This window comes from Rhipicephalus microplus, unplaced genomic scaffold (assembly GCF_043290135.1).
Source record: "Rhipicephalus microplus isolate Deutch F79 unplaced genomic scaffold, USDA_Rmic scaffold_21, whole genome shotgun sequence".
Taxonomy (NCBI): domain Eukaryota; kingdom Metazoa; phylum Arthropoda; class Arachnida; order Ixodida; family Ixodidae; genus Rhipicephalus; species Rhipicephalus microplus.
The window spans coordinates 5,075,633-5,219,811 of record NW_027464594.1 but is presented as its reverse complement, the minus strand read 5'-3'; the positions used below and the strand labels follow the sequence as shown (position 1 = coordinate 5,219,811).

Sequence of the window (144,179 nt, the reverse complement as noted above, 5' to 3'; positions counted from 1 at the left end):
ATATTTCAAACGAATATATGGCAGTCAACATTTCTAATAAACATATCTTTTCGCACCCAAAGAGCAGGTTGCGATGGATGAACTGCCCACTTGCATTATATGCTTTCATGGATAAACTATCTTTCGACACACATATCTTGTATGAGATATCATATCAGAAGGCTTGAGAGTACGTTTTTCAAGACATTGTTTAGAAGTTATCTAAGCGTGCTTTACTTCATATTGTATGACACCAGCAAGCCTTTTCTTCAGGGGAGTTGCAAAATAACAGAATGCGTGAAGTTTTTAAGCTTGCTTGCCGGAATATAACATGCACTGCACTTCGTATGCTCGTTATTGGTAATAATAATAATAATAATAATAATAATAATAATAATAATAATAATAATAATAATAATAATAATAATAATAATAATAATAATAATAATAATACCCATTATTATTATTATTATTATTATTATTATTATTATTATTATTATTATTATTATTATTATTATTATTATTATTATTATTATTATTATTATTATTATTATTATTATTATTATTATTATTATTATTATTATTATTATTATTATTATGTCACATGCATGAGATTGCATGTGACAAAATAATAATATACATGAGTAGCACTATGTCGTCGAGTAAAATTTCTGCGTTTCGCATTGCACAACTAGCAGTCTTCATGAATATTATTTTATAATTTATCCCTTAGTCGGCCTATATGCAATGCAATGCATTGTAATATCTGTACTGTTTCTTGAAATATTGTATGATGTGTATAGACGGAATGACTCCTTTCTTGGTGATTTGTATAAAATACTGCGAAGGTACATGTCCCCTCCCCCAATGTGATGACCGCTTTACCTTTGTTCTTCATAAAATTAAATGGTGTTTAGAGCTTTGCAATTTCTATTGCGACGTTTTTTCACCTTGAGCACGGTGATTTTAGTGAATAATTTCAAAAAAATGCACAAACAAATGCAGCTATATATTATAAAAGTGAACTTTGAAATCGTTTTCCACCGCACAAACACATTAGTCTTCCAAAAACCGCTCTGCACGCAAATCTTGGAAAATCTAGTGAATTCTCTCACTTCAAAGAGGGAAATAGTGGCTTCGCAGGTAAGAAGTACTGATACAGCATAATAGTTCCGTTGCGTTCAAGTTGCGTTGAAAGTTGTGGCGTTGAAGTTTCCCAATGAAAATTATTGTCTTTAAAGGGCGAGTCAGCATGCTCTAGATTCTTCTTCACACCCCCAAACAAGCTCGCGCACCTTTCCTACGCGTGACCAACCTCCTTCCAGGTGAAGTGACGTCATTTCAGCGATCGGCGACGTGACGCAGCATGCAGCTCCTTGATTGGTCTAAACCAGGTCTCAACAAACAGTAATGAAGTCAATGTCACCGATCACCGAGTTGACGTCACTGCGCGTGGAAGAAGGTTGGCCACGCGTAGGAAAGATGCACGAAGTTTTTCGGGGGTGTAAAAAAAAATCCGGAACCTGTATGTTGACTGGCCCTTTAAAAATTTAAGAAAAGCAAATCAAACAAGCACTCGTGCCTCGTGATGCAAACGGGTGGTTGTCTATTCGCCATTTACGAACCCTTCCGCGACGTTGTGGGTATCCGCAAAAAAAGGTATTAAGAAAATTTACGTAGTCACTTGTGTACTTATTTTTGATGGCTGGAAAGCGAAAACAATCTTTTTTATATTTTGATCAATCGAGGTATTGATTCTTCCCCCGTACCCCTTCAACACCATTTCTGCACGTAAGCCTGATTTTGTACTTTTTCCAAAATCGGAGCCACCTCACGTAGTTTTGCATAGCTTCCGTGATCAGTTCACCTTTCACTAAGCTATACCGTGCCGTTTGATGACGCCATCGTATCAAGTTAAGCCACGTGGCTTCACTCTGGCGTCATCGTATCAGCGATATCTGACGTCATCGTGATGTGTGATAAGGTGACGTCACGATTTAAGGATAATTTTCTCCGTAGCTCGTCCATGGTGCCATCGGTCAAATTTCGCCCTTTTTCAGTCATCTAAGGGCTTCTCTCTAAAGCGAAACTGGTTTGAAATGCATAGTTCTGGTTCTTGTTAAGAGTTGTGTTGTGTACATAATCGATGATGTCCGAACACAAGCTTACTTAAGATAAAGGCTGATAAACAGTCGGGATAAGCAGTGATGATTGATGTCACAGAAAAAGCAGCTGCTTTCTTTTGAGCAGCTAGTATCGCTGCGTCGCAGCTGATCTCAACTAAGCCTTTTTGTTTCTACGTGGCCTGTGAGATCAAATTTGGGAACAAGATTAAGCCTAAGAATAACCAAAGAATACACTAGCGGACGTAAACGCCGATGTGAAGTACCACTACCAGAGACCAGCGCGATGAATTAGGGTTTTCTTTTACTTTATTTGCTTGATTTCAGGTTGCGCGCACACACACACACGCGCACGCACACGCGCACGCACATGCACACGCACACACACACACACACACACACACGTGCGCGCGCGCGGTAACAACGGGTTAAACAATAATGGCTATAGATGGCTTGCCCTGACATCACTAAAACAACCTCGTTTGAACACAACGAGGGGGGACGTTAACTTTGCTATGTCGCACTAGTTTGTCAGTACATCGCATGGTGATTCTATGGCTGTTCATGCCCAGAGGCTCGACAACCTTTTAGTCGCGTCTTTATCACTCCGAAGTAGTTTAATCACCACGTTGATTGATTTATCTGTGGGGTTTAACGTCCCAAAACCACCATATGATTATGAGCGACGCCGTATTGGAGGTCTCCGGCAATTTCGACCACCTGGGTTCTTTAACGTGAACCCAAATCTGAGCACACGGGCCTACAACATTTCCGCCGCCATCGTAAATGCAGCCGCCGCAGCCAGGATTCCAATCCCCGACTTGCGGGTCAGCAGCCGAGTACCTTAGCGATTAGCCGACCGTGGCAGGGCAGTTTAATCACCACGTTAATATATTGCTTTCACGTTATCTGAACCACGGTCCTGGAGCCAGATGGTGTGTCCTTGGCATCACCTGCAAGCTATCGACTATCAAACCTAGCAGTCATTTTTAGTCACGCTGCAACCAGTTTCATTCGCAGTCTCACTCGATTTGTGCAAGACGATGCACACTATATTGTTGTGTGCATTCACTAACGCCCATCTTGACACACACGTTCGCAGTCACTGGGCTTGGCGACCATCGAGACCATCAGAACGCATGAAGAAAGGAGCATGAACTACGCGGCGGTCGGGGCCTGGGAGAAGTTTTTCGCGGTGAGTAAATACACCTTAACGCATATCTCGTCAAGACGAAGGGCAATCAGACTTACGCACTGACGTTATTTGTCGCTCAAGGCTAAATTTAACTCAGGCACGACAAAGGTCCACTAAGCTTGACTACCTCTGACTTAATTTCACGTGACTTGGCTTACCCTGACTCATTCTAACTCAGTTTCAGCTTAATGAGTAAGACTAGCTCACTTATGCTAAGGCTAGCTCAATAAATATTAAACTTTATCTTTAGTGAATTTTACTGAGTGTATTCGCGACCTATTATTGACATAGCGTTCAAGAGGCTATTTCGCAGAAAACGTTACTGTCGGTGTCATCGGCATTGCCCATGACCAAAAAATCTCGACGGAAAAAACGGATGGAATCGAATCCCGCTAATTCTTCATTCCATTCATGTATTCTACAATAGACTCACTTCAGTGCTTGGAACTGCTTTTTTTCTGCCATCAATACTCTGCCGTTTCTAACTCGCTTCTATTTCGGACGTGTTCAGCTTTCCAAGCCCAAAACCTCATGTATGCGCGTACCAACATGTATACCTGGGTGCATATAGTCACAATCAATAAAGAGATGTTCCATCGCTTTCTTAGCTCCCTCACAGCATTTACGTGATTCTTCTCTAGTGAATCTGCGCTTTGAAACTACGCGTTCCAAAGCAACCCAACCTGGCTTCCAACAGTAAGGCGCTTCCCCTTGAATTATAGGAAAACCTCTCTCCGCTTACTTCATTCCTGCCCTTTCAATAGTTCATGAAAGCCCGCTTCTTTTCCATCACTGTCATCCAATAAATCCTCTCCGCGTCTCTGACTTTTCGCTTAATGCTCCTTGTTGCCATATCGCCCACACTGCCAGCCGTTTATTTACTGGTGAGCCTCCTAGTTATATTACTCCACTTTGTGTCCACGCTCTTCCTATACAAATACCTGAACACGTTCTCTGCCCATCTACTCTACTTCATTTTTCTTAAGCTTCTCTTCCAATCTTATCTTGCTTTCAGTTTCTCTTACTTCAAAGCCAGTCAATCCCATATTCCCCTTTACAGCGTCATTTGTCGTCTTTTCGTCAGCGCCAAACGCGAGGCATCTTACAGTCATTTGATTTACATACATTCCTGAGTGCACCTCTGAGCACATGCACATCACTGAGTTCCAAAATGTAAGCCCTGAAACCAGTACACCTTCCACAGACCTCAAAGCACATCGTATCTATTGTATCCCCACAACGCCATCTGTTTCATTATTGAAGCCGTCCTCTTTTTCTTTGCTGCCTTTGTTTTGTTTTTTCTTCATATACTTATGTCCCTCATATATTCATATTTCGAAGTACTAGTATTCATTTACCTTCGGTATTTCTTTGCCCTGTATTCAGATCACCTGGTCTTCGTAATCATATATTACCATCATATATTACCATCATCCTCATTTCCCCCCTCTAAATTCCAGTCCCAAAGCCTCTTTTCCTTCCGCATACACACCTACCAGCCGCTGTACATCATCTTGATCGTCCAGAAAGAGGACAATATCGGCAGCATAAAATAGACCTGGAAGCTTCTGCCCAACCATCACGCCGGTATTTTTGTGTGACTGAATAAAACCAATCTTGCTACCTTCTAGCACTTTTTCATGCCTCACCATGTACAGCACAAATAACAGCCGGGACAAAGCCCATCCCTTTCTTAGCCCCTTTTTAATTTCAACGCTGTCATTGCTACTTATTCCTTCCCATTGTATACAAACTGTCACTTATCGGTATGTTTCTCTCAAAAGCAATGTCCCGTTTTTTCAGTATATTCCACCAAATGCGCTGATTAACGCTGTGATATGCCTCAGTGATGCCCAGATAAGCTACATGTGAGGGCCCGTTCTCTGTTTTAGATTTTTTTATACCCTCAGTAAGAGCAAACAGGTAATCGTCCAACCACCTGTCTATTTGGTATCAATACTGAAGTTTTTCCCGAGTATGGTTTTGCTCTCCCCACGTTTCTATTTTTTATTTTACTGCCTGCATCACCAAGCTGTATAGCACCGATGTAATGGTTCCGGTTTTATACGAGCAGACGAGCAGACGTTAACCTTTTCTCCCTTGCCTTTATAGATTGAGCTGGATCTGCTTTTCTACGGACTTCGGAAGTGCTTCTTTAGTGCTATGCCTTAGTTCATTAATGATGCTGATGGTAACAACATCTAACCCCGGAGTAGTGCGCTTAAGAATTGTATCTTCGGTCTGTAGTTACAGCCGAAATTCTCAAGTACTATCTCTTTCTCGGTTGCACTCTTTTTCGTACTTTTATTCAGCGGGGAAATCTCCTGGGTGATGAACTGCAGCCTCTGCCTTCCTCGGGTGTGATAGCGTGAATGCTAATGCGCTGGAAAGAAGCGTTGGTGGTTTTCGTGTGTGCCATAATAATGAACGAACGTGGATACATGTCCAAAATATATGCAATTCTTTCTTGCGAGACATGAAGTTTTCGTGAAAATACGTGGTGGGAACACTTGGCCAGCGACGCTGCTCATGACGGCCCACAGCGCATGCATTTCAGCTCAGCGCAGTTCTCTGTAGCCATGCAGTTAAAGGGACTCTGAACAAAAATTGGAAAAAACTGACGAAGCTTCCAAATTCCACTCGGAAGACGCCACTGTTTCGATACACGGAGTTTATTTCCCGTATTTTAGAACAGTTGGTTGTATTTTTTATGAACTGTCAGAGTGCGGCGGCTGCTCGCGAGCAGGAGCAATGACGTCAAACTGACCGAGGCACATTCACGATGCACGTGTTCTTGTCTACCTCTTCCTTTTCTCCAGCTGTCCTTTCATTCCCTCTTTCTCTTCCACAAAAGCGCTGGCGCTTCGTTCCTGTCGGAATCATTGTTCGCTGCTGTTGCTGCTCATACCGTTTCTGAGAACCCAAGTGGAAGATAAGGGAGTCGAGAGACGCGGGTGATGGCTGGCATTGTTAGCCTGCCAGTTTCCGGTGCGTTTGAGGTCAATCAACGTCACATCCCCTATTTCACGGTACTGAATGCCGCTAGACGCGACAGTTTGTGAAAAATGCATTAAATTCATTATTTTCCCCTAGTTTCTGCATGGAATAAAGGATGTCTCTATAGATTTCAAGATCCAATCCATTGATTTGGCTGAAAATATCGGCGGCAAAAATTTTGTTCAATATCCCTTTAAAGAAGCGTTATTGTCGGTTCTTTTCAGTTCTGCTTTGTTGAAAGTTATGTTGTTCTTGCTTGTACATAGCGTCTATGGGTATTTTTGTAGTGTAAGAGATACGTAACGCGTGAGCTGGTGTTGTCCCCTTTTATAAATGAACAGCAACAGGGCCTTCCTAATAAATAGGCGACATTTTATGACTGTGCTACTGTCAATCATGTGGGCAAACATTGTGCAGTCGTTCGGCGCTGCGTGCGCTACTCTAGATTGTCTCGTCGACTATGACCAAGACATCGTGGCGGCATTGATTGTGTCTCAAGCTGCCACATTCCGATAGAGGTTAAACGTGTCTGACCGACGAAATCCTGTTTATCCACATTAATAGATCCCAGTTCTCCATTCAGATTTCTGCTCTTTATTTCTCCGTTATCCTTTATTAGCTGTGTGCTGCAGCGATGTGCAGCGCAGTGTGAGTCACCTTGAAATCATTTGATTTTGTACATTACTGGTTGGTGGCAACACACTGCAAGTGTTTTTTGTTTTTTGTTTTTTTTTTGGGGGGGGGGAGTTCGACGACACCATAATAAGGTATCTGTCCACAGTTTTTAAAGGCAAGTGTCCTCCGAGCCTAGTAATGCTTTCCTAATTTCAAACACTGACGCGGTGAAGTCCAGGGCACTCAAAGAAGAAAATTCTTAGATTGCTTCTAGCAGTGTCATTAGAAGCGCACATTTCGAGAGAAGAGAATTTCTTGCCTGTCCCGGAAGCACATGAAAGCACCCACAGCGGCAGCGATGACGAAGGTTAGTCTGCTAAATCGCGAGCAACGAGCTGCACTTTACGTTTCCTCGTGCCTCAAATTTTTTTTTTTCCTCGTAAGTCGCTTTGAAGGCATTTGATGCACACTAGCACGGAAGTAAAGCTAAACGCTTCACTTTTCTGATGTGATGCGTTTAGATCAACTTTTTTTATGGAGTGCAGCATGCTTCCAACAGGCTGAAAGAGTGGAAGCAAGTGTCGAGATGCCCATTTTGCTGGAGAGATCGCACTGACGACGAAAACAAAGACCAACCTGACAGAAGCGCTCTCCGGTTGCGATGATTCCACATAGCAGCTCGCCCAGTTTTCTGCTTTGTTGTATGAAATGTTCAGTCTCGCCACAATATCAAGTGCTGTGTTGCTGAAGAACTCCACCGGTATCATCCGAACGGTGTTTTTGTTCGATGAATTTTGGTTTTGTGTACGAGCCAATTCTTCGACAATTGGACTTGTCTTTTCAAAGGCTGTAGCTGATTTTCTTAGATCTCGTGTGTGAATGCTTCAAACCCTCTCCTACAATGCAAAAAGAGAAAAACGAGAGGGAATGTCTTTATATAAAATTGTAATCAACCACTGTAAATGCGTGCTTTCTTCACATAACCTTATCTCAGCGAAACATGTATAACCTCACCCCTCCCCCTCTAGCACACTCGCCCTTTTTTTTCGTGGAATACCTCTTTCTTACCTTCTCACCCTATTCACTACGTCGGCCCCTTGTTTTATCCACGCTCTCTCCCACTTCCACGGTGGTGCTCTCCTCTTTTGTTTGAATTGAAGGAGAGGGCCCGTAGTATATACATATAAGTGCTAAGGCAATCAGCTGCAGCCTTACAAACGATTAGTGAACTTTTCCAAACGCTGGCTTCAACAAACGTCCCCTGTTTACGAATGTCTCAATGTACCTTGAAGCAATACTTATTGAAGCAATTTGCAGGAAAGTGAATCAGAAGTAATCTAAGTAAATGAGGAGCGCCCCATAGGGCATCGGTTTTCAATTGGCATGGTCTTGATGCCAGCTAAAGCGACCCGATGGCTTATATTTTATTCACTCCTGAAACTCACGTTTGCACCAAAGCCCTCAGGCGCGCAATTTCGTGTAATTTTTTCCCTACGACTCGGTGATGCAGTTCCTACTCGCCGTGACAGTGAAGGTGTTCGAGGAGAGTCCGGCGAGCAGCAGCGCTGCCAGGAAGGGCAGTGTGACTACTGCAGGGACAACCGTCTCGACCGCCCCTTCCCGCATCGCCTCACCACCATCGAATGCCGGTGGGCACAAGGGCAAGACGACCTCTTCGAGCAAATCTCCGCCGGACAAGGGCTAAGCAGGCGACATACGGACAAAGCGGAGCTACGTTAGGCGAGTGTGTGATCCGTACTGTAATTAATTGCCCCAAGTACGAAGTGATAACGAAGTATAGGAATTATTAAACTATTTCCGCGCTCTGGATGTGAAAGCCTGCAAATGTGGTGATACTTATATAGCCTATGTAATAGGCATGTCACTATATTCATGCGATGACTGGTTGCTCCCGTTCGTCCTGCCCTCGTGTCCTCCTGCGCCAATTTCGGCAAGCAATTAAGAAGGCTGCCGGCCGGGAGATAAGCCAGCCCAGACAGACAGACAGACAGACAGACAGACAGACAGACAGACAGACAGACAGACAGATAGATAGATAGATAGATAGATAGATAGATAGATAAATAGATAGATAGATAGATAGATAGATAGATAGATAGATAGATAGATAGATAGATAGATGGATAGATAGATAGATAGATAGATAGATAGATAGATAGATAGATAGATAGATAGATAGATAGATAGATAGATAGATAGATAGATAGATAGATAGATAGATAGATAGATAGATAGATAGATAGATAGATAGATAGATAGATAGATAGATAGATAGATAGATAGATAGATAGATAGATAGATAGATAGATAGATAGATAGATAGATAGATAGATAGATAGATAGATAGATAGATATCAGGCGTTAGGCGCACCACGCAGGGTGTTAGACGCACCTTGCTACTCTCTTCCGCAGATCTGTCTCCAACTTTCAGCACTTGTGTTTCCCTGTAACATCACTGGCTTGGAGAGATGAATTAGCTCTTCACCAACGCTGGCGTTCACTAGAAAGTACGCCCTGGAGTTCCAAACGAGCAGCCCGCTCGGTTAATGTACATCAAGCGTGCGATTTACAAGACATCAGAGTGAGACATGACATGCTGCGGGACAATAATGTGAGGCATAAGACAAAATAGAGCCCGTTCAACTATTTCTGAGCATTGTGAGAAAACGCTGCTGATTGGTATTTGAGGCTCCCGAGAATACGCTGAGAAACTAATATAGCGCAGCAAGTGGCCCGGAATTGACCATAAAAGTTTAATGTTGGCCAGACATTGCATTGTATTCTCTCAACAAAGCATTCTCTGTACTAAAGAAGCATCGCGTAAGCATTCCATACTTATTGTCAACCATAGAAGTTCAAGTGTGCGGCCAGAGGCGGTTGCAGGAGGTCACAGCCGAAGCCCAGGTGCCGCTCGAGACAGGGGCACAGTCAATCAGTCGGTCCGTCGGTCTGTCAACAAAGTTTTTCAACTGCACAGTAGTTGGTGCGAGCCGCGCCCTTGTTGGGACCGGAAGATAATGGTTTACAGCTCATCTGTGGGCCCATTGGACTGTCCTTAATTGTTGCTCGAGATAGCCGCTTTTGAAGGCTTCCTCCCAGTCCATTCGTTCCTTAAAAGAGGCATTCCGTAACGATGAACATTGCCAGAGCATGTGCGCTAACAGCAATACTCTTGATGCCACCGAGGGCACTGTGGATCAACGTCCGGAGCAAAGTGACTAATTCTTGCCCTCGATGAGCAAGGCCCTGTTTGTGACATCATAAGCGTAGAAGATTGAGGTCTAGTCAGCTTTAAAAGTGGGAGCGGGAATCCCCTACGCCCTTGGTCATTGTGTTTCACTATTTCGTGAAAAGAGAGTAACGGGCTGGAGTTATGCTCCCCACCCGGATTGTCTAGCGCTCCATAACCACCACGGAATGTGAGACTTGGCGCTTGGTCATGAACTAGTTGGGTAGGATTTGTTGGGATGTACATTGATTCGCGTGTGCGCGGGGAACCATGTGGTAGAGTTAAAAGTATCAGGCTATTTTAAATCAATAGCTGCTATGAGATCAGAACACGGGTCTTATGTGATGCTGTAGTTGTCCGCAGCCGCTGGTGTCCGTAACTAGCATCGCAAGATTAATCCAAATAAAAACACGAAGTACACAATGGCATTCAAAACCGTGTCCGCTATGCGCCAGCCCAGTATCCTACCACTGAACCACGCTGCAGCGTGGTTCACTGGTAGGATACTCGGCTGGCGAATAGCGCACCGATTTCCAAATACCATGGTATTTCAAAATACCATGGTATTTGGAAATTGTTTGTAAACTGGCCTTACGCAGGCCTAATGTTGGGAAAGAAATTGCGTTAATATGAGTAATAAAGCGTTTTAGAACATCAAAGGTACAACCAAGTGTCCTACAATGCGAATTGCGTGACGAGTGGGTCGTTTAACGCTACAACCCCGTAGAAAACTTGTTCTTGATCACCTATAGACTGCAGCGCATACCCATGCACTTCAGGCATAATTTTTCGTCGTCGTCAGCCACTGCATAAAACAATTGCACAAAATTTCTAGCAAGCTTCTAGCGGATACCACGCTTCTCCGAAGACGGATGACAGATAGCATAATGAATGATGACCTATAGTACACAAAAAATATGATTATTTATGGCGTAGTTGGTACCCAGCAAGTGTGCTTGCAACAGCTACACAAACAGTGTTTAGAAAAAGTTCTGAAAAGCCACTCTACTAGCTTTTGCTGTGACCATGTTGCACGTTTTGCGCAGGCCTGGCGTATTTTGCTTGATTATAGCCGCCACTTAATTTCGAGATTAGAGCAGGGATGAACAACGTTTCTGTCGGTGCCCCAATAGAGCACGCTTAGGTTCCAAAGAAGGAATGCTGTAACGGACGGAGAAACTAATAGAGACGTAATTAATTTTTCGTGGCGAATGGTTTTTTTTGTTGCGCCTAGCCATATACAGCTTTCGCTGTAAAAATCGTCAGAACACAATGAGCAGGCAAAAAGGCTGGTAACTATATATTGAACAAGGTCAGTGCGTCCCTCACGTAGATCATTGGCTCTAATCACGGAGAAACGCTACCATTGCTTCGATTGCGAAGGCTGTAAGACGCAACGCGCCTCTCTGGTTCCACCATAGCATACGGTTTTTAGAAACTACTTTGGTGTGTTGGTGAGAGAGAGAGAATATACATTATTCAAGTGTCTTTGCTGGGGTCAAAGGTGGCGGGGGGCCGGGAGACGGGCTCCTCTGTAACCCCCATCCTCAGGCGGCGGCTAGGCCTTGAATCCTGGCGGCGTCTTCGGCCAGCCGGACAGCCAGAGGTGGTCCTCCGGGCACGGGCTGAGCAGCAAAGCCTCCCACTGCTCGGCCGTGGTGATTGTGAATGTAGGGTTTGTGCTGTGTTTAAATGAGTGAGTAGCTTCGGAGCAGGCCCATATAGTATGGTCGAGCTCAGCGTTAGGTGCACCGCACGTTTTGCATTGTGGTGTGTGAATAGCGGGGTAAATGCGGCTGTACAGTGACGGACAGGGGAAAGTGCGTGTCTGTAATAGACGCCAGGTAGTGGACTACTGCTTACTAAGGCACTTTTCTTGTGGTGGTTATTTAAGTCTGGCCTTGCGGTAATACATTAGGATTTCTCCAAAGGTAACCATTCTGTCCCTCGCATTGTTGCGAAACGAGGAGACCATCATCTCTCGCTCAGCCACGTCAGGTCGCGAGGGGTGGTGCTCTGTTGGATGACGCGCACGGTGGACGAGAGCTCGGGCGGCATCATGAGCGTGTTCGTTCCCCGCGAGCCCCGAGTGGCCCGGAGTCCAGATGATCTCAACGCGGCGACGACGTAACAGAGGTGTACTTGTGAGAATTCAGAGCGCCGGTTGGGAGATCAAACCTTCTGTAAAGTTGCGGAAGGCAGTCTTGGAGTCGCCGATAATGCAGGATGCTTGGGTTGAAGCGTAGGCGAGAGCGATGGCTGCTTCTTTGCCTTCTTCGGGTTTGTTTGCGCGAATGGTGCCAGTTGCGGTAATTATGTACTGCGGCCCGGTGGCGACAGCGAGTGCCACGGCCCGATGCGTAGGATATTCCGCTGCGTCTACATACGCCACGTACGTGGCTTTCGCATAACGCTTGCCTAGTTGCTTGGCGCGGTCTACTCGTCTTTCCACGTTATATTCAGGGTGCTAATTGCGTGGTATAGGGGGAATCACGAAAGTGTCGCGAATGTCCGACGGAATTGGGAGTTTCTGGCCAAACTGGGAGACGTAAGGTATGCCGAGTGCGCACATGAGATGACGTCCTGTAGAAGTTTGACCTAATCGTTCGTATAGCGATATACGTTGGGCTTCAATGAATTCGTCTAGAGTATTGTGAAGTCCTAGGTCATTGAGTTTCGCATTGGGCGTAGACATGGGGTGATGCAGTGCGCACTTGTAGCAGCGCCTGATCATTAAGTTTAGTTTTTTCTTGTCGGTGAGCGTAAGTTTCATAAATGGAGCAACGTAAAGGATTCTGCTTATGGAGAAGACGGTCACCAGTCGTATGAGATTGGCCTCTTTCATGCCGTGCTGTTTATTGGCGATGCGGGAGATGAGCCTAGTAGTCTGATAGACATGTTGGTGTAGTAGTTGCATTGTTTCCGAATTGCCGCCGTTCTGCTGTATGCGGAAGCCCAATACGCGAATGGTATAGGGACTGTTCGTATAGGGGGATGTTGCACATGCAGATTTATCGTGGGAAGGTCTCTGTTTTAGGGAGATCTAGGTCGAGAGATGAGTAACTCTGACTTTTGGGGCGAGGGGGACAATCCTCGTTGTTCAGTATGAGTTGTGATTCTATCAATCGCCAATTGAACTGCATCTTGTATCTCTCCGTCACTACCTCTGGCAATCCACAAGGTGGTATCGTCCGCGTATATGCTGTGGTGAAGGTGGGGGATATCTTCTAGAAGTGGCGGAAGGTGAAGCATGGCCAGGTTGAAAAGGAATGGAAAGAGGACCGACCCCTGTGGTGTCCCTTTCCCACCGAGAGGGATGGAAGGTGCAGGCAAATCGTTGACCGAAAGTGTGGCTGTCCTGTCCGTTAAAAAGTTGCGGATGTAGCGGTAGGTACGGGCACCTGCGTTGAGCATGGCGAGGGCGTTAAAGATGGATGAATGTAGCACATTGTCAAATGCCTTGGTAAGGTCTAGCCCCAGAATAGCACGTGTCCCATACCGAGAGCCGTCTTCACCGTCGATAATGTGACTCTTCAGTTGCAGCATCACGTCTTGTGTAGAAAGTTTAGGGCGGAATCCGAACATTGTATGCAGGTAGAAGGCATGTTCTTCCATGTACCTTTGTAGTCGAGTGTGAATAACATGCTCGAGTACCTTGCCGACGCAAGATGTGAGAGATATCGGCCGAAGGTTTTCGATAGTGAGTGGTTTTCCTGGTTTAGGTATCAGAATGACTGTGGCGGTTTTCCATGTTGTTGGTATTTCTCCCGACTCCCAAACCATTTGCAGATAAGATTTGAGCGTTCCAAGTGATTCTTCGTCAAGGTTTTGTAAGATTTTATTTGTAATTTTATCCGGGCCAGGTGCTGATTGGGGTCTCAGTTGTGAAACTGCGGACCTCACTTCCGCTTTTGTAATATGGGAATCGAGGGCTGGATTATCCACTCCATTGTAGCATGGGAGATCAACCGAAGTAGCACTGAAATAGTACCGACTAGATAGGTCTTGGATAAGGTCTTCATTGGTACCTGGATAATTGTGCAGAGCGCTGATTAAGGAGTGGAGCTGAGCAGTTTTTGTTGATGTTGGTTTTATCATACGACGAAGAATATTCCACATTTTGGGCACGTTAGGTAAGCGTTCCATAACGTTACAAAGCTGATGCCAGTTCTGGCGGGAGAGTTGAAGAGCGTAATCTTCAATTTTACGCGTTATTATAGCAATGCGTTTGCGTAATGAGCGGTTCAATTTGTTGGAGTTATAGCGCTTGCGCAGACCAGCGAGGGCCTCCCACATGTGCAGAAGCTTGGTGTTTACCGTGTCGCCTACGGCGTCTTCTGGGGGAGTCTTGGTAGCACGCTTGACGTCTCGTAGTAAGGAAGCTGTCCATTGGTCGATCGAGGTGGCAGATTCTGGAGAGGCCGTTGCCCGCAATTCGCGGAAGACATCCCAGTCAACGAGAGCAGACTGTTTGGATTTCCTGCGCTGTGGGCCAGCCTTGACGATCGTTTGTATTATGTAGTGGTCGCTGCCTAGATGTTCATGAAGGTTGGACCACTCTGCATGCGTAATGTTCGCAGTGAAAGTGAGGTCAGGAGTGGTGTCTCTGGCAACGCTGTTGCCCAACCGCGTAGGGTATGCCGGATCTGTGATAAGGGTGTAGCCAAGATTTTGGCTGTCTTCCCACAGCATTCGCCCTTTTCTGGTGTCGTGAATGTAGCCCCAAGCGTGTGAGGGAGCGTTAAAATCTCCTACCACAAGGAGGGGGGAAATTCTTGCCAACTTCTTGACATAAGACAGGAGCTTATGAAAGTGATGTGGTTTGTCGTGGCCAAGAATATACAGGTGGATGTCCGGTGAGATGAAGAGAGGATTTCCAGTGTATTGTGTGGCACTGTATCAGAGAGCGAGGGGTGTTGAATCACAGGGATATTTCGTTTGACCAGGGTGGTAAGGGTTTCGCGACTGTTAGCGGCTTGAGCAGCCGTAAAGGAGGCGTATCCAACCAGCTTATCCTGTCCGCCTGATTCCTGTTATGCAATTATATCTGGTGTATCTGTTTCTTTGAGTGTCGATAGAAATTGTTGTAGCACGCTACTCTTACGGTGGTAGCTACGGCAGTTCCACTGCCAGATGCTGTACTGAGCGTGTGGATTACTCACGGCCATCTTGGTTAATGCGGCCATAAGGCTTCTGATGCGAGTGTGAGCGAGAGCGATGTGTACACCGCTCAAACTCCGTGACTCTGCTATTGTAGCTGGCAAGAAGACTCGAAAGTGTGGCCTCAAGGTTCTTCTGGATAATTGTCGCTCGGGCTTCCAGCTTTCCGTCGAGCATTAAGGTGAGTTGGTGCTCTAACTTTGCTGCGAGGATTCAATCGAGGGATCGCTCTAGCGTTTGCGCGATGGTTTGTTCAAGCATTATCGGTAACTGCCGTTCAAGTACGGTTTGAATCGTCTCGTGGAGTTGCTGCTGCGGTACAGATTCTACAGGCAAAATGGGTGTTGAGGTGGTAGGTGGTTGCGACGATGGTGTGGCTGGTTCTTCTGTGTCTGGAGCCTTTCGTTTAGGGGGTAGGGGGGTGGGGGCGGTATTGGCGTGGAGGTCAGCAGAGTGAAGCAAAGAAGAGGACGGAAGTTGCTGGGCAAGTTGTTTCCGAAGAGCAGCGTTTTCAGCGCGAAGTTCTTGTACTAACGTACGGATTGAACGCAGCTCCAGTGTGATAGTACTTAACATGGTTTCCTTATTAGGTGTGGTCGTGTGTGTACTTGTAGGCACTGTACTGTGTATAGGAGCATGTTGGGAGGCAATGCTAGCCCAGCGTACCGTAGGGGTGGCGAGGGTGAGACTGGGTTGCCGCTGCTGATGGGGGGGACCATCCGAAGCCTCGGGTGCCGCATATCCCAATAGGAGCTCCTGGGGCTGATGCTTGCGTCGCTGCTTTGATCGGCTGCGTGAGCCATGACGCTTCAAGGTTTAACTGGAACTGCGGGAGTGGGTGTCGCTAGGCTTCACGTCTTGGCGTTCCGGATGAGCATCTTGCGTGGAATTCATGGTTGAGAGGTACTGTTGTTGTTGGAGCTTAGCTTTTTTTTTGGCGACGATAAATGAGAAGGCGAGGTGTCTGGTAGCGTTGAGGACAGGTTTTGTCACCTGTCTGGTGGGCTTGGCCGCACAGAAGACACCTAAGGGTGCATCGATGAGCAGTAGCAGGTTTGGCTGTGCCACGCAGTGTGCAGATTATGGCATTTGGTTTGGGGCAGACATCCGAGCAGTGGCCGACTGCCCCGCATTTGTCGCAAACTGCGGTGCGCTTCTTATGTAGGTAACATTTGTATTCGGCTCCTAGATAGTAGACATGGAATGGGACTTGGTCGCCATCGAATACAATGAGTACCGTGTTTGTCTTTCCCATTCGGCGAGCTTGTAGTATCGTGGTGTTGCGGTCATTAACAAGACTTGCTGAGATGTCTTCAGGAAAGTCGTAAGGAGAATATTGTGGGTCACTCCGTTTGCTGTGTTCTCAGGGGAAGTAACGTAGGCTCGAACGTCATAGGTTTCAGTTTCCACCTTTGGTTTGGAAATCCGACTATATATTTCTGCTTTGGATAGATGAGGTGTGCTTACTATGATGAGATTAGCTTCAACGCATGTGCGGTAAATGTCCTCTTTGTGTAGCGTTGCGTGCAGATCCACTTCGCGTAGAATAGCATCGCGCAGTTGTGCTTCCCCCACTTTAGAGAAATTGAGGTCGTCCCTCGGGTGAATCACAACTTTTACGTGATCATCTGGCAGACGTGGTTGCCTGGGTTTGCGAGGGAGACGCTGGGCAGATCCGTTCAGCATTGGGGTATCGGACGCGCTTCCCTGGCCAGTTGGTGATGCCGGAGCGTTCGATGCATGCTTACGTTGCTTGTTTCAGTGGCTAGAGATTCATCCGGCTTCGAGGGTGGCGTCTTCAGGGGCGATCTCAGTTTCTTCGACTTCGACCACTTCCATGGTTAACACTGCTGCGATTTCTGAAGGTAGGGCTCAACGTGGGCGAGTCAGATGGAGTTGGGTGGCACCGGCGTCGCGGCGAGGAGCAGCTGTTGTGGCAGCCGCCACTCCAGCGTCGGGCGGCGCGAGCAGTGCTAGTTCGTCGTTGTGGTTAGCGTCTCTATCACCTGGGTCAGGAAAAGCTCGCTCACCAAAAATCTTCCGTGTACTGTAGTCGGGGGCTAGTTGTATTGGGTGCTGGGGTGGTTCCAGTCGTCGACAAGGGCGATTGAAGATATCCAGAAGTAGGGGTTCAACGCTGCCTCTTCCACATGCAGGAGCGAGTGGGTGTGCTGCTGCTCTGCCTGGTGTGTTGGTGAGACATGAATAGAGTGTTTAGCACAGAAGATGAGGGCAGAGAACACGCAAGGTACAAACGAGCGAGCGAAATTTAGCTATATATTTTTCAACTACCCGGTTCTTGGTTAATCGCGAAGCGTTGGTGTGTTCCGTGGATACGAGGCTCTCAAATCTGCATAAGAGCACTGATGTTTTAAAGACGATAGTTTTTCTTGGGGACCTTCAACAAAAAAATGTTGGTCTGTCTGTCTGTCTGTCTGTACGTTTGTCTATTTGTCCGCCCTAATGATACCCCAAACTGCATCGAACGGCCGACCCCATCCGCAGCGCCCACCAATATTGCTCAAAATTTAGCGTTCATACTGGTGCGATTGTCAATTAGAAACAATTGTTGTGCATATCTGAGGCGCCATAACAACGCTTCAAAGTTTTGTATGTCTGCCTTTATACTAGAAGAGGCACACACAAGTAACTCTAAGGAACGTAGCGTTTATCGCGCTGCGCTGGCAGCGCAACACGTTCCTCAAAAAGGTGTTTTCAACGCTTTGCTACGACGTCGTGGTGGTGGCGCCTGCCCGTCGCTTTGCGTTCTACACCTTATCACCTCCGAGACTGGCGCGCATCTTTCTCCACGGGCTGCACACCTTCGTTTTCGAAGATAACTGCCAGATGGCGTTTCTGTCTAACGTGCCTCGATGTGCTCGTTCGCCTCCGCTACACGCTCGAGGCACTCTAACGCAGCGGCTCCAGAATACCATTGACCAATTTTTTTGCGCAGAACATAAAATAAACGTTTTGTTCACTCTCTCCAGACGCAAGACTATCGTCCTTCGACGACATTTGTGGTGTAACATGCAGATTTGGAACCAATTTTTTATGATGATTTTCATGAGATATAGGTCGCATATTTCATGCCAATTCTTTGTTTTGTTCTAGTGCACTGCAAGCTACATAGTTACCATTCACCTGTATAATTTGCAGCATCTGTCGGAGCGTGTAATTCATCACCTCAGTGTTACCTACTGCGCATGCTTAGGTGTGCCCCAAGAACATAAAATGGCATTTTATGACTTCTTGCAAAGGGTGACCGACTATGTCGCAATTACGAGTGATCGCTATCGAACTGCATTCAAACAATGGCTGCTTCAGCGTTACATTTGTTGTAATATTTTAAAAAGAATTCATCCAAATTGTTTACAAGAAAAACATCCGCTTTTGGTGAATCATCAGAAGAGGCGCACCAGGAACTCTAAATACATCGTTACGTTGTCTTACGACTGCAGCCCCAACCACTCCTTGAGCAGTTTATCGTCATTAAGTAACGGCACAATTAAAACTGTATACAGCACCTAAATCATCATAACTTTACCTAATTAAGCGATGGGGAGTCTGAAGGGGCAGTGCCATCTGTCTCTTGGGCAACCCTCCGTGTTAGGTTTGTGCCACTTCATAAGATCACTGTTATTACCAACAGCTCTCCCCCTGGGCGTAACGCACGAGGAGCGTGCCCAAATTGTGTGTAAATCAAGCACATTGATTAAAATTTTACATTTCAAAATTATGAACATTTCCTTTTAAATAGCAAGGCACCGTCCTTTTTATGGCCGATCCCCCATGGTGGGTTGCGCCAGGATAAAAGGGGAAAAAAAACACGAGCTCACCGTTCGCTTTTCAGTAGCGCTGGTCAGCGCATAGAAGTAGCGGGCAATGAATTGGTTCGTGAAGGTGACGCTGATAGATACGGCGTACTCATCGTCCCCGACACGAAGAAGAACTGATGGGCAACGCACCGCGCAAGCTAGGCCAGATCCCCGACGTTCACATGGGCCTAACTGAAGAGGAGATGGTACTTGTTCAGGAGTCCTGGAGCAGCTTCAGCCACAGCAACCGAGAATAGGGCACGCTCATCTTTCTTTATTCGTCAAGCACGCAGAGTACCTGCCCATGTTCCGCAACTTCAGTGGCAAGACCGTGGCCCAGCTTAAGGACGACCCGTTGTTCCGGGCCCACGGGTGCTCCATCGGCTGCCACGTGACCTCCATGGTCAAGAGCCTCGATGACCCGCCCTCCGTAGATGTGCTCGTGCGGTGCAACGCGACCAACTACCCGAGCCGCAAGGCCGTCAAGCCGCACCACTTGGAGGTGTTGGGCGGCTGCCTCATGGCCATTCTTCTGTGGAAGGAGGACAAACTGATGACGCAGGTGGCCGTCCAAAGCTGGCAAAAGTTTCTCAAGGTGGGTGTGTTCGTGTGACGCGTTTCTCCTTCATAGTTACCCGCATAATGCTTAACCCTAACCTGTTAGCTCTAGAGCTAAAGCTACCACTAACGACCATCAATTCTAATGACCAACTCGTACCTCTCGTAACAGCATATCTTCATTTAGCCCAGAGCGACATCTCTAAGAGAGGCGTATTAGCCCAAATGCGTTCGGTTTATGTTTCTGCGCTTTGATTGCTGAGTACATAAACAATAAAAACAGAAAGGCAGTTACTCAAACGTAAATATTTGTCAAGCCTAAACTAAGTACTGCTTCGCCACTAAAACCATTCTGAACAAAGCCGAGTATTCATTGCAAACTCGACCAAGCAACACCGAGTTTCATGAATTTTTCCATCTAAAGCGAAATATTCATTCTACGACGGCTCTTCTCATCTTACCATGCCTTTGAAGCCAAGTTCAGGACATTTCCTGTAAACAAAAGACGAGAAAAGCAACTTTTTCTTTACAAGTTTGCCTTAAACGGGGTTTCCCTCGAGGGTGCGCTGAAACGCTAAAGCGTTAAGATGTCTAGCTGCTAGTCGCGACGCTAGTTTGCCAGTGGCCTTGCATGGAGGTAACGAGCAAACAAAAATGAAGTGTTGGGAGCATGCAGGCTTTCGGACCACCACATGACCCTCTTACATATAGACGTTGATTTGGTGGTGGTATGAAATGGAGGAACAGAGGTGTTGTTCCTAAAAACTTTTTCGCAGGAACACAATAGTCAATCGCTCACGCAAAGTTTTATGTGACAGATGGCATTGATCGTGTTGAAAGTTTATTGATCTGGCTTTTCGCACAAATACTGCATTAGTCCTCCCCGTTTCGGCAGTCACGAAACTGCCAGCACATCGGCAGTTTGTCAATGCTTTCCGCAATGGTCTACCTCGCCTGCATCAACGCGACCTGATATGTTTCATACTTGGGAAAAGTAGAAGACTTCACGCCTTGTCTGCCCTCACGGACTCTTAACACACACACAGGCGTCATTTTGTGGCATGTAAAATGTGGTGGTAATTTTCGGGTGTCGGTGTGTTACAATTACATATCTCTAGAGATGACAAGATCCTCCGCAATTTTTCAAACTTTCTCACAGATTTAAACCACGGACATCATTTCGATAAATCGAGCTCCACCTGTATTCAAGCACCACACGTTCAGATTATCTAAAGAGTGATGCACAAATGTTCCAACTCCTCCTTGTGGCTATCAAAATGTCAGATAAAACACTAAGTGTAATGGTAAATTAGCGTGAAAGGAGGGGAAACTTCATATATTTAAACAGACACTGCTAAAGTTTTCGAAGTATTCATCTAATGACTTTTTTAAAAGAGCTCCTGCCTCACGAATAGACTACCGAAAATTTGCTTTGCGTTCGTCGAATAAAAACGGAGCGGAGTCACAGAGATATTTCGTGCACTTCAAGCACCTTGTTTCCTTTCCAACGAGCGAGTGTGCTGGTGGTGCGTAGTTGACGGAAATGTTGAGAGCGAGAAACCCATTCCGATAACAAGAGCACAGGAAGCGTTCGTCATGTCCTCTCATCCTCTGAATGTGTGTTTTTTAAGCTCAAAATTCCCGTCAACTACGCAGTTTGAGGGCACGTAATAACCTTGATCACTTCCTTTCCGTTTTTTTTTTGCTTTTGAGAGCACGGTTTTTCAGCGCAATCACGCCTGCGCATGGGCATGTGGCATCATCCCACAGTGGCCACGCTAACTGTGCAGCTCGCTATACTGAAGTCGGCCAAAGTCCGTGGTAGACTTTAGGTGGGCAGAGTTCCCCAGCATAGGTGAGCACAAAGTACCTCTCCCTCCCCCCCTCCCTGTTATTTAATGTATGGGGCGGACTTTGCGCCACATCTTAGATAATATAAAGGTACTGACCATTCTATAGACATAATGCTCAGACAAGCAGGTCACACTAAGGGCCGCGCAATAATGAGACCATTGTTTTGAAATAGTTTTTTTTAGATGAGTTTCTCCCTGAAAAAAGACTGACATTAAGCTTCAAGAATCGAGATTCACATGGCCGATATGTACCATTGTCACGATGAAGAGGTCATTTTATGTTTTTATCCCTAGTGCATGCTTTTCTTTCTTTCACGGTTGGTTTGAATGCCCAGCGATGAGTGACCCGCGTGCGTTTCCGAAGTATACTCAAAACCGGCCATTGTTCTCAGTATTAATTTCAATATCTACGTGTATTTCACTTTATGCATAATAGCACGCATATAAATAATGGCTTTTTCATAGCTTTGAGCTGCTGGATGTTTTTCACGTACGGTGGCAAATGATTCGAAAAAAGCTGGTATCCTGCGTCTACTGCGCTTCCTATATGTCTCCTTCAACCGTTTCTGTTCTTCAGTGCATGTTGGCGATAGTCAAGGACGTGTTCGACAAGGTGGCCGCCGAGGGCGCCAAACGCGGCTCAATAGCGAGCGCCGCGGGTGAGTCGGCGATGTCGTCGAGCTTCCACACGGCCGACGTCACCACCGCCAGCCATAGGAGGACGAGCGGTTCAATGTCGGTCTCCAGAAAGGCCCGGGCGCTCTCGAAAATTGGCTCGAGCCACCGGATCGGCGCTACCAAGAAGCACGGAGGCTACGAGCCACACAAGCTGGAGCACGAGACACCGATGTGGACGCCGCTGGAAGAAGTGGTGGGCAGGCAACCACACGAAAAGTCGTCGCCAAAAGAACATCACGAGGTGAGCGGTGAGGATGGCAAGGAGAAAGTAGAAAAGGAGCCCAAGGACAAAGATCACTGCAACTACTGAGACGTTGCTGACTTGCTGCTCTCCAGGCAAGACGGCAAGCTGATCGAGATAGGAAAGACGCCCGCAAAGAACCAGTGCTGGTGGGACTTGAAGACTACGCCAAACGAACGCTTATTTTTATTAAATTTAATAGCACAGGAGAGTTATACTTTGAGCATTTACGGATAGTATAGCGCTGATAACTTTACTTAATGGTTTGCGTAATTAGGGGGAAAATAATTGTTACCACGCATTGCAACGTTCTGGTGTTTTTTGGAGGAAGTCCGTAGGGAGCATTAGAAAATTGCCATGAATTGTAAGACGTCAAATTATAATGGTGCATTTAATCAGCAGAACGATAGAATGTGTGCCCGTACTACATGGATGTAGGTAATAGTGCAGTCGAGGCAATATCTGTGTGGTCCGGCAATGTAACAGAGAACTGGGTGGTCGGAAATATATCAGGTATTCTGGCGGTTTAGAAAAAAAATCCGCAGACTTTGAGAATCGATGCGAAGCATGGGACGGAAGGTGACTGTGTTGTAATTTTTTATTGAGCAAAATGCTATGAAATGACTCAAAGGACATTAAGGATGTTGTACGCCCAGACATGTTGAAGTGTCGAATCAGGCGTCGGCAACCTTAGGCCCAGGGGGCGCATGCGGCCCAGGAGGTAGTATTACGTACATAATGTTTTGGACCTTCAGTGTAGTTGAAAACACCGCTTCCAAAGAAACATCGCTTTCATTTTTTATTGTGCCCCATTTTAAAACTCAGCTTCAGAAATACTTTGGCAGCTTCATCTATTATTGCCAGTTCGCCTAATTTGAATTCTTTGCCTGCAATACCCCTCTCCCCTTCCCTGATTGGTCATGGGGCACCAGGCCGTGTCAGCTGCATGCAATTTAGCCCTCTGTCTCAAAAGGTGTCGGTACTCTCATCAATATAATCAGTTAACAGTTGCACAACAATGCCAACAACAAAATCATCATCATTCATCATCTTCAGCCTGACGACGTCCACTGCAGGACAAAGGCCTCTCCCATGTTCCGCCAGTTAACTCGGTCCTGTGCTTGCTGCTGCCAATTTATACCCACAAACTTCTTAATCTCATCTGCCCACCTAACCTTCTGTCTCCCCCTAACCAGCTTGTCTTCTCCGCGAATCCAGTTAGTTACCCTTAATGACCAGCGATTATCCTGTCTACGTGCTACATGCCCGGCCCATGCCCATTTCCTCTTCTTGATTTCAACTATGATATCCTTAACCCCCGTTTGTTCCCTAATCCACTCTGCTCTCTTCTTGTCTCTCAAGGTTACATCTACCATTTTTTCTTTCCATTGCTCGCTGCATTGTCCTCAGTTTAAGCTGAACCGTCGTTGTAAGTCTCCAGGTTTCTGCTGCATAGCTAAAAACCAGCAAGATACAGCTGTTATATACCTTCCTCTTGAGGGATAGCGGCAATCTACCTGTCATAGTTTGAGAGTGCTGACCAAATGTGATCCACCCCATTCTTATTCTTCTAGTTACTTCCATCTCGTGGTTCAGCTCCGTGATTATTACCTGCCCTAAGTAGACATACTCTTTTACAACTTGAAGTGTACTATTACCTATCTCGAAGCGCTGCTCTCTTCCGAGGTTGTTGTACATTACTTTCATTTTCTGCCGATTAATTTTAAGACCCACCTTTCTGCTCTCCTTGTCTAACTCCGTAGTCATGAGTTGCAATTCGTCCCCTGAGTTACTCCGCAATGCATTGTCATCGGCGAAGCGCAGGCTACTAAGGTACTCACCATTAACTCTTATCCCTAACTGTTCCCATTCTAGGCTTCTGAAAGCCTCCTGTAAGCACGCGGTAAATAGCATTGTGGAGATTGTGTCCCCCTGCCTTGCACCCTCCTTGATTGGTATTCTGTTGCTCTCTTTATGAGGCACTATGGTAGCAGTTGATCCCCTGTATATTTCTTTCCGGATATTTATATATGCTTCATCAACGCCCTGATTTCGCAGTGTCTACTAAATTTTCTACTAAATAAATATTTCTACTAAATGAATTGCCTACTCGTAATCAATGAAGGCTATATGTAGTGGTTGGCTATATTCTGACCATTTCTCTATGACCGGATTGATAGTATGAATGTGGTCGATTGTTGAGTAGACTGTTTGAAATCCTGCTTGTTCCTTTGGTTGACTGAATTCTAATGTTTTCTTTACTCTGTTAGCAATTACGTTTGTAAATAGCTTGCATACTACAGAGAGCAAGCTGATCGGCCTGTAATTCTTCAAGTCCTTGTCATCTCCTTTCTTATGTATTAAGATGATGTTAGCATTCTTCCAAGACTCTGGTATTCTTCCCATCAGGAGACACGTCGTAAACAGGGTGGCTAGTTTTTCAAGCACAATCTGTCCTTCATCTTTAAACAGATCTGATGTTACCTGATTCTCACCAGCAGCTTTGCCTTTTTGCATGCTTTCCAAAGCTTTTCTGACTTCTTCTACCATTACTGGAGGGGTGTCATCTGGGTTACTGGTAGTTCCTATAGTATTAGGGTTGTGGTTGTCCCGGCTACTGTACAGATCTCTGTAAAATCCTCCGCTATTTTAACTATCCTATCCGTATTGGTAGTTATTTTGCCTTCTTTGTCCTTTAGTGCATACATCCAATTTTCGTCTATCATAAGTTTCCTCTTCACCGCTTTGACGCTTTCTCCGTTTTTCAGAGCGTGTTCAATTTTGTCCAAGTTATACCTTCTTACATCGGATACCTTACGCCTATTAATCAACTTTGAAAGCTATAACAATTATGTTTTGTCTGTTGTACTTGAGACTCTCATGATTTGACGCTTCTTAATGAGATTCTTTGTTTCTTGGGAAAGTTTGCCATTGTCCTGTCTAACTACCCTGCCTCCAACTTCCACTGCACACTCCGTAATTATACTCGTCAGATTATCATTCATTGTATCTACGCTAAGGTTAGCTTCCTCACTAAGAGCCGAGTACCTGTTCTGAAGGTTCTGTTTGAACAAAAAAATAGGTATACAAAGTTACCAATGTCTGTTCTGGCCCATTTTGTATTCGCCCATTTCTGAGCAAATATGAACTGTCTTAAGACTTCATACCTACCCGCATACCTGTGGCACACACCTGCCCGTGGCATAAGGGTATGCGCGAAACGTGTCTGACGGAAAGGTTTTCACAAAGCATGCCACGAGATTGTCATTATTCATGTCATCATCAGCGAGTCATTATGGCCAAACCATCTTGCCATACTATTTGTGGTTAGCTCGAAGTGGAGGGGGTGATCACGAGAACATCCAGACAATTTCTTTCTCTCTCTCTCTCTGCACATGTTCTTCCGCCCAACAAATTATTTCACACCTCACCGGACAAGTCTGCACACGTCATTTTGTAGCAAAGCAGAACTGGAAGATGCGTAAGGCGATGTCGGAGAGAGCGAAGATTGTGCGGGTTGGCTAGTGATCATAACTATCGCTCAACAACACAAGTTAAGGCTCTACCTTAACAGGTGTGCTGTAAAACGATAGAAAGGACGAGAATTGATGTCCCATGAGCACATTCCTGATTCCAGTGCTTCTGAAAAAAAGACTGCGTTATCATGGCTTAACGATCATTCAACCCTTTCTTTGGTCATTTGCAACGCGCCGAAAATATAAGTGAAGGAAATGAAGAAAAACAAACGAATTGTGGTGATATTTGGGGCATCATCAAATTGAGCCATTAGTCTAATCTTTCGTTTCTGTCGTATCAACTGGCAACGGAACCCTCTTCTGGGCGTCTCGCGCCCACCATCAGGCAGGTAATACAGGCGCAGGTCTCTTAGGCACTGCCGTCCGTCTCTCAAACAACACCTGTCACCGCGCCATTGACTTACGATGCTGTTGCTGCTACTCCGCCATGAACTCCACTTTGGCCGACTCCCCAGCCTGTACGAGTATCAACGACGCCATTCCCAGCAACACAACAGCGCTATAACAGAAACCCTTGGCGTACAGTCCCACGGCAGTCGCTTGACTTTGGGACCCTCGTCTGCATACTACATTCTACGAATTTTGTATTTTGAATGAATGAATGAATAAACTGAATCACCCAATCTGTTCTGAATGCGGATATCCAGGTCACGTGGCGCACTTCTGTCGTTGGCGCTTCGCAACGGGTCCGGCTGCAGCTCCGAGGTACTCCGGCGACTCTTTCCCGGCCCCGCACAGCGCGCAACGAGAAGTGCTCCGTCAATGCGACTGACTATCAATGCAACGCGACCCGTCACCTTCCGAACTAGACCACCACCTTACTGCCGACTACCAACCATTCGGTCCCCGTCGTGCATCCTCACCACGCCGCCACCGTTTTCCGTCCCCTCTGCGTCGCCGAGCGAACCCCGTAGAGACGGAAAAATGACTGCCGCAGCTCCGGAGGCACGAGCTGCGAAATCGTCGCATTGTAGAAGTCCTCACCCGCCCCCCACAAACGTTCTGGAACTGTTTGTTGAAGGTCTACGATCTCTTGCGCTTGTTGACACGGTTGCCGCCGTATATGTGATGAGTCAAAAACTCTGCCGTTCGATACGAAAAGTAACGACGCTGCCTTCCGACGTTTTGCTGAATACCGCGAGCGCGCAACCAATTCGGCCAGTCGGAGCATTTACGGTGAGAGTAATCATTCAGGACGTCCTGTACCACATCGAGTTTCTCGTGTTGACCACTTGTTCTCACGACGTGATAATTGGATGGGATTTTTTGTCGCGCCACTACGCCGTAATTGAGTGCGCTCGCGCGCAGGTGGAACTTTCCTTGATTTCTGATGCGCCATCTACCGACAATGAGCGCAGTCACCTTGGCAAGCTTCTTGTTGCTTCCGACATAGATGTACCCCCTCTTAGTGCCATCGTTGTCCTCGTCAATCGCACTGAATTGTCCGGCTCTACCGTTGTGTTCTCCCCATCTGACGTTTTCAGACGCCGCCACGGTACGTCTCTGCCATACACCGTTCTACCACCTCACCAGGATACTTCCGAAATTGTTGTTTACAATCCTAGCTCATACCCTCTCACCTTAAGAGCTCACGAAACACTGGGCTATGTTCTTCCTGTTGATGACAACGTTATTAAGCCTATTGAGTCCCACGACCCTGGTCAGCAACTTCAGCTGAACGCTGTTACTCCTCCTTTTACGCGGGATGACTACTCCTCGAATATCTTCGATCGTTCCATCGACAGCAAGCTCCATCCGGATCAACGGAACCAGCTAATAACCCTTCTGCATGAATTCCGAGATTTATTTGACCTTGCTCAAAAGCCACTGAGTCAAACTAACAGCGTCGCTCACATAATCTACACTGGAACGCATCCTCCTTTGCGGCAACGCGCCTACCACGTATCACCCAAGGAACGAAGTGTGATTGCAGAGCACGTGAACGATATGCTTCAGCGCGGTGTCATCAAGCCATATTCTAGCCCCTGGTCTTCACCTGTTGTGCTAGTGAAGAAAAAAGACGGTTGTATTAAATTGTGTGTCGACTACCGGAGAATGAACAAAATTACACGGCAAGATTTGTACCCTCTTCCCCGCATCGACAACGCTATCGATTGCCTACAAGGTGCCGAATTATTTTCTTCGCTGGATTTACGTTCAGGTTACTGGCAGGTTCCGATGACAGAGGGTGACTGTCCCAAAACACTGTTTGTTACGCCGAGTGACCTATATTAATTCACGGTTATGCCATTCGGTCTGTGCAATGCACCTGCAACGTTTGAACGAATGATGGATAGCATTTTACGCGGCCTTAAATGGCAGATATGCTCATGTTACCTTGAGGATGTTATCGTATTCTCTTCTGATTTTCCTAACCACGTCGACCGTCTGCGCACAATTCTTCGGTGCCTTACTAAGGCAAACCTCCAGCTTAACCTAAAGAAGTGCCACTTCGGGGCTCGCCAACTTACTATACTTGGTCACGTTGTGTCAAAGGATAGAATTTGCCCCGACCCGGACAAACTTCGAGCCATAGCTGATATTCCTAAGACGACATCACTCAAAGAACTTAGGAGCTTCATCGGCTTGTGCTCGTATTTTCGCCGTTTCGTCCACAACTTTGCATCAAGAATAGCCCCACTTAAGGAACTACTGAATGGTCCAGCCAATCTTTCTAACTGGACCCCGGCATGTGCCGAAGCCTTCCTTACACTGCGCCGCCTGCTTACGTCGCCACCCATTCTACGCCATTACGACCCAAGTGCCCCCACTGAAGTGCACACAGATGCCAGTAGTGTTGGTCTGGGAGCAGTACTCGCGCAACGAAAGCCCGGTTTTCCAGAGTACATCGTCGCATATGCAAGCCGCGCACTCACGAAAGCGGAAATGAACTACTCAGTCACTGAAAAAGAATGCCTCGCAATTGCTTGGGCGTAAAGCAAGTTTCGTCCTTACTTGTACGGAGAGAGTTTCGACGTTGTGACAGACCACCACGCACTTTGTTGGTTGGCGTCGCTAAAAGATCCTTCACGTCACCTTGAACGTTGGGCTCTTTGCCTACAAGAATTCGACATTCGTGTCGTCTACCGCTCAGGACAAAAAAACTCTGATGCGGACACCCTCTCACGATCACCAGTGAGATCCAGCGCAGACCTGCATTCGGACGCCAACTTCCCCATCGCCCCCATTTCCGTCTCAAGCATGTCGTCTGGACAGCGGAAAAACCCATGGATAAAATCTCTCTTAACATTCCTTCCGACTCCTCAACGTCTGCGTACCCACGCGGTCTTCACCGCCAAGCCACACATTTCGAGATACGGGATACGCAACTATACCGCAGAAACTACCACGCGGATGGTCGTAAATGGCTCTTGGTGATACCACGCCACATGCGATCTGATGTCTGTGCGTATTTTCACGCCAACCAACAACATGCTCACGCTGGTGTGTTAAAAACATATCACCGGATCCGCCAGCTTTACTGGCGTGGTATGTACACCTTTGTACGAAAATACATTCGGACCTGTTCATTAGGCCAAGAACGAAAGACAGCGGCCCATTCACCCGGATTATTACAGCCTCTACCATGTCCGACGTGCCCTTTCGACTGCGTTGGAATTGACTTATATGGTCCCCTTCCGTACACTGCCACTGGAAATCGATGAATCATTGTCGCCGTCGACCATCTAACGAGGTATGCTGAAACAGCTCCACTACCTACGGCTGGTGCACGTGACGTAGCCAATTTTGTCTTGCGACACTTCGTGCTGCGTCACGGGGCACCACGTGAACTACTGAGTGATCGAGGGCGTGTCTTTTTATCCGAAGTTGTACAACAACTCCCTCGGGCATGCCGCAAGGTGCACCGCACCTTTACAGCCTACCACCCGCAGACCAACGGTTTAACTAAGCGCTTCAACCGAACGCTAGGAGGCATGCTCGCCATGTATGTCAATTCCCAGTTCGATTGGTCGAACTGGGATGTCATTCTTCCATTTGTGACTTACGCGTACAACACCGCGACGCAGTCAACCACAGGCTTCTCGCCTTTCTTCCATCTATATGGGCGTGAGCTATGCTCCACCCTTGACACCGTTTTGCCGTATCGTCCCGACGTCTCAGGGTTCAACCCTCTTTCTGATATTGTGTCCCACGCTGAAGAGTGTCGTATGTTGGCCCGATCATTCACCTCGAACAAGCAAGCACTCGAAAAAGGCCGCCATGACCGCGACCCGCAAGTTCAGACTTTTGCTGTGGGCTCGCTCGTCTGGCTCCGGCTGCCCTTCCACACCCCAGGTCTGTCCTCTAAGTTTGGCCTCAAGTTTCACGGTCCTTAATGCGTCGTCGAACGTCGATATCAAGTCACATACGTGATCGAGCTGGTCACGCCATCTACAGACAGGCGACGCCTTGGTCGTGAGACTGTCCACGTCAGTCGTCGGAAGCCCTATCATGACCCACTCCTACTCTCGTCACCTTTACTTGCCAGGATGGCTCGTCCTCGTCGCCGGGGTATTGTAGAGAGGAAGAAGATTATGTGCCGCAGTGGGTGACAGCTTTAGCGAGAGGAGCCGAGCGCGAGCTGTGGCCCCAAGGGCTGTGATTCCTGGGTTCGTTGCTGCCGCCTGCTTTCCGCATCAATAGACCTGCTGTGCAAGTACTACTTACGCTAATAAACCCCGTTTCAACAGCGATAACTGAAGCCACACTTGCGATTCACCGCTGGCAAGCATGAAGACCAGGCAAAACCATGTCAGACTCATTATTTCCAGGGTTGCTGAACGATCGCAGCGCCAGAGTTGCCTATAGTTAATTTTGGGGAACTCTATTGTGAGCACAGCGATTCTCTACAAACGATTAAAAGTGCTAGGGTAATTCGCAAAACAAAGGCCTGATTCGTCATCCACTGCACATTTCGTTAGGCTGGTTCTAATGTGATCGACGACCATTCCCATTTCACTTTTTTTACTGCTGATTAACATACATGTCGCCTTAGCTCACTCTTGTCGGCTGCACATCGATGGTTGTTTTCAGCCCCTTCGATGAAATCGTAAACGTGACAAATTGACTATTTTGTAAAGCTCATGTCATGAGAGATTGTTGAGAATCAGGGGCTCAATTTAAATGCGAAGTACTTGTCTATCTATCTATCTATCTATCTATCTATCTATCTATTCAGCCACCTACGTCTGGGTGTTTTCATGATACCCCCCTTGATTCGGGGTACACTAAAATTAGTATGGAAGGGTAAGATGTTTTGAAAAATGTTACTGATCATGGCATAAATAGTATCACAATCCCGTGGCGTAGGTCGTCAAACTCTTTCCGTCAGACGCATGACACATACCCGGGTGCTAGTATGCGCCACGGGTATGTGGGTATGTGCCACAGGTGATTGGCAGTTTGTATCTACTGTGGAACGACGAAAACAGACATGAGTAATTTTAACGCGTGAGCGCTAAGAAAAAGCCAACACCAACAGTGTTGTGCCGAGGAATGCTAAGAATAAATGTCAGGGTCTCAGTAGAAATCAAGCCCCGGCATTTTACGTGGCAGTCAAGCCAGGTTTCAGAAATACTTTTCAAATTAACCTTCATATTCGTGAAACGTCAATTTAGCTGCAATGCTGGATATATAAAATTTTGTCAACATTTTGCATGTGCTCCTGTTATACAGGCGACACGTCGGTTTGACGTTAATTTTAGTTAGGCGCCATCCACTGAATTTGATTTCTGTAGCAGTGTCCACGGCTACCATTCTTGCGAGCACCAGAGCTTCATATCAACGTACTGGTTCTTGTGTTGAATATATCAATGTTGCTATTGACATTGTTAGGCGATTGTAAACAACTTGTCGTCAAACCAAATACAGTTCTTTAACGTATGTCTGTGCGTGCAATTGTGCATAACTATGGCACTATTTTTTAACCATTCGCACAAAAAAATTACAAAACAGACACTTTTCACCTTCATGCTTTGCATAACATCGATTCCGCAGGGTACCGGGGGTCTTCCGAATTTTTTCATTTGCCTTATTAATTTGCAGTGAGCCTGTAGTTTTTCATCTTCAGCGAATTCATCTATACAAACGCATGCGATGAGCTGCCGGCAAGAAGTTTAATGAAGATTTATTGGAGCTGTCGGTAGCGATCGTGAGCACGTGTCAACTGTTACCGAACATCCTAGCTTGTGGTGGCGTACACGATATCCTCGTCACGATAGTGGTGCTTTCCGCTTACTCGCAGGTTCCCGTTGGCGTCTTTCTCCATTTTAAGGTTTAGCAGCCAAGATTCACGCGTTTCAATGCATTTGGTATAATGATGAACACTTACTGCAAGATCTGTCGCATACGTCTGTCACTGAGGCATGAAGAAGTACACTAACAAACTGAAAATGCTTCCAGTCCACCATGGTGGTGTTGCGGTTACAGTAATCGACTGCCGACTTCAAAGTCGTGGGTTCTATCGAAGCCGCGGTGGTTCCATATGAGTGTAGCCGAATTAAGGACCAGAATCCCGTATAATATATGCAATGTCAGGACACGGTAAAAATTTTTGGATTCCTCTATTACGAGGCCTCCCATAATCATATAGTGGTTTGAGAGGTAAAATCGCAGATGGTATATTGTTATTACTATAGGCTATTTGCATGCGACTAAATTAATCATCAATCTCTGAGAACTGAATGCCGCGCACCACGATTACACCCGAACGGCGCGTTCCACAACAAACTGCGCCGTAAGGCGAGCAGGAGCATCCCATCAGGGACATCAAAACGATCACAGCGCCAGCCTCTTTAATGGAAGCCTTTGTAGCCAATACTTTTATGAACATGTCAAACGCCGAAAAATGCTTGTAGCTTCTATACCAGTATCTGGCGTTTTACGTACTTAAAGATGAAAGAATTAGATGCCTAATCAAAGTGAAAAAGACCATCAACGCCAGCGGCGCCAACAAAAGCCATGCAAAGAATCTACCAGTGATGAGGACACCCAATGACGTCACTATGAAGCGGCCACCCTATGTTGTCATTATAAAGTTTTTCGTGATGTCACGCAGGTGTCATCACATGAATTTGTCGCTTGGTCAATCGCAGAGACACTGCGAAAGCACAATGCTTCTGATGAATTGGGACAATCACTGCTGAATTCAATAACTGCAATAATTTCAATGATTTGAGAACATGTTTACATGGCGTGATCTCTCAGTGGCAGCAAATGCGTCTTGCCATAATTGAATGAAAAGCTGGCGAAAAAAAAGCATATCTGAAGAAAAAAGCTGGTTAGACGAAACGTCTCCCGGTTATACGTAGCACAGACCCATTGAAGCATTCTGGTGAAAATGCAGTATCACACTGAAAAGCGTGTGGCTTTCCAGGACAATTGAACACAGCTCTTTTAAAACGCGTCGGACCGCACTGCAAAATTTTTTTTAAAGCCACCTGGTTTGAAGTGCAGCTCTGTAATTTTACTAGGTTGTTCCATATCGTCTCTGCTGCTTGTAACCGGGAGTCATTTTTCCTAACCTGCTCTTTTCATAAGATAAGATTTCTGTCGCCTCTTTTTACCTAGCTTCGGCAGTGCACCTTTATCACCGACGAAATATGGCGCTATGTTTACGTGTCCCCAAATCCTGAGTAAAAAAATGAGCCGCGTAAACCTATTAGTCACCTGTATTCTTGATCAAGGACAAACGTACTGTGACTACGTAATCGGTAAAGACTCTTTCAAATGTTTACACTTCATAATAAAAAGCATTCTTTACCAGTTGTCTTACTAGTGAAGGACACAGAGCAACAACGAAAAGTTGTTTTAGGGGCGAAGCTCCTTAAGGTGTGGGTCGTTCCCTCCTTTGTAATAATGTAGCCAGTTCTAGTTTGTAAATTTCTCAATAGATGACGGTGTGTATATGTGTTTGGAAATAAAAACACTAGATGGCGTTAGTGGTTTTTGTATATCGCGGATGATTTCGTATGGTAGACGGACAGACGTACAGACTGTTATACACACAGAGACATATCGATGGGCGGATGGACGTACGGGCGAATCAACGCTTTTACCCACTCATCATCATTCACTCTATAGATATGCGGTTATTAATTTCCTTTATGTTTCCTCTAGCAATTTAGGTGAGCAAGCATACGTTCGTGCCGGTCTCATCAATCGTAAAATAAACGGTCCAAATCAGTGCCGTCTCCGCGTCCTCTCTTCAATTCATTGGTCTTTTTGCGCGCTATGAAGTTAGCAGGTGTTACAAGGCCTGTTGTTGCTGACTCCTAAAGATCATGTTCATGGCTACAATGGCCGCTTGGCTTTTTATGAAATAATATGACAGGTGTAGCGGTGACTGTGCTACTGTGACGGATTTTCGGAGAATCTCCATCACAATCCCCTTCTGCAGTTTGACATCTCCCGGCGCTGTGAATCAGGAGCAACGACGTTCTATGGTGTGCACAATAGTGGTGACCCGGCTGACAATGCATCTCTCTTCGTTCTTTAAACGTGGAAATAAAAACGAAAAAGGCACACTGCTTGTTCACGTCACTGGGACTCCGCAAACGCACTCTGTAAAGTGTGCCGATCTCATATTGTGTCTTCGTGACCGTGGTCTTTCGAATTCAGGTAAGTTCGATGGAGCTGCAGTGCATCAACACGTGCGCTCGAGGGGGCCCTATAGTTGGTAGAGGATTGCTATAGCGTCGTATTGCTATAGCGCAGCTTGGTTCAAGAAGAAAAAAAAGGCAGCAACGAAGAAGGAGTAAAGACAGGTAACAGGATGGAAGCGATGAACTTTCAGCTGTTGTTTAGTCCGCCTCGGTGGGACAGTGGATAGCGTGCTCGGCTACTGATCAGAAGGTCACAGGTTTGGTCCCGGCTGTGGCGTCTGAATTTCGCCAGAGGCGATAAAGTATAGCGCCGTGTACTGTGTGAGGTCATTGCAAGATTAAGAACCCCAAATGGTCGAATTGCCGAAGCCATTCACTACAGCATCCCTCATAATCATATAGTGATTTTCGGACGCGAAACCCCAGATAATATTATTACTGTCCTACTTTTGTTTATACGAAGACATTGCAGCACATTGCATGGCTCGCCTTAGAACACACGTGACGAGGCACACGTAACCAAAAGAACATGAACTAAACGAGTGGTGCAGCACACGCTTCATGAAAACGCACTTTAAGCCAACGTTAAATAAGCAATTAGAATTTACCCTAAACTGGGTTTTCTGGCAGCGTGTGCCACGCCAATCGTTTAGTTGATTTTTTTTTACGCGTGCAGCGTAGCGTGTGCTGCTAGGCGAGCCATATAATGTGCAGTAAGGTCATGGAATAAACAAAAGTTAGAAGCTTAGTGCTCTGATACTGTTGCATGTTGTCTTCTTCACTGATGTCTCTTCCTGATCGAAATGAGCTGCGCTTTAGCAGTAAAGCATTAGAATACCCCAATTTGCCCAATATACAGTACGGTGTTGGTAAGTATGCATGTTCGTCTCTGAGTGAGCACAACTGGTATAAGTGTCATTGTCGGTTTGTTTTGGTCGTAATTACGATACCGACATAGGCCTTTCACTAGGGGATGCAAAAGTGACCATTTACGTCATGCTACACCACTTGTCATACTATTCACGAAATTACACGTCCTTCGTATCATACATGCCATTCATTATAATCATTACTGTACTTTTCTCATGCATGCACGCTGATTTCGGTATAATGGCGCAACGCTAGCCAATGTGACGATTGTTAAAGCGGGAGATCAAAACGACTACAAAGGGACAAGAATAAGGCAGTGCTCGCCTTCTTTTCCCTTCGTCGTCGTTCTGATCTGGCGCTATAACAGTCGTCATGTCACACCAACTAACCCAAGCCGCCACGCTTTCAAGTTACATTGCTAGCCGACAGTTAACCAACGATTGTATATGACAGCTTACACCACAAATGCTAAAAAATCGAACAACTTACCGTCCCTATGGGCTGATGTGATAGTGTTTTATTTCAACCAGCAACAAGTAACCTGATTCTGCGGTGGGTATTTAGTAGCTATACAGCTTTGTTTCTATGCCTGCTTTCCAGATAGATCTTATTTATATTGTCGTGTACGTGTGTAATTACAAATACGTGTGTGCATTTGTCATTGTTTTTGTTTTGCAAGCGGTGAGTCATGACAAATGAAAGCGTGTCCTTGCGAAGCCAACCTTAGAAGACTCCCACAGTAGCCCCAAGGTGCCTCGCAAAAATAGCAGGATATGTTGCATATTTACAGCCTGTACGACACCACAAAAATATTATTAAAAAGATGCACGAGACACACAGAGCGATGGATGCTGACAAATGAAGTTTATTGCAACAAGTGAGCGCCTTTTATACCCACTGGATACCTGAAAAAGAAACGCATAGGTAACATGCGTGGCGAGCAATAAGTGCCGCCGGAAAACTAGAACCGCTTCACATTTTCAAGTGGAGTATGTGATAATATTTTCGGTGGCAGTGCTACAAAGAGGGTGCGCTTATGCATCAGTTGAGCTATCCTGCAGTCTTATACGCCTCCTGTATTTTTATACTTAAGGCAACATAAAGTTTTTCTTCTACATTGCACTCTGTGTGCATCGGTTCACAAGGTTCCTTGTCATCATCTTTCTTCAGGAAATCACTGCAGTGTTTGGCCACATGGTCAGTAAACACGCTCATTATATATGCTAACTACTGAGCTATCGCTCACTGATTAGGACACTCAGCTGCCCAATCCACACTGTCCCAGTGTCATGGTTTCGAATAGTTGCAAAGCCGTATGTAGAATTCGTACTGGAGATAGAGCTTAGGGCTTCTCCAGAAGGGTTATAGCCCGGGGGGGAGGGGGAGGATGATTTTATTATTTTATTTTTTTATCTGTTTTCATTTTGCTTGCGTATGTATTGCGTATATATATATATATATACATAGACACGCACAAACAAACGAACTCAAATATACAAAATATAATTGAATCACCCCCTTGCTTTCCGAAATAAAAAATCTGCCTATGCCTTGCTTCCCAGTATACTGCTTTAAAGATAAACGTTTATTAGTGGTCACCAAATGCGAAGCAATACTTACCGAACCAAAAGCTAAAAGAATAACAAAAAAGCCCCTATATTCCCACAGGTAATAATTTGACAAGTCAATGAATGGATAAGATTAATTTCCAACCCCTGGATACAGGAAAGATAGCTTTTGCTTTTCGCATTTAGGCGCAGGCAATTAGCAAAGGACCATTTCAGCACAGCTGTCAATGCGCTTGGAGCTATAGCAATAATGTCATACAAATTTTGTCCAGAAACAAAAAGCCAGATGCCATCCACGAGGAGTAAAAATGAGAAAGCGTTGTTTATGTTAACACTATTATTCATGCAGATGTTCAAGAACATTGGCCCTAAGCTCTTTCCTTGAGGCACGTCTCATGAACTATTTTTAAGGAGACACAAACAGTTAGTGTCTCAAACACACTTCTGTTTACGCCCATCTCAGACAGGTTACCTCTCAGCCAGATATGACAAAATTTTGAATTAGCTACTTCGCATCCTATATAGGCGCCTAACTTCCCGAATGAAATGCGATAAATTAGAGTATCATAAGGTATCACAGGCTTTGCCGTGGCCACTTAAAACATGCAGCTTGTTATTTCGCCCTTTGCTTTTTTTATATAAAGTATTTCTGAATAAAGAACGCAGTCTGTGTAGATTTATAACGCTGAAAATTATGCCATGTTTTTTAAGTATGCTGCATTTGATTGGGTAACTTCAAGCATTTATGGCATGGCTCAGTCAAATATGCTTACACTAAGACAATTTTCCCAGTTTCTCCACCAAACAGTGCTCATGGAGCAAAAAGTGTCTTTGATGTTTTCTTTGACTCCTGTGGCTATTTCTTACAGGATCGCATATTGTCCACCGTGTTGTTTGAATGCGTATTTGCAACGCGGGTTATGCGAACGCATCTAAACGGTTAATTCTTCACACGCTACTTCCTGTCAATGAATGGATAAGATTAATTTCCAACCCCTGGATACAGGAAAGATAGCTTTTGCTTTTCGCATTTAGGCGCAGGCAATTAGCAAAGGACCATTTCAGCACAGCTGACAATGCGCTTGGAGCTTTAGCAATAATGTCATACAAATTTTGTCCAGAAACAAAAAGCCAGATGCCATCCACGAGGAGTAAAAATGAGAGAGCGTTATTTATGTTAACACTATTATTCATGCAGATGTTCAAGAACATTGGCCCTAAGCTCTTTCCTTGAGGCACGTCTCATGAACTATTTTTAAAGAGACACAAACAGTTAGTGTCTCAAACACACTTCTGTTTACGCCCATCTCAGACAGGTTACCTCTCAGCCAGATATGAAGAACATTTTGAATTAGCTACTTCACATCCTATATAGGCGCCTAACTTCCCGAATGAAATGCGATAAATTAGAGTATCATAAGGTATCACAGGCTTTGCCATGGCCACTTAAAACATGCAGCTTGTTATTTTGCCCTTTGCTTTTTTTATATAAAGTATTTCTGAATAAACAACGCATTCTGTGTAGATTTATAACGCTGAAAATTATGCCATGTTTTTTAAGTATGCTGCATTTGATTGGGTAACTTCAAGCATTTATGGCATGGCTCAGTCAAATATCCTTACACTAAGACAATTTTCCCAGTTTCTCCACCAAACAGTGCTCATGGAGCAAAAAGTGTCTTTGCTGTTTTCTTTGACTCCTGTGGCTATTTCTTACAGGATCGCATATTGTCCACCGTGTTGTTTGAATGCGTATTTGCAACGCAGGATATATGCGAATGCATCTAAACGGTTAATTCTTCACACGCTTCTTCCTGCACGCACACATTTGCCCATATTTCGTGTGTCCGTTACATGCACGCCGCCACGAAAGGCGCGCATAACTGACTATTTGTTATAGTTAAAGAGCGTATGCGTTAAGAGCTTTCGTTACGCTTTGTCTAATGACGAAAACATAAAATTCAATGCTCCCATATTCGACTGGGCTAAGTTTTGAGCGCTCACATCTTTGTGGAGGAGCGATTGCCAGTTAATTTGTTAATTGTGTCACCTTTTTATATGAATCACCACCGCGGTAGCTCAGGTCACGGGATGGAATCCCTGCTACGGCGGCCACATTTTGACGGCGGAGAATTGCAGGGGGCCCGTGTACCTGTATTTAGGCTTACCCTAAAGAACATCAAATGATCAATATTTCTGGACAATTCTACCACAATGTCCCTCATAATCGTATCGTAGTTTTCCAACACTTATAATTATTATATTAACACCCAAGTTTAACTGATACGATCATCCCCATAATTATAACTGTTACTTTTATGTCGATCTAATATCGTCTCCTTTTACTGGCTTGTTTACTCTGTAAATACACTAAAGAAGCTAATATAGCATGAATGAACAAGAACAGATTAGAATTACTCCACCATTGAGCCCTCTTCAACCCCCTCCTTCTCGCTGGTGTGCGGTAGCGTTCCTGTCACTTCTCCAATGCATAGTAAAGCACGTACACGACCGCAGTGACTGGCCTTCCGTTGTGTGGCCTTGAAGGCAGCGTCGATTGACGTCACATGTGTATATCTCGAGTGGAGCACGCGCCTTAGTTCTAGGTTTACCGTACAGAAAAACAATGAAGGCACATCCGGTATTACGGTGAATGCCCGCCGAACACCCCCTCCTTTCCCCTCTCTACCCTCGTAGTTGCCTGTCAGTCGCCGGCACTTATTTGATCACCACGCGGGACATCTCAATCTTATTTTCCCCCAGTTCCTTCAAAGATCGGTGCGTGCTTTCCACGCTTCGTAAGTGGTCCGTGTGGTACTCTGTATGTATCAGGCAACCTGCCGCGAATGGTGTCTGATAACAGCGGCATATCATCGAGCCAGAGACATCGATGAAATCACAGCCTCCCTCTCTGCTCGCTCCCGGTCTCTCACCGCTCTCTACGACAGAGCACGTGTAGCTGTCCAGACGCCCATTCCTTATCGCCAGGATTAGATAAATGAGCTAGTAACGTGATCACAAGCTGGTGGTCTTGCGCTATTCTCCCGTTGCTGCTTAGTTGCTGCTGTGCTCGAATACGCTCGCTGCTTGACAGCACGTGGTGCTTTGCAGGATCTGCTGCTTCTTGATTCTGTCTCTTTCTTCCTCGTTCTCCGACTAGGACCTCTGCAGGCCCTCACATTTCACTGCTGGCGACCACAGGAAGTGCGGAAAGACGTTCAAGTTCCTGATCTGTGCTCGTTTTGTTTGACGACGCCGAGAACAAAGGGTCTACCATGAAGATTGGCATGCACGTCATCACACTGGCAGCGGCCTTCTTTGTCACATTCGTTTCTTCAGCCCCTTCCGTGAAACAAGGGCATGAGAAATGTGGATACGAAGTGAGTACATGTAATTTTTTGTGCATCTCCATATGGAAGCAGCTGTTTGGGTTGAACATTGTAGGGACTGCTGACGAGGCACTTTATCATTAAAGACAAAGCGTTCGTTTATCATCCAAAGGCACATTGACCATTTCTAAAAATCTATATTATCATTTGCGTCTATGTTCTTGTGGTCGCCTACGTAACTCGGTGTATACCATATTTCGCACAAGAGGACATGACCGTACGTTTAACATGCGCGACACGTCCCAATGTGAATAATGTCACAAGCCTGTCACATCGTAAAACCCTTTCCTTTTTGACGTGTGGCGCTACCGGCATACCAAGGTCGGCTATAAGCTGGTATGGGAGATAGGTGATTCACAGTTGGTGTCATGGGTGGAATAGCTTGAACGCATTAGTAATTTTCGCGCGAGAATGTTAAAGAGCCTGCGCCGCACGAAATCTGGTGTTGGCGTCGTTGTCAGCGAGTGAAAAATCTCAAAGTTTACATACCATAAACTCCAAGATTCCAGTCGAAATTGAACCCAGGCATTCTGTGTCAGTCATGTATTCTGCCATAGAGTGATGCCAGATTTTGGAACGGCTATGAAGAAAGACACTATGCAGGCTCCATGTCTCACCCACATGAATTCCGGTAGAAGTGGTAGCAATGTTAGGTACCCGCATTTCTAGCCATGCAATCGACATTACATGTCTGCTATTATGACTAACCAAGCTAAAACTAAGCATTGTTGTACTTCAGAGGAATATGATAACGCTACGCATACCTGACATCCCCGTAACTCGCCGGGGAGCGGACACTTCGCTAAAAAAAAAAAACTGATGTCTGTGCCAAAGCGTAACCTTGGACTAATAAGCTACTCTTCAAGTTCACGTGCATAGTAAACCAACGACGTGCCCTCCGTATCGATGTTTTCCCACGTCGTATGGCTTGGCTAAAAGGTAAAAAGAGAATGAAAATAAAGCATGGAGAGCTAGTCGCTGGCTCCTTCATATGAAACTGGCACCCACTACAAATAGGTGGGAGCAAGCGGAAGTCTTGAATTTTTAATACTTATAATATTATTACATTATTATTATTATTATATTATTATTATTATTATTATTATTATTATTATTATTATTATTATTATTATTATTATTATTATTATTATTATTATTATTATTATGTTAGAGAAGTGCACGGTAAAGCTGCGACAGTGTGGAGTCAGACGATGGCTTCCGCAGCTTTCGTATGCAGTTCAGGTGCGGCACTATATGAAAGAGTTCTTTTTTTTTTTTCTTCCGTTGCCACAGGTCACATTTTAATATTATAATAATCTGTTGTAATTTTACGAAATTTTTTTGCAGCTTCTTGAGATGGAAGTTAATGTAGAGTAGTTATCGCGACGATGGTGTAAAACTACTTTACAACCACAACAAGCATACTTGCCATAAAAAACAAACAACTCTAACATTGACCTTTAACCGCTGTTATGAAAGGAAAGAAAGTGGACAGATAGAAAATTGTGAGAAGGGGATGGGGGCGAAGGGGTAGACTACGAGAGTGTGGAAGTGAAGTCTATATGCAAAATAAGTACCACTGTGATTGAACGCAAATACTTAGGGTGGTTACAAATGACTTACCGCATAGTTTACGCAAAAGTGTTGGGGACGTTCAAAAACCTTACACCATGCATTTTTCAGCTTGTATGTGCGCGCACACACACACACACAAACACACACAGAGCATTCGGACAAGTATGTTCCCCAGCATGCACTCCAACCCCTCCCCCCTCCCCCTAGCTATGCACTGATGTACCATGCATTGTCTGTTTCCATGCCTTCTGTTCCCCTCTATTCCCCTCTCTTCTTGTGGGGTAGCAAATTAAACATTGTTGCTTAGACCTTCTGCTTTTTCTGATCTCTCTCTTTCCCTCTCTCTATGTCAGGTCACACGCCTCGAACACCGGGAGCAAGTTCAAAAACAAAGCCTCTCGGCATGCTCTCGCTGGTGCTGAAGAGTAGTCTTACTACAAACTTTTCGTTGTCACTTGCTGCTTGCTATTGGCTGCCAATTTATGAGTGACATTGCAATAGGCTGGCGATGTGTCTTTCGGTTGGTTTCCAGCATTTATTCGTGTCAGAGTGTTTCTGAACAGCGAAGCCTTGAAGCGGAATTACGCAATGCTTTTTGCGCAGTGACTTGGAAAGGCGCAGTGAGACTTCTTGGGCAAGTTGGTGTGACTTAGGAAACTTTACTTGCAGCGATAAAACGAAACACGCAGCGAAAAACACACAAACTCATAGAGCGCCAGAAGGAGCTATGTGCATCTCACCGGGTCCGTTGTTCTTGTGCTTAAAGTCCTGTTCACTCTGAAAGACATCTGCGGGTGGTGGCAATGTAGACATCGGTAGTATCGGAGTGCTGCCAGTAGTGCACCAGCGTTTTACGTTGTAAACATACTCTAACCTCCCTGTCCTTCCTCTTTCAATCCTCCTCCTTCTTTCACATTAGTAATCCGAAAAAGTTATTTTGTATCACCGAACTATCAAGCCGCAATACCGAAAGCGCTACTTTCGCAGCGATAAAGGGTTTGGTAAGGCAGGATACGTTCAAAAAGGACATTAGGTGACGCCCTCCTTGAGACTTCCGCACCAACTCGTCATGAACACAGACACACACACACACACACACACACACACACACACACACACACACACACACACACACACACACACGCACGCACGCGCACACGCGCGCGCGCACACACATACATACACACACACATACATACATACACACAACCACACACACGCACGCACACACACACACATACACATACACACACACACACACATACACACACACACACATACATACATACACACACACACAGAAAGGAAGGAAGGACCACGAATACGCAGCGATTTGGTTGGCCCGCGTGCAGGTGCGCTACCGTTTACTAATGAAGTATAACAAACCAGCGAAAGTTTCAGTCTTTGTGACGTCACCTGCCTTGGTGATGTTTACTAGTTCTTACATAATTCCTCCTTACTGGTGAAAATTTATTGAATTGAGTTCTACTAGAGTGACATACATAACCATTGAAATCTGAGAAACGATTTTTCTATGCAAATACGAAAGAAGACCGTGAAACCTTAGTGTGAGGCCGCAGTTCATGTCCCGCTATTTCGGCCAGAAATACAAGATTCTCTCTGAAGTAATGAAACCATGATTGCGAAATTCAATATTGTCCAAAACGTGCGGCGCTTAGGATACGTCCGCAGAAGCCATACGGACGCAGCCTGCCAGCCATTCGCGATGGGAGGTTGCGTCCGTACGGCAGCTGCGGACGCGCAACTAAATCTGGCTAGTGATGTCAGAAGTGTTGACGCTTAAACCGTCGACGCTGATTCTCGATCCCCACTTACATTATGACCTTTACGGCGTTATGGAGTGCGATGTGCACTTCACAACGTTTAGTCCGGAAGTTTGAGGCTTTCATTCCAATATGAAACCATTGAATATGTAAAATGTTATGCACGTGTAGAGGGGTACTTGTGTGAATGTTTACGTAGTCTTCCTGTTTCTTACCTAATCCCTTCGAAATCAGAGCCTTTCATAAGCGCCATTACAGCGACAGTGTGCGTGCTCATATATATACGAGATGTTTCGTCGTACAATTGTGTGCTCTCATGAGTGACTACGCCAATTTGTACCGACCTACTTTATTCATGTCAACCTTGCGGAACAAGATGCGCCTTTCATGGTTCACATCTCGAAGAAATTACGCGTGTATACATTTAACTTCACAGAGCTGTCCAAAAGCGAGACCGGGCATGTTGAACGTCCACTTGCTGGCCCACACACACATGGACCTCGGTTGGCTTAAGACAGTCGACCAGTATTTCTACGGAAGTGAGTGCACCTTTGTCATAAGCCTTGCTATGTGGTTTTCTGTCAAGCAGCGCATGTTTGAGAATGCTTTCTAGAATCATCAACACTCTAAAGGTCTTGGAAGCTGGGGGTTGTGTGTGTATGCGTGGGTGTCTGTGTCAGGGAGAAAGAGAGAGAGAGAGGTTGTTTACATCATGTTTCCCAGCTGCAGCGTTGCTCGGTTGCTGAACCGAAACACATGGATTCAGTCCTAACCACAACGGTCGCATTTCGATGAAGACGAGTGCTACTAACCAAGAAATAGATTGTTACAAGTGAAAGCTAAAACAGCAAGGGCTAGAACCAATACAAAGAGCGGTTACGCTGTGCTCCATGTGTCATTAAAATGTGTGGTAGGCTGCTAGGAAGTTGAGCGTGCCAAGACAATCGTTATACACCGAAACAAATGGTTCTTGCTACGGCTTTTCATCTAAATATTTTTGTGGGAAATATACGATACCAAAGTGTAAATATGTTTATCACAGGAAAAATGCCGTCAACAAGACAGACTAATTACGCTGCACTTACCAGAGTGATCTAGCACGGAAACCTATGGAGGCTGCATCTCAGACCTTTCATAGTCTTTCTCGTGGCAGTTGAATTACATTTAACTTTGTGCCCGTGTACTTGGGCGGCACTGTACTACATATACGTTTCACAGCGACTAGATCATGCCAATAAGATAAGGAAAATAGGGTGCTGCACTGACGCATTTACAATGTCGTTTTTTTTTCCCCAGGACGATAGCGCGGTGGAATGGGTTGCCTTCTGATGTAGCAAAGGTTACCTCACATGAAGTATTTTCAAGATTACTTCAGGATCTAGAGTACTGTACTCACGAGCATGTGTAGGGACGAGACGGTACTGTGAAGCTGCTTTGTATTGTCTACTACCACGTGCCGCTATGTATAGTTGACAATGAATTGCGTTATTATTGTGTTGTAGGAGTGTGAGTATCCGTATTCAGTGTTGACATTTTGTATTCTTCCCTCCCCCACCACTGTAATGCCCTTGGGCGCTGTGGGTACTATGATACATAAATAAATAAATAAATAAATAAATAAATGAGTAGATATCACCACAAGCGTTTGCACTGGGCAGTCATATGTAGTTATCTTTGAAGTGACTAGTTATCGTGTATATGTTACATGGAGCTTAAACAAATATGCGTGCTTGTGAACGTAATAGTATTACGAGGACCAATGCGTTTCTATTCAAGTTATGTCCGCAGTACACTATTTCACAAGTTGCATACCGTCGCAGCCATGCACTGAAATAATCAAAAACGCGTGTAGCAGTACTCCTTGCGAAGAAATGAAGTAGTGTGCTATGCTTTCTTTAACAATGCGAGCACAAATACATAATTCCAGCCCAGAAAACCACCATTTCTGGTGACGTATTCAGCTAAACAGAGGCGAGAGATAAAGAATTCGTAACATGATTTGTACGCTGCTAACTGAAAGTTGCCTTTATTTGCGCATCGCAACAAAGACTTAGTAACGCAGTAGCTGCCAGCTAAGCGAAAAAATTGCGGAATCAGAGACTTAAGTTATTCTGTTTCTCTCTGATTCGAACGCGCGGTGAAACGCGCGTTCGAATAATGTACGGAATACGTAATTGCTAATTCATCACAACGAACGTACTAGTGAAATCTGCTCCTTAGGTCCTTTTTTATACACACAGCAACACACGTGAGAACGACTTTAGGCAACCAGCGGCAGCATTCTGTAGCATGCACTTCAAACTCACCATGTCAAGAATGTTTGTAGATCACAGCTGATTGATAACGACCACACGCAGCCGCGAAGCACTCAAGAAAACCGCCGCTGACTCGAACTTATCTCGGAATTGAGTAATCTCTTTTTGAAGGTGTCGTCGTTATAATACGCAACAAAACGCGCACAAAAAACTGTGCGGAGGTTCTGTGTACATTTTTACTATTTTTATTTAATAATATTTCTCATTTTTGTACCAACTACGGAATAATGATTTATCTAATTTGGAGTCACTGAAACCTAGTCGTTGTGCTTCACCGTTACTTTTGTCACATTCCGTTGAAGATACAGTAATTGTCAAGAGGGGCTATCGATTATTCAAACACATAATAGTTATTGTAGCCACAATACTATATATAATATGTTCTGCGGGAGTTGTCGGTGAGCCATAATATTGAGGTATTTACCGACGGTCATGCTTAGGCTAGGCCAGTTAGAAAAGGTATGCTTGTGCCATGGCATACGAAGTTGTACTGTACTTTTTTTCTCGGCCACTCATTATCTTACTCTCTGGGAGACCGGCACCGTAGGAACACATGTTTTACTGCTGAACCTACGTGTGTGTTTGCGAGTTGTCCTAGTTCGCGTGGGGCACGTAACGTTGCCGAAAGTTGGGAAAGTGGCACCGCTCTGGCGCACTGGCGACGACGATACTGCACGTGACTGCAGCTAATTCATTGTTCTTTTCACGCAGTGCTCTCACGTCAGATAAGTGGTAGAAGATTACAACGCATCCGGAGAAATCCAGCTAGTACCACACAATCAAGGACACCTCTCAAAAAGACACAACGTACACAATGGCAGACGAAGTGTAGCCAAGCCTTATCAGGGTGTTTGAAGCAGATTTCTGCGACTGCAAATAGCGACGTATATTTCTTAGCAATCATTGCAAATTTTTCTGCCTAGAAAAACATTTTTCGCTCTCAATGCATTTTGCCACATCCCTTTCCCCCGAAATAGTGGGCTCTACGTGCTACTTGAAAAATGTTTCGCAGATGTTACAGTTCAGAATATTAAATGCGAAGCATTTCTTAGCGAACTTCGGCAACTTTGAGCGTATCTATCTATCTATCTATCTATCTATCTATCTATCTATCTATCTATCTATCTATCTATCTATCTATCTATCTATCTATCTATCTATCTATCTATCTATCTATCTATCTGTCTGTCTGTCTGTCTGTCTGTCTGTCTGTCTGTCTGTCTATCTATCTATCTATCTATCTATCTATCTATCTATCTATCTATCTATCTATCTATCTATCTATCTATCTATCTCTCCATCTATCTATAGCCGCTTACGTTTGGGTGCTCTCGTCCATACTCTGCGAATTCCTATTGTCCAGTTATACGAATGAGAAATATCTCCACCGGTGCTGAATTGAATGGCGGCTAAAAGTACTATGACTGTAAATTCCAGGTGGTCGGTGAAGGGTTGCGTATACCACAACGAACAATTTGTACTGTTCGTGTTTTAATATACAAAGTTTGTATTAACTATTGTATATATATATATATATATATATATATATATATATATATATATATATATATATATATATATATATATATATATATATATATATATATGTATATACATCTGCGTGTGTCTGTGCACATATTTTGTCCTGGTTCAATGCCTATTAAACTTAATTGTGACTGGTAACCTGTTTTTTTATCTAATAAGAGTGTTTAGACAACTGGCCCATGCCTTGTCATTGGTGTCCTAATTCGGGCTAATTCGGGACCATGCATTTTCACCACAGTGTAAGCTATGCACACGATAAAAAGTCATTTAGGTGTATATTGGTTGATTGTGCGCAGAGTGAAATAAAAATTGGATAAAGGTACATTTACAAGCCTACTTATCTTTAGCGAAAGGCAGTTTTATTTGATTTTGCAACGATCACGCATAAATTGTATTGTCAAAACTTGACCTGGTCCCGTGGTACCGAAGTATCGAAGCTTCGAGCTAGCACTGCTGCCACGCCTTCTTGCAGCGGATCACGTCGCATGACGTCCCTGCTGCTACGTTAGTGGTTCAGCGGCTCAAATTCCCTGCAAAGCAATTAAAGGCTTTAGAGTTTGATACCATGGCATAGCAGGGCTTTTGCTCTAATTTCGACAGAAACCTTGGAGACGTAAAAATGAGACCTTCATACAAATGAGAGGAAGGAAATTTACAAAGACGCCCATTTTTCATTCTCTACACACAACTATATACAGAACAACAGCTAAGTAGCCAGTGAAATGATAAACGGAGTAAAGTATCCACATATTGTAGACCACACAACTCGCTATGCTTGTAGACACAATTCTCCAATGCACCGTGCCTATAAGGTCTGACTATGTGGATAGTTCAGAACAAACTATTCTTTACGTCCTGTAAATGCATTTCTCTTTCTCGACGTCCTTTCACACAGCAGTATCGTTCGATGGCGATGTCACATCAGCCTGCTAACGTTGTATGTTGACGGATTCAGGCAGTACTAAGGATCGACAATGCGATGAAGGGCATAAAACTGTCAGTGCCGGCCTTTTCACATCTACTATCTTTGCCATGAGCTCTTATTAGCCAGCGCTTTTAACCATTCGCAACGTTCGCGTGTGTGGCGCTGAGTCCATTACCTACAGGCGTCCAGCTGATTTGCTTTTTCATTGGTCACAGCGCTGGTTTCTTCGCTTATACTTCTTTTTTTGTGGGTTATAGTTTATCTCAAGACATCGGTTCAAGTCAATGCCAACAAAGCAACACCCTGTGCTATGACGCCGTTCTTTGAGCGTTAACTGAGTGTAGCTGCTGTGCGTTAGTATAGCCACTGTTTGGTATCAGATATTTAGGGTGAAATAAACACTTCCTTTCATTTGTTACAGCATAAGGGCCCGAAAGCACTACATAAGGGGGGCATACATAGGTTTCTGAAAAGTAAACTACATCAGTTGATAAGAAATTAAATCAAACAAAGCTAAACGGAACAAAAAATTGTGGCATCGGGTACGCACACAAGATAAAACTCAAGATCCTGTGTTAGGTGCATATTAGAAAAAATGCGAGATGCACAGGTTTTACAAAAGTAAAAAAACTGTAATTAGTAAAAAGAAACAAACGTGGCATTGCGTACACAAGACAATTCATTATGCTATGGTAGGCACCTATTGTTGGACAAAATGGCAGGTTAGTTTGTTTTTTTACAAAATTTTTTTCGATATGAACAGGAAGCAATGGCGTTAGGTAGCGTGTTCCATAAGGTGATTTATTGTGGGAAAAAGGAGTTAATTTTCACCGTTGTGCAATTACTTATGTGCACAATGGAACATGTGTGAGCCAATCTCGATCATGCTCGTGCAGGTGTAATAAGAAGCGTATGTCTTCTGCGTGATTGATAAAATAAGCAATGCAGCAGGCGCAGACGATCAATTATGCAATGTGATTTAAGGACTGGTAGTGATAGGGTGAGCTTCAAGGCAGTTTTACTAATGTATGGTGAGTATTAAGATGATATAAAATGCGCTGTGTGGTTTTGCACAGCTTCAATTTCATCTGTAAGATATGATTGCAATGGGTGCCAAATGGATGACGCGTACTCGAGCTTCGGTCGCACATATCTTAGTTATGCCAGCTTCTTGATGTCAGCGGATGCAGATTTTGAATTTCGACGCAAGTAACCAAGTGACGTGATGCCAGAGGACAGATTGTTTGGATATGTGATACCCATGAGAATGATGATATCAGGTAGACCCCTAAGTACTTGTAGTTTTCGGCTGAGCTGAAGCGAGACGAATTTATATAATATGTATAATTTACCGTAGTGTGTTTTCACCTATGTTATGAAAGAACGATCATAAAAAAGCAAGAAGAAATGCAAGAGAGTAAGTTAAAGAGGAGTACCTGTAACGATGTTTTCATGTTCATAGAGCTGCCACATGGGCTAAATAGGAAAATTGGCGATGTATCCTGGCGAAAGTTGCTGGAACATCATAGTGTCGTATTACTCACGCAGAGCCTCCTGCTCAGCTTTATGTGTTCAAAACCGTTCTGTACAGAGTGTAGATTTCCAAGGGCCCAAAAACGAAGGGTTACCAACGTGAAGAGTAACATATATTAAGGTTTTGGTTCACATAGCTTGAACATAACGGGCAATCCTGTAGTGTGAATGCTTTACGAAACAGATACAGATACAAATGTTGGAAGATGAAGCTGCATTGATGCAGAATACAGAGCTCCAGTAGCTTCCTGGACCAGGGGCGTAGGCAGAACCTATTTCAAGGCGGGAAGGGAGATCCACCCTGATATGATTTAGGGCAGGGCACGCAGATCCGGTCGAGTGTCATTTTGTGCTCTGTATGCCATGGCAAAAAAAATGTAGCCTCTGGCTACGGCACTGTCCTGGACTAGTAGTTTCACTGCAATAAACAGGGGTAAGAAACTTGAGGACTGCTTTCGTTTTTGCTTATCAAAGTTTGATGTCCTAAAAGCAAGACAGATGTCAAGATTTCGTGCATGTAGAAGAAAAAGCGGTAGCAAATTTATTGAAATAGCAGAGAAATGTGGAGCATTGTGCGCTGCCGCAAACTATAGAATGGATAATTTGAAAGCTATCGCAATATGCCGATCGAGTTATATACTGATAGTATTAGCAGGTCTAGTATTCCGCTGTAGGCAAGATATTTTGCGCTTAGTGTAATACCCTGTGTGAAAAACGCACGCAAGTGTCACAAAAATTGGAGGACTTTTAAGCTTCGCCTTCAAAAGTTGAACGCAATCACAATATCGTGTCCTTAGTGTGGACTTCAACAACATAATGCATACTTTTTGTTGCATGGTGTTACCCGAGTTGCTTAAATCGTGGATTACCACAATGCAATCGAAGTGTAAAGTGGCTTGGGTCAATCAATGAGGATTGTGTGAAGCTTTCGCATATGGCTACAGTTTTTGTGATGGGTGACATGCTTTTAAACCCGCCACAGAGGTCACTGCGATGACTGAACAAAGATGAATCTCACAGGCAAGGAGGTTATATTAAAACTTCTGGAGTGGCGGAGAGGCTCCGCGGCTGAAGCCGACACCGCCATATTGATCAGGGCAGAAAACGGATGGGCGCATTTTAGCGTGCGTGGCTTTCGTGTTGATTTAGTGCTAGTAATGTTGCGTATCATGCCTCTAATTGAACAAGACGCTTCTGAATACATCTGTGATCACATTTTGAGGCGACGATGTTGGGCTCTTGGGTAGTATTTGGCTGCGCGAATCGTGTGAAGCGGACACTGGGCTCAGCTTTCGATGTTTAAGTAGGCATGCTTCACTCAAACGCTTATTATCCCATATTTTAGCGACTATGCGACTGCATTCATAGATTTTCTTTTGGCGTCCGGGGGCACAATGAGGCTAAGAATAATTTTTTGCAGGCTCCATGTTTTTGTAGTAACGTTTGTAGGATATATATATATATATATATATAGAGAGAGAGAGAGAGAGAGAGATGAAATAGATGATCAGAGTTTCTTCCGGCTACCGTAATAAAAGTTATAAACTTCGAGAATAGTGCAGTATAGGAAACAAAACAATAAAATATTTATTTAATCCTAACAGTTTCGGCTGGTGGACCAGCCTTCTTCGGAGGATGTAAGTGAAATGAGGCAACATGTAAGCAACATTTCACATACATCCTCCGAAGAAGGCTGGTCCACCAGCCGAAACTGTTAGGATTAAATAAATATTTTATTGTTTTGTTTCCTATACTGCACTATTCTCGAAGTTTATAACTATATATATATATATATATATATATATATATATATATATGTGTGTGTGTGTGTGTGTGTGTGTGTGTGTGTGTGTGTGTGTGTGTGTGTGTGTGTGTGTGTGTGTGTGTGTGTGTGTGTGTGTGTGTGTGTGTGTGTGTGTGTGTGTGTGTGTGTGTGTGTGTGTGTGTGTGTGTGTGTGTGATATCCCTGAGTACGTTTTTTTTTCTTTTTACAGTGAAAGGTATTACGAGATCAGAACACGGGTCATGCGTAGAGCCGTGTCCGCCACCGCCGCCACTCGTAATTAGTATCGAACAAAAAAAAAAAACTCGGTAAGTTAAGAATATCAATGACACAATGAGAGTCCAACCCGGGTCCGCTGCGTGCCAGCCCAGCATTCTACCACTGAGCCACGCCAGCGCTTGTAACTTGTTTCTAAACTGGTTTTAGGCAGGCTTAATGTCTGGAAACGGGTCGCATTAATATGAGTAATAAAGCAGTTTAGACCATCAAGGAACAGCGAGGCGTCACACAATGCGAATTTCGTGGCGACTTGGTCGTCCAACGCTCCCATCCATTAAAAAACTCGTTCTTGATCACCTATCAACTGTGGTGCATAACCACTTCACGCATATTTCTTCATCGTCATCAGCCACTGCATAAAAAGATGCACTAAACTTCAAACAGGTGTGTAGCGAATACCGCGTACGATTCTCCGAAGAATGGCGAAGGATAACATAGTGAATGCTGGCCTACTACAGAAAATTTATGATTATTTATGGCACTGTGGGTACCCAGCAGTGCCCTTGTAGCATCCCAAAGAATTTTTAGAGAAGGCTCTGAAAGACCACTCTCCCAGCTTTCGCTGTGACTGTGCTGCGCGTTCCTTGCAGGTCTGGCGTGTTTTTGTTTTTTACACGCTTGGAACGCCAAGTGTCCAAGAAAAATTAAAGCAGGTGTGCATTAAAGTCCTTTCCACGTTCCTTTGCCTACTAAAAATATTAAACAGGTGCTTTTGTAGCAATAACGAAACGCACGGCAAGCATCACGGTGCTTCAAAGCAGGCGCCGCCTCCTTCTGCCCTGAGCAATATGGCCGCTGCGGCTTCACTTCGAGACATGGGCGGGTATGCGGGACCGCCACTCCAGAAGATTTAGTATAACCTCCTTGCTCACAGGGTCTCTCGCGTATTCACGTAAGACAATATGAAGGCACAAATTCTTCTGCGTCGATGTACTGATTCTGCCACGCCACCCTGTGACAGCTTATTGCTTCTAACTTGGTTTAGCAGCGTGGGTCGCGTGGTTACCAACAAGATCGGAGGCACCGAGGCTGTTTCTTTTTACCGCCTCTATTATCGGCCTCCTTTTGACTAAGCAAGGTTATGATGTGGTGACGACACGTTATGTGACGTTATAGTAACGTCCCGATCAAGTAAAAAAATTTGGTGACCCTTCACGTCTTATGGTGACGTCATTAGGTGGTGATTTTTTTTTCATAATTTATGATAACGCTGTCGACTACGAACGTTGGTCAGTTTTTGCGATAAAATTTTTTTAGCTTTCGCCTTCGTAACCTGAGGCAGGGGCTGGTAGCCTATGGTCCACGTGGCCTTATTATTTACCCTACTTCCCTTGCCACCTCCTATCTAAATGCCAACATGGCAGTTTTGACCCAAGTCTCACGCTGGAATTTTCGCTTGCAACCTCACTTGTTTGGAACTTCGTGGCATACGTGCTGAAAAAAAAACATTATTTTGAATCCAATTTTACAATTTACTGTCCATTCGCCATTACAATTTTGCTGTTCATTCCAATTTACTCTCCAGTTTAATCCGGCCATGCACGAGAAAGACATGGTTTGCCACTTTATACAGACTAAATGTCGAAATAATGTAAATATGAAGCGACAGAAAGACCTTTTCACTCGCTTATATATGCTAGCGCTTATGAAAGGAGGTGCAGTGCTATTCAAGAAACAGTGCGCATTGATTGCATTTTTGGGTACTAAGTGTATTTGCTCATAGACTCCATGTTAGTCTACGCTTTATCGCTACTCCATTACTCCGACTAGTCATCTATACTATCGCATATGCAGAGACTCTTGTCGTCTGCTCAGCAGACGGCGTTTGGCTGCTTAGTCGGTGAGGCGTTCGCTGTCGTCTGCTAAGCCCGGCGAGAATTATGGCGACCGAAGGATGATAATAGAGAGTTTTAGTACTGCGGAATGGTGCTACGTACGCATCACGCAAGCGCCTTGCGTTACGTGGCGTCGTTTGCCACTAATCGGCTTTTAGTACGCCGTAGTACCCGCGTACGTAACGAGCGTGAAGCGTGTTGCGTCATCTGGTAGATCAAAATAGAAGTACGTGTTGTTGACAGCCAATGTGAGCCAATCCAAGTGTTATAGCCAGATTATGGCCATATTTTAAGCCACAGAGCCGGTCTGTGCTTGCCTTCGATGCCGCCATTTTGCGAAACGAAGTCTCGCGCTGTCGCGAACTTGTTCGAGAGCGGCGCGATCACCTCATACGTACGCACGCACGCATCTCATGCGCGCGTACGTAGCGGCTGCGTACGTAACGCGATACGTGCGCGTTGCAGTCTGAGCATGCGCACTACGCAGAACGTGGCGTCTTTACGTACGCAACGCCGTCACGTACGCAGCGTACGCAGTACTAAAACTCTCTATTAACGCGATAGCGTTGAGAGCTCGTGTCAAAGGAATTTCACCGTCAGCGTCGGCACCGTTGGTTGTGAGCAAAAATTCGTCCGTAAGCGAGAAATCGAGAAATAAATAAAATAAGGAATAAATTTTCGGGCCTATTGAGGTTCGCGTGGCAAACAAGTGCCCTACCACAAAACCACGATGTTACTTGCAGCTGCTTCGGAAAAATAACACTACATAAATGTCATGTTGTGGAAGTAGTCATAATAACATAATTTCGGCGATTCCCCATTCTTAGCCTATTCGGCGACTCTTAGCCCAGTCGGCGATTTGTAGGTGCATTTGGGAGGCTATCAAACTACGTCAAAAAAGGCCAGGATAGTGCAGCCATCGCCGCTAAGGACACGCAGGAACTTTCGAACAGCTCTAAAATGGACAACTATGTCCATTTAGCGGAAAACATAACATGCCTTTTCAGAGGTGTTGATCAAGCAAACAGCAAACGCTAGATAAAGTGCTGCTATTCGCGAGGCATTGTAAGACTCTTTATGGCCTCGGAAACGGTGAGCGCGTGGCGTGTATCTTGGAGGCGATGTGACTCTTGCTTTAGATCAAAAACCTGTATGCACAATTCGTGTGCGCGTGTGTGTGTCTGTGTGCCATCTGTGAGACATTGCGAAAAACGTGTCGTGCCTACAGCATAGTGCCGTTTTAGCAGAGGAAAGAGGCTACACTGCACAGTCACTGCATTACTATAGATGGGTCGCGCTTGTGTGTGTGTGTGTGTGTGTGTGTGTGTGTGTGTGTGTGTGTGTGTGTGTGTGTGTGTGTGTGTGTGTGTGCGTGCGTGCGTGCGTGTGTGTGTGTGTGTGTGTGTGTGTGTGTGTGTGTGTGTGTAACAAAACATAATAATACATATGCACTTCGATTGATTGATTGATATGTGCGGTTCAACGTCCCAAAACAACCATATTATTATGAGAGACGCCGTAGTGGAGGGCAAGCATGTACTTAGCGGTTTAAGGGCGCACTAGGGGCCGGATTTCGCTATCGCGTTAAACTCCTAAAGGTGAAGCTTAAGAGTCCCCCAATTTTTCATCCATCTTGAATTCAGAAATAAGCTTTTAAAGAACTAAACTTACATTTATTTATGTTCATGTGTAATTAAACGTTTTAAAAACCGACGCAAGTGTTGCTGAATCGTGTTCCTTGAAGGGCGTGTTTGATCGAACACACATAATTTTGTTTGAATAAAAAAATAGCAGCTAATATGAATGTAAAATATGACTTCCGTTGTCTACATCACGATCATCAGTGTACGTCTTATTTGCACTGCGGGAAGAAAACCACTTCGAAATACCCCTTATTCGCTCTGCCCACTGAGGGCCTCCTAATTTTTTAATTATGTACCTGCTTGTGAACCATCGCTGCCCATGGGCAGGTTTTTCATAACTTGGTATTCATTCTGGTACTCCAATAACCATAGTCTAACCTTCGCATTACAGGACCTGTCCCGGTCATGCAATGCTATACCAATCCAATAATGAGCTTTACTGGCGAACACAAGACATTCGTTAACATGTTCCTGCTTTTAGATGCGGAGCATCTTATACTCGCGCCTTGTAGTGCGCCGTCCGCGCCGTCCGCGCCGTCCGCACCGCTTCTCGAACATTCGACAGCTGACGCGCGCGCATGCGCCGTCGCGCCGTCGCCCACTCTTCCACCATCTGTGCATCCCTTCCTCCTCTACACACCGCGCGCGCTTCACTCCTCCACCATCTGTGCACCCTTCCTCCTCTACACACCGCGTTCGACATCTACAATTCTCCTGATTCTCCAGTGGACGCGCATGTGGCGTCGCGCTTCGAGAACATTCAACAGCTGACAGTGCATGCGCCGTCGTGCTGTATATATACTCAAGGTCGGCGCTCGCTCGCTCAGTTGCCGCTCGTCGGTTGGTTTGTACGGCGCGTCGACGTCCAAGGTCGCGGTGAAATGAATTCCAACGAATCCACAAACACAATGATCGACGTCCCTTCGACCAGCGCCGCCCTTTCGCATACGTGTGTACGTGTTCACTCATTTAACACCCCCTCCTACAACCACGTTAACCAATTTAGCCATCGACCCAAGTAAGTCGCAATTTAACACCCCATTTCACAACCACGTTAACCAATTTAGCCATCGACCCAAGTAAGTCGCACTTTAACACCCCGTTAACCAATTATATGGTCCGCATCCTCCTCAGTGTTCCCCCGAGGGAAGCTGCGGGCAATTTTTTCTTTCGTTGCCATTAAAACGATTCCCCCCGGGCCAAACAAACATCTACAAACTTGTACGCAGAAAAGTACATACATGGCTCAAGCAAAATATCAGTAATGTTTTTCACAAATACTACCAGCGAGTACAAATAATAGTGATTTGTTCTATATTGTGACTATCATCTCATATATTGTAGAAACTGCATTTCAGTTTTACTGCCGTTTTACGCCCGATATTTCGCTTCTTGTGTGTGGATTAAACTGACTGATGCCTGAAATAAAACCATCGGCAATCGATTAAACATGGTGGCACTTAGAATAAACTCACTGGCACACAGCCTAATTGGAGTTTGCGCTTGGATTAAATATGTTGGCGCTTGGAATAAATGTTTGGCACATGGATTAAATAGCTTGGTGCTCAGATTATTTCATTTGTGTGCGGATTACTTAGGCTAGCACTAAGATTAAAGTGATAGGAAAAACCTTAGTCACCCAAATATTTTAAAATGCTGCCATAATAGTGAAGATAGACGCGTTTCATTATGAAAAAGGCCCTCGCTTGTTTCTTTCCATTCGTCACCGTATTTCGTTTTTCTGCTCCTCTCTGCTCCTGTAGGGAGGAGCCCAAGACCACGCTGAAATGCTGCGCGAGAGCCTACTCTGGGGATTACCGAAAGACCCGAAGAGAAGGAGGCATTGTTTCTTGGAAATTGCGGTGTGCCCACGGATCGTAGCGCTTCCGCGTTTGAGATTGTTGATCGCTACGGCTTTCTGAAGTTGATGCATGTGTTTAGTTATCGGGGAGTGGTTTAGCGTTTCAACACTGCTGTTCCGTTTCTTTTTACTCGCAGCCAAGAATGACAACGCAAACGTTGGCGTACGCTACATTTTCGAGAGCGTGCTGGATGAACTGGAGAAAGACCCTAGCAGGCGGTTCATCTTTGTGGAGACGGGTTTCTTCAACCTTTGGTGGAGGAGGCTCAGCGATGCCAAGAAGAAGCGATTCGACGCACTTGTTCAGTCCGGTAAAAAATTTGTGTGTTTACACAGCATGCGCAACTGACACTGCCCGCGATAATCATGCTTCCCGACTGCCACGACAATTGCAGGTGCGAAGCTCCCCAAAGGGACACTGAGATATTTTTTTTTGTATTGGCAGATCCCACGTATAGTGGGAATTGATGCTATGCGAAGCACAAATGAGGAAGGTTTATATGTCACTTTAAAATCAGCACTACTTTAGGAGGTGGAGATAAATTAAGCCATGCATGACTTCCATGTCATGAGTATCATGTTTGGTTGTGTCGTTTACTTCGTCATCTATTCATGTGACGTGACACCAAATTTAGTATACGTGGATCTACTTCGTCGTTCATTGACGTCACGTAACACCAAATTCGGTATATGTGGAGCTGGAGAAATGGCCACGAGCGCATCATAAAGGGCCCAATATACTACACCGTAACATTAACATGCGTGAACGCTGGGCACAGCGACGCTACGTTAGAAACGCGAGCACCCTATAATCTGACGCCAATCGCGACCAGCGTCCGTCGGCCGGCCCGACGGCAACCGGCGCGAAATGCGACATGTTGCCTTTCACGCCGATGCATTACCCAGACAGCACTGCGTCTGCCTCTTTTCGTTACGGAAGGACGCTGGACGCGCTGAAACGTGCATGCGTCAAAGCAACGCAGCGCGGCGCGCGCATGCGCGTATATGGCAGGACCGGCGCCTGGCGTGGCAACGCCGACATGACGCGACGAAACGAACGCCGGTGTGCACGCGCGCCGGATGACGTCGAAATGCACGAGAGGCTTGACTTTGGCATGTAGTCATGTTTTCACATGACACGCACCTCATGATTATCATGTTTGCCCCAGTCACATACCTTCGTCAGCCATTGACGTCACGTAATGCCAAATTAGGCATATGTGGAGCTATCCAAACGGCCGCGAGCACATCATGAGTGTGGGATGTCGTCATGTTGTTACATGACACGCATTTCGTGATTATCATGTTTGGATGTGTCATGTCGTCCGTTCGCGTCGCGTAATACCAAGTTTGGCACATGTGAAGCTAGCGAAACGGCCGTTAGCGCATCACAGCATGGCATATAGTCATGTTGTTACATGACACCCATCTCATGATTATCATGTTTGCACAAGTTGCATACCTTTGTCATTCATTCAGGCACAATAATACCAAATTTGGTATATGTGACCCTAGCGAAACGGCCGCGAGCGCATCATGAGCGTGGCATGTGGTCATGTTACATGACACGTATGTCATGATTTGCATGTTAAAAAAGCCCGTGAAATGTGAGAAAAAGCCTTGTGACGGACCACGAATGCACTGTTATGGTGCTTCTATATGCTTTATTTACAGTGCGGAAGAAATAATAGCACTAGACTGCTACCATAGTGCTTCATAAACAAAGCAAGAGAATACCAATCAAGAAGGGTGTAAGGCAGGGGGACACCATCTCCCCAATGCTATTGGAGGGTTTCAGAAGCGTAGAATGGGAACAGTTAGGGATAAGAGTTAATGGAGAGTACCTTAGTAACCTGCGCTTCGCTGATGACATTGCATTGCTGAGTAACTCAGGGGACGAATTGCAACTCATGATTACGGAGATAGACAAGGGGAGCAGAAAGGTGGGTCTTTAAAATTAATCTGCAGAAAACGAAAGTAATGTACAACAACCTCGGAAAAAGAGCAGCGCTTCGAGATAGGTAATAGTGCACTTCAAGTTGTAAAAGATTATGTCTACTCAAGGCAGGTAATAGCCGCGGAGCCGAACCACGAGATTGAAGTGACTAGAAGAATAAGAATGGGGTGGAGCACATTTGGCAAGCACTCTCAAGTTATGACCGGTAGATTGCCACTATCCCTCAAGAGGAAGGTATATAACAGCTGTATCTTGCCGGTACTTAGCTACGGAGAAGAAACCTGGAGACTTACAAAGAAGGTTCAGCTTAAATTGAGGACGACGCCGCGAGCAATGGAAAGAAAAATGGTAGGTGTAAACTTAAGAGTCAAGAAGAGAGCAGAGTGGATTAGGGAACAAACGGGGGTTAAGGATATCATAGCTGAAATCAAGAAGAAGAAATTTACATGGGCCGGGCATGTAGCGCGTAGACAGGATAACCGCTGGTCGTTAAGGGTAACTAACTTGATTCCCAGAGAAGGCAAGCGGGTTAGGGGGAGAAAGAAGGTTAGGTGGGCAGATGAGATTAAGAAGTTTGCGGCTATAATTTGGCAGCAGCAAGCACAAGACCGGGTTAGCTGGTGGAACATGGGAGAGGCCTTTGTCCTGCAGTGGACATAGTCAGGCTGGTGGTGGCGGTGGTGGTGGTGGTGGTGATGATGATGATGATGATGATGATGATGATGACGTATCTTACAGGAAACAATTTAGTCGGAGGTTCCTGAAAGTGCTCTACATCCCAGTGTTCAAATTTTGGGTTGCCAGCCCATAATTAAAAAATAAGTAGTTAAGAATCATTATAATTTAGTATGGGGAGAAATAAAAATAGCCTGAGTACCTATATACTAGTTCGAGTTGTGCGCGTTTGGTACAACTCACCAGGGAAGTGCCTATTATTTTCAAATTTCTGGCTCAAGTTATGTGGGACACCCTGTATATTAGTAATTCTAAAGTACATCAGTATTTCTTAGGCTGCGCTAAAATCGCAACGCTATGCACACACACAACACAAAAAAAAAGAGGCTGGCAGAGGAATATCGTCTTTCAACGAAATTTGGAGTGAAGCACGCTCATACGCGGCAAATTTTTAAGATGCGAAGTGGCTTATGGTCGAGCTCAATCAGGTGTGCGTGGCCACCCTTACTGCGCATGCGCAACAGCTAGCCCGAGCACTGCCAGGACGTGCTCACGCGTTAGCCTGATGACACGCATTCGTTTCAGCGCGTCACCGCGTGACGTGGCTCCACGTCTTCTTCCTATGGAGAGAATAGAATAGATATTTATTTCCAGAAATGCAAAGATTGTGGCGGCTACCATTGGCTAAAAGCTGTTGTCAATCAGCTTGACTGGGTTGATGCTCCGTTACAAGGCATATGTGTCAGTTGTAAAAAAAAATAGCAGCAATAATAGAAACTGAAAAAAACTGAATGTTCCCACAAGCATACAAAACAATATCTAAAATTATAGAAAACAATGAAAACAAAGATCTATGCACAAGAAGATAGGAAATCATACAAATTGGCTTGACAAGTGAAACATTGAAAACAACAATTGCGAGAAATAGAAATACGTTCAGTCATAAAATGTTTACAAAGTGCGTCTGGAATTTTTAAGCTGAGAAGCACTTGACCTTTTTATAATGATTTAAAATATGTGGCAAGTTGTGCTGTTTGATTGTAGGCTATATTTAATACTAAATCGAGGAAAATACCCCATGTCACTATTTCTGTTATTGGCGGAAGTGACTCTTGGTGTCAACTATGCAGTATAGACGCTGGAAATTTATTAAAATCTCTCTTAGAGAAATAAAAAGATTAAAGCAGGTGAAAAGTGTAGAGATGTCCTATTTTATTGATTTTATAATTTAGGAAAGCTGGTTGTGTGGTCTCCAAGAAACCCCATATTGTGAATGTGCCGAATCATCCTCTATTGCATTGAAAATTATTTCGTAATGTTCGTTTTTTTTTCCAGCAGTCCCCCAGACTAAGCTACAATAACCTAAAGGGGAAGAAAATTAAGCTTAATAAATGTTCAGTTTTGCTTTCGGTGGAGGAAGATATCTACATATAGGTAACACACCTGTGATAGCTGTTAGTTTTTTGCAGATATTTCCTACGTGCTTATCCCAAGTAAGATGCATAGAAAACGTAACACCTAGTAATTTATGCTCATCAACAATTTGCAGTTGTTTACCAGCAAATATTCACGTTTCTTGGCAAGTCAAAGATTAACCTTTAGCACGAAACAACATTACAATAGTTTTTGTAGAATTTATTTTAAAGCATTTAGCAATCCACCATTCAGATAACTTTACTAGTCGATCATTACATTGTCTCAATAATTAAGGTGAATCCGGACCAGAAACAAGAAGTGTAGTGTCATCCACGTATATATTAATTTGAACAGAACTATTATTATTAGTAATGTCATTAACGTAGAGGTTAAATAGCAGCGGACCAAATATGCTACTCTGTGGCAGACTGTTTATTATGAGAAGAAAACTTGATTTTTCGTCTTTTATGCCAACAGATTGTTTGCGATTAGTTAGATAAGACTCGAATATAGTTAATGAAATACCTTTAAGGCCATTCATTCTGAGATAATTTCCACAGTAGGATATTGTGATTTATTCAACCGAAGGCTTTATTGAAATCAATGAAACACTCCGAGCTGAAAATATTTCTCTCGATACTTTTTAGTACACGTTCCTTGAGTGCGAGCAAAGCGATTTCTGTTGCCCTGCTTTCACAGAAACCGAACCGATCAACAGTTGGAACATCGTGTCTTTTAAACAAATTTCAAACACGATAAAAAAATAATCTTTGTCTAATCCTTTGGAAAATATTATAAGTATTGAAATTGGTGGATAATCTGACGTATCATTTCTGTCGCCTCCTTTAAAAATGACAGTTACCCTACTCATTTTCATTATTTGGGGGAAAATCCCACACTGCAAAGCCGAATTAAAGATGTTTGTAAAAGCTGGAGTGATGTATTCTAAAACATACTTTACAGACTTTATCTGCATGTCATCTATATCGAGAGCTTTACTAGTCTTAACGTTCCTAAATGTGGTAAATACTTCATATTCATTAGTTGGATTTAAAAAAAACTGTTTGAAGTGGAAAGAAGCGATGATGTATCTGGTGAAGCTTGTTGTGTCTGTTGTATCGCGCTTATGCTTGCGAAGTACACGTTGAAATGATTAGCAAGCGCTAAACGAGTGATTTCAATTTTATTGTGGTTAAACTTCTCCGGCGCGGCAGAATGCTTCTCGCGACCAAGAACCTTATTTATAATGCTCCACAAGACATCAGGATGTTTACCCGTGGCGTCTGCAAACAAGCGCTCATGATAAGCTTTCTTGGCACGTCTGAGTTCTCCATTCAGTTTGTTTCTATACTTTATAAACAATATCAACACCTCATGTGAACGTGTAGCAAGAAAACTATGATATATTTTATCTTTGTATTTTATCATTAAAAAAATGGCAGCATATCCACGGGGTGAATGATGGAGAGTGGGATGAAGCATTCGTCCGTCCATTCGTTCTTGCTTCCGTCCGACCATGCGTCCGTCTGTATGACCATCCGTGCGTCCATCCACCCGTCCGTGCGTGCGTCTGTTCGCGCGTCCGCACGTCCATCCGTGCGTCTGTCCCCGCGTTCGTCCATGCTTCCGCCCCTGCGTCCGTCCATGCGTCCATCTGTCCGTGCAGCCATCCGTGTTCGTCCATGCATCTGTCTGTGTGTCCGTTCGTCCGTCTACGTAGTCAACACTTCAAGTACCACCATCTCGCATCTTTTCATCATATATTCCGCATAAAGAAGTACCGCCATCCAGTGGACATTCCAAGAACTAAACGAGAGGTGGCGCACGCACACTTTCTGACGGCTTGCGCTTCGTGTCTATTTCCCACCTTTAACCACCTCGAGTTCATGGTATATACTAGTTCACTGTATTCACGGCACTGCGGCCCAACGCTCGCTAAACCTTTCTGAAACCAAGGAGGTTACGCCCAGCAAGTATAACCACAGCAAGTACGCCCAGCAAGTATAACCGAATCTACATGTTACACTGTAAATGTCGTCGAAAGACGATAGTCTTGCGTCTGGAGAGAGTGAACAAGACGTTTATTTGATGTTCTGCGCAACAAAATTGGTGAATGGTATTCTGAAGGTGCTGCGTTGGAGTGCCTCGAGCATGTAACGGAGGCGAACAAGCGCATCTAGGCACGTTAAACACGAGCGCCATCTGGCAGTTATCTTCGAAAACGAAGGCATGCCCGACCGCGGAGAAAGATGCGCGGTAGTCATGGAGATGATAAGCTGTAGAATAAAAAGCGACGGGCAGGCGCAACCACTATGCCGTCATCGCGAAGCCTTTGGAAACAGCTTTTTGAGCATTGTGTTGCACTGTCAGCGCAGCGCCTTATACGGTACAGTCCTTAGAGTGTTTTGTGTGTGTCCTAGTATAAAGGCAGACATACAAAACATAGACATAATGTTATGGCGCCTCATATATGTGCAATATTTGCTTTTTTTTAATTGACAATCGCACAACTATGAACGCTAAACCTTGAGCAATATTGGTGGGCGCTGCGGATGGGGTTGGCCGTTTGGTGCCGTTCGAAGTATCGTTAGGGTGGACAAACAGACAAATGTACACACAGACACGCAGACAGACAGACAGACAGACAGACAGACAGACAGACAGACAGACAGACAGACAGACAGACAGACAGACAGACAGACCAAAACTTTTCCGTCGAAGGTCCCCAAGAAAGACTATCGTCTTTAAAAAGGACTCGGTAGCGACCGGATGATTTGGCGCCCAATACGGTGGCTGTCAGACTCTGCAGCATTACGACTGACCTTGCCTGCTTGGACATCATATTGACCGATGCAGATATCACCTTCTTGTCGTTTTTGATGTCGTCGGATGCACAAACATATGTTGCATGCTTTCTTGCGCACTTGCCACATTTTCACCGGCTTCTGCAATCTTTTGCCATGTGGCCCTGCTTTAGGCAACGAAAGCATCGTCCCGCTATGATGAACATCTCCCTTTTGTTTGAGAAGTCGATATCCTTCGTATCACATACTTCGGCAGAATGCTTTTCAGACCGGCAGAACAGGCATTGTTGTGGACTTTTTGTTGAGCTTTGTAGAGCAGCTGTCGTGGAAATGTCAAGTGGATGACTGGGTATTAGTCCTCCCTTATCTGGGGCTCGACGAGTTTCCGTTACGTCTTGTTCAGCAACAGCTTCCCGACAAGTGAGTTGAAGTTAGAAGAATTTCAGAAGCATTCAAAGATCGTTATCTTCTGGAACCGTTACACGGTTTGAATTGCCTTGCGTTTTCGAAGAGAATGCACCCTACGAGGATGCCTTGTGCATCTCGCGGAAACGTAGCACCATGTCCGTCAGTGGAACTCTTAGCAGGATTTCCCGACGCATGGAGCAATAAGTTGTCGATTTTGTGCAAAGCTCCTTGAGGCTTCGAATATGAACCTGTACCTTGTCGTAAAGTTGCCTCAGCTTACGAACGTCTGCTGACGACGACACCGGCTTTAGATTCAGCAAACCTTACAAATGGTCATGCACAATGATCTGTTCATCTCCGAAACGCTTCTTTAAAGTTTCAATAGCGTCTTTACAGCACTATTCAATAGCTTGTAATCCCGATATGGTCGACGCGGCCGCTCCGGTAACCAAACTGTTCAAGTAGTTGAACTTGTTACCTGTGCTTAACTCGCTGTAGTTGTGGACTGCTGATGTAAACTGCGTCCAAAATCTCGGCCATAGTCGGCTGTTACCATCCAATTTTACAAGTTCCAGTTGGGGAAGCTTGCTTTTGCCAGATGATAACGGGTGAACGTTCGTAAAGAGTGGGGCTGGAAGAGCCAGGCATTCATTCACCTTGACTCGTAGATTCGCTGTGAGAGTAACAACCTTGTCGCGTATTCTCCAACGTCTAACGTCTCGCTGTACAAGAGGTCGTCTGGCGTTTCTTCAAAAATTGCCTCATCTGCCTTTTCTCTCTGACCATAAAATGAGGTTATTCGGTCGAGGAATACACTTAGTACTGCTTCCGTGACGGCTTGATTTCCTCGCAAGTGGTCTTGCGCCTCAGACAACAGGGCATCTAGTTGGAACTGCAGGCTGTGGCGTCATCTAAGATATCGTTCCATTCTACCTCTCGCAGTCGATGTATCTCGCTAAGATCGCAGGCGTCATCTTCCGAAGTGTTGCGTCTCCTAACGTCGATGATGTTGGCATCGTCAAAAGTCCTGGGCTTAGGCACCACGTGTTCGACCTCTGAGCCTTACTGCTGCAGCGTGGCTCACATCAAGTAAAAAAACACATCTTGCCAGATGAAAGGCTTTAATAGAACTCAAGAAGAAAGAAAAAGACAAGGATGAGCCGGTGCTGCCACAAGGCCAAGCGTCAGGTCGTGAAAAGGCCCAATAATGATGATGACTGCCCTTCTGCTGCGAGGGATAAATAAAGGAAGTCCCAACAGTTATACAAAGGGGACGAAGAAGCGCCTTATAAATGCCCCCACTTATTCCTCGCGCATCAGAGCGGTCATTCTGGCCGCAACTGATAGGTGTGGAGAGCGCCTTGCGAAAGGCTTCATATGCGAGACCTGGACTATCTCGGTACCGCGACGGCACTGGTCATTTCGAACAATCACACGTTCAACACGATAATTAACGAGGGAGGTCTGCTATAAGACTGTGTATAGGCCGAGGAACCGAAACTGAAATTTGTCGCACAGGCCAGAAGTGTGAACTGGTGTCCGCAGTAGCCCGTCGTCGCCGGGGTGGAAGAACACGGCGGTGTGTGATGCGTCATGCCGATTTTCGCGGTCTTGTTTTCTTGTATCAGTGTTGAGTCTGGCAAACTGGCGAGAGTTCGGGATGTGAGACATATTGTTCACATGAGGGCGCAGATGAAGTAAAAAGGTCAGTCAAAAACCAGACTTCAAGAAGGGGAGATGGCTATAGCCCGTAGACAAAGCAAAAAGGCGAGTAGCCACGTTGTGCGTCGTACAGCGGTATTATGCGCGAACGTTATGAACGGCAAAATTGCATTCCAGTTTCTGTGGTATGGCTAAATGTACATGGCTATCATGTCGGAGAGAGTGCGATGAAGAAGAAGAAGAAGAAGGAGGAGGAGGAGGAGGAGGAGTAGAAGGAGGAGGAGAAGGAGGAGGAGAAGAAGGAGGAGAAGAAGAAGAAGATGGAGGTGAAGGAGAAGGAGAAGCAGGAGGAGAAGGAGAAGGAGGAGGAGAGGGAGGAGGAGAAGGAGGAGGAGAAGGAGAAGATGGAGGAGAAGGGGGAGAAGGAGAAAAATATGGAGGAGGAGGAGGAGGAGGAGGAGGAGGAAGAGCAGGAGAAGAAGAAGAAGGAGAAGAAGAAGCAGGAGAAGTAGAAGAAGGAGTGGTCGGCCTTGAAAGCGGGTTTCCGGCCTACTACTGCTCACGGGGGTAAGGGGAAAAGGGAAAGAAAGAGGAGGGTATTATGAGGGGTGATTGTGGTATAGTACAATGAGTCACTGCACACAATGTCTCGTTCGGTGTGGTACACGCACAAAAGTCTCTACATTAGCAGATTTTCCAAAGACGGGAATCTAAACCTGTCTTGCTTAGAAATGCGAGCCGGCCCTTTAAACTGCGTTGGGCGTGATCCACACGTTCCCAAGCACCCAAAAAGAGTGCAATGAAATTGCTCAGCTAGCCTGTTGGTTTGGGAGTGTGATGAAATTGCTCAGTTAGCCCGTTGGTTTGGAAGTGATAGCTGGAGGTTGTCTTGTGTCTGGTTCCAGAGGCTTTGAGCAATTTCTCGAAAATTGGTGAAAGGAAAGCTTTTCCACGGTAACTCAGGACGACAAGAGGAGCACCATGTCACAAGATCGAGGTTTCGAACATAAATGTAGCCACGTCATATGCAGGGACTGAAGTCACGCAGGATGATTCAGCGTAACGTGTCAAGTAGTCGACAGCTGCCACTATCCATCGATGGCCAGTGGGAGTCGGCGGAAGATGAGCATTTGGATAATTGGCAAAGACTTCGAATGGGGCCAACAGACATGTATGTGGTTGCAGCTCTCCGCTTTAATGTGATTTAGGAAGCTTTCGGCAGAGACAAAGGTTGCAAGGGGCGACGTATTTTGCTACGTTGATGAAGAGACCAGGCCAGTGTAAATAACTTTTAATACAGTCGTATATTTTGTGAAAACTGATGTGGTCAGCAGTTACGTCATCGTGACAGACCTTAATAATATTATCGCCTCGAAGAGAGGAGGCAGAACAGGCACCCAGCGTTGACCATCCAGGTGATAGATGGGACGGTAAAGAACGTGATTATCGAGCTTGAACTGCCTGAGTTGTCACCGAAGGCGGCTATTAGACGGTTGTGAATACACTTTTAGGCGATCTGTGATGCGTCTACAGTGAGCGTCACGAAGGTGGTCCGGTCATGATGGAGCCGTGGTCAGCAACAGGAATCTTGTAAATGGCGGCTGAGGACAAAAAAGATGCGGAAAGACATCCAAGCGTGCATCGCTGAAGTTAGTAGCGGGACCAGTGAACGGCGCCATAGGAAGTGGGCAGCAAGAAAGCGCGTCCGCGTCCTGGTGCTTCTTACAGCTCTTGTAGGTGATTGTGAAGTCTTATTCTTAATGATGTATAATTCATAGACCAAAGCGTCCTGATAAATTATTGAGTGTGGATAGTCAAGTCAAGGTGGCCTGTAACAATGGTAAAATTATGGCCACGTAGATAAAGTCGAAAGCTCTGCGCGGATCACATGACAACTAAACACTCCTGTTCAGTGATGGTGTAATTCTTCTCGTTATTGGTCGGCACATGCAACAATCCTTCATGGGATGACTCATCACGCTGCACGAGAATACCACCGATGTTGTGACCGCTAGCTGCAGCATGCAGGTGTGTGGGTGCTGTTTCATCGAAATGGTGAAGCACTGGTTCAGATGAATTTTTTCTGAGGCTATACGCTCAGTCGCAGTAATACTCCGCACCACCATCACTTGCAACGTAATAATTTGCATGCCTTCATTAGGCCTGGAAGATGTGGACAAAAATGGTCACATTGGAGGCACAGAATGGACTCAAAAGATGTTCCCACAAATAAAGAAAAAGCGTCTTAGAAATGCCCACAACGTCTAGGAATTTGACGTCCCAAAACGACAATAGGATTTAGGGAGGCCGTAATGAAGAGCTGTGAAAATTTTCACCATCTGGTGTTATTTAATTTAACGTGCAATGACATCACACGGTACAAGAATTCAACCATTTCGCCTCCTTTGAAACGCTAATATGGAGTGCTCGCAGCATAAAATATTTGACCAACCATAACATTCAGTTCGGAGACTGCGTCCCAGCTACCGAGCGTAAACAAGCATGACCAAGCGTAAAAGGCTTTCCCTTGCACTGTCGGGCCTAGCTGAGCTAGTTCGTGTTGAGAACAGATAATAGACAATTTGCTGTACGCAGTACTGCACTACGGCCGAACTGTAAGCAGCTGTCCGCACGACACACGCCGCGAACGTAAGCCTTCGCTAGCTCTGATGGAGTGAACGTCAAGTCGTGTTTAGAAAGAGAGAGAGAGGGGTAAACTTTATTGACTTCTGGCGGATTGCTGAGCTAGGCTCCCTCCTAGGAGCTAGCGGAAAGACCGTTTCTCCCGGCAGCACCCTTGGCCAGCTGGATCGCCCAGAGTTGCTTGTCCAGGCCTGAACTGAGCAGCAAAGCCCGCCGACGCGCCCGAAGGTCTTCGTTGGAGGCCGCGACACAAAAATTTACGTTTAAAAAGAGTGTTCAATAATTTAGAGTACTTGGTCGTCTACTGTTTAAAATATTTTATTTACACTATGTACGGAAAATTGGTAGATCCCACGGACAGTGTGAATCAATCATATGCGAAGCACGAATGAGGAAGGTTAATATGTCACTTCAAAATCACCACAACGTCACAATGTAGAAATAAATTATGCCGTACACGATTTCCGTGTCATGATTATCATTTTTGGATGTGTCGTTTACCTTGGTCATCTATTCACGTCACGAGATGCCAAATTTAGTATATATGAAGATAGCGAAACGGCCACGAGCACGCTATGAACGTGGTACGTTTTCATGTTCTTGCATCACACGCGTGTCACAATTATCATGTTTCCACTAGTCACATACTTCGGCATCCATTCACGTCACGTAACACCAAATTTGGTATATGTGGATCTAGCAAAACGGCCACGAGCGCATCATGAAGGGCCCAATATACTCCACTGTAGCGTTGAGAAGTGCGCACGCTGGGAACAACGACGCTACGTTAGCAAAACGCGAGCACTCTATAGTAAGACGCTAGGCGCGACCAGCGTCCGTCGGCGCGGCCCAACGGCAAACGGCGCGAAATACGACATGCTGCATTTCGCGTCGATGCGATACCCAGACAGCACTTTGATGCTGCGTTGCGTCAAAGCAACGCAGCGTGGCGCGCGCCTGTGAGTATATGGCAAGACCGGCGCCTGGCGTGGCCACGCCGGCGTGACGCGATGAAACGAACGCTGTTGAGCACGTGCACCACGTCAAGTCGAAATGTATTGGAACCTCAACTGTGGCATGTAGTCATGTTCTCACATGACACGCATCTCGTGATTATGATCTTTGCACTAGTCACTTAATTCGTCATCCATTGACGTCACGTAATACCAAATCTGGCATATGTGAAGCTAGCAAAATGGCCGCGAGCGCATCATCAGTGTGGCATGTAGTCATGTTGTTACATGACAAGTGTCATATTTATAAAGTTTGCACCAGTCACATACCTTCGTCATTCATTTACGTACCGCAATACCAAATTTGGTATATGTGATGCTAGCGAAATGGCCGCAAGCGCATCATGAGCCTGGCATGTAGTCATGTTGTTACATGACACGAATGTCATAATTTTTATGCTAAAGTTTGTCGCTTGTGTTTGCTATGCAATCATGTCATACCAGTTTTGCAACATGCCATGTGAACGAAACCACCGCAAGAGCAGGAAGACCATGAAATGGAAGCCATGACAATAATGGCATACATATCATGATTTTCATGTTATGACTAGTCAAATATGCTCGTTATACAGTCATGTTATACCATACCAAGTTTGGTATTTATACCATTATCCCAACCCCCCGATGAGCTATAAGTCGTAGGCGGATAGATAGATAGATAGATAGATAGATAGATAGATAGATAGATAGATAGATAGATAGATAGATAGATAGATAGATAGATAGATAGATAGATAGATAGATAGATAGATAGATAGATAGATAGATAGATAGATAGATAGATAGATAGATAGATAGATAGATAGATAGATAGAATATGGTCAAAGTCGCCGAAGTTCGCTAAAAAATGCTTCGCATTTATGGAAAAAAAAGCCATCCGCATGTTTCCTCGGGGGAACTCGAGTAAATGCGTTGCAGAGGGTGGGGGGGGGGGGGGGGGGTATCGCGTGAATGTTGCGTAATCGGGTGTGGTTTGGTAATGCTCAATTGTTATTTCGTCTTTATTATTGTTATCTGTTGAATGAAGAAAAAGCGTTGCCTTCAGCGAGTAGTGGGACGCCGATGTGTGATCCAGTGCGTATACGTTCACGGGGTGGCCAGTGAAAGGTTTTGCAGATCGAGCAGTCAGAATTTACTAGCAGACGCTGCCTGCGTCGGCCTTGAGACGCGAGAGAAGGGAGGGGGAGTGAACAGTTGGCACGAGACGTGAGCCAAGAGCATGTGCAGGGGGGGTATGGACATCACCGCCGACGCCCTACACGTGACGTCGTGCGACTAAGAAATCCTCTGCATTTAAATTTCTTGACTTGTGTTTAGAAAATGGAGGTAAAAATTTAGAGTAAGAGGTTTTCCACTATGAGAGAGCATAAAGCCGTCCCGTGGGCCTCACACTGGATGAAGTCTTCCAACAAAAATGAACCGACAATTTTAGTCATATATTTTTTAGCACTCAGTCGCTGAGAGAAAGTTGAAATCCCCGACTTTATTGGAGGTGAAGCTACAGAGACGGCCGTACAATTGACGCAAGTCACAATTAATCAACAGTCTGGCATAATTCCACAAGAATTTTAATTTCTGAAAACTCATGATGTGTTAGTGTAGCTTCCATGTAGAGCAATATCGCTTTTAGAGATACGCCCAAGCAGTACTGATATTAAAGGCCGTTCAAGCGACCTACCACATTTCATTTCCATCTTTCAGATCCATGCTCAGATTGAAACCGATATAAAAGCTCATTTTTAGGCGCAAGTATGAGTGCACTTTCCTTAAACGTTCCACCAAGGTGAATGATGGTATGAGAAAAAAAATAACGCTGGAGTATTTGACCTTTGCTGAATATTGGGGAGAGATGGGGTGAGAGTTTTGGTTGTCTGGCTACTTTATTTTTAATCCCTAAGGAAGAGAAGAACACTCTTACAGTTTGCTAGGTTTTCTTGTGTAATGTGCTGCTTCTTAAAAGGCAAGAAAAATGACTAACTAGTTGGCAATGCGAATATAACTTGAGGTGCTTAAAGAACAAAAAGGAAAGACGGGAGATTAACTAAAGCTTTAAGATAGTTGGCAGCCTTTTTTTTCCTTATCAGAAAACCTAGGTGCAACAATTGAAAGCAGCAAAAGACAATAAAGATGCTGTGAATGCAGGTGTACTTGCATAGACGAATGTTCCCTAATGCTCCCAATGCAGTCACATGCATGTTTTTTTTTTGCGTTTGTTGGGAAAGGTTTTCTGGGCCTTAGCAAGCATGAGTTTTCACTATCGTCTGTTCCGTAGTTCTGAATAGCCTTTTTGTTTTCGTTTGTTTTTGAAATTTGCTGAACAGGGATGAATATTTGTCACAGCAGGAACAGAGCACATAAATAAATCTTGGGTTTGGTAATCACACGTACATGGCCTGCTTGAATAAACTCATTTGAATGGCTCTATTGAGCATGCGGAACTCGAGCCCTACCGCGGTGGTCTAGTGGCTAAGGTAGTCGGCTACTGACCCGCAGGTCGCGGGATCGAATCCCGGCTGCGGTGACTCCATTTCTGATGGAGGCGGAAATGTTGTAGGCCCGTGTGCTCAGATTTGGGTGCACGTTAAAGAACCCCAGGTGGTCAAAATTTCCGTTGTCCTCCACTACGGCGTCTCTCATAACCATATGGTGGTTTTGGAACGGTAAACCCTACAAATCATTGAATCAATAGAGAACTCGAGCGTTACGTGACCCAGTTCTACAAAAGCGTACCGTATGTCTCACGTCATGCAGGTCAAATGGAGTTCATCAGTGGTGGCTGGGTAATGAACGACGAAGCCTGTGTCTTCTACACCAACACAATCGACCAGATGACCTACGGTATACGCAAACTGAAGGACATCTTCGGCAAGTGCGGCGTGCCTAGGATAGGATGGCAGATTGATCCGTTCGGTCACTCCAGGGAATACGCCTCCCTGCTGGCGCAGGTAAGAGAGACGGCAAGATTTAGTCATCGTGTACGTATTACTGGCGGAAGTTCTCTAAAAGAACCAGAAACGCGCGGGAAGGTGGAATTGTCAATGGAATAAAAACTCTTGCACATGAGGTGCCGCTATACACAAATGTTGGAAAAGTAGACACCACTTCTGTTGTGTTCAAGGAGAAGACAAGACCGCTTGTCAAAATGATGGCTGCCATGACACTCCAAGTGCGAGAATTTCTCTTGTGGTGGAAGTTATATTAGGTTCAGTTTAACGTTGTTTCCAACAGAAATGACATTTCGTGTGCTCGAATACTCAATATATATCAGGTGTGCTTGTTTCATGGCAAGATGTTCGCTTTCTCAGTCGGTCTCCCGCTCTTTTTTTTCTTTTCTTTTAAGCGCACGGCTTTCATCGCCGTTCGCGGCAGCGTTACCGACAGTCCGCTCGAGGAAGGAAAAGAGCAAGCACAAAGTTTGTCAATGTGATCATCCGATGGCCTCTAACCTCGCTGTCTTCCGTCAGGCACGCTGGTCCCTCAGTCGGAGCTCGTTCGCATGCAGGACTCGCAAGTGCACTGCGGCTTAGGTTGTCGTAACGGGGCTGTCGACGTTTCGATTGGTTCACAACGCGCAAGATGCACAGAGTGGCGTGCGTAGTACTCGAGTGCCACGTGGCAGTTTCTGTGGCAGTATGTAGTAAATGTTGCATTACTGCAACTGCGAATATTCAAATCATTCAAACATAGTTCGCGTTGCCCCAAGACGAATTCACTCAGAATTCACACGCTGCGTTCAAAGTCAAATTTCGGAATGACGTAAATGTCAGTGAAGTTTTCAATTGATTGGGAACTTTTAACCCATTTTCCTACCGTTATGCACTCCTTTTCTCTCGATGTGCTAGTCTAGGATACGTTGCGAATGCCAGTACAATAAAATCACTTACATGGCGGTAAACGAAGATTTCATTGCGATCAACATTCGCCCCCCTAGCGTAAGGGTGCGTGGGCCTTATCGATTCAGTCGGCCCCCGAACACCGACGCAATGCGGGACTACTATCTACCCCCTTCAGTCACGAATTATGATGTGCTGTCAGAAATGCGTCATATCGCATGGCACAATTCCCAGCAACTCAGTATTACAACCCAAGTTAGGAAATGGAGGAAAGCGTTGTTCTGTGTGAGTTTTGGCAGTTAAAGTTAACGAGTGTGTAACTCATTATCTAATTATTCTGCCACCAGTCAGCTTTAGTACTTGCATATAAAGCATCCGCTATTAGACACAATATACATGCACACATCGTTTTTTGCTTGTGTTTGTTTCAAGCGAAGAAAAAAGTACTTTTCGCGTTGGTCTTAGAATGCGTCACGTCGAACAACCGTCGAACATGGTAGTGCACATTCAGCAAAGTGACCCTCTGCAGCAATACGCAGCATAGTATAGTTATATAATTGCTAGCTGCCCACTCAGGAGGCTTGTACGAGTGTGCACACTAAGTTTCAGGCCATTTGATGAAACACGTGGTGCGTGATGTGCCATTAAAGTTGGCGTCCTTATTTGTACATACCGTGGCTGAAGGGACCACTCGCACCGTCTTCTTTAAGCTACCACGTTACCGCTTCCGACAATGTCGGAAACTACAAATTCCACTTTTCTGGGCTGCAGCTGCTATGGATTCATCCCGCTCGATGAGGACGAAATAAGTCGGCTTCATCTTTATAGTCTTCTCATTATGAGAGCTCGGAGGGTCATTTTTATGTTTGTTAGCTCGCGCTGAAATCCCCTCCTTTCCGTGGGAAGGATTTTTAGGGGTGAAGCTACTTGGGTAATAGATCGTTCCTTCCTCTGTAGTAGTAGTAGTAGTAGTAGTAGTAGTAGTAGTAGTAGTAGTAGTAGTAGTAGTAGTAGTAGTAGTAGTAGTAGTAGTAGTAGTAGTAGTAGTAGTAGTAGTAGTAGTAGTAGTAGTAGTAGGTAGCCACCTCTAGTTTGAGTTTTTTAATAAACGGCGTTGTGTGTATATGTCCCTGGAAAAGTACAACTAGATGGCGTTAGTGGTTTTCACAGGATATCCACAGAGTGAATGATGATGAGTTGGGCGAAGCGTCCATCCGTCCGTCCGTCTGTCTATGTTACGAAAAACGTAACCTCACGCGACAGCTAGTCCTGCGGCATGTTCCGATGTAACGTATACGAACATCTAGTCATGTGACATATTTCTGTGTGCTGCTTAGGGAAAAGCCACTTATTCGTGAACTGCATGCGCCACTTTTTTTTTGTGAACAGATGGGAATGGACGGATACTTCTTCGGACGAGTCGACTACCAAGATTTCCGAGCGCGCAAGAAGGAACAGCAGCTAGAATTCATTTGGAGCGGCAGCGCTAACCTTGGTAAGAAATTGTGGCATGCAATGAAACGGAGTATAGATGGCGTTCTCGTTCTCGCTTCTACTCATTTGTAAAGGCATATAATGCAGCTAAATGAATGAGTTATGAAACACAATGTCAAGTGTAATGTTTTCGTTTTTATTACCGTAAAGAAACTAAAATAAAAGGGAACCAATTAATCATGGCCGAATGGGCGGACTAATAATAGAGATAAATTGAAAGAAGCTGCGGGGTTTAGACATGCTTTTCATCAATATGTGTTTGCCACTCGGGAATTGATTGCGAAGGTCACCTGCAGTGTGAATGTATACATAAAGAGCTTGTGCGGTCTCATGTGAAAATGTGCGCACGCGAAGTAGGCATAGAGAAATATACTGTATAAAGAGTGGCCACTCGAGCCTTTTTGCCGCCCAGCAAGGAAGGGTGTGACCAACCACTATATTCTGTTTCATACATCAGATGCCACGCTGTGAAAGCTACTCAAGTAGTTCGGCCAGCAAAACGTACAACTCTGCACGATTCCTCATCGCTCGCGTGAGATCCGTTTAGCGCCGGTACACCCTCGCATTCCTTTCTGCTCCACTTTGGCACGACTGGCGTACAGAAGAAAGAGGGGTGAACACAAAAAAAAACGCGGGTACCGAATGACCCTGCGGTGTCCTGCGGTGTCCTGACACTGAAATTCCAGGTGGCCGCCATCGCGACGTACCCACAGTAGAGAGCTTGTATGTGACGTCACGGGGAAACTAAGATATATAGCCACATTATAACAGACTTTCAACGGCGTTTTGTTTGTAACGCACATAATATATTCATTATTTTAGCTCCAATAACGAAAGAAAAATTGAATTTTTGGTGGTAAGAACATCGAAATACTTGTTGTTTCAAATGCATCGACAGCAAGAGGTCTCGCTAGCTTTCACAGCGTTGTATTTAGCAAAGGTGGTTAACGATTTAAAGTACAAAGTAATCTATATACTATGGGAGAGCATAAAGCAGCCCCGGTGGCCTGAAAACCGAAGAAGACTTGAAGAATGAAACGGAGTATAGATGGCGTTCTCGTTCTCGCTTCTACTCATTTGTAAAGACATATAATAGCCGCTGCAGGAGGACAATAACAACCCAAATTTCACATCTAATTTTTGCAAACGAGAAATTTTGTTGACTTGTGCGATTTTCAGTATCCGCTCTACATCGTGTCTTACTGAGGATGTTTAATGAATCATGACAAAGCGTTGTAAAGTCTGACTAGAAAGTGGTGTCTTTTTGCATTTGTTTTGCACGAAGGGTGCGTATTCATGTAGTTTAGATGTGCGGTACATGTATTTCTTTTGTGGAAGCCTAATGGTAAAGACACTAGCTTATTGAGCATGAGGGTACGCATTAAAATCTCAGCATTGGAAAGAAAATTTCCGTTATTTTATTTGGGCTCAAGACATTATCGGGTCTGACCAGCCACTCGTGGCGCTTACAACAGCTCAGTAGCTCGGCCGCTGGGCCGTACGGGAATGTCCGCTCTTTACGTAAGTGTGTTTCACTACGAAGTAGGTGTGAATACTTTCTAGTTACAATACCAATTTGTGCCTTCGTGACATTTCTTCTTTATTGTGTGCAGGCAGGGATGCTCAAATATTCACGGGCATCCTCCCAAACGTATACAGCCCGCCGAGGGGATTCTGTTTCGACATATACTGCTCGGATGATGCTTTAGTGGCAAGTATTCGCGCTGTTTTTCTGTTATTTGCTAGTGTGAGAGCGCTTCGGAATTAGTCCTCTTTTAAAAAACATATGATTTTTTTGCATTGCCGTAATTTATTTGGCGCCTGCGAGGTGTCCTTACATAAAGGATAGATCATATTTTCGGAAACGACCTTGAGTATTGCTACACGTAAATATTTATGGTTTCTGTAAAATCTCGCGAAAGAAAAGAATCCATATAAATATTGTTTTAGTTGGGTTCAAATAATGCGATTGCCTTGAAAAACATAACGGTAATTCTTGTAATGCCACGCACAGTATGAATGCCCATTTAAAGTGCGCAATTCACCAGAAAGGCTGTTTCCATCAAAACGGTGATAGCGTGTTCCCTGCTTTTCATTCCGGGCGTTTCGAAAAACGAGCAAAAAGTGCTTGGGACGAAACGTTAAAAGTGAATAATCACAACCACAGTACAGCTATGAAGCAGGTGGTAGCAAAGGATGACTGTTTGATTCGGACCACCTGCGCTCGATAGAAAGGCACATAACGATACTAACACAACGCCAAGCTAAACCTTCTCCGTCTCTAAAATTATACCTTGGTATTACGTCACAAGTAACCTTCGAAATCACGTGATTGTCCCGGGTGTCAGGCGATCGAAAGTTCCTATTGCACTCTCAATACTTTGAAAGTTGGTGCGGAACATGCGGCAAAGAATGCTATATGACAGCAGCCATATGAGGTCACTTTAAACGTAAAACGATCATCGCGTGGCGGACTGCGGCTTGCGTGGTGGGCCCCTGCTTTCACGCAGCACTTATTGAGTGAAGAGTTTGTAAAATGTGTACATTCGCATGAATATTTTTGTTCATTTTGCTTGTTACTCCTTGTCTTACAGGACGACCCAGATAGCGACGAGTACAACGTCAAGAGTAGAGTTGACGACTTCCTTATCTACGTGAACGAAACGGTACGTGTACCATGCTTTGACGTTTTGAGAATCAAAGCTACAGCATTTTCGTTTTTCGACAGCTCTTTCTCGCAAGTCCCTAGGCTCTCGCGCTATATGCGCGTATCGTGGCTCCACACTTCTCAAACTGGACTGGACGGGTCTCTGGAACGGGCTTTAGAGCGCTAGGTCAAACAGATATAGTTTATTTCTCTACACTAGTTTTCACGGTGGCAAGCGTTGTACCCTAAAAACTTTGCAGTCACCTCATTTACTTGCGCCTAACGTTGAAACTCAAAGCACGTTTGCAAGTTAATTTCAAGGGTAAGGAGAATCCCTTTTTCGTTTTTGACATAAAAGGAATGTGCGTAATGAACAATGAAGCGTTATGTAATTTATATGTAGCTAATGAATAAAGGAAGAAACTGTAGAAAATCAGCGGGATATTATCTAAAGCACTTGTTATCCACCGATGCAATAAGGCCCATCGGTAGACAAAACCGGGTGTCATCAAGGACCTGTATTTGTAAACGTTGAAAAGTGCTTAAATGCACTAAATCCTGTGAAATAACTAATCTGTGTTAGTCTATACCAATTGAATCTCTGTGTTCTTTAAAATTACCTATTGCAGGCAGCCTTCTACAAGTCGAACAATATCCCAGTTACCATGGGAAATGACTTCAATTACCAGAGTGCCGGCCACTGGTTCACCAACTTGGACAAGCTGATTCATTATGCGAACCTGCGGGTAAGAATGATTCTTTGGCGCACTGACAGTGCTGTTATAAACGAACTTTTAAGGTTTTAAGAAAAAAAGTCACCGCTTTGCCGCAAAGGCGAAGCAATGAACGCGATAGCAACAAATTGGAAGGTCACGCGAAGAATGGCACACAGATCGAAAGGTGCCCCGCGTCGCTCATGCACAAATGACGCATGAAATGTACTCACAGGTGCAGATGAACGTGAATAAGCGTCCCAGATGTTATTTCGCTGTCTGAAAAGTCCGCGCTTTACGCAAACGGATACTTTAACGAGTGCAGTGACCATTGTGCGCCCGGTAACTACAACATAATTGTTTCGGTGAAATCCCAAGGCGTACGATTGTCCCTACCGCGAGATAAGGGAGCGCACGTGAGAGCACTTGGGAAGTGAGAGTACACGGCGCGGCGTCGTGACGGTCTGACGACGCGCGCTCATTGCGCCATCTTGCTGATAATGCTGAAAACACGATAGTAGCCCCCCCCCCCCGAGACGCCCGTCTCCAGCGGTAAGTGGTAGATATAAATAGCTTGCCATTTGAACGTTCAAAAGATGCTCCAGCGAGGCTCAGTGGCTGCGCCGCACGCTCACAATTCAGAGGTCGGAGATTCAATTCCGCGCACCGAGTTTTTTTCTGGATAATTTTTTTTCTTGCGTTTCGTACATATGGATACGTATACATATACGGTGAATGACGGTGACGCCCACGTCCACGCCGGAAGAAATCCAGCTGAGAGTGTCCATATATTTGCTGTTGCAATAAAAATCCCCGCCCAAGCACTCTGAACAGAATATTGATACAAGCCATCATTAACATCAAGGAATGGACCACTAAAGGCGACGAAGATGACAATTGAACAAAAGCTCGTGTTGTTGTTGGCACTCCGCCATCTTGGTTCAAGGACACTGTGTACTCCGTCTAGAACCTGTAAATATATTTCTACCCTCTGCCTACTCTCACCCCGTGCACATTTTGGTGGAAGTGCGGGGTCGCCTCCACTACACCGACTTCTACACCGATTTAGAAGAAAAAATAACAATATGACCTATTTCTCCGAGTCGTCTTATAGCAAATCCATCAGAGAATATTGGTTTTTACAGTGGTGATATATCCCTATACCCGCACTTTCGTCTCTGTGTGCAGAAACGCCAGGCCCCTAGACCACCAACATACGCTCACGCTTGCGTGCCCTTCAGATGCGTGGGCTTCTTGCGTTTTCACCTCGGTCTCTAAAGAGTGGCTATTGAAGAGATGGACAGACGAGCCCATGAACATGATCATTGTAGACTCGCGCACATGTGCAACGCCGCAAGTAAATTTTGACCTCTGGATGGCTTAAGGGCCCTTCAACAATTAAAGGCAAACGGCATATCTTTCTTTTCAATCAGGCATACAGCATAGAGCTAAGTATTCATTTCAATAACGAGAACGAGCAAACAAGCACCTAAACCACATGTTCGATGATAAGGCACCTGTGAACAATGGAAAGATCCTCTGACGTTTTCCCGGGTAAGGATTACCCGGCGGCTGTTTTGCACTTCCCGCTAGGGTTTCGAATAACCTCAGATGGCCCTTCCTGATCCGCGCACGTTTGCCACGTTTATGTACAAAATGGAGATTCGTATAGCCACACATTTAGTACATTTTAGGACTACTATCGGTTGACCACGAAAATACACTAGAAGAACAGCACATACTGCTTGGCGAAAGGAACATGTTCCCCTTACTGAAAATGCTTTCTGAACTAATCATGGTCACAGCAACCGCAAAGTGATTGTCACTACCTTTACTAAAGAGTAAAACATACCCCCTTCCTGTAGTGTGCGCTGTTTTTGATACAACTTTGCCATCCAGCCACTTTCCAACTGTGGATTGGAACTATAATTTTCCTTGGTTACGTCTGCGCAGAAATCTCAATTGGCATTTGTCGGTTGTGTGCCCAATTCATTTTGATCAGGGGTGTCGCGGAATCTACCCAATTTGTGTGACACGTTTACATGAGAAGTTTCTGTCTACGTAGGACAGATAAATTTTGGTTTTGCTGAGCCACATATAGTTCTGGTATTTTAAAGAAAAAGGTGGTTTAAACGGCGTAACGGCGGCTTACGATCAAGCATCATTGCAGATCTTTGCGTGTGTTCGTTTGGTTTGGCACAGTGAAAGCAGGGATAAGGCCTTGATACGGCCTAATCGTAGTTGCTAGCTCAGAGAGTATACCATAGGGTTACAACTCTTGTTGCAGTCGGAAGACACCAAAGTGAACCTACTGTACTCGACGCCGTCGTGCTACCTGAAGGCCTTGCACGAGTCGGGCGTCACGTGGCCCAACAAGACGGATGACTTCTTCCCCTACGCAAGCGATCCCCACGCCTATTGGACGGGGTACTTCACCAGTCGACCGGCTTTCAAGTACCTCGACCGATACGCCAACAACCAGCTACAGGTATTAGGAACATTTCAAGGGGGTTGCTTCTTTGGCAAGTGGGTACATGGTTACAAACGAAGAAATGCATTAAAACGTCAAGATATAAAATAAGAATCACCGGCAGAAGCACAGACAGCGAGACAGAGTGGGCTACTACTCTTAGTCGCCGGCTCTATGTGTGTGTCTCAGTCTCCTTCTCATTTTTTTTACGTTTAGAGACTTTGTCCGAGCGTGACTGACACTTCGCTAAAGTATGTACACTGGCGTGAATTGGGGTAATGGTGTGTTGTTACAGGCGGCCAAACAATTAGGTGTCTTGGCTGGCCCCAGGGAAGTCACGGAAGCCCCTCTTGACGTATTACGTAAGTATGCTTTATTGATATAATGCGTACCCGTGAGCAAACATTCATTTTGTCAGCCTTCACCAGATAAAATCATTGACCACGAAATATGGCAAGAAACATTGGTTAGATCCACGTACAGTGGGAATTAATGATATGTGAAGCACGAATGAGGAAGGTTGAATGGTCACATTAAAAATAACAAACGTTATGAGGTGGACCTAATTTATGCCGTACATGTCTTTTATGACATTATTATCATGTTTACGCCTGGCATTCGTGATCAGTCTATTCACGTCAAGTAATCCCGAATTCAGTACATGTAGAGCCATAGCGAAACAGCCACGAGCACGCGATGAGCGTAGCATGCCGTCATGTTTGACGTGACACGCTTGTCATCATTATCATGTTTGAACGTGTCATTCATCTTCGTCGTCTTTGCACGTGAGGCAATACCAAGTTTGGTATATGTGAAGCTAGCGAAACGGCCGCTACCGAAACGGCCAGAAAAGACCCTAACATACATATCATGACATTCATGACATACGTGTGATGATTTTCATGTTATGACTAGTCACTTATGCTCGATGTACAGTAATGTTATGACATACCAATTTTGGTATAGATCCCATTATCCAAACGGCCAGGAGAGCTAAAAGTCATAGGTGGCTATATAGATAGATAGATAGATAGATAGATAGATAGATAGATAGATAGATAGATAGATAGATAGATAGATAGATAGATAGATAGATAGATATAGATAGATAGATAGATAGATAGATAGATAGATAGATAGATAGATAGATAGATAGATAGATAGATAGATAGATAGATAGATAGATAGATAGATAGATAGATAGATAGATAGATAGATAGATAGATAGATGGATGGACGGACGGACGGACGGACGGACGGACGGACGGACGGACAGACAGACAGACAGACTGATTGATTGATTCATTGATTGATTCATTGATTGATTGATTGATCGATTGATTGATTGATTGATTGATTGATTGATTGACACGGTCAAACTTGCCGAAGTGTGCTAAGAAATGCTTCGAATTTAAAAAGTATGGTTGACCCATCCGTCACAAAAATCAGTAAAACGCGAAAGTATACATGACCTTACAGGAGTATTTTAATGTTTACTGTATATTTACGTAACAGAATTTGGGCAATGTGTACTGGTGTTTGACAGCTACAGTTCCGCTTAACGTGGATGCATCCACCTTGAGGTTAAGTCACTCATATACATCTCAACGACTAACGTCCACCATGAATGAATAAACAAGGCTGGGGTCATGGATGCTTGTGGCAGCTGTAGTAGTTAACGGTGAGAGCGGAATCAAAGAAGGTGATGTGACAGGCAGAAGAGCATGACTGATTGGACACTGAACTTGGACGAAGGTCGCCTGTCCTGAACATTTGAGAGTGCCCGACTACTGCCCGACTTGAGGGAGACGCAACGCGCATCGTGTCGTGGCTTTGGTCAGCTGCGAATATTCACGCGGCAAGCGTAAGTGGGTAACGCATAGCTATATACCAGGCTATAATCCAGGCGAAACAGGTGCGTCCAAGAGGTTGCCGGGCTATTATGTTATAAGCGCATGCTATGAGCGATGGATCGATGGATGGATGGATGGATATGGCTGTACCCTTTAGATCGGGCAATGGCTAGCGCCACCAAGCCGTAATACTTAATGAACCAAAAACTAGATTTATTTTTTTTCTTTAAAAAGTGAGTTTGAGGATTCGTACTTTGCAGTGAAGGGTTTAATTCTCACTGGTGTCTTGACTTTAGCCACAAATCAGATAACCTCCTTCTAGTTAAGTCTACCCGCCTAAAGTCTATTTTGCCCTCCCGGTCCCTAAACCCCAGTGCTTTGAAAAACTCAGCGCCATCATCCTGAACTATAGGGTGAAGCCGTTTACAGAACATTATCAAGTGTTCGGCAGTTTCTTCTTCCTCTCCACACGCACTGCATACTGTGTCTACACTTTCGTATTTGGCCCGATATGTCTTGGTTCGCAGTACTTCCGTCCTGGCCTCAAACAGTAGAGAACTACCCCAAGTATTATCATAGATCCTTTCCTTGGCGATTTCCTGCTTAAAGGTTCGATAGATCTCTAGTGCAGACTTCTTAATCATGCCCATTCTCCACATGTCAGTCTCTGTTTCCTTCACTTTCGTCTTAACCGATAGTTCTTTTTGGTTTGGCCACCTGCTGTTTTCTAAGTATTTACCAGTCGATTTCCTGGTTCACTTCCTCCATTTTGTATCGACATTCTTCATGTACAAGTAGCTGAAAACCTTCCTAGCCCAACGCTCCTCCCCCATTTCTCTCAATCGCTTCTCAAATTTTATCTTCCTGCTAGCTTCCCTGCCCTCAAATGATGTCCATCCCATGTCACCTTGTACTCCCTGATTTGGTGTATTCCCGTGATCTCCTAACACAAGCCTACCTATTCCACGTTGCTTAATTTCTAATCTTGCTTGAACTTCTGATCTCATGCACAAGACCGCATTGCGGAACGTCAGCCCAGGAACCATGACCCCTTTCCATATTCCTCTCACATCATACCTATTGTAATTCCACAGTGCCCTATTTTTCATCACTGCTGCATTCCTGTTACCTTTAGTCGTCACATATATTTCGTGTTCCCTCGGGTACTCGGTCCCGTTGCTTATCCATACGCCCAGGTATTTGTATTTATCTGTTATCTCTAGCGTGACCTCCTGTATTCTAAGCTCACTACCTTCGTTATCATTGAAAATCATGACTGCTGATTTTTCCTTACTGAATCTGAAATCTAACCTATCTCCCTCATTACCGCAGATGTCCATCAATCTCCGCAAATCTTCCTTGTTGTTGGCCATTAGCACTATATCATCTGCGTACATTAATGCTGGTAGTGCCTGATCAATGAGCTTTCCTTGTTTGACTAAAGAGAGGTTGAAGCCCAGTCCACTTCCCTCTAATTTGGCCTCTAATCCTTGTAGGTACATCATGAATAATAAGGGTGACAGGGGACACCCCTGCCTAAGCCCCCGTTTTACCTCTGCAGGCTTGGATGCCTGTTTTTCCCACTTTATAACTACCTTGTTACCTTTATAGATATCCTTTAAAAGATTAGTGATTACATGTTTCACGCCTAGTGCGTCCAGTATTCCCCACAATTCCTCTTGAACCACGCTATCGTACGCTCCCTTGATATCCAAAAATGCTAGCCACAGGGGCCTGTGTTCCTTTTCTGCTATTTCTATGCACTGCGTCAGTGAGAACAGATTGTCTTCCAGCCTCCTATGTTTCCGAAACCCATTCTGCAGTTCTCCCAGCACGCCCTCATCCTCTATCCATGCCTGCAGTCTTTCCTTTTTAATCTGCATCGCCAGCCTGTAGACCACGGATATCACTGTTATAGGACGGTAGTTGTTTATGTCAGCTTTGTGCCCCTTTCCTTTATAGATCATGCTCATCCTGCTAAGTGTCTATCCATCGGGAACTTCACCATCGTTTATTAGTTTGCTCACTGCCTCTCTCAAAGCCTGCTTAGACATCGGACCTAATGTCTTTATCACCATAATTGGAATGCCATCTGGACCTGTTGATGTACTACTCGGAACCCTTTTCTCAGCCCTTTCCCACTCACGTTGTGAAAATGGAGTCATTGCACCACTTGGTTCGTCATTGTCTATTGTGGTGCATAAAGCACTTCTTTGTTGAAATTTTTCTGTCACCCTTGTTCTTATATATTCAATAGCTTCGTCCCCTTCTAGCCTAGCACCTTGGGCTGTAGTTATAAACCTCTGCTCTAGGCTCGTCTCATTTCTTAGGGAGTTTAGATGGTTCCAAAATTTCGGAGCTGCCTTTCTATCTTTTTTATGTACTTCTGCCAGCCACTGAGCTCCTATTCTTCTAATCTTTTCATTGATCAGAAGGGATGCATCCCTTCTACAGCTTATAAAGGTTTCCGTTTTTCTTTCAACATCATCTGTCGGTTCACCCCGTTGCTTAGCATGTCTGTGTTCCCTAGAGGCTTCCTGTCGTTTTGCTAAGGCTCTCTTAACTTCCTCATCCCACCAACTTTTGTGTTTGTGTCTTCTTTTCCGGGGTGACTTGTCACGTGCCTTAGCAAGCTCTAGCTGAAACAGTCTAATTATATTCGTGTATGTCCACATTGTTTTATTATCCTCAGTGATTACTTTCTCAATTTGTTTAGTGACTATTTCTATTTGCCTTTCTGAATAAAATTTTTCATGTAGTTGCTCATCTTGTCTCCTTCCCACTTTCACTGCTCTTCCAAAACTTAGCTTGATGCGTTTGTGATCACTACCCAGACTTCTGGAGCCACCTTCATCTATGTGCATTCCCCTGAGCTTATCATACATCCTATGTGTCATCAGTGCATAATCTATCGTCGACTGCAGCCTTCCTACCTCCCATGTTATTTGCCCTTCACACTTCTCGGTACTGTTGCAAATGATCAAATCAAGCCTTTCACACATATCCATGACCATTTTGCCTGTCGGGTCGGTATACCCAACTATATTTTCTATGTGCACATTCATGTCTCCTAGTATAATTATCTCGCACTCTCTTCTTAGCTCCTGAATGTCCTTTGATATACACTCTACCATTGCCTAATTTTCCTCTCTGGCCTTTGCTCCCGTCCACAAGTACACGAAACGAAGGAGTGTCATTTGACCTGCCACTTTCCCTTTTAGCCATAAATGTTCCTTGCACTCCTGCTTGACCCTTTGCCAGTCTGTACTTTTATGAATGAATGCCCCAATACCACCCCCCTTTCGGCTGCCTTCTGTTCTATTACAATATTCCAACAAGTAGTCCAGATTGTTCGGAGGTTGTTCCATGTCCCTGAGATGTGTTTCTACAAAACCGTATACCATCGGCCTCTCTTCCCTTAGCTGTTCTTTGATCTCTTCCCACTTCAGCCTGTTCCTACCATGCTGCATGTTAATATACCCTATGTCTGAATTGGCTTGGCGCTCGTGGCTACGTCTATTTATGCCCCGGACTCTACCTATCTTGGATACTGGTGCCACTTTGGAATCGTATCTGTCCATACCACCTGTCGAAGAGTCTCTCTGGCTGTTTTCCTCGTTACTAGCTATCCTGCACCCCGAAGAGCTCGCTTTCCCCCCAAAAAAGCTACTGCGCGTCCTGCAAGCCGCCAGCCTACCTCATGACCTAGCTGTCCATTGAAGTGAATTCTGTCTCGTTGAATACCACCCCACCTATGCGCCTCTCTGTTTATTTCCACCACCTCAAAGCCTTTCTCTCGACTCATCCGCCATATCTCTTGGTTTGCGTTGACAACCGCTCTTTGCAGGTGGCTATCACGCACCGGTACCTCCGGTATCGTTCATATCACTACCTGTACCTTAGGAGAAGTGGCGCGCATGTCATCGACGCCTTTCGCCAGTGTGGTTGCTAGTCCTGCTGTATCTTCATTTAAGACATCGTTTAAACCGCCTGAAATTATCACGAGGTTTCGTCTATCAGCTTTAGTTTTGAGTTTTGCGCTCGCTTGCCTCATGACTGCTTCAAGCTTGCGTCCTGGGAACACTCCTACTGCAACCCTCTTGTCACTTCTTACCCTCTCTTTGATGGCTTCTGTGCATCGATTTAAATTCGAGTCCCCGGCGATTATCACATGCTGTGACTTTTCAGCTGGAGCGTTCTGCACCTGGGGGCTACTTGCACCTGAAACGCTGGCTGTTTTGTCACCTCCCAGCCCCACCGCTACCTCGCTGAAGCTGGGCCTTGCGACAATTGAACCGGCTGAACCTGTTTTTTCCAAGCTTGCTTGCTCTTCCTTCTCCACCGTTCTGGTTGCCGGTTCCCTGCTGTTCTCTCCGTAGGCCACTTTTTCGTTCAGCTTCGCTAGTGCTTCCTCGGCGGACTTCAGTCTTTCTCCCATTGCCCTCGTTTTCTCGTGCTCTGTCGCCAATGCAGTCTCGAGCTCGGCGATTCTCATCTGCAGTTCACTCAGGGCAACCATCATTTTCTCCATTTTTTCCTCGACATCACACTGCCTGCACTTCGCGTCAGCCTCTTCTCCATCCGCTTCTTCACTTGGGTCCACTTTCAAAACCACTCCACATCCTGAACACTTTACAGTCTTTTTAACCATGTCTTTCTGACACCAATTGTTCTTATACTCGATAATTACTAAACTCGAGCCCTGCACTACGAAAAAAAAGGAAGTCTAAGCTCTACTACAAAAATTTGCGTGTTCAATGTACGCGCACCTCCCCCACGGGGTGGCAAAAGGAAAAAAAACCAACAAAAAAATTTCAAACACACACACCCGCACTAACTAATAAATATTTGGTGACTGGCCCCCGAAAAAGCCGTACCATAAAATAAGTGCTACGAAGATTTCAACTGCTGCCTTATAATTATAAAGACAAGCTCAAAACATGCAAAAACACTTATCTGCGCAGTCGATCCGGAGCGCTCAAAAACACGTCCATCCACCGTGACAGCCCGAACCGACATCTGGGGGTAAGATCGCCACCTGGTGGTGTGTTGAGGCGTTGACCAAATTGCACTTCTACTATTTGAAACATGCCGAATAGACCAGTCTTACCACGAGTTGCCCTACGTCACCGGTACTTGGAGTAAACGGCACGTTCAGCTGCATCGGCGAGCTGCAACAATGACCTTATCAACCGTGTTTGTATCAATTGGGATGATTGGTTTCACGTGCTGTGTGCTGGGAGGCTAATAGAGCAGTCTACATGGAACAAAAGGACTCGAATATTTCGCGTGTTTTCAAAGAATATTATGCTCGATAATCGGCGAATTTCGGCGGAGCGACAAGTACCGTGCTCTTCCAGCGTGCCGTTGAGAGTGTTCGCGAGTTCAGTGTGAACAACATAATGAGTGGTACTTCAGCAGTGCTCTAAATACAGCACTATTGCATCACAGCAAGCTTTCTGTGCGACCGGTGGGCCAATCAGCGACAGAGAAACTTCGCCGTCAGCGGTGCCAAATTGGATACAACGTATTTTCAAGGCAATTCAGGGCAACACAGAGATTGCCTAAACGGGCCTCTCACCAAAGGCGGTGGCGACTCTGAAGTGTATTGCCTGAATGAGACCTGTGGTAGAAGTGATGCTTATAAGTGCGCGCTGCAGCTGCACGCCATGCAGTGCACGGTGAAAATACTGCCGTTCCAGCATCGCAGCCAAGGACGCCACCGGAATCACCCCATTCCTTTCAAAATGGGATATCATGAACGCGACTTACAGGGGCAACATCGGTAGGAAAGCTGAGCTTCTTATATGAGTGTAGGCGCACTACAGTTTCGAAGCGGTAGGCCTATAGACGATACCGGCGCCGGGCCATCGATCCGCTGAAGCCGTCGCCGGTAGCCGCGGAGTGGACTACCAGTTATCCTCCGCAATGTGTGTGTCACGATAGCCTCTAACTGACTGACCCATCTTTTGTGTACTAGGAAATATATTGCTGTTCACAGAATTTCTGTAACGGTAAGGATTTCCTATGGCAAGTCGATGTCGAGGTCACATGGACGCGCTTCACCGAGACGGTTTCCTAATAATTCACTGTGATCTAAGACCTGTGTTCACAACAGAATATACATAAGAAGTGTTGCTTGGACGAAAAAGATGTGCAAAAAAACACCAGGCCTGCGCGGAACGCGCAGCCCAGTCGCAGCGAAAGCTAGAAGAGCGGCCTTTCAGAGCCTTTTCTAAACACTCATTGGGTAACTACTGCAAGTGCCCTTGCTTGATACACTCTACGTAATTATTAAAAAGTTTATTTGGGTAGTAGGCAGCCATTCGCTATGCTATTCTTCATCATTTTTCTGAGAAGCGTGGTATCCGCTAAACACTTGCAAGAAATTTTGTGCCAATTGTTCATGCACTGGCTGACGACGATGAGGAATTATGGATGCAGTGGGTATGCGCCACAGTTAATAGGGGAACGCTTTGAAAAACGCACAACGGCCAATAACTTTGAAAAATCCCATTTGTTTGTATCAGACTTCCCACAGCTAAAGTTCCCTTGGAAGAACAAGTGGTGTTCATCAAGAAAGGATAAAATAGTGATTACCAGGCTGCGTTGTCGAGTCCCCTCATTGAACTTTTACCTTCACAGGTCGGGTCTGGCACAGTCGCCTTTGTGCCTTTATTGTAATGAGAAGGAATCTTTGGAGCACTTCTTTTTGTCATGCCAAAAATTCAAAACCCAAAGGGAAAATCTACTAGAAGAACCCCTACGAAAGTTGGGCTTGAACTTGACACTTCCAGTGATTCTTTCATTTGGCGCAGTCGCAATTGGATTTAGCCACAGGAGCGTTTTTACCGCTGTTACAAATTTCTTACGAGAATCTAAAAGAATGGAATGCTAAAAATAAGTAACCTCAGTTGTTTTATGTATATATTTTTTCTTTTTGGTATGTTTATTATGTTTTTTAAAGGGTTTTTATTTAGAAATTTAACACCTTTTTATTATTACCTTTAATTAATCCAACCCTCTTTTTCAAGAAGTGAATTAATTTAAAAAGCAAGGCACCGTATTCCGGATCCATGGCCTATGCCCCTAGGTGGGTTGCGCCAAGGTGTTGAGGAACCAACCAACCAACTAATAGGGGAACAAAAACAAGCTTTTGAGATAGGTAGGAGCATTGCACGGCCCACTCGTTACGCTATTTGCATTATGGTATGACTGTTTGTTCTTTCACCGTTTTGAAACGCTTTATCGGTAGCATTAACGCGATTGCTTTCCCGATATCAAGCCTGCCTATGGCAATTTTGCGAACATGTCGCAAGCACCGGTGTAGCTCAGCGGTAAAATACTCGGCTGGCACCCAGCGGAACCGGGTTCGAGCACCACTGTGTGATTGGTGCTAACTGACTGATTGGTGCTAACTGATTGGTGCTAACTGTGTGATTGGACTTGCCTGCCTAAGGCAAGTCGGACAACATGTTACAAACACCGGCGGAACTCTGTGGTAGAATACTAGGCTGGCCCCTGGCGGACCCGGATTCGAGCCCCACTGTGTCATTGGAGCTAGGTTTTTTTTTTTCTAATTTCGCGTGATGTGGTTACGGACACCGGCAGCGATGGCGGCGGCGAACAACTTCGCGTGACCTGAGCTGTGATCTCATAACAGCTTTCGCTGTAAAAGCTTTTATATGAATTCAGTGAAGCAAAGCAACCGCATTAACACGCCGACATGACCTGGCCACATGTAAGCACTGTCGACTGCTTCTTTTCTTTGTCTTAGCGCAAGGATGTGCAGTGTAACCTGAAATACAGTAACATGCACTGAAGGTTGGGACTCGAGTTGTCACCAGGTTGACTTGTCTTAATTGTCTTATGCACCGTTTATTCATGCCAAACGCCAAAATACTTGGAGCACGCAGTAAGCAGCCGCCCCTGCAGCGCCCCTGCAGTGCCCTGAGTACTCAATCAAAGATGGCCACAGCGGTGTTGTCGGAAATCCGCGCATGCGCACATCTGCTGAGAGCAGTCTGTCGAATGGATGCTTATAAACGACGCTTTGAAGGAAGTAATCGCGGATGTCACGATCACGATGCATTACTGCAAGTTACCAAGAGCGCTGTAAGAGGGCTGTGCACATAAAAAGCGTATTTTTAAAAGCGTGCGAAGTATGGAACCATAGCGCATCGATAAATGCAAACAAATGGGACCGTGGCGCAGCAGAAAGCGTGCCCAGCATCTGTTCTCATGATTCAGCGGTTGTGGGTTCGATTCCTATTGATGAAACATTTTTCTTTGTGTTGTGGTCATGCGCATTTTTTCGTCGTCATTTTCCTGGTCGAAATACGTCACTGAATTCTTTGTTTACCCCAACATGAAACCCCTTAATGTAAAAGGTGCCATTTTCCTTTGTTGCAGGTGAAACATTGGCTGTTGGTCAGCACCACGATGCAATAACGTGAGTACAAACGTTCACCTGTGTGTCTCTACACAAGGCATTCACGTGTTCGCGATCGTAGAAATTTTCTGCAACCGAGTGAGTCAGCCTTTGCCTTTGCCAGCATTGGAGAAGTCGTGTGATCACATTACGACTTCTTGTCGCTCAGAAGCCTATAGTTCCCGCTGTTACCGTATTCATGGGTGCTCTGTAGCTCTTCGCATGACCCTTTCCGCTGAAGTCGCGCAGCCTTGCTGTAGAGCTTGCGACTCTGTTAGGCAGTGGTATATTTTTGCACCGGTGCACGCATATGATTTACCTTTCATTTCCTATAGTAGAGAGAGAGAAGTAAATGGCAATAGAAACACTTGAAGGTTAACCAGGTTTCTTTCGATCTGCTACTCTACACGGGAGAGAAGTGAAGGGAAGGAAAGAAGAAGCGAAAAGCAGAAGAAGAACCCAACAAAACAAGGACGCAAATAGCATCGTTCACCACGCATACCCAGAAGCCGCAAACTCAGATCTGTGTCATAGCAAAGTTCGTCTGATTGTCCTCAGTAATTAATGTAAAAAGGAACCCGTGACATCAGTGAAGACTTACAAGGACTGGCCCCAAGCTACCCAGACTCTTGATTGCGCTTCAAGATGGTGGAAAGCTTGTTCTGGTTACGCACCATATATAGATTCAACGGTGTACATATGTGCTAGCGTTAACTGCCCTTTCTTCGCCTTCTTCGCCTACGTTTTTGTTATCTCTATGTCTTCGAAAATTATTCCAGGGGAACCGCCAAGCAGGCTGTTGCCAATGACTACGTCAAGCACATTTCTATCGGTCTCCACTCAAGTGATGTGAGTAGGTGTTTATTTACACGCGTCTGTGATTTAGCAAGGATATTAGTTTAGGTGAATAACCATACCCATTCGCTACTATCATATTTTTCAGAAATATGCAAACTATGCTTTCGAGAAACTTCTAAGTCTACACCCGCAAGCGAAGGTGCCGGAACTCGTAACCATACCCATTCGCTACTATCATATTTTTCAGAAATATGTAAACTATGCTTTCGAGAAACTTCTAAGTTTACACCCGCAAGCGAAGGTGCCGGAACTCGTCCGCTGCCACACTCTGAACATCAGTGCCTGCGATATTACCGAAAAGTCTAAAAAGGTGAGTGGCTACGCTTAGAGACACCCTCATGACTTTTGCATGAAACAATTACTTAACATACACGTATAAAACGCGAAAGAAGAAATCCTCACCGTTAGAAAGTGTGCACACAGAAATGTCTTCCGTACAATCTGATGCTTTGTCAGCATCTGCGAAGTCTCCACAGCTATACCTTATTTCGCCCGAAAAAAAAGAAGGGATATCGTGATCTAAGCCAGCCAAGTAAAAATATACAACACATCCTCTGTCGTTCTCCTCGCCCTCAGAGGAAAAGCCTAAACAAGAATTTTTCTAAGAAACGGCAATAGAAGTCAGCGGTAAATATCTCACATTTTGCCAGTGACATTTCGCTTTTCCGCAATTACTGTGACATATTGCAACAAATTATTGATGTCCTCAACTAGCAGAGTGCTAAAATCGGAGTTAGGAGTGCAAGGCATGCGAAATAAAATGACTAGGAAGAAGTGATGTCACTACCTGAACGATGTTCAGTACTTCGTAGGATGCATTCTACATGCTTAAAGTTTCAAATCTTTGTGAATTTTTTACACCACCTTCATATCTGAAGGTGCTTACAAGAGCATTATTTAAAGAATTCCAAAACTATTTGTATACCTGATATTTGATTCCTACGTCAAATAAGCAAGTGCAACAGTCGCTTCTTTACGAGGAATTTTCGGGTATTCGATAGACTATGATGCAGGCGATCTTTATGACACTTCCATTATTTCAGTGCATATTGCATTGTCATTCGTATCAACGATAGTTCTTGCACAGTGGTTCGGGAGAGTCTTTTAGGGGTGAGGCTCCTAAAGGCATGGGCCTGTTCAACCCTTCTTTGTACGTGATCGCCTATGGTTTCACCTGTTTGTTTGTTTGTTTGTTTGTTTGTTTGTTTGTTTGTTTGTCCCATTTATCCTGGCGCAACCCATCATGGGGGATCGGCCAAGAAACGAATGGTGCCTTGCTATTTAAAAGGAAGTGTTCATAATTTCGAAATGGTAAATTTTTAATGAATATGCTTGATATTGATAACTTTTCTTATCGGTGAACTTTGCATTCAAATCTTTTCGTTTCCCGAAGGAAATCGCAAACGGCCTCGCACACGCTTCTGTGGCTAAAAGCCAGCACGGTAGTTTCACCTTTACCAACTGCGCTCTACTTTGTCCTTGCAAACATATCACTACAACCAATCACCGATCCACCACTTCACCGATCATAAAGCAAATACTGTTCAGAAGTTGCCAATATATAATGCAAGATGGTCGTGTACTTGTATCCAGGTGTGCGTTAAAGAACCATAGATTGTCCAACTATGTTCACTCCTTGTTTGTACGTGACCGCCTATAGTTCCACCTTTGCAAACTTCCCGCTACTTCGTCCTTGAAAACACTCCACTACGCCCCATCACTGATCCACCACTTCTACGACCATAAAGCTGTTATAATGAAGGGGGATTTGAAGCAATGCACAGTTGCCACTTACGACTAATAAAATTTCTTGTATAGATATATATGCTGTGTTTGTAACATCTTTGATGATGTAGTGGGCGATATTCGTGGATGGTTCACGGTTTAGCGATGAAACCCTCCAGCGCTTCGTCCCGCTCATCATCATTCACTCCATGGATATGCTGTGATTTTTTTCTCTGTCCTCTTAAAATACGTAAAAACATTCTCGGATAGTGCCAATGGTCATAAAGTGTTTCCTAATAACCCCTTAATCACCTACACTCTGTCAATAAAGTGAGTGGAGGCCATGTCTTGTTTGCGGTCATCATTTAGGTGTCGTACTTTTAAATTGTAATCAATGGTTCAGCCTTCGGTTGTAAGTGATAATTTTCATTTCCTACACTTTTAAATCCAGTATTTTATTCTTTGTTCTCTGGTTTTCTAGTTTTCTGTGTTAGCTTACAACCCGCAAGCGACACCTTTCCACGTCCATCTGAGGGTGCCAGTTGTGGGCGAAGGCTGGCGTGTCCTCGACAGCAATCGCGTGGAGGTGCCTGCGGAAGTAAGTTGAACTGCTGGAATCTTATGGCACAATTTCTGTGCCCCACTTTATCCTGTGCACGTTGTGATTTCACGTTGTGGGTGCGGCTACACGTCCGGCAGCCGCTCTATTGTGGCCACAAGTAATAATATACTAGAATAGACACGAGGCGTGTCTCTTCATGAATATATTTTCACACTTATGCGTATAGCATCAACTAAGATGGAGGACAGCACGCACAACCAACAGACCACTTCCTCGTTGTCGTCTTCTGACCGCTGATATGTCATCAACGTAGCAATATATTTGCTCGTCCTGCAGAAGCTTTTAAAAACTTAGTGTTCATAGATTCAGGCAGCAGTATTGACTGAAATACATGCGATGAGAACTTTCATGGCTCATATTACTCATAGATAAATACAGAGTCTTTGGTGCTCAGGAAAGAAGAAAAACCAGACAGAAGGAAGGGAGGCTAACCGAAATAGTGTCCGGCTGGCTACTGTACGCTTGAGGAAAGAAGAAAGATGAGAGAGGGGATGAAAAGTATGCCCGAAATTAGCTATATGAAATTGAGCCGGAAACGTCTGTCCGTGACGTAAAAGGAGCATAGCGTTTGACAGCGCCGTATGTTGCCTTTGCGAGGCACGATATCCAGAGATGGATATTGCCTTCATGCTTAGAACGATATTTACAACGCTGAACTTCGACCTTCATCCGGACTTTGTTCACGTGAAGCTTCGCTTCTTTGTCGGTTTTCGTTGGGGGTTGCCTTTACAAAAGCATATGTATAACCCTCATCCGATTGACTGACAGTGCGGAATGCGACGTCTGCGGCACCGAAAAAGACATCGACCATGTGCTATGCCGTTGCCCTTCATTTGCCTCTGAGAAACCAAAACTGTCTGACGCATTGCGACAATTGGACGATCGGCTAGTCTCTGTGCAGATGCTGCTAGAGCACCGTTCTCATCTTTCGTAGGCTCAAAAGGCAGTCAAAGCCCTCTTGCGCTTTTTGAAGACTATACGGGTCTATGTGAACGCCTTTAACTTTTGTGAGTGCGAACGCTGCATACGCGTCAGCGCATCGAATCAAAATTTTTTGTCTCTTTCTCTTTTCTTTCCTCTCTCTTTCTCTCGTCTTTCTACTGCCTCTTTCCATTCCCCTAGCTTAGGGTAGCAAACTGGTCATTTGCCTGGTTAACCTCCCTGTCCTTTCTCTTGCTGTTCTTTTCCTTCCTTCCTTCCTTCCTGAACGTTTTGAGTCAGAAGATGGCGGAAAAGTTTTTCTTTTTTTAAGTTTTCACTACCGCGATCCTCGCTCTCGTGTTCTACTGTGTGAGTAGAACGCGAAAGCGAGGATCACACTTGCCCCCCTCCCCCCCAAACCATGCGCACGCCAATGATGACATCAGTGCATGCATTCGCGGCGCCCAAAGAGGTTTAAATTCTTTGACACGGTAGTTTGTACTATCACTGTAATCATAAGTATGTGACCTCGTATAGCGAGTGCAGTCTCTTCTGCTAACGGTGCTGTGACACAGCAGCGGTGCAGCTAATGCTCACTAACACGAAGCAGCCTGCACTCGGTGCCATGCGGCGAATTGAGTTGCCAGATCCTAAGCAAGTCCACTGCGGTGGTGTAGCCGTTATACGATGCTCGGCTGCTGACCCGAAGGTCGCAGGTTCGAGCTCGGACGCGGTGGTCACGTTTTGCTGGTGGCAAAACGCTAAAGGCCGAGTATTGTGTGGTGTCAGCGCACGTTAAAGAAAACAACATGGCCAATATTTGCAGAGCCATCCACATCCACATGGCCAATATTTACATGGTGCGCTTCAAAATCGCATCGTCCTTAACAGCGAAAGCTGTTATGAGATCACAACTCGGGTCACGCGCAGTTTTCCGCCGCCACTACCACCGGTGTCCGTAACCACTTCACGTGACTTTTTTTGACACAGCGGGGGTAGAACCCGGGTCCACTGGGCGCAAGCCAAGTATTCTACCACTGAGCTACACCGGTCCTTGTGTCTTGTAGTCAAACTTGCCGCAGGCAGGCTTGATGTAGGGAAAGCAATCGCGTTGATACGACCTATAAAGCGTTTTAAAACATGGCAAGAACAACCAGTCGTCGCACAATGCGAATAGCGTAACGAGTGGGCCGTCCAATGCTCGAACCCATTACAAAAGCTTGTTCTTGTTCTCCTATCAACTGCGGCGCACACCCACTTCAGCCATAATTTCTCATTGTCATCAGCCACTGCATGAACAATTGGCAGAAAATTCCTTTTAAGTGTTTAACGGATACCACGCTTCTCTGAAGAATGACGAAAAATAGAATAGCGATTGCCGGCCTACTACCCAAATAGGTTAATTATTATTGACGTAGTGGGCATAAAGTAAGTTTGCTAGCAGTAGTTACCAATGAGTGTTTAGGAAAGGCCCTGAAATTCCGGTCTTCTAGCTTTCGCTGTGACTGTGCTAAGCCTTCCGTGCAGGCCTGACCTTTTTTTTGGCGTCTAAAACAATAGGCGTTATTACTAGAGCGTATAGACAAAAGTCCTACTGGTGTAGGCTAAAAGAAATCTTGAACCAAGCTTTGCTTATGCCATTCATAACTTATAGGCAGTTTCTCTTGCATCAAAGGGTATCATGGCGTTAGCGCACAAGGTCGATAAAAACACAACAGTACCATCGCTATAAGTTTCAACTAATATTTTGGCCAATTGAAAGTGAGCGTTCGTCCCGTTGAGTCTTTCTCGTCAATATTTGCTTACGCTATGGTACAATCTTATGCATTCAGCCATCTAGCCCCCTGCAAAAATACTTTCTCGGTCATCCTTAATTTAATTGCCTTGCATTATGGCTTAGTCCGTTGTTTTATATATATTATATCCTGTTCCATCATTATGTGTGATTTTTGGGTATCTTAATGCCGCATTCAAGCTAATGCAAACGCTTTTTTGTGTACAAAGAAAAAGGAAAGAACGCTGCTAAACAAACAAAGAAACAGTTCTTGTCTGGGGCTATGTTTGTTAGTGCAAAATCTGAAGCCATATCACTTGCAAATTTCAGATTAGTTGCCTTTTATACTTTAGTTTTTTTCCGAATTATTTCAAACTCCAGCCGAAAGCTCGAATATATTCATTGAATTTTTGAAACAACTGCACACAGTAACTCCAAGTCATTTCTACAGCACTTATTTTTTTTACCCATATTTATAGGTCACAAAGATACCAACGGGTGTGACAACCCTCCGGGAAAGGTCTAGCAAGGCTGACTGCGAAATCGTCTTCACTGCTGACCTCGCGGCATTGGGCTTCACAACGTATTTCATCGAATCTGACAGCTCGAGAAAATGTCTGACACATCAGAGAAAAGGTAACCCGCAAGACAAGAAACCCGTGCACAGTTTGTTTTGAGGGGTTGTTCCCTTGGGTATTGTACATCGTAGAAATGAACAACCTCAAGTTGCGGTTAAGGACTACGTTTGAGGTTAGAACTGACGGGCTCATTGCTGAAATGCATTTTTAGGGGCGAAGCTCCTTGAAGCGGCACCCGTTCGTCCCTCGTAGTAGTCGTAGTGGGTAACCGGTCTTACGTTTTGACCTGCAAGCTGGTGCCGGTGGGAGATTTCTCCTGTGCGTTGTTGAACAATGAAAAATTCGCAGCGTGCGCATTAACGAAAAGCCGAATTATTCTGTCTCTCATTCCCCATTAGCAGCCATCGGCATGTACATTGAGCACTATCTGACAAGAAACGGTTGCTACGTTATACTCGCTGGGCGTAACCTCCTTGGTTTTAGGAAGGTTTAGCGAGCGTTGAGCCGCAGTGCCAGGAATACAGTAAACTAGCATATACCATGAACTCGAGGTGGTTAAAGGTGGGAAGTAGACACGAAGCGCAAGCTGTAATAGAGTGTGCGTGTGCCACCTCTCGTTTAGTCTTTGGAATGTCCGCTGGATGGCGGTGCTTATATATGCGGAATATATGATGAAAATATGTGAGATGAAGGTACTTGGAGTGTCAAATAGATGGACGAACGGACACACAGACAGATGCATGGACGGACGCACGGATGGTTGCATGGACGGATGGACGCATGGACGGACGCAGGGGCGGATGCATGGACGGACGCAGGGGCGGACGCACAGATGGACGTGCGGACGCACGAACAAACGCACGCACAGCCGGGCGGATGGTCACACAGACGGACGCATAAACGGACGGAAGCAAGAACGAATAGACGGATGGATGCTTCGCCCTACTCTCCATTATTCACTCCATGAATATGCTGCCATTTTTTTAGATAGTTCCTCAGTTTATTGCGCATGATAGCCCTTTAAATGCAGATAAGATTGAGAGCACATGCTTCATAACGGAAATCAAAGCCTCATTATTCCTTACTGCTTTGTTATTACATGCCAAAAAACAGGGCGAGATAACTTTGGCGAACACTTTTGATTCAGTAACCTTAGCCAAGACTTTCAAAAAAATCTATCAAGAAAACGCTTTTCTTTTTTTTTATTCTTGATTTGATTTTTGAAGCCTTTCTAAAGACAAAAGCTACAACGTGCGCCTAGTGGAGGTAACAATCCAGGTGCACTCATATGTTCTACTTTATTTTAAATAGTGTGTTAAAATACAAACATAAAACACGCCAAATTATTTTCTCACTGTGGCTGAGCCGAATAACAGTGGCGGTCACGTTTGTATTCGACCGGTATAAATGATTGCAAATTTTGTTTACTTGTTAGCATCGCCATCTGTTTTGCTTTACAGAACACTCACGGCATGCCACTGCCGCAACGTGTGATGATCCCGGTACCAAAGAAATGGTCCTGGAAGGAAAGGTAAGAAATAGACGCCGCCACGCTTTACGCATGCACCGTAGCATTTATTCACGCAATTGATACGTAGCTGCACATTCAGGGCCTTGAAATAGTGCAATGATTATGCTCTGATCCTGCATTATTTTCCTGCATGGCCAGTTTGCGATACAAACTGCAAACTGGCCAGTCATATTGAACGGGAGATGAAAAAAGAGAAAGCATCGAGGTTGACGGACTTGTATTGATCTATGCTAATTTCTACATTTTCTGTCTTGGGGTGTGTTTCTCATAAGATTATCTCATTGACCGCGCCTTAACGTAGTCATTCTGAAGTCGCGTTCATTATCATCAGTTTCGTTTACAGTGCAGAAAAGATTATAGGCGGGCTGGCTGGTATATATTCATTATGACAACTTGGCAACGGAAATAAACGAGACAAAGTTAGAAGGTAGTTTGTACTGCACTTTTTATGTAGCTTCCTAATTTCTCCTGTTTGTGTGCGATGTCAAGTTGTCATTAACATTGCTTTCCCGCTAGTGAGAGCAATGTCCTCGTGGGCAGTGGGAGCGAGTTGCTGCGGGTCAGCAACTCGCTCAACTTTATTGGTTAGTCTTTTCTGGTAAGGGTCACTTATGATACTTGCATATTCTTTCTCTTTTTATTCTCTCTTTCTAATGTAGGTCTTACAATACCTAACTAGGCTGTCAACTTTACTGGGTCTTGATGCAAGAATCAGCGGGAATAGTCAGACAAGCTACAGAGAAAGCAACATGAAAATCAAAACTTCATGAGTATTGCTCTTAGAGACAATCTAGCTTTCACTGCCCACGAGGGCAATGTTATAGCAATTTTTGATGGTGTAGGCATCATCGTCCACACAATGAACTCCTACTTCTTGGCCATAGGTGCGCTGTAGCTCCTTGACACCTTGTTTTCTTTCCGGCGCTTCAGGCGAAATTCAAGGTGAGTGTTTCTCGGTAGATTCAACATGCATCTTCGAAGGAAGTTGATGTCAATTTCTCTCATTACGGTGGAGCGTAGTAAAGCTGTCTCCTAATGTCACGGCTATCGTCAGTGGTGGTGAGCCGGCGGTATGTGTCGATAAATGTGCCTCAGTTAATTTATATAAGTATGCTTCATTTGTTTGGCTTGAACACGGAAGAATAATGCTTAGGAAGACTACCTTCAGTATTCAAGGTGTTGTTATTACCATTTTGCAAAATTTTCTACAACATTACGGCGCACGGCTGACCCAAGATAGCTAAACAATTAACACGCTACCACGGAAAGCGATCGCCCGTCAGCGGAAGCCAAAGAGAGAGTGCCTTTCGTGCGCCCAGCCGATGCAGAAAGCGAATAGAGGAGAAAGGGCATGACCACTCACTCACGGCACGTTCGGTTAGTATTCCTTAGGAAGAGAAGAGCTAGGAGAGCAGAGTATCACTCTACCCATGAGTTCTGCCCTTGTCTTCCGCACCTCTTCCCTTGCGCGCAGAGAAGGAAATAATAGGAGGAGGAGGTCACGATGTCACTCTACTGGCTATTAGGAATCACGCCACGAAATCGCACACACCTGCGGCCAATGGCAACATAAACCGCGACCGTTGGGAGCTCGTTGGGAACTCGTCTGAGCCGGTGAACCCGGCTTGAGGCATGAGATGTTTTTTGTGTCTCAAGTGTTCGCAAGGCGACAAAAAGAAAACGGCTAACATCGTGACTACTTCAAGCCGTGTGTCGACAGCTTTGTAGCACTTCCGCAAAGGAACCGTGTGGAATGCACTATTGCGCTGCCGCCCGCGTCCGTTTATAGTGTGTGCAAGGTGTATTTGCAACTGCATTCGCTATCGTACAGCTGCTGCAGCATCGTTCTTGTTGGAAGTTCCGTGCCTGCCTTCGGGCATTTGTTTTGGCCTCTGATCAAGTGGTGATGCCTCCTGCAGTAACTACACTAAAGACATTTATGGGCCTACTTGGAATTTATATTGGCTCTATGAAACCAGGAAGAGGAGCGCAGTACTCGGGATATTAGGTGCCTTGTGTGATATGAAAGTGTGTGCTGTGCCGTTGATTATTCAATCGCGGAAGCCAATTTGTGAGTATTCTAACTTGATCACTCCCACAGCGGCTGATTCAGATAGGTCATTTGGGCAAACATTTTATTTTGCGAAGTTCTATCAACTTTTTGATCACGGTGCGTTTTTTCTTTTTCTTTTTACTCTCACTTTTGTGGATGTTCTGGCGAAAAATATTCCGGGCAGATCGTATTTCACCGCTCCCGTGCAGCAAGCGTATTTTTCCCATTCCTAATGAAGGGGTTAGAGAGGGGTGTTTTGGCGGAAAGCGGCCTGTGCTTTGGAAGAGTGACGAAGGAAAAGTCCAGGTATTTTAACTATCAAAGTTTTCTAAGTTTACTAATGTTCCATTCTCCCTGCAGTATGTAATGCATGTCTTGAGCAAATTAGACTTGGCGCTTCGGCGTTCTAATACCAGCCGTCCTCGTGGGGTTGGGGTCCTTGTGGTGTGAAGAAAAACTTGTGCTTCACTCGCCATGGTTACGTGCTTCTACGCAAGATTGAGAAATATGCGAAGGATGTCTTTCAGCTTTTTTGTTTACGCTGAAAAAAAAGCGAGATCATAGTGGTGTACCACGGTATGTTGGCTCTACTCTTCTTAGCACAACATCTTAAAACTGCTTCGTTGATTCTGTTCTCGACTCTACCTTCCTTGCAATGAATCAGCTCTAACTGCACTTCTATTGCGCAATAAACATTTTAATGAGTTCCAGTTTCAAATGCGGGATTAATGTTAAGCATAAATGAAAGTACACTTTACCAACTTCGCTAACGAATACGTTATGATTTGGAGATTAAAAGTTATTTATATTCCCGGTAGATTACACAATATCCATAAACGAGGCGTGCTAGCCAAGAGCGACTGAGTTAGCTGTAAGTGGAATGCGGATCATGTTTTTACTTCACACGCACGCCTGGGTAAATGTGCATTGTAAATGAGCACAAAATGTTCACGAAGGAAGGTAAGGAGGCGTTGATGAATTGAAGGGGAGCTTTTCTCCTGTATGAAAAAAGCACCGGCTAATTTACGATATCATGTTAGGGCTAGTCACCCTTGGGGCTATTTATGGAAAACGCGTTTGAGTTGTTGTAGCTTGATTATTTCTCGTTAAATCTTGCCGGTGGTGGTGGTTTTGACCAGTTTTTATCCGAAACTGTAGTTGTCGGTATGTTTATGTGTTATTGCACAATAAAATCTTTTTCCTTGGTTTCAATGGTGTCGATTTTTTGGATTGCTCGACGTGTAGCAGCAACGCTGTCACACATGCTGAAACGATTACTCGAGCTCACTGGAAAGCGCTTGAAAAAACGCTTTTCATCACGTATTATTGGCCTATAAAGACCAACTGTAGGAAATTACTGGAATGTAAATTATTTTGATTCACTTACGTTTTTTTGTTGAATGGGTAAGTGTGTGTACCACTATAGTCGGCGAAAGAGAACTGCGTCGTGTTGATGCAGGGGCAACAAGAGGTCCACGTAGGGTCAGGCCTAGCATCGATGCATGCGAATTCACCGTAGACAAGGCCACTGCCTTTTTAGGGGCGAAGCTCTTTGAAGCGGCGCCCGTTCGTCCCTTGTAGTAGTGCGTAACATGTCTTATGCTTTGACCAGCAAGGTGGTACCGGTGGGAGATTTCTCGTGTGCGTTGTTGAACAATAAGAAATTCGCAGCGTGCGCAATAACTAAAATCCGAATCGTCATGTCTCTCATTCCCAATTATCAGCCTTTGGCATGTACATCGAGCACTATCTGAGAAGAAAGAATTGCTACGTTATACTCGCTTGGTGTAACCTGCTTGGTTTCAGAAAGGTTAAGCGAGCGTTGGGCAGCAGTGCCATGAATACAGTGAACTAGCACGAACAGACGCACGCACGGACGGTCACACAGACAGACGCATGAACGGACGGAAGCAAGAACGTATGGACGCACGATTGCTTCGCCCCACTTTTCATCATCCACCCCGTGGATATGCTGCAATTTTTTTATTATCCGAAGAACTAATGTACCCACTAAATATTTCAAAATATTACATTTATAACGTAAGTTAATTTATAGAAACATCCAGATCGATCGGCACACGTCCAGATTTTTTTGTGTGCGCCACCTAACAGACAGCAGAAACCCTGCGGCCTTGCGCTGCGACAGGCAGCCATTGAGCACTCTTTATGTTTACTATGTTACTCTATGGTGTGGGGGCCAAGGGACTGCTTTCAGCTCTCCTATAGTGGAACCACGGCCGCGGGATGAAAAACCCGTGCGCTTTTTATGGGCGAAACTCCTTAAGTTGTGGGTCATGCGTCCGCGGTGTATGTAGTAGTAGTAGCAGTAATTGTAGTAGTAGTAGTAGTAGTCGTAGTATTACGCCCACATCCACGGCGGGACTAAAGGAGCGGCACGCGTGCACTCATTTAAATTGAGGATGAAACCCAGGCATGTTAATCATAAATGAAAGGATAGTTATTTCTGATGAAATAACCTACGGAGACGAGTACCGGTGACTTAATCTCCAACAAAAAAATTGTCAGATCCCACGTACAGTGGGAATCCATGATATGCGAAACACGAATGAGGAAGGATGATATGTCACTTTAAAATGAGCACAATGTTACGAGGTGGAGGTAAGTTAGGCCGTGCATGACTTTCTTCTCATTACTATCATGTTTGAACACGTCATTTACCTTCGTCATCTATTCACGTCACCTGATACTAAATTTGCTATATGTGGAGATAGCGAAACAGCCACAAGCGCATCATGAATGGCCCAATACACTCCGACGTAATGTTGACGTGCGTGCACAATGGGCACAGCGCTTCATGAGTGTGGTATGTAGTCATGTTGTTACATGACACGCATGTCATGATTGTCAAGTTTTCACCAGTCACAAACCTTTGTAATCCATTCACGTCCCGTAATACCAAAATTCCCGTCCCGTAATACCAAAGGCCACGAGCGCATTATGAGCGCGGCATGTAGTCATGTTTTTACATGACACGCATCTCATAATTAATATGTTTGCACCAGTCACATACCTTCGTCATCCATTCACGTCCCGTAATACCAAATTTGGTGTATGTAGAGCTAGCGAAACAACCGTCAGCGCATACTGAGCGTGGCATGTAGTCATGTTCTAACATGACACACATCTCATGACTATCATGTTTGCACCAGTCATATACCTTAGTCATGCATTCACGTCCCGTAATACCAAATTTGGTGCACGTGAAGCTAGCGAAACGACCGCAAGCGCACCATGAGCGTGGTGCGTAGTCATGACTCATGACTTACATGACATTCATGTCATGGTTTCTACGTTAGGGTGTGTGGCTTGCATTCGCCATGCAGTCATGTGATACCATACCAGTTTTGCAACATGTCATGTGAACGAAACCATCGCGAGAGCTGCAAGACCATGAAATGTAAATCGTGACTTTCATGACATACATGTCATGATTTTTATGTTATGACTAGTCAATCACACCCGCCGTACAGTCACGTTATGCCATAGCAAGTTTGGTATCGATACCGTTATTAAAACGACCAGGAGAGCTAGCTAACAGTCGTAAGCGGATAGATAGATAGATAGATAGATAGATAGATAGATAGATAGATAGATAGATAGATAGATAGATAGATAGATAGATAGATAGATAGATAGATAGATAGATAGATAGATAGATAGATAGATAGATAGATAGATAGATAGATAGATAGATAGATAGATAGATAGATAGATATATAGATAGATAGATAGATAGATAGATAGATAGATAGATAGATAGATAGATAGATAGATAGATAGATAGATAGATAGATAGATAGATAGATAGATAGATAGATAGATAGATAGATAGATAGATAGATAGATAGATAGGACAAGCGTGGACAAGCGACGGCCTGCTGCGGTGATCTCTGTAATTCAAATCAAAAAATGGCTCATAGATGGCCATTCTACGTGCGATTTTTCAGCATGTTCCGTCATTTGTCGAGGTAAAAGAAAGCAATTTTCGCAATATATATATATATATATATATATATATATATATATATATATATATATATATATATATATATATATATATATATATATATATAACACTTGGCTCGCGTGTTCTTGGGAGCCTCTACTACGGATCAGCAGCGTTTGCTGACCATGCTCGAAAAGTGTTGAAGGACCCTTTTAATACGCCTTCAGCAGCCTCTAACTGCTCTCCCGTAGTTTCGGACGAAGTATTCGAAATTTCCATACACATACGTTGTATGTACTGTGGCGGCGACTCTGTTTAGAGGAAGTACGCCGCAAACCTCATAAAGGCACCTATCCCACGCTCCAGAAAATGTGCCTCATCGTCTGGAATTACCTCAACGAGCAGCTGGAAACACACGGCGAAGAGGTTTTCCTTCGATGACTTCACATACGTTTCTTCAGAGTAAAAAAGGGACAGCAGCACTTTTGTTGTTCCGTTCTAACGAAACGTGCACTCTAGTATGTATGCATGCGTAACATTTTCCGAAATATGAACAATTCGATACATTTTATTTTTTTTAACATGTCATAATCAGCTGCACAGAGATAAGGTGTTCATCTGTTAATTGATGCTCCGTATTTTCTTTTTTTCCTTTGTTCCGTTTGTTTAAAAACAAATTACATATACAGTAAAACTTCCCTTCTTGTTCATACCGGAACTATTGTAGAGCGCACACCCTAAATTGTCGAACCCAGCAGGCCACGTTCAGACTGCGTGCGCTACGCACGAATTATCAGTAAGTATTGTAAGCGTAAACGCAAGCAACATAATGGGCTTTTTAAATTCCAACTGCAAAGAAATTTGGCACTCCACAAAAAGTCAATATATTGGTAGTCTAGCTAGAGGTAGTGCTGCTTACAAGCGCTTATCTTCGAAATACAAGTGCCTACCTTTGAAAAAAGCTTGCTCGTCTACTTCGCTCTTGGCTTTTTTCCCATCTTTATTCCCCATTTTCCCTTTCCTTAGTGCAGGGTAGCAAACCGGATGCTCCGATTTCTGGTTAACCTTCGTGCCTTTCCGTCATTTTATTCTCTCTCTCTTTGCAAACGACGGTGTTGTTTTTTTTTTTTGAGATCGAAACTAGAAAAGCGTCGCCATTACGGCTGACTGGAAGTGACGTCAACGACAGAAAAATTGTTTGCTCCACGTTCCTCGAACACGCACATCACGGACGCACCCCTTAGTGTGTGTGTATTTTCTATGTTAACTTAGCAAAACCACTACGTACAACCAATGGGCAAAACAGCTTCGGTTTTCATTTTCCAGTCGTACAACTTCCGGCCTCCCCAGATTCCGCGTCTGACATGAAGTAGCTACGTTCAACGCACTAACCCCGTCCCAAGTTCAACGCAAAAAACAGACGCGCGCACGCATACCCCGTGAAGCCCGGCCACAATCCGCGCACTCGTGCAGGGCGGAAGACGTGTTGAATTGTCCCTACTCTGTTTGATTACTGCTTTTTGGATGCGAAGCAGAAGAATTTCTTAGCGAACTTCGGCGACCTTGAGCGTATCTATCTATCTATCTATCTATCTATCTATCTATCTATCTATCTATCTATCTACCTATCTATCTACCATGTAGCCACCTACGACTTTTGGCTCTCCTGGCTGTTTCAATAATGACATCAAAACCGAAATTGGTATGGTTTAACATGACTGTATGATGAACATAAGTGACTAGTTATAACGTGAAAATCATGACAAGTATGTCATGAATATCAAGATTTACATTTCATGGTCTTGCTGCTCAAGTGGTGGTTTAGTTCGCATGACATGTTGCAAAACTGGTATGGTATGACATGACTGCATGGACAACTCAAGCGAGAGACCCTAACACGAAAATCCTGACATGCGTGTCATGCAAACACATGATTATACTGCCACACTCATGATGCGCTTGCGGCCCTTTCGCTAGCTTCGCATATATACACCAAACTTGTTATTATGGGACGTGAACGGATGACGAAGATATGTGACTGATGCAAAGGTGAGAACCATGAAATGCGTGTCATGTAAGAGCATGACTACATGCCACACTCAAGGTGCCAATACACTTCGACGTGACCCGGCGCGCGTGCACGCCAGCGTTCGTTTCATTGTGTCACGCCGGCGATGTCACACCAGACGCCGATCTGTGCCGCACTGCGTTGCTTTGACGCATGCGCGTATGAGCGCGCGCGGCGTCCCTCCGTCACGAAGAGAGGCAGACGCAGTGCTGTCTGAATAATGTCATCAGCGCGAAATGCAGCATGCCGTATTTCGCGCCGGTTGCCGCAAGGCCGCGCCGACGGACGCTTGTCGCACCGCTCGCACCTGCCGTCAGACTATAGTGCCCTCGCGTTTTGCCAGCGTAGCGTCGCTGCGCCGAGCGTGCGCGCGCGTCAACATTACGTCGGAGTATATTGGGCTCTTCATGGTGCACTCGCGGTCATTTTACTAGCTTCGCATATGCAAAGTTTGGTGTTATGTGACGCCAATAGATGACGAAGGTATGACTGGTGCAAACATGATAATCATGATATGCGTGTCATGGAAAGCAAGACCACATGCTACGCTCATAGCGAGCTCACGGCCGTTTCAATAGTTTTACATATACCAAATTTGGTATTACGTGACGTTAATGGACGACGAATATAAATGACAGGTCCGAACTTGAGATGCGTGTAATGTGAAGCATGACGACATGCTACGCTCATTGCGCGCTCACAGCCGTTTTGCTAGCTCAACATATATCAAAGTTCATGCCAGTTGACATGAATAGACGACGAAGGTAAATCACACATCCAGACATGATAAATGGCATGCGTGTCATCCAAAACATGACTACATGCTACGCTCATAGCACGATTGCAGCCGTTTTTGCAAACTCCACATATGCCAAATTTGGTATCAGGTGACCTGAATAGATGACGAAGGTAAATGACTCTTCCAAACATGATAGCCGTGATATGGAAGTCATGTACTGCATACTTTACTTCCACCTCGTAACGTTGTGCAGATTTTAAAGTGACATATCAACCTTCCTCATTCGAGCTTCGCATATCATCGATTCCCACTGAACATGGGATCTGGAATTTTTTTTTATCCGCGGGGCTTTGCGTTCTCGTGCTCCAGTCATGCAGCAAAACTCGACTGCACGGTGCCTGTCTTAGAGTTTCCTAAAATAACTAGAGGGGACTCCGGCGCTGTGATCGTTCAGTGACCATGAGAATGATGACTAGACTAGTACACGTATTTGCCTAGTCTTCGTACTTGCGATCGGTGAATTGCAGTTGTGGCTTCGCTTGTTGAAGTGGTTCGGTTTTGTTTGAAAGGAAAGAACAAACCCTTTTGAATTTCATGACCCAATTTGAAATGGTAAGCCTAAAAAGGTAAGGTGGTCAAGCGCAACTACCGAACGTTTGCCTTTTTTTTTCGTGACAAAACCTCTTCAAGCCACACCAAGCCAAAAGAAACGTAAAGCACGAAGTCTACACAAATCCGTGTACTGCCCATAATTTCCATGCTCGTTCAGGCGCTATGCGTTGCAGCTCCCATAGACACGAGGGCCATAGTTTCATCTAGTGTATTAGAGGAAACTCTATGGTGCTTGTAGCCGTCTGTACAGCTGGTTTGCCGTATTAGGGGGCAGACGCGACGTGCGTTATTGAGTTTCATCGATTCACCAAGTCCCGGATCACTCGCCGGCGGTCCGCGGACGCCTCGGATCATAGGCGGCTACGTCACAGAACACCTACGGCTACATCACATGCACGTGATCTAAATGTCCCGAGCTAGCCCGGGCCAACTGCACGCTTGATGCTGGCTGCATCCACTGTGGCATCTGCTATCCCAGGCTATGCCATCTGCTTCCTCCATAGCTGTGACACGGGCCACAACGCCGACCCAATTCCAACCTAAACAGCAGTTAGGTAGGGAATTATACCTATTTCTGTTGTGATGCAACTTACTGTAAGTTAATACTCGATCGTGCGCATCGTAGACTGGTGCGGTCGTTTCACCGCTGTTTCTCCTAGCGAGTATAATGCATGTTTGCCCGACCTTCGGGAATACGCACATCCTCGACGTGGCTCAGAACACCGATAACAAGAACTGGGTGCGCAAACAATGCAAAATCCAGAAACATGCCAGAAGCGGACTGAAAAGCAAAGAGAGAGCAAGAGCACGTCAGAAATTTCCGTGTCTAACTTGAGATGGCCGCACTGGCATGCGCCCCGCGCTGTAGCCTGCCAGCAGCCCGAAAGAAATCGTTTGGACAGTCCTGGGCCACCAGGCACGCGAAAAACTAACATGCGTCCGAGAGATCCCGGACTAGTGGGCGGAGCTTCCAGTTGGTCCCCGAGAAAAACGAATGCGGCGCCGGCATCCGGGGCCATCCGGAGCCATCCGGGACGTGTAAATCGATGAAGCTCATTGAGAGCGCTGAACGCGTCTCTCCTTTAGCCCATTTATGTTTTATCATATAGGCACCGAACACTGACTAGAGAGAACTGCGTTGCTCACACTGCCCCGTCTCAATGTCTTTGACATTCGCGGTTAGGGGCACGCACAAAATAGACGCGTGCTCGCGTCCACCATGTATCCCGGCCACAATCCGCCGCCAGATGCAGGGTGCGAGGCGCGCGCATCGCATTCCATTCTCACTGAGGCCCGCCTCAAGGTTGCTTTTTTTATCCGCTAAGCTAGGAATTGAGGCGTTGCAGTCATACTGGAAAACTCAACTGAACGGTGCGACTGAACTGCCCTACCATGGTGGTCTGTTGGCCAAGGTACTCGGCTGCTGACCCCACGTCACCAGATCGAATCTCAGCTGTGGCGGCTGGATTTTCAATGCAGGCGAAAATGCTGTATGCCCGTGTAATCAGATTCGGGTGCAGGTTCAAAAAACCCAGGTGGTTGAAATTTCCGGAGTCCCCAACAGTGGCGTCTCTCAAAATCGTATGGTGATTTTGGGACATTCAAACCCCAGATATCAATCATTATAGAGAACTGGAACTAGTTCACTATCCTTTAGCCCAGCCGGCCCACCCGAACATATGATCCTACTATGTTGGAACAATTCAAGCAAGCATGCAACGAGCATTCATCGTGGTTATTGATTGGCGCCGTTAAAACGTATCGTACCGAAAATATCAATGTGAACATACCTGGTGGCTAGCTATGCAAGTGGACGATGCAGATGTTACACGATACTACACTCATGACAGATGCGACTGCAGTCTGAATGCTACTCTATAAGAACTACAGTGACAAGTCATGCGTAATTCTCTTGCAGATTACAAGCGCATTCATCGATTGCGCCAGTGGTCTCCTGAGTGCCATCTCGTGGAAGGAAACGAAAATTCGCGTGAACCAGTCCTTCTACTGGTACATCGGTCACGCAGGTAACAACACTGAGTTCAAGTACCGAGCTTCTGGCGCCTACATCTTCAGACCGCAGCAACAGGAACCATTACCGGTGGCAGGCAAAGCCGAGCTGGTACACATTGAGGTCTGTTTTTCTCAATTGATCAATTGAAATATTTCACTTTGAAAACACTTTTAAACAGCTCGTGTGTAGCCTTTGTCATGATGCACTTGGAACACACGATGTAAAAAAAAAAGAAGGAAGTGCCAAACCCTAATTAAGAAGAGTGCGAGATACTCTACATACTCTATATTTAATAAAAAATTGTAAACACGAGGCGTGTTCATAGATATTTCGTCTCTTCAAGCTTTCATGTTCCCTTTGACTTCTGCTTTTTGTCGAACTCAATTGTGGAACTCACTCGCACAGTAAACGGGAGAGATTAAGATGTGAACATTAACACGCGAGATGTTTTAAGTGCATTGAACCTAAAGGTCAATGAACTCACTCACGAGTCAACTTTCTCGGACTTCCTCACCCCCATATTCACAAACGCTCCTCGACTCGACTTTCTTTCTTCACTTGACAGAGCTAAGCACTGCGTTACCACTCTGCTGAAAATAACGCTGCGCTACTCAAGAATCACAGCAGATTATTGCTGTTATGCATTGACTTGCCGTGCCTAGAGACGGCGCTACAATTTGCTTTCTCAAGTGAAGGTGAAGCGTGGAGTGCAGGGACGTTCTAGAATACGGGGGTCAGACTCGGATCGAGCCCTGAGTCTGAGTGAGTCAGGGTGAGTCAGGGTGAGTAATATTTTGGTGAGTTTGAGTCTGAGTGGGTCTGGTTGAGGAAAATTTTCGTGAGTGTAAGTGTGAGGGAGTCCTGCTCAGGAAAATTTGGATGATTCCGAGTCCGAGTGAGTCCAAAGCGCTAGATATATTTCTTGAGCGAGTCTGAGTGAGTTCCACAATTTTCGCCGACTTGTGATTGGTAATTTAGGAGTCCAGCTTGTTTTCCATAAATAAATCTCATGGGGTGTGATCACGTTCGAAATCAAGTGGTCAATACAGGCTAAGAAAAAGCTATTAATGCTCAAAACTGGGTTGAAATAAACCAGCATGGTTTAAAATAATATAATTACCAAAACTAACCAAAAAGTAATCGTAAGTATTACCTCACGATTGCTAAAGGTGCTTCATAAACATGCAGTTAACACCCACGCCGCACGAAAGAGGGCGCCACTGCCTCACCGTAAGCGCGTTGGCTTTTCTCACCAGCACTTTTCCAGCGCCATTGTTGCGAACTTCTGCAAGATATCATGCATAAGGACAAACTGACAACAGCGCAACCCGAATCGCTGGGTGCCTGAGCTACGCACTTGCACAGTTTTCAGAGTTGAGAAGCTGAATTTAGCGCAGTATTAAGAACTACAGCAGCCCCTACAAAAAAACGACGCTGGTGCTGTATCATTATGTTAAAACACGCGTTATAGTTTGGTTTCCTTCTACTAGAGAGAGAGGCAGGGAAGCATAGAAAGAAGCAAGAAGCGAATCAGTGAATACGCGCTGCAGGGCTGCCCTTGAATGTATGCCTGAAGTGAACCTGTGAAAACGTCGGCTGTAACGATAATAAAGAACCATATTCACTGCTTTGGTCTTATTTACGATAAAGCTTCTCAGAAGTCTTGCGTAATGTTTAAAGCTTTGTCAGCCGACCAAGGCAATGACGTAGGGCGAAAAATGCGTATTATGAGAGTGCAGAAGCTGAGCTTCAGTGTGGGATGAACTCGGCAACAAAACACAAGGACGAATAACACAATTTTCATGTAGATAAGGGCAACATTTGTGTGGGCTCCGCTCACTTCAAAGCGGATTTTGGAGTTCCTGCTTTGTGAAGTACATTCCGAATAAAAAGCGACATATTCACTATATTGTGCATGTCTATCTATCTATCTATCTATCTATCTATCTATCTCTATCTCGCTATCTATCTATCTGTCCATCTATCTATATATCTGTCTGTCTGTCTGTCTGTCTGTCTGTCTGTCTGTCTGTCTGTCTGTCTGTCTATCTATCTATCTATCTATCTATCTATCTATCTATCTATCTATCTATCTATCTATCTATCTAATCTCAGGCATACTACTCTCTTACACCTCCGCCGGCCAACGTTCGTTTGACAGCAGGCTGTGCGAACCAGATGATTACTACAACGTAACGAAACTAAGCTTCGCATGGTGCCTGCCTTTCGTCCGTGTATTTTCTTTTTTTTTCGCACTATAGTAATCTTCACTTGACGGGATAAAAGAGAGTGGTAACGTGAAAAACTAATTTCAGTTCCCCACATAAGGTCATTTATTCTATGCATTATGCTTGATCCTTATTTTTTTCGTTCATTAATATGACGCAGTATAAGAGAGTGATTCAGCCTTGCAATGTTGATTGGATTCCAAGAAGTAGTATTAGGGTATCACAGCTAACTCGAGCAATGCACGAGAACACAGGTGCGTGAAAATGAGCATTGACTCAACTGAGCTTGGTGTCTTACCGCAAAAAAATGGCTGGTAACTTTTGATGATCTTTCCGGGTAGATCCTCTAACGAAGTAATACTTGTTCTCTTTCAAATATTTTTAATAATTTTCTATGTCGTTCCTTTTGTTCACTCTGAGTGTACGACACACTCACCTGAAACAATTTTTATGCCACTTATTGTATCAACTATGTCCTCTTGAAGCTGCTCACCTGCTTGGACCTATGGGTCCGCAGTATTCAATAAATAAATAAATAAATAAATAAATAAAATATACAGAAAGGCGGGACAGTTATTTTGGCTTCAAACTTGCCGGCATGTATCCTGTTTCCTGTACTGGCCGGTATACGTTATTGTTGGGCGAGTGCGTAGGCTTAATTATGAAACCATAACGCATGAAAACATTATTGCGGTGGAGCAGCCCATCTGATTGAACGTCTTCTGTTTTATATCCACCGCAGAAAAATGGCACCATTGTCCAGGAAGTTCACCAGAAGTTTTCCGACTGGCTGACGCAAGTGATACGGGTGTACGATGACGCAGATTTCGTCGAATTCAACTGGGTGGTTGGTTCCATTCCCGTGGCGTAAGTACAACCGCTCAGTTTGTTGCTGGTTGTTACTGGGTTTTCTTGCTATGCTGAGTGTTGGCACATTACCCGCAGTCAAGTTTTACTAATATGAGGATGCTTTAGCTTCGCCTTCGAGGTTGGTGCTCAATATACGCACATATGCAATACACACTGGATATGCCGGATACACGATATACACATGTACACAGATTTCATGTTGTCAGTGCACATTCTTGATATATAAATGAGTTGTAAGCGCGATAGTCTTTCCTATGATACCTCATTGCAGAAATTTTGATCCGTCTGTGTCTGTCACACGATTTAGCGACCCTGCAAAAGTGTAAGCATTTGATGAACTCCCCACCATTTTAAACTGGGGGCCACGTTCATACATGTGAACATTGTTTACCAAACAACAATTATGCATATTTGAGGCGCAACGTCATTCGTAAGTATGGTACATTGCCTTACATAGGTACCTAAATATAAACACCCTTCTTATGCTGCGCTGAAAATGTGACGCTATGCACTCGAAAGCCCTCTGCCAACGATGCGGTGCTGTCACCTGGCAGCGGTCCACAAATCTGTACAGGCTCCTGTTTCCTGACACTACTGCCAGATGGCGTCCATACTTCACGCAGCATATCTTCTATTTTATCAATACCAGCCAGATTAGGCTGATTCAATATAAAGGAGGGGCTCTCTGAGGCAAGTCGAATATAAACGGCCGCTAAATGGAAGACAACCCACGTAAGACATCTCTAGGAGTTATGTAGTGTGGCCGGCAGAAGAATATCGGCGTTTGACGACATTTACAGTGAAGCACGCCGATACGCGGTCAATTTTTATTGATAAGGGTTGTAAGTGAATAATGCAATTACAGAAGTTGAGCGCAGAACAGCGTGACACAGGAGAGAGAAACCGTAAACTTTTTATTGTGCAATTATAAGTGATCTTATAAGATGAAGCAATTAGTTCAAGGCCCCATTCGCTCGCGCCACTCGACTTGACCTCCGGATCATCGGACACTGCTCCTGTCTATGCTGGTCAGCGCAGTCACCCAGGAGTAATGGGAGGGTGAAAGAAGATGGGGTAGAACGACGAGTGTGGACATTTCCAGGTGGAGTGATATACTGTGGGCTTCGCTCTCTAGTAGGGAAGACATAGTGTGCACTATAGGACTGTGATTAGAGCGCCCTGCTCTTTTTGAGTTCTTTCTTGTTTAAGCCCCAAACCCTGAATGGATACTGCATGTATATTCGTTCATTCTGTTTAGACTAGAAAAGTCTCATATTAGATTTTTCTCATCGTTAAGTTAACAGCTTCGGGTACATTGTTTCACGATGAAAGTAAAGCCAAAGCTTCACTTTGCAATTTCACATCACAACTTCCTACTTTAAGTACCGTTGAAAAGTGAAGGATTCCAGCGTCTTTCTCTCGTACTTTGGTCCCATTCTTTCAAAACGTTTTCGACCTCCTTACCCTTTGAAACAGAAGTTAGAAGGCCCACCTATGCATCTTCCACTAAATGTTTTTATGAACCTTGAAATAAAACGCGCATTCTTTTCACCACTTTCTTACGTTTCATCTCGCATCGACCGTAGCTTTAAAGTTCATGTGCCATTCCGTCATACCAACATGTACTTCTACTCTTATATGTGAAGATTTCATCTGAGTGGAATGTTCCTGCCTCCATCGCCAGCGACCCTGATCATGCATCCTTCAAGACGGGCCTTTCTGTCTGTCACTCGGCTCTGTAATGCCACAAATGATATTGAGAGTATTTAAATAAATAAATGAGCGTAGTTGCTTAAAATGTAACGCATTATTTCTCTAAGGTACTTCGAGACAAAGCACCAATCACTTCTATATTTGGAACGGGGAAAGCCTTAGCCTATGCTATTCAATTTATGACCTCATGACGCTTGCGTGTGGTAAAATCAGGATGGCGGCCGTGACCTTTCTCTTATTTTTTTTATTTGTAAGAGACCTAGCTAACCAAGCGTTTCTTCGGGGCAAGAGTTGTACTGTTGTTTTTGTGAAAAAAGTAATTGATTGTTGTGACAGAAATTGTTTTTTTCTCCATTCTGCCTTTTTTATTACCAAAACGCCCGTGTATAACAACGCCGCTAATCATGTGAAATATAGACTGTTTCTTTTTGTGTTATCATGCCGTTTATCCCAAGTTTTCTTCTAGAGAGAGACTTTGCTTTTTTCCCCACATTTGCAGCGACCAGAAAGGAAAAGAAATCATCACAAGGTTTGATACCGAACTCAAGAATGACGGCATCTTTTACACGGACTCAAACGGAAGAGAAATTATTCAGCGACGGTAAGAGAACTTGGGGCACCATCTCCTGTTTACCCCTCTATTCCTACTGAACAGCGGAGCTGTTCAAAACTTTCTCGTTCTGCGTTCGGTGTTCGCAAAAGCTCGGCAGCGGTTTGCGGCATTGTAAGCGGTTATTTGCCAAGCAGCTTCTACCATAACCATCAATACATAGTGATATCCACCCTATAACCAATCAATGACCAATCATTCGAATCAAATCAACGGCAAATACATTATCAGATAAGGAATTATTGGCAAATACACTGTCAAAACCTAGTCATAGTCAATTGAAAACTAATTATCTACTATTTGGTAACCGATCAATAACTAATAAATGAAAATAATGTTTAGATATGCATGTCATCGTTCCGATACATGACCAAAGGCTAGTAATAGGTAATCAATAACTAATGAGTAGCTGCTATACAATCGATGAATAATTCGTGACTTCAAGTCGCTTGGATGACAGACTGACCCAACTGCGCGACCAAAGCCACGTGAATACTAATCGATAGCCATTCAACAGTTAATCGATAGCTCATCAATAATCAGTAAGTTATAAAAAATGTTCTAATAAGCTAAAATACATGGCCACTACGTTGTGCTAACCAATCGATTGTCAATAAATGAGTGATGATTAACTTATGAATTCTGAAAAATACGTGCTCATGCTCACTTTACCCATTTGAACGATGTGCCATGACCAAAATAACATGAAAGAGGACAGGAAAAAAGTGGACGGAGAAAGAAAAATGAGAAAAAAAAGGCACGAAAAAGCTACAAAACTTAGACATCTAGCATAGCAGTGTGTTATATTGTCACGAGGTTGTGATACACGCAGCACTTGATAGGAAGTACGCAGGAGTCAGGGCGGTGTCAGGCGAACTGTTTATTGGGCGAACTTGTGTCCAGCAAAACAGGGCCAAACACAACTCACAGCAACAGCGGCGTGAACAGTCGTCGGCCGACGCAAAACAAAAGACCCCCCAGTGGCGCACTGCGCCGGCTTTTATACACGCGTCGTAACGCGTTCCAGGGTGGCATACAAGATAAACGCGGCCTGCGTTGCGCTTAACAGAAAGTGATAGCGGCTTCCTTCGTAAACCAAAAGAACCGCACGTGTCAGTCTTTTATACACGCGTCATAACGCGTTCCAGGGTGGCATACAAGATAAACGCGGCCTGCGTTGCGCTTAACAGAAAGTGATAGCGGCTTCCTTCGTAAACCAAAAGAACCGCACGTGTCAGTCTTTTATACACGCGTCGTAACGCGTTCCAGGGTGGCATACAAGATAAACGCGGCCTGCGTTGCGCTTAACAGAAAGTGATAGCGGCTTCCTTCGTAAACCAAAAGAACCGCACGTGTCAGTCTTTTATACACGCGTCATAACGCGTTCCAGGGTGGCATACAAGATAAACGCGGCCTGCGTTGCGCTTAACAGAAAGTGATAGCGGCTTCCTTCGTAAACCAAAAGAACCGCACGTGTCAGTCTTTTATACACGCGTCGTAACGCGTTCCAGGGTGGCATACAAGATAAACGCGGCCTGCGTTGCGCTTAACAGAAAGTGATAGCGGCTTCCTTCGTAAACCAAAAGAACCGCACGTGTCAGTCTTTTATACACGCGTCATAACGCGTTCCAGGGTGGCATACAAGATAAACGCGGCCTGCGTTGCGCTTAACAGAAAGTGATAGCGGCTTCCTTCGTAAACCAAAAGAACCGCACGTGTCAGTCTTTTATACACGCGTCATAACGCGTTCCAGGGTGGCATACAAGATAAACGCGGCCTGCGTTGCGCTTAACGGAAAGTGATAGCGGCTTCCTTCGTAAACCAAAAGAACCGCACGTGTCAGTCTTTTATACACGCGTCATAACGCGTTCCAGGGTGGCATACAAGATAAACGCGGCCTGCGTTGCGCTTAACAGAAAGTGATAGCGGCTTCCTTCGTAAACCAAAAGAACCGCACGTGTCAGTCTTTTATACACGCGTCGTAACGCGTTCCAGGGTGGCATACAAGATAAACGCGGCCTGCGTTGCGCTTAACAGAAAGTGATAGCGGCTTCCTTCGTAAACCAAAAGAACCGCACGTGTCAGTCTTTTATACACGCGTCATAACGCGTTCCAGGGTGGCATACAAGATAAACGCGGCCTGCGTTGCGCTTAACAGAAAGTGATAGCGGCTTCCTTCGTAAACCAAAAGAACCGCACGTGTCACTACCCCCCTCTGAAAAAGCATCGTCCCGATGCTAAAGACAGAACATAAGAGAGAGTACATGCAATAAATTACATTAACAATGTGTCTCAGCTAATCAGCGCGCGTAATAAGGTTTAAGTCGCACCACGTGTACGACTTCGGGTCGTGCACGGCGTCGTTGGGATGACGTTAAGCCATCGGGCACGACCTCATAGTCCAGTTCACCACGACGTCGGACTACCTTGTAGGGTCCAAAGTAGCGTCGCAGGAGCTTCTCAGACAATCCCCGTCGTCGTATCGGCGTCCAGACCAAGACAAGGTCGCCGGGTTGGTATTCGGTGTGGTGTCGTCGAAGGTTGTAGTGGCGCCTGTCGACCGTCTGTTGGCTCTTGATACGCAGGCGGGCTAGCTGTCGAGCTTCTTCAGCGCGATCCAGGTAGCTGGCGACGTCGCGGTCTTCTTCGTCGGTGCCGACCGGTAGCATGGCGTCAAGCGTCGTTGTTGGGCTCCGTCCGTAGACGAGCTTGTATGGAGCAAACTGCGTCGTTTCCTGCACGGCCGTGTTGTACGCGAAGTTTACATACGGGAGTATGGCGTCCCACGTCTTGTGCTCGACGTCCACGTACATGGCCAGCATGTCGGCGATGGTCTTATTTAGACGCTCGGTGAGGCCATTCGTCTGTGGGTGGTACGCGGTGGTTCGGCGGTGGCTTGTCTGACTGTACCTCAAGATCGCTTGCGTTAGGTCAGCCGTAAAGGCCGTACCTCTGTCGGTGATGAGGACCTCGGGGGCTCCGTGGCGGAGGACGATGTTCTCAATGAAGAACTTGGCGACCTCGGCGGCAGTGCCCTTGGGCAAGGCCCTTGTTTCGGCATAGCGGGTGAGGTAGTCAGTCGTAACGACAATCCATTTGTTGCCAGAAGTTGACGTCGGGAACGGCCCCAGTAAGTCCATGCCGATTTGTTGGAATGGCCGTTGAGGTGGTTCGACGGGTTGCAGAAGTCCGGCTGGCCTAGTTGTCGGCGTCTTGCGTCGCTGACAGTCTCTGCATGTTTTTACGTAGTGGGCGACGTCGGCAGTGAGGCGAGGCCAATAGTACTTCTCTTGTATTCGTGACAGTGTGCGGGAAACACCAAGATGTCCGGCTGTCGGGTCGTCGTGTAATGCTTCCAGAACCTCTGGACGTAACGCTGAAGGCACCACGAGGAGGTGGTCGGCGCGGAGCGGCGAGAAGTTCTTCTTCAGGAGGACGTTGTTTCGCAGGAAAAACGAAGCCAGTCCTCGGCGGAATACTTTCGGCACGTTGGCGGTCTTGCCTTGCAGGTAGTCCATGAGGATCTTGAGCTCTGGGTCAGCTCGTTGGCGTTCCGCGAAGTCGTCGGTACTTATGGGTCCCAGGAAAGAGTCGTCGTCCTGGTCATCCTGGGGCGGCGGATCGACAGGGGCGCGAGACAAGCAGTCGGCGTCGGAGTGCTTTCGTCCGCTCTTGTAGACGACGGTGATGTCAAATTCTTGTAGTCTGAGACTCCACCGTGCGAGGCGCCCTGATGGATCCTTCAAGTTAGCTAGCCAACACAAGGCGTGGTGGTCACTCACGACTTTGAAAGGCCTGCCGTACAGGTAGGGGCGGAACTTTGATGTAGCCCAGATGATGGCAAGGCATTCCTTTTCTGTCGTGGAATAATTGGCTTCTGCCTTCGAAAGTGACCGGCTAGCGTAACTGATGACCCTTTCAAGTCCGTCGGTCCTCTGCACGATCACGGCGCCGAGCCCTGTGCTGCTTGCGTCCGTGTGAATTTCGGTGTCAGCTTCTTCGTCGAAGTGCGCCAGTATTGGCGGCGTTTGCAGGCGTCGCTTTAATTCTTGAAATGCCTCGACTTGCGGCGTTTCCCATTTGAAGTCGACGTCGGTCTTCGTGAGGTACGTCAGTGGCTCGGCGATCCGCGAAAAGTTCTTCACGAAGCGCCTGTAATAAGCGCAGAGGCCAAGAAATCGGCGTACTGCTTTCTTGTCGGTGGGTGCAGGAAAGTCGACGATCGCAGCTGTTTTCTGTGGATCAGGGAGCACTCCCGACTTGCTGATAACGTGGCCAAGGAACAATAGTTCCTCGTAGGCGAAGCGGCACTTTTCTGGCTTCAGGGTAAGTCCCGATGCTTTGATTACCCGAAGAACAGCTTCAAGGCGCCGGAGGTGCTCGTCGAAGTTGGAAGAAAATACGACTACGTCGTCCAAGTAGACGCGGCAAGTCTGCCACTTCAAGCCTGCGAGTACTGTGTCCATAACCCGTTGGAACGTCGCAGGCGCCGAGCAAAGACCAAAGGGCATGACCTTAAACTCGAATAGGCCGTCTGGTGTTATGAAGGCAGTCTTCTCTCGGTCTCTCTCGTCTACTTCGATTTGCCAGTAGCCGGTTTTGAGATCCATCGACGAAAAATACTTGGCGTTGTAGAGTCTGTCCAGAGCATCGTCTATCCGTGGGAGGGGATACACGTCTTTCTTCGTGATCTTGTTCAGGCGACGATAATCGACGCAAAAACGTAGGGTTCCGTCCTTCTTCGTCACCAACACCACGGGTGATGCCCACGGACTCGTAGACGGCTGAATGATGTCGTCACGCAGCATTTCGTCGACTTGTTGCTTGATGGCCTCGCGTTCCCGTGCAGAAACTCGGTAGGGGCTCTGACGGAGCGGACGGGCATATTCGTCGGTTATAATGCGATGTTTCGCGAGAGGGGTCTGACGAAGCCTCGATGACGACGAGAAGCAGTCCTTGTATTGGTGGAGTAAGGCTTTGAGCTCCTTTTGTTGCTGCCTGGAAAGGCTTTGATTGACGTCGAAGGCGGGCGCGGACACTGCTGTCGACGTTGCGACTCCCTGAGAATCGGTGAGGGCGAAGGCATTGCTCGCTTCCACAAATTCGCTTAGATGTGCTACCGTCGTGCCCCTATTCAAGTGCCTATATTCGTTGCTGAAGTTCGTCACCATTACCTTGGCTTCGCCGTTATGAAGCTTGGCTATGCCTCTTGCGACGCACATCTGACGGTTTAGGAGCAGGTGCTGGTCGCCTTCGATGACACCTTGTAAGTTGGTAGACGCTTTGGTGCCGACGGAAATGATGACGCTCGACAGTGGCGGGATGGTTACCTGCTCTTCTGTCACATTCAAGGCATTGTGAGCGACGTTGCAGTCTGACGCCGTTGCATTATCCGTGGACAGCGTGACTGACCCGGATCTTAGGTCGATGACTGCGCCTTGCTGGTCCAGGAAATCCATGCCTAAAATGACGTCTCGCGAGCATTGCTGCAGGACCACAAAATTCACAGAATACGTCTGGCTGTGAATCGTGACTCTTGCCGTGCAGGTTCCAGTCGGTGTTATAAGGTGGCCCCCTGCTGTTCGGATATCCGGTCCTTCCCATGCAGTCTTTACCTTCTTGAGCTTAGCGGCGAAGAGACCACTGATGATAGAGTAGTCGGCGCCGGTATCGACTAGGGCGGTGACGATGGCAACATGCGGCGCAGTTCTCAATAAGTGGGACCCGGACGACAAGCTGCGTCATGTGTATTTTTACCTGGAAGACGCCGCAAGGACTTGGTTCGAGAACCGCGAGTCAACGCTTCGAACCTGGGACGACTTCCGCGTTGCTTTCCTGCGCACCTTTGCAAGCGTCGTGCGGAAGGAAAGAGCTGCATCACTGCTTGAAACTCGGGTGCAGCTCCCCAACGAAAACGTAACGATCTTCACGGAGGAGATGACGCGACTTTTCCGCCACGCCGACGCCGACATGTCTGAGGACAAGAAGGTTCGCCTGCTTATGCGAGGAGTGAAGCAGGAGCTCTTCGCCGGACTGATCAGAAACCCGCCAAAGACGGTACAAGAGTTCCTCTCCGAGGCTACCACCATCGAGAAGACTCTTGAAATGCGGACCCGCCAATACGATCGGCACATGTCGCCAGACGTCGCAGAAGTCCGAGGACTCTGCCCCGACGACCTGCGCGAGACCATACGCGCTATTGTTCGTGAAGAACCGCACGTGTCAATATTGTATTGCAAGGGGCGTGAGATTGAAAGCGTGCTAGAGGAGGAGCAAGAGCAAGAGTTGAAAGAGTAAAACTTAGCAAAGGCTTGTGCAGTGCAGCATAGCAGGGGTCGAATAGAAAGGTGAGGCGAAGAGAAGCAAAAGAATGAGATGATAAGGTAAAGCAAAACCATTCTTCTTCAATATATTATCGCGAGGAGTGCGAAAAGGAAAATGATGGGGTAGCGGAGAAAAGGTGGAGGGCAACGCTTAGCAGCAACGCTGCTTCCTCAGTCTTCGCACCCACCGCTAGGGCTGCGCTGCCCCAGTGTAGTTTTTTTTTTTTTTTTGCATTGACGTTTAGTTCTTCACTGTGCTTTCGTGGAAGGCAGAGATGCTACTGAAACAAAAATCTGGTTACGGTTTAAGAGGAGCACCTGTAACTAGCGGACTAGGGAAAAAAAAACTAGCACCAAAGACAAAATGGGGCTCAAACTCGGATACGCTAGGTGCCAGCCCAGTATTCTACCACTGAGTTACGCTGGTGCTTGTGAATTGTTGGCGAAATTGCCTGAGGCAGGCTTGATATCGAGAAAACAATTACGTTAATACGACTTGTAAAGCGTTTTAAAACAGTGAAAGAACAACCAGTTGTCACACAATGCTAATAACTTAACCAGTGGGCCCTGAAATGCTCCAACATATTACAAAAGCTTGTTCTTGTTCCCCTATAAACTGTGGTGCATACCACTGCAGCCATAATTTCTCATTGTCGTGAGCCTCTGCATGAACAATTTGCACAAACTTCCTTGCATGTGTTTAGTGGATACCACACTTCTCTTAAGAATGACGAAAAGTAGCCAATGCCGGCCTACTACCCACAAGTTTTTTTTTATTAATGCCCTAGAGGATATCAAGCAAGTGTGCTTGCAGTAATTACCCAATGAATGTTTGGAAAAAGCTCTAAAAGGCTGTTGTTGTAGCTTTCACTGTGACTGTGCAGCACCTTTCGCGCAGGCCTGGCGTTTTTCTTTTGTGCTCTATCGATGCACTCGTTCTCTCAGCCATCAGACTCATTGAATCTCGCACCGGAGAAATCATCGACACACGTGTTTTGGCTGCGAACAATAAAATGAAGGTAAGGATCACTGAGAGAAAGTAGATGACGAAGACAGCGCACGCCGATGATTTTCCGTTTCGACTACCAGGTGCAGCATAACGCCGAAATTGCTCTTAAAATATACTGACATTTCTTCACATCATCTTCCGACACTTACTGGCGTTTTTAGATATGCCCGTGTTGAATCCATGTTACTCACTCTGGTTGACGAGCTAACAGTGCTTCTTTTGCTTTTTTTCTGCCAGCCTGAACTACAGACCGACGTGGAACGTTAAGATCCAGGAGCCAGTGGCAGGAAACTATTACCCCGTCAACAGCAGGATCTATATTGCGGTAAGGTAGGGGTTATGATTACAGACGGCACGACAAAGGGACACTTGCTCACGAACCTGTATGGTGTACGTAATGATTGAAAGCATCACGAAAAAAAAATATGCACGTAGGCCTTGCCCTTGCAATGTTGCTTTCACAAGGAACTTGTGCGGGACTTACACAAAAGCTTGATCCCTAGATTAAAAAAAAATGTATGTACTCGAGGGAATTATTCACTATGACTCGACTGTCCGTTTCCCCACAGAAATTCTTCACAGCAGTAGAACGAGGATTTTACTGAAATATTTGTGGCAGCCGGATATACTGCTCCTACTTGAAAGACGAAGATTGCTGTTCACCAGCGAGTCACACCAAGGTCAAAGAATTCTTTTGTAGCTTCGTGCTCCCGACGACTGGACGACCTTACTAAACTGCGTGGTGTCTTGAAAACCTTCAAAACATACTTGTCATTACAGTAAAAGTTCTTCAGTTCGCACTTGGTTCATTCGAATTTACTGTCAATTCAAACTGACACCCTGTTTCCGGCACAGCCCTGTGCATTTCTGGGATAGAAAATCCTCGATAATTTCAAAGATAAAGTAAATCCTACTAACAATTGGAATTCAGAGTCCTTTATCATAATACCTCGCAGACGTTGGCCGAATGTGTTTTAGAACCACGCCAAATTTACTATAGATGCAAAACAAAAAAGCAGAACATTTTTCAGGAGTTGAAAATCCGCACGCTGTGCTGCAGCTCACAGACAGCTTCAAACAATACTCATGGAGTCGTGATTTAAGCAGCGCAAGCTGATTAGTTCTAATTTTGATTGTGAAATCTTTGCCAGAAATTAGAGGCGCTTTAGAGCCTAAAAGGCACCCTCTATTCTACGTTAGGTTTCACTGCTAACATCACTGCATGTGGGTGCTTGCTTCACCGACTGATCAAATAACTTTGTTCACTCAATCAATTAATTTTGCTCCCCACCCCAGAGGTCACCCACCACATGCGTGTAGTAGCACCTAGGTCGGTATAAAGAGTTCAGAGGTGGCTTCATCAAGTTCTGCTGATGCATTGTATAACGATGTCTGTTTCTCCAGCGTCCGCCAGCAAATGAGAACTTCGCTTCATTCGAACCACTCTATAGTTCCCTTCGGGTTTTAACTAACGATCTTTTAATGCACCTCCACTTCTAATAGGTCTTTGCAGAGTAAGCAAAGACTCGTTTCGTCTTGACCGTATAGTTATATCCATTATTCACAATTGTAGTATTTTAAGCAGAAGACAGGTCAGATTGCCTCAAAAGAGGAGTTAACCACTGTTTCTCACTATTGCTGCTTGTACTTATTTGACCTCGAGTGTTTTCCTAATATGACACCTCTCTTTATTTCTTTTAAACCAGGATCCCACAGAAAAGGTTCAGTTCACTGTGCTCACCGATCGTTCTCAGGGAGGCAGCAGCCTGCGAGAAGGCTCAGTGGAACTGATGGTAAGCGCCGACTTTCTCGCTAACTAACCATATTAAACACACATGTATCACTGGATGCAACCACCAAAATAGACATCGCGACTGCCAAGTAAACGTCTGCTTAAGCAGGTGCGCTGAAGTTCATTGCCTCATTTCATGGCATAACTAGCCAGGTAATGTTTCACGTGCCTCACCACAAATAACACAGCTGAAAATATGACTTACTCGACTACTTCTATTTTATAACTATTGCGAGCTTGTGCAGCTTTGTTAACCCGGTGAGTCAATTCCATATCACATAAATGTCACATTGGCAAAGGTCTCGTATTGGAGCCGCATACAAGATGCCATACGGTGGTCAGAGCACAGATATAAGCATTTGTCTTGTTGCGAGACTGTCCGGTATGCTTCAGCTGTGCTTTAAGTGATATTCTGATTGCGAACTGGCGATTGCAGCCATTAAAGCCCTGTAATCTATCGGTACGTCAGATGTGTGAGCAATAGAACTGCACCAATGGTGGACAACAAAACATGGTAACAATAGGTATCACAGTGTTGTTCACTACTTTTGCGATTGAACATAAGCCTGCGTTTTAGTATTGTACGTGTGTGGTATTCGCAGACTTCCGTCAAGGCCGCCTGTGCAGTGATGTCGCAACTGACTCTGCTAAAAAACCCATGCGACACATGCATATTACGTGTAACTGACTCCTGATGCAGATAATTTAGTCACGCTCACTCGTACTCGGATCAAACTCTGAGTTCAAGTCTAAAAGAGCAGAGGTGAATAATATTTTCGTGAGTTTGAACACGACTGAGCCTTAAGAGCAAAATATATTTGTTTAGTCTGAGTGATCTTCACGCTTTTTGTGGACCTATGCATACTACGTATATTCAATATTCTCGCACGACTGAGAGAACACATCCGAGTCAATGTGTGTGCATTACTATTTATTGGATGCAAGACATATGTGAGATATGCTTATGGCCCTCGACTGTAGACCAGAAAGTCACGCGTTCAAACTCCAGCCGCGGGAGCTGTGGCTGCATTTCAAATGGAGGTGGAAATGCTTTAGGTCCGTGTACTTAGATTTAGGTGCACGTTGAGGAACCACAAATAGTATAATTTTCTGAAGCGCCCAACCACGGCATCCCTTGTAATCACGTCGTAGTTTCGGACCATTAAACTCTAACAGTTATTAATGCAATATGTAATTTCTAGAGACAGCCCTTGTGGAATGCCTGATGCGCTTGGGCACTTCTGACTTATTCAAGATCTTAATGGTCTGTGGAGGTGACGATCATCATCAGCAGCAGCAGCATCATCATCATCCTGACTACGTCCACTGCAGGACAAAGGCCTCTCCCATGTTCCGCCAGTTAACTCAGTCCTGCGCTTGCTGCTGCCAATTTATACCCGCAAAATTCTTGATCTCATCTGCCCACCTAACCTTATGTCTCCCCCTAACCCGCTTGCCTTCTCTGGGAATCCAGTTAGTTACCCTTAATGACTAGCGGTTATCCTGTCTACGCGCTACATGCCCGGCCCATGTCCATTTCTTCTTCTTGATTTCAGCTGTGATATCCTTAACCCCCGTTTGTTCCCTAATCCACTCTGCTCTCTTCTTGTCTCGTAAGGTTACACCTACCATTTTTCTTTCCATTGCTCGCTGCGTCGTCCTCAATTTAAGCTGAACCCTCTTTGTAAGACTCCAGGTTTGTGTTCCGTAGCTAAGTACCGGCAAGATACAGCTGTTATATACCTCCCTCTTGAGGAATAGTGGCAATCTACCTGTCATAATTTGAGAGTGCTGCCAAATGTGCTTCACCCCATTCTTATTCTTCTAGTTACTTCAATCTCGTGGTTCGGCTCAGCGGTTATTACCTACCCTAAGTAGGCATTGTTTTCTACAACTTGAAGTGCACTATTACCTATCTCGAAGCGCTGCTCTTTTCCGAGGTTGTTGTACATTACTTTCTGCAATGGCGAGCAGCGATGGCGTAGTGGTTAGAGCATCCGGCTCGCATGCAGAAAGTCCGTGGTTCAAATCCCGGTGCCGCGCAGTTCCCAACCGGATAAAAAAAATACGCGTGGTGATGGAACTGGATTAAGTGGCCTGGAATGCTGCCTCACCGGTAACCACCGCCGGGATTGCACTCCCTCACCAGAGAAGGATTGGCCACCCTGGTGCAGTATCTGGCCACTACTTCCCACATGCATACGGAGGTGACGATACCTCTTGGTATATATATATATATATATATATATATATATATATATATATATACCAAGAGGTATCGTCAATATATATATATTGCTTGACCGAAAGCTGGTGCATTGTGCCTGCAGGTTCACCGGCGTTTGCTTTACGACGACGCGTTCGGCGTCGGCGAGGCCCTCAACGAGACGTATTACCACGGTCATGGTCTGGTGGTACGCGGAACGCACAGGGTCGCCGTGACTCCACTCGACCAGGCCGCCCAAGTTCACCGACAGCTGGCAGTTGCGACGTACTCAGCACCCGCCCTCTACTTTGCCCCTGTCGAGAGCAAAACCTACATGGCTGAGTGCAAAACCAACGTAAGTGCAAGTTGGTACATGAATTTTAGCGTCAAAGTTGTTGAAGCTTGGAGAATTCCTCTTGGTCGCGAAAAGAAGTTGAACCGTCATCATCACGAACCGGTACTTGCTTTTTTCGACATTTTCTGCACCATTCCTACGACGCGTCTGATTATTCATTGGATGCGTCAAAAAATTCTGATGAGTGAGTTGACGACTACATATAGATATAAAAATATAGAAAAACACATTGTTAGGAAAATGATTCTTGCAATTCTTCGTGAGGTGCAATTTGAACCTTCGAACCCACAATACAAAAGATAGTGCTTTTTTTTAACTACTCGACTATACAGGCAAGCTATAGTGTAGCATAGCCTTGTATAGTATAGCACATTAATGGTATGAGAAAGGGTATTGATAACGTGGAGGCACTGACTTGTCTAGTGTGGGAGGCAATTACTCGAATGAGTGAAAGAAAGAGTACAGAGGGAGATCAACGAAGAAAAAGATAGAGATATCGAGAGAAAGACCCAACAAAGAGAAAAAAACAGATCATGACAGAGCGGAATAGGGATAAACAAAGCTAGAGAGAGTGAGAAATGTGTGTATGTATTAAGAAAGAGCTGAGTATAGCCACGCAGAGTATGATGTATATCAACGGTTGAGAAAAGATTGATGGGGAGGGTAGAGAGAAGGATGGTGAGGGATGGGCCATAGCACAGCTATATACAGTACAGTATAGCAGGGGAGGGGAGGGTGACAAGCAGAGCAGGGAAACAATGAGGGCAGCACTAACAGCTCGGCCCTTTGTTCTTCGTACCACTAGTCGGTAGGTGCCCCGAATTTTTTGGTGCAATCAGGAGTAATATTTGCGACCGCAACGTTGAAATGACATGCACAAGTCAGACAAAGAAAACTGATTTATAAAAGCTTGTCGTATCCATCTTTGTCGCCAGTGTACTCTTACCACTGTTACCCTAATGATTCTTAACATTCTCCGGTTTGGTCGATGTGACGCTACGAATCCTGAGACACTAAGGACAGTATACTGCCTAGATGGGGTGGTATGACATAGTGAAGTGCTTTGAATTATTAAATGGTGCAAAAAAAAACACCAAAGTTTTCTTTGTAGAGGTGGCTTTTGGCGTGTTGTCACTCACGAAGTCCCTCGAACCAAATGCAGGAAGATTACTGTCTTCTTTATGGTTGAACAGCGGCTACTTATGTCCCTAATCGCTGCAGTCTTATATCTCAGTGGATCGGCTATGTTGTGTCAAGGATCGATGGATCGTGCTATATGTTGTGCCAAGTCAATGCCGAACATAAAGTTCAGGGTGAAGCTTTAGCTAACTTAAGTGGAACATTTTAGTGGCCTAGTTTCTGCAGCTTTAGCAAAAACGTCGCTCAGAGATTGTTATGCTTGCCGGCATTTGTTTATGAGTTCTGCAGTAAGACTGAAAATTCTTAATGCTTCTCCATATTATGGGACTTTTCAGCACGAAAACAAAAGTAGAATGTCCACCAAACAGTTGCAGAACAAGACCCGCACCAAGAGCGTTTGAGAGTTCCACACACAGCTGTTTCATGAATGAGTAATAATAATAAATTGAATGCTTATATTTAATTCTTACATTTTGCATGCATTTTTGTTTAGCCTTTACAGTTTACTTTACTTTTGAACGTGCCTGTGACAATTGTTGCATCACAGCCTTACATTACATCGTAAAGTGAAATTCATCCATGTATGATTTTTAATTCTTTCACTCCCCTCTGAAGAGTCATCATAGATAGTATCTCACCAGCGTTTCGCAATCTTCATGCGTACAGTGCTCCGCTCTCAAGAGGTCGCTACCGGGAAACGTGCAATTGCTCACCCTTGAACACTGGAACAAGGGAGACCAGGTTCTGCTTCGGCTGGAACACTTTTTCGAGAAGAATGACCAAGCGGGAGAATTCTCCAAGCCGGTCAACTTTAGCTTACAGGTGAGAGAATGTAGTGGACTCTGCCACTCGTGTTCGTTGCTGCATCTTACAAATTAGTGAAGATTTTCCAATGGGCCGAACGTACCAGTGCACTGGCCCTCGTCAGGGTTCACGAACCCTGTTGCAACCGTGACGCAAACCCGCACTCTACTGGTTGAAACCGTCGGAATTAAAAAGAAGACAACAGCTAAGCTCTCTTCTCTCTCTCTCTCTTTCTCTCCGTTATATACACATATATATATATACATATATATATATATATATATATATACATATACATATATATATATATATATATATATATATATATATGTGTGTGTGTGTGTGTGTGTGTGTGTGTGTGTGTGTGTGTGTGTTGGACATTTACATTCTGATTACTTCTAATATTATCTCTGGCAGCGAGTGTTCCACACCACGGTAATAGGTGGCGCTGACTGAAACTCCTACGTTTAACTACACATATACCTTAAAAAGTGAATGGGACAGTACCGGCCAGACTCTGCCGGAACAGCCAAAATAAACTCTTCCGTTGTTAATGTTGTTATCTCGGAGGATTTACTTCATTGTTCGCAACGCTATGGTCACTTTCGCCAGCGTGCCTGCATATATATATATATATGAGTGGGTACATGTCTACGAGAGCAATAATTTTATGCCTAACGTTTCAGACATGGCCCGTCCTTTGTCTGAGAATCACAAAGCCCCTGCAATGGCTGAAAAGTTAGGCACAATTGTATTGCTTTAGATTCTAAGAATTTTTCAAAGGAGTCATCAGTACAAACTTCACTGTCGTGAATGGCATTTAGAGTGGCGATGCTTTGTAGGGTGAATTTTATGTTCAAGCTTATAAACAGCATCGCAAAATACAAAGAATGTTTCAAAGTGCCTAGCCCACTAATTTGTTCATTTTCAAACTATTTTTATCAATAGTTACCATGTAGTCGAAGTGGTGCCCTTATCCACTCATTGAGTGGATCCAACAATTGGAAGCACGTTCCCTCCGATATAGTTTCCCATTCAAATTGTAAATTGTTTTCTTCTATCATGCGGAATCGCTTACGTGATGATCCGCGAAGTGTATATTGTATGCGCATTTTGTTTGCTTTGTTTGTTTTATTTTCTTATCAAAATTTTACTTTCATTCAGTTTTATTGCTTAACTTCGAATCTTCATATTTCTAGTAAAGATTGTTATTTTGATGTTACGTTGCTTGCTTTTTTTCATCATTCATTTTATGCACCCCGTTCCCCTCTGTAAAGCTATGTGCGATTGAGGGAAAAATAAGTGAAAGTAAAAAGAACAAAAGGGTGGAACACTTCATTAGACCAGGTTGTGATGTGTTGTTGTTGTCGCTTGTCGTGGTGCAGGCAGAATCACATGAAGCATTATCGGCTGTAGCGTAAGGCTCGAAAGGTGGGCAGCTGTAGCATATTCAGTGCGCGCTCGGTTAAAGAGAAGCCGTTTTTGTTTTTGTTCTTAGAGAGCCTTGACGATGATACAGTCGAACCCACCTATAGCAATACTCAGGGGGCACCAAAATTCCATTCGTATAACCAATACTTGCGATAAAATGGTTGCATGAAACATAATGCAAAACGGGGATGGCAGACTGTCTGGAGAAATTTCTAATCTTAGCTGGGATATGCCAACAAATGTGAGTGGCAAGGATGACAATGCGGCCAATTTTTCGTACATTATTGAAAATTCGGACGCTTTCACAGTACCGCCACATGTACCATAGAGCCAATTTATGGCCACGTCTGAAGCTTCAGGCATAAAAATGTTTTCATGTATTTCCAAGTATCAGCTTTTAAAAAACGTTTCATGTCCGAAAGTTTTAAGTAGAAGCAACTATCCGCTCCCGCGCCATCGCAATCTTTTAAAGTCAGCTTTGCCGCAATGCCATAGCGCAGTGCGGCTAAGCTTATTGCGATTTCGAAGGGCGCTTGCGACGTTGGAGTTCGGGGGGGGGGGGGGGTTCAGTTATGAACGTCGGAAGGGGGAGGGGTATAGAAGGAGTACTTGCCCCCTTACACCACACAAGCACTTGCCCACACCCAAGTTACGCCAGCGCTCTCCCTCTCTTCTGCCGATATGGAACACGGGAAGCTGAACTCATCACATGTGTTCAGCTGCCTTAATTTCTTGCTTTCTTTCTAGTCGGGGGTTTCCCGTAGCATTACCTTTCATCACGGACACCTAACAGCCACTATTCATTTTTATAAATGATGATGCGACATGCGGGCACTGTAGTAAGCAGGTTATTTCTCCACAGAAACATACAAATGTCGACGGTGCTGAAGCTCCTCAGCATTCTAATATTGTTAAAACCCGTATCTTTAAAAATGCGTTTGACTATAAAGTGCAGATATTACGTAGTGCTATAGCTAAAAAAGCATGACCACACAAACCACGTATAAAAAACACGGCTGATCCATCCGTCATAGGAATCAATATAACACGAAACTGGACCTTGTCTTCATAGAAGTAGGGCACATTGTGTAGTGACATATGAAGGGTGGTACGATTTCTATTGGTGTTTTGCAGCTATGGCACTGTTTGACGTGGACACATCTACGTTGACGCCTGGTGACATGTCTCCATGGTGACGACTACCACAGATGATCATGATTTACTTGTTGTGGTAACTGAAGTGTTTGACCTAAACACAGAGTATTCAATCATTCCAGCGACTATAGGTGACGCAGCAGAAGGTCGAAATGGTGGACGAGACGGCGATGTCACCAGTGTTTACGTCAGCGTCGCAGAGCGTGAAGACGCGTTCATTGGTTTATGACTACTGAGAGACCGAACTGCGTTGCAGTTCTATCACCGTGTGACAGCTTCGGAGCACGGCTACATGACGCCGCCTGCGTCACTGGAATGGCCGCATAGATGACATCAACAAGCACACACTAAACACTGCTACTCTGTACATGCGTCTTCAAAAATCGTATTTTACGGAGAGAATTCGCCTAGTTTGCACTGCTGAAACCTTCACGCCAGCGCTTACGAATTCCACCCTTCGTCGTTTGAGCCCACCCTTCGTCGAGTGAATTCCACCCTTCGTCGAGTTTCGTCGCTTGAGCCGCGAACGGGTGCCAGCGTTGCTCGTCCTGCTGGCCTCAGTTTCGCTCCACCAAGGCATGACATTCACCCGTCGACATTTTTTGCATTGCTGCAGTGCTTACTGCAGCAGATTTATTTATTAAACTGGTGCTATCACACTCGAAGTAGTCTGTCACAAACCATCGTTCGTGCATGTGAGAGTGGCACGACTTCAACAATGAGCTGTCACGCGCTGACGCGAACATAAATGCGTCGGCAACTCTCCGATGCTCGTTCTATCAGGGTTTTAGGGGCGAATCTTCCTATAGCGGCACTTGTTCGTCCCTCGTAGCTGTTGTAGTGTGTAACATGTATAACATTTTGACCTCTAAGGTGGTGCCGATGAGAGATTTTTTTTTCTGTGCGCTGTTGAACAATAAAAAATATGTTCATTGTACATTTCAATGGCTGCTAATGGGGAATGAGAGACAGGAGAATTCGGCTTTTAGTTAACGCGCATGCTGCGAATTTTTTATTGTCCAACAACGCACAGAAGACAAGAAAAGGTTGCTACGTTATACTCGCTGGGTGTAACCTCCTTAGTTTTAGAAAGGTTTAGCGAGCGTTGAGCCACAGTGCCATGAATACAATGAACTAGGATACACCATGAATGAACTCGAGGTGGTTAAAGGTGGGAAGTAAATACGAAACGCAAGCCGTAGGAAAGTAAAAGCCGAATTCTCCTGTCTCTCATTTCCCATTAGCAGCCATTCGCGTGTACATTGAGCACTATCTGACAGGAAAAAGTTGCTACGTTATATTCACTGGGCGTAACCTCCTTGGTTTTAGAAAGGTTTAGCGAGCCTTGGGCCGCAGTGCCATGAATACCGTGAACTAGTATATACCATGAACTCGAGGTGGTTAAAGGCGTGAAGTAGACCCGAAGCGCAAGCCGTAAGAAAGTGTGCGTGTGCCACCTCTCGTTTAGTCCTTGGAATGTCCGCTGGGTGGCGGTGCTTCTATATGAGGAATATATGATGAAAAGATGTAAGATGGTGGCACTTGGGGTGTTGAATAGATGGACGAACGGACACACAGACAGATGCATGGATGGACGCATGAACGGACGCAGGGGCAGATGCATGGACAAACGCAGGGACGGACGCATGAATAGACGCACGCACGGACGGGCGGATGGTCGCATGGATGGTCACACAAGCGGTGGCATGGACGGACGGAAGCAAGAACTAATGGACGGACGAATGCTTCACCCCACTCTCCATCATTCACTCCGTCGATATGCTGCCATTTTTTTTTTCCCTGCTATCGAGAAACTTTAACCATGGCCTCCAAGGAAGCGCCGGTATATTGCCGACGCGCAATCTCGGACGCCATCCTTCAACTGTGTCCTGCCGAATTACTCCTCTTGAGCACACACAGAAGATGGCACCACCCCAACCCATTTAGAGAGCCCTCATCTGCGCGTGCCTTCGTTTAAAAAAATTGGCAGCATATCCACGGAGTGAAAGATGGAGAGTGGGGCGAAGCTGAATGATGAATGATGAAGAGTGGGCCATGCATCTGTCTGTGTGTCCGGTCGTCCGTCTATTCAACACTTCAACTACAACCATCTCGCATCTTTTCATCATACACATTCTAATGACTAAACGAGAGGTGGCACACGCACACTTTCTTACAGCTTGCGCTTCGGGTCTACTTCACGCCTTTAACCACCTCGAGTTCATGGTATATACTAGTTCACGGTATTCATGGCACTGCGGCCCAAGGCTCGCTAAACCTTTCTAAAACCAAGGAGGTTACGCCCAGTGAATATAACGTAGCAACCTTTTCCTGTCAGATAGTGCTCAATGTACATGCGAATGGCTGCTAATGGGAAATGAGAGACAGGAGAATTCGGCTTTTACTTTCCTACGGCTTGCGTTTCGTATCTGCTTCCCCCCTTTAACCACCTCGAATTCATTCATGGTATATACTAGTTCATTGTATTCATGGCCCTGCGGCTCAACGCTCGCTAAACCTTTCTAAAACTAAGGAGGTTACACCCAGCGAGTATAACGTAGCAACCCTTTCTTGTCTTTTGCACGTTGTTGAACAATAAAAATTTTGCAGCGTGCACGTTAACTAAAAGCCGAATTCCCCTGTCTCTCATTTCCCCTTAGCAGCCATTGGCATGTACATTGAGCACTATCTTTTATTGTTCAACAACGCACAAAAGAAAACTCTCACCGGCACCACCTTGGAGGTCAAAATGTTATACTTGTGACACACTACAACAGCTATGAGGGACGAACAAGTGCCGCTATAAGAAGATTCGCCCCTAAAAACAGATACGCACGCACAAAACCGCTTCGTTGACAGAGAGCAGGGAACGAGTGAGAATGTGTGCAAGATATAAGGTGTGTTCGTACAGAGACTAGGAGTTGCAGGCAAAAAATAAAAAATTCGTAAGATCCCACGCAACTTGAGAATTGACGTTACGCGAAGCATACGAAGGAAAGGTGACCATGTTGTAATTCTTTATTGATCGACAGGTCATGAAATGACACAAAATATATCTATTAATGTTGCACGCACAGACATGAGCTAAAGAATTTCAGATGTTTATATAACCAGTTGTTTGCACTTGTGCAACACTATCAACAGAAACATGAGTATTAGCAGCACCCGAATCGATAAGCTGATATGAAGCGTTGGTGCTCGCGAGGATCGTAGCCTTGGACACAGCTACACAAATCAACTCCTGCCTACAGTACCCAACTACAAATGTTCTTAATCTGAAGTGACACATCAATGATATAAATATGTAACGTTTATAAAACTTAATAGTCAGCATTGCAGCCACGATTGACGTTTCAAGGGCGTTAGCGTCTATTTGAAAAGTATTTCCGAGACCTGGCGTGCGGCTCTGTGGTAGAATGCTTGATTGCCGCGCAGTATGCTTGCGTTCTTTCCTGCACACATCCTGCCGTTTATTCTTTACATTCGTCGGATGAACGCTGCCAATGTCAGATTGGTCCTTGTCTGTTCCCGTCATTCCTGGATAGAATATAAATGTCAATCACTCATGTTACATACCCGCATACTAGTGGCACATAACCACCCGCGGGAATGTGCCACGGTTTGGCGGGAAGTGCTTGACCACGTATGCGACAGTATATATTATTGTGAAATTATTCGTGTAACGAGCAGTGCGTTAAATTCTTCGAACCATCTTGCCCCCCCCCCCATACTAATTTTGCCCCATGCCAAGTTAAAGGGGTGACCAGGAGAGCACCTAGACGTAAGCGGCCAGATAGATAAATAGACAGGTGTGCAGATTGACACCAAAAGTGCTTATGGTGCGCAAAGAAATGCTTTGCATTTATTATCTCAGTCCGTAGAGCACCGGGAACTGTTCGTTATTTCCCAAGGAGTTCCCAACATCCAGTGGGAGAACTCTTCCTTTCATGTTTTTTTTTCTCTTGCTTGTATAGTAGCGTCTATTTCACGACAATATACCCGTGACGGAAATACGCCACTGAGGTATTTATTGGTGGACTCCAAGATGAAACACTCTAAAGTTAAAATTGAAAGAGCAAAAATGAACATAGATAAAAAACATGACAAAAATAGAAAAAAATTTGAAATAGATTGAAATAAAGATAGAAAACCACTGAAAAAACTGGTTACGAGAACAAAAAAGAGGAAGAGGAGGAAAGAGATGAAAACAAAAAACAAACATAAAAGGCTTCTCAGCTTGGCACAATGAAGCAGCTCTAACTTTTTTCGAACTGCACTCATTCGGACTCGCCTATTTATTATGTATGTAAAGTGCAGGATTCCCTAGCTTGGAAGCTCTTTCTGAGAGTAACGTTAGAATTTTCTTTGTGTCTTTGTACCATGCGCAGCTGGGCGACGTTTCTATCTTTCTTTAAAATGGAAAGGCTTTTCGAAATAACGGCGTGATTCTAGTTTCGTCCTGATTTTATGCATGTACCTTTGTTTGACATGCCACAATACATTAACACATTTTCGATTCTTCTCAGTTGATTACCTTGTGTTATTGTCCTTCGGTTTCATCTCACTTCATTACAAAGCGCTTCTGTTAAAAAATTTACATTCAGGGTACAAGGGCTCAAGGATGCGTTTTCAAGTTGGTACACATATTACGAAGCAAAATTAATATCAGTACGAGATGAGTTTGTAATATTTTTATTTGGGCTTACGTTTCATGAACAAGAAATTTTCATTAGCAGAACAAGTTTAAATGATTTGGGGAGGCAATATCCATTGTCATGTCCTTGTCATATTTTTGCGAAAAAATTGGTAAAACTTTTCAAATGAGGTGGTGATTTACCAGAGTTTGCTTTTGTTTCCGCCTCCATTTCAGGCTGCTTTCGTGCGGACGATAGAGGACATGACAGAGATGAATCTGGTTGCCTCAGAAACGAAAGGGAACACCAGGCGTTTCGAGTTCCAAACTGAAGGAAGCCACAAAGCCAAGGGCATCATGTCAGGTAAGCCGCGTTCAGCCCTGCTTGGGTTATGCTGTTCGCGCATATGTACGGTTGTTCATAGCTTTCTTGATTTGCATTAAAAAAGGAACACTTGATCGCGCCATGCAAGCACTCATTTCTCCTACTGAAACTAGGTCCACAAGCTTTCAATTATTACAAAAGAACAGCAGTGAAATAAGGGACAAGGGTAAAAGACAAGGGTAAAAAAAGAAATATAAGAAAGCAAAGCACAGAGTGTGTACACTTGGCACTGTATATATATCTCTATCCTCTTTCTGACCCTTTTTCCCCACCCCTGTACATGGTGGCCAACCAGTTCTTCTAGGTTAACCTCCCTGTCTCTTCCTTTTATTTATTTCTTTCTTGCTTTGCCCTCCCCACCCGTTATAGGGCTCGGTTTCTTTGATTTGATAGCTGGGTCCTTGTACTCGTGGTGTGTCGCGTGGCTAAGATTAGTGATACTTTTTCGGATCCTGGCCCTGGTGGTCGCCATTCAATTAGGGCGAAAAAGCAAGAAAACCCTGGTGCAAACTAGCTCGGGTGGTCGAAATCAGTCCGAAGTGCCATACTTGGACGCGGCCTCCTTTCGCGAATAAAACTCTAGAAATTATAATGTTACTGGCAATACTCAGGATACTCCCAAAATTAGATCGAATCAATGTTATTTCCAACATGTGTTTTTTTTTTCTTCGACCAGATGGGAGTCGCTCAAGTGAAAAGCAGTTAAAATAAAACACTTGAGGGCCCACATACATGGCAGCAGTTTGGGAATTCAAGCTTTTGAGAAATACAGTGCCCGTATAAAGCAGGAGAAATGAACAAAAAGAAAAAGAATGTTATAAAGTGCAACCGCAGAAAATATAGATAGAGCAAAGTAAGTCACTGTATCTTTTTCATGAACGATACTCATGAACACGATACAAAGTGAAAATACGTCGCCAGAATCATTTCATTCTGGAGATGTATAATACGTAATAAAAACACCACAAAGAACACTATGCAAAGGTGAGAGAAATTCAAGCAATTCTCGTTTTGTAAACACAAAAATATTAGTGTCACTACTTTGATATTTATTGTACAGAAGGTAACGTGTATCTAAGTGAGTGTAGGAAATAGTTTGTGCGAGAACGAGGAACAAGCAATCTGTCCGCTATTCGGGTCCGTGAATCCGTGTGTTGTATAGTTATGTTTGACAAAGCTGTAATAAATGTTTGAAACTGTTTTCAAATTTATTCTCTGTTTCTAAGTGTTTGATATTGTTTTTGAAGATTCTGAAAAAGATTGCAAAACTTAACCGCTTCGTTAAGACAGGGCCGAAACCAGGAAACTGCATAGGTCGCGCGCTTTGATTTTCATACAAGATAGCGGCCGCATAAAACGTCTGGAACTCGGTCATGTAAGCTGCCTGTACGAAGCAAAACATTGGGACGTTTTCTCCTGCGCTTAGCTTTTTTTTTTTTTCATCAAGCGCTGACCTGCTAATCATTATACACCGTTTTCTTTTCGTAATTTGTAATCGCTTTTTCTTCTCGACACGAGATGGCGTTTCGTTACTGAGGCCTCATTCTTGGTGGGACGACTCTCGAACAGACTTTTTTCCCCTCCCCCATCACTTGTGTTCACAATCGGCTTGCATTATGTATCACTGTTTTTTACTTTGTTCAAAAGTTCTGGTAATACAAAAAAAATTATGTACGTGTAAAGCGTACGACAGAATAAAAACGTTAATTCACACCGAGATCTTCACCGGCATTCATCAAGCAGTACTGAGAAGATAACACTGATGACGCGTGTGGTCTCGTGATATCAGCAACCGAGCAGATACCAGAATGCATTGTGCGTCGGTCCGCGACTATCGTGCAACATTATTTCAAAACTACGGATGTGTACGCAGGGCATATTAACGCAGCAGTGGGCATGCCGATTTAGAGGAGTGTTTTTTTGTTTATAGCGCAAACGGGAGGAGGAGGAGAGGTTGAGATGAGAAAGGGAACTTATTCTGCAGCCGTACTTGGAAGCACGGCTCAGCGTCTACTGGGAGAGAGTGATTGGGCACCAAATAAAGTGTGAGCAGATAAGAGGAGGGGCCTTCATAGGCCATGACGTGAATAGGCACTTCTGAATCCGCTGGTTCATTACAGTGGCTCCACTGACACACTATACTGGGTATAACTAATTTCACTCCTGCTAGGTCCTTCGTTATGTTCTCGAGGGGTTTACGACAAAAAGAAATAAATATAGTGGGAGGTCGTCTTTTGTTAGGAATTACTAAACTACGAGGCCTCTTGCCAACGCAGCACGCTACCAGGAACGTCACCGCTTCGTGGTTGCTATCGTATAACACACACAACAACGCGAAAGTAGCGCGTCAATCATCGCTCAAAACGTAGTAACGGCGGAGGAAGTGGCTATCGCGGTGGCCATAGGCCACACGAGCGCCTCGTATGTCCTCGGGAACTTGCACACAGCCATTCGAAAATACGCTAGTGGCAGAGTCTTCCCCGAGGCATTGCGGATCTTTCATACAGGCAAAGTTCACGAGGTGGACAAATGCGTGCACATTCTTGCGTTGCCGGCCCACAGAACCCTATATGTAACCTGGGGGACAGACTGAAGTGGCGCACAGCGTAGCTCGAGGTCTTACGTTTCAAGTCGCGTTAGACGAAGCAGCCAACCAAACGGACTTTTCTTTGCCAGTGTGGGAGGGGCACGATTGACTCACTAAATATTGTGACATAACTCAACACTATGGACTGCAAAGGTGGTAATACCCACTGCTTCACTCCAAGCTAAGTAGGCCCCAGTCCGTTGAATTGCGGCAGCTGCAAATACGTGCATACACGAATCTCGTCATCATGCACCACACATATCCCAACGTCTATACTTCTAATTTATGCCAGTACTTTACCAGTAAAGCCACTCCAGGCCATCTCCTATGGGAATGTCCAGCATTAATAAGAAATTCTGGAGTCGCACAGCTTCCAATAAAGACCTTCGGGCACGTTTATGGACTGTTCTGATCAGTTCGGACCTGGACAAGCAACTCTGGGTGACCCAGCACGCCAGGGAAGCTGCCGGAACACACGGTCTCTTTGTTAGCTTCTTATTGGTAGCCCATTCGAGCAATCTGCCCGAAATAAGAAGTTTACCTCACTCTCTTTTTTGTTGTGTAGTGTTTCTGCAATGTATAATTAGGCCTGTTTTCTGAAGTTAACATAATGGAATGAAACTCTTATACAAAAACAAATTGCTTGCAGACCACGAAAATGGGTCAACGGATGTGCATGGCCCAGAATACTATGTTTACCTGACACCAATGCAAATAAGGACGTTCCTGGTGACTTTCTCTAAGGACGACACGAAGCACATGGTGTGTTCCACTGACTGAAAAGCAGCTGCCATCAAGTGCCTACGCGAATCAAGCTCTCGCTTTCGTGCCCAAGTATTATTACTCGTATCCATTTCAAAAGAAATAAATTTCTACGAAAGCTAAACACTCCTATGGTGAAATGCTTGTGCCTAGAGAAGCCTTTATGTACTCATGCAATACTCAGCACTTTGCAATGTACTTTGTTGTGAATATATGTGCTCGCAAGGTTAATTTAGAAAATTGTGGCATGGAGTTGTTATGCTAAAGATTTATTGATTTATTTGCCTGCTCATATATGTAATAATTTAGTTGTTTATTTAAGGAAGGCTTGACGTTTTGGAAAAAAGATGAGTAAGAGAATTTAGGGCCAGAACTTGCAATCTGCTTGTAGTATCGCGGCAAGTTCTCAAGTTCAGAACTTCTTTCCCCCGACTACTAAAGCCGGAGGATTTATGTATACTTAGTTATTCAGATGCGTTAAGATTGCATAGAAGTGGTAAGCGCTCTTACTCACGTGGTACGTGGTAGATAGAACCAATTCATTATTGTTCTTTGTATCAATTCTAGTTAAATCTTACACGACTTACGGAATTCTGCTTCGCCATAGACAGTGAAAGTAGCTCGTGAGACCTGTTCTGAATATGGCGAATTTGTATGAAACCAATGACATAACAACCTTAGGTAACGTACAATGAATATTTGAGAGATCATTATATCCGTCAGTGAAAACTTGTACGATATAATGGCCTCTCAAAACAAACAGTTAGCTGCATAGCGGCTTTCTTCACACCCTCCCTGCGCGTACCATGGCCGGGCCGCCTGGATCGTGTTTTGTCCCACAACAATCGAAAGCGCAGCAATTACTGCAGCTTTGCGAGAATTTCAAACGCTTTCTGCACGGGATGTGCTAGTGTTGACTGGTTCACAGACGGCGTTACAGTGACTGCATCGAAATCTACCTCCCGAAACATTCACAAGACAATCTCTGGTGCTCATTAAACACCTGATCGGCAAGAGCTTCAATGTGAAATTTCAGTGGATCTCCTTCCACGTTGGAATTGAAGGCAATGAAAAAGCTGATGCCCTTGCATGCGAAGTGCGAACTTGCGTTGCAAAAATAAGCGCTCCTAAAACTTACCAGAACAACAAGAATGTAGTACACAATCACCTCATGACGACCCACAAGTTTCCGAGTAGGTCATGCGTAATCCACGGAACTTCTCGAAAACAAGCGACGCTACTTTACCGGATAAGAACTGACTCCGCATACGTGCCGGCTTGGTCATTCAACACTGGGCGAGGCGTTTCCTCGTTTTGTGCCGTTTGTAGTTACATCGATGACATCGACCATTTCATTTGGCTGTGGGAAAACGAAGTGATTTGTTTGCGGAACACACCTATAGTTAGGCAGATGCGCATCAAGGTACAGTACCTGATAGATGATCAATAATTGCTTTGGAATACAATGACAACACAGGCTGCTAAATCTGCGTTATGAATTCTGGATACCATGCTGAAGTGCCTGCTTACCTTAGGTGTGTCGATTGAAATTGTGATTAGCAGTAGCGATGTACCGGCGAAGCGCGAGGGGCTCCTGCGAACGTCCTGCAAAATTGGCTGCCATACTGACCTATCGGCTTTATTGCGACTATTGCCTACCAATGCCTTCAAGAACTCGTGCACTGTTCCACTAACTGTTTGTCATCTTACAGTGCTCACTTATGTCCTTTTTAAATTCGCATGTCTTTCGTGTGGTATTTCCAGCTCTATGCCAAGAACATGCAGATGAAGTTAAGCAAGTGACATATGCGGAGCTCAATGATATCGTAATTTAGCGCAACCTGAAAATCCCCGGAAACACTCACACATTCACATTCGCTTCCACTCAAGAAACACACAACACACAGCATTTACTACAAATTGTTTATTACGCGTGACTTACCATCTTACATACCAACGAGATGACGCACAGAAGCAATTTCAAACAAAGAGGTGCATGAACAAAGAATCGACGGTCTATACAATAAGCAGCCACCACCCAACAAAAGCAACAAAGGTGAATAAAGTAAAACAACGGATAAACCAACTGATGGCACTGACATCTTGATTCGAGAAAATACTTTTTTTTTCATACAACGCCGTGATTCTGCGCATCACCCGGTAGCTATATAAGATGGTGATCACACACAATAAATGGCTGGTAGTATGTATTGTGAGCGTTTTTTGAGTGTAAGTGAGAGTAAATGCCTCAGGGTTTCCAGGGGTTTCTAAGTTGCGCCAAATCACATGATGATGAGTTACCACTTAGTCCAACAACACGTTTTGATTAGCTATAGACTTCTATGGTGATCTGTGCTGTCAAAATGCTCTCTCGAGTGAAGCATCACTAAATTTGTTCTCTTCTTCACATTTGCTTCTTGTATTTCCGCACTCGTCTTCTTCAGGTCGCGGTGGTGAACCACATAGGCCTCTGCTTCACCTTCCTGTCTTTTTTGTTCTCTTCCTTCACTTCTTAAAGGACGCTCACAGGTCGCAGAAAACTGCCAATTTCCGTCACGGTTTTGACAACGTGAGTCATGACGCCATCATCCGTAATTTAGAAGACATCAGCTGCGGAGCCGAAAAGTACGCCTATATGCTCGCTTTCATCACCAACCATGCGGCCACGGTGGCGATAGCCAACATCCGGAGCAAGCCTTTTCACTTACCTAACAAAGGTATGCCACAGCGTCCGGTGGCCTCCCCCCTCAGTTTCAATGTGGCACTCCTCGAGCCTCCCCGCCTCTTGAATGCTGTCCCAGAGATACACCATTCGTTTTTCCATATCACCCAGTTGACGAGAGGCGCACGCACGGGTGAACAGGAGGACCACCTTCAGGAGGTAGTTAACATCATTCAACAATACTTCAAGACTGGAAAAATCCAAACAGTTAGTCCTTGAGGCACGCACCCGGGGCAGACCATTACGTTACGATACTCCGAACCCACAAATCTTTCTACAAGACATGCAAATACTGCAAGTGAACTCGCTTCGAGTGCTTGGGCTCTATATACATAAGGACAGGTCCGGCTCTGCAACCGTACCTCCGCTTCAGAACACAATTGCACAGCTCACACACCTCATTCGATGGTTGACCAACCACCGCAGTAGTTTCAAGATCGAACATGCCACCCAGCAAATGGT

The 144,179-nt window shown here is 45.0% G+C and overlaps 1 protein-coding gene across 2 annotated transcripts; it reads left to right on the top strand.

Moving 5' to 3' along the window:
- Positions 1 to 40,144: 40,144 nt before the first annotated feature.
- On the top strand, positions 40,145 to 141,119 carry LOC119169884 (lysosomal alpha-mannosidase-like). Of its 2 annotated transcripts, XM_075883852.1 has the most exons (26): positions 40,145 to 40,424; positions 44,229 to 44,331; positions 57,649 to 57,822; positions 72,841 to 73,034; positions 75,312 to 75,417; positions 77,030 to 77,127; positions 78,011 to 78,082; positions 78,693 to 78,809; positions 81,064 to 81,264; positions 81,542 to 81,608; positions 91,512 to 91,551; positions 92,310 to 92,379; positions 92,474 to 92,527; positions 92,630 to 92,698; positions 94,595 to 94,711; positions 97,910 to 98,066; positions 99,469 to 99,539; positions 110,897 to 111,112; positions 113,963 to 114,087; positions 116,303 to 116,404; positions 123,983 to 124,070; positions 125,452 to 125,538; positions 127,868 to 128,098; positions 129,905 to 130,060; positions 137,499 to 137,625; positions 140,883 to 141,119. In XM_075883852.1, exons 1-26 carry the CDS (start codon positions 40,320 to 40,322, stop codon positions 141,011 to 141,013), a joined length of 3,078 nt encoding a protein of 1,025 aa, XP_075739967.1. In that variant the 5' UTR covers positions 40,145 to 40,319; the 3' UTR covers positions 141,014 to 141,119. The 2 variants fall into 2 exon arrangements, with proteins under 2 accessions (XP_075739967.1, XP_075739966.1); XM_075883851.1 differs by lacking the exon at positions 92,474 to 92,527 and having other exon boundaries at positions 92,576 to 92,698.
- The last annotated feature ends 3,060 nt before the right edge of the window (positions 141,120 to 144,179 follow it).

Bases quoted from the DNA above. Each gene is read 5' to 3' on its own strand.
- LOC119169884 (XM_075883851.1), top strand. From the start codon at position 40,320: ATGAAGATTGGCATGCACGTCATCACACTGGCAGCGGCCTTCTTTGTC. The intron at 94,712-97,909 runs GTAAGTTGAACT...CCATATTTATAG, and splicing joins GCGTGGAGGTGCCTGCGGAA to GTCACAAAGATACCAACGGG. The intron at 130,061-137,498 runs GTGAGAGAATGT...CCTCCATTTCAG, and splicing joins CGGTCAACTTTAGCTTACAG to GCTGCTTTCGTGCGGACGAT.